Source organism: Sparus aurata, chromosome 21, assembly GCF_900880675.1.
Source record: "Sparus aurata chromosome 21, fSpaAur1.1, whole genome shotgun sequence".
NCBI classification, from domain to species: Eukaryota; Metazoa; Chordata; class Actinopteri; order Spariformes; family Sparidae; genus Sparus; species Sparus aurata.
Window position 1 is genome coordinate 20,007,724 of NC_044207.1, and position 123,445 is coordinate 20,131,168.

The 123,445-nt window shown below is 40.3% G+C and overlaps 5 protein-coding genes across 13 annotated transcripts; 2 read left to right on the forward strand and 3 right to left on the reverse strand.

Moving 5' to 3' along the window:
* The first annotated feature begins 19,853 nt into the window (after positions 1-19,853).
* Positions 19,854-78,575, forward strand: pth1r (parathyroid hormone 1 receptor). Its single transcript, XM_030403914.1, has 13 exons — positions 19,854-21,069; positions 49,178-49,280; positions 57,180-57,290; positions 57,891-58,012; positions 63,580-63,674; positions 65,908-66,094; positions 70,074-70,227; positions 70,620-70,680; positions 72,142-72,208; positions 72,363-72,457; positions 73,474-73,615; positions 73,931-73,972; positions 74,059-78,575. The coding sequence occupies exons 1-13, from the start codon at positions 21,001-21,003 to the stop codon at positions 74,419-74,421; spliced, it is 1,611 nt and encodes a 536-aa protein (XP_030259774.1). The 5' UTR covers positions 19,854-21,000; the 3' UTR covers positions 74,422-78,575.
* A 156-nt stretch (positions 78,576-78,731) lies between these two features.
* On the reverse strand, positions 78,732-92,695 carry tmie (transmembrane inner ear). Of its 2 annotated transcripts, none has more exons than XM_030402051.1 (4): positions 92,317-92,695; positions 85,145-85,262; positions 84,569-84,718; positions 78,732-79,039 (listed from the first exon to the last, which is right to left on the reverse strand). In XM_030402051.1, the coding sequence occupies exons 1-4, from the start codon at positions 92,443-92,445 to the stop codon at positions 78,741-78,743; spliced, it is 696 nt and encodes a 231-aa protein (XP_030257911.1). In that variant the 5' UTR covers positions 92,446-92,695; the 3' UTR covers positions 78,732-78,740. The 2 variants fall into 2 exon arrangements, with proteins under 2 accessions (XP_030257911.1, XP_030257912.1); XM_030402052.1 differs by lacking the exon at positions 92,317-92,695 and adding an exon at positions 88,255-88,665.
* A 7,463-nt stretch (positions 92,696-100,158) lies between these two features.
* On the reverse strand, positions 100,159-106,382 carry ccdc13 (coiled-coil domain containing 13). Of its 7 annotated transcripts, none has more exons than XM_030401957.1 (13): positions 106,253-106,382; positions 105,287-105,471; positions 105,014-105,162; positions 104,792-104,934; positions 104,559-104,642; positions 104,354-104,467; positions 104,129-104,233; positions 103,422-103,592; positions 103,157-103,333; positions 102,832-103,020; positions 102,611-102,711; positions 100,458-100,590; positions 100,159-100,372 (listed from the first exon to the last, which is right to left on the reverse strand). In XM_030401957.1, exons 2-12 carry the CDS (start codon positions 105,466-105,468, stop codon positions 100,515-100,517), a joined length of 1,491 nt encoding a protein of 496 aa, XP_030257817.1. In that variant the 5' UTR covers positions 105,469-105,471; positions 106,253-106,382; the 3' UTR covers positions 100,159-100,372; positions 100,458-100,514. The 7 variants fall into 7 exon arrangements, with proteins under 7 accessions (XP_030257817.1, XP_030257818.1, XP_030257816.1 ...); XM_030401958.1 differs by having other exon boundaries at positions 102,832-103,017; positions 104,354-104,470; XM_030401956.1 differs by having other exon boundaries at positions 100,482-100,590; positions 104,354-104,470.
* Positions 106,383-108,047: 1,665 nt separating this feature from the next.
* higd1a (HIG1 hypoxia inducible domain family, member 1A) lies at positions 108,048-110,967 on the reverse strand. 2 transcript variants are annotated; one of them, XM_030404109.1, is made up of 4 exons: positions 110,815-110,967; positions 110,220-110,294; positions 109,892-110,026; positions 108,048-109,624 (listed from the first exon to the last, which is right to left on the reverse strand). In XM_030404109.1, the coding sequence occupies exons 2-4, from the start codon at positions 110,287-110,289 to the stop codon at positions 109,551-109,553; spliced, it is 279 nt and encodes a 92-aa protein (XP_030259969.1). In that variant the 5' UTR covers positions 110,290-110,294; positions 110,815-110,967; the 3' UTR covers positions 108,048-109,550. The 2 variants fall into 2 exon arrangements, with proteins under 2 accessions (XP_030259969.1, XP_030259970.1); XM_030404110.1 differs by lacking the exon at positions 110,815-110,967 and adding an exon at positions 110,495-110,769.
* Positions 110,968-115,584: 4,617 nt separating this feature from the next.
* LOC115571898 (5-beta-cholestane-3-alpha,7-alpha-diol 12-alpha-hydroxylase) lies at positions 115,585-118,053 on the forward strand. Its single transcript, XM_030401523.1, has one exon. It carries the CDS (start codon positions 115,609-115,611, stop codon positions 117,136-117,138), a length of 1,530 nt encoding a protein of 509 aa, XP_030257383.1. The 5' UTR covers positions 115,585-115,608; the 3' UTR covers positions 117,139-118,053.
* Positions 118,054-123,445: the final 5,392 nt, after the last annotated feature.

Below are 123,445 nucleotides of genomic sequence, written 5' to 3' on the forward strand. Positions count from 1 at the left end.
AGAAATTATTTTTCTCCTTCAGATGTAAGTGTACTCTGAGGACAGCAATGTAAACATCTTGGCCAGAATAAGACGGACGGTTTGAAAGAATCAAAAGAATCAAATAATCTGTCTACAGCAAACTAGAACGACCACCTTTGAACAGAGGAGGTGGCCTGTGACATCACTTATCACCCACCTACAATGCAGTACCGAGTTTCCTTCCCAGACAGCTTAACAACCATTCACACCTGCGCTCACCTAGCCTTAGCAACCCTCATGTAGGCCGGTCGGGTCAATGGCTGAAAGTAAGAATTCACATGTGTCCTTAACAAAAAGTCTTCAACTGCCCTTCAGTTACTTAGAACTGAAGAAGCCTCTCAGATTTGGAAGTGAAACGTCTTCAAGAAACTGAAAAAGGTCCAGTTACCTATGGTATATAGCACTACATAACTGAGTTCAACTTTTGCACACCTGTGGACCAGCAGGTGCATACGAGAATACCAAGGCAAAAAACACCTGATGAGATAACCCGATGAATGTATTTGCACTGAAACGTTATTGCAATTCATTCTGTAATGTTACCTTCACCAATGACAGCGGGTGACTTTCAGATATTTTTCACATGGCTGATAAGTGCATGTCAAAAAAAAGCCAACATCCACATGTCACATCTTTGTGTCTGTGACATTCAAACTACCGGAGAAGAGCCTTGAGCCTACCAACCCCTGTTGCCAACCAACCCGAGTCTCCACGTGGGAGTCTCTTAGTGTTACCAAGGCCTGAGTCAGTTGGTCGACAGCCGTCCTGCAAGACTAAAAAGGTTTGTTTGACAGATACTGTAGTTGAAGGCTGACAGTGTGGGGGCTGGAGTGTGAGGTACAATCCAGCATGGATCGAAAAGGACATTTTGATTTGTGGGCCCTGGGAGCTGCCATCTATTTTGAAATTGCATCTCTTGGCATATAAACAATATAATACAGCTCATCCAAGTGAAAGCCAAAGAGAGAGAGAGAGTTCACCGAGACAAACTTGAGCGTCTGACGTTGATCAAACGCTAATCATAATACAAGGTCCTTCTTGTATATATTACCATTAATTTTGATTGAATAAACTATTTCTTCCTCTTTACAGATCATCTGTAATCGCACAGACTTCACTACATCCCTTTGCCTTCCCACTGACAGATGTTACTTGACAGCTGCTCTGAGCTTGTATTTAAAGTTTGGCCTCCCATCCATCTCATGTGACAAAAGTGACCAATCAAGTCGGTCATGGCAAAAGCCCAGTTTAGACAAATCCGTTGTGCCACATACCTCCCTCTTGTGTCATCCGTTTGCCTTTAAAAACCCAGATAATTATAAAGGAGTTTTGAGATTTAACTGTTTTAAATCAGTGAATGGCTCTGGCAATTGGGAAAACCAATAACTTGAGCCTGCACAGGATGATTTACTCAGAGTTGATAACGCGATTGTCACGCATGACTAACACCAAGTCAAACACACATCGTTATAAACTTCAAACATCATTCATGGGGAAAATATGAACTTTGAACCAAGATGATCATTATGACCTGTCAGTAATAATTTGTAAAATAAATAAATAAATAAATAAATAAATAAAAAGCATGGCCTGTTCATGACTTTAGCAGACTTTTTGATTTATCACTGCAGATTTGATCATTGCTGCAGGAGAGGACACTCAAACCATGTCCAGGAATCAAGAGAATCTCATGCATTAATTATAATTAAGAGAAACGCACACAGAAAGAAAGAAAGAAATAATTGGGCTCGCTCTGCTCCTCTTGCCCAGGCTCACTGTGGCCTGGAAGAGATGGGACAGCAGAGCATAAAATAATCACCAGATTAGTGCGTGCTGGAGAAATAATAAGTCACGGCTGCAGTTTGTTCCTCATTATTTTCAAACAGCACATGACCAGAGTTGTCAGTGTTTGGCTGGAGCTAACCTACATAGAGACACAGACGGAAACTGTGTGTGTCAGTCTGAGTATAAATGGATTCAGCCCTGCATAGCGGCCAGCGCCAGCGCCAGCCCCCTTCCACATCCCGCCAGGTGATTGCCATTGACACGCTGCGGCAACAATTCACAACATGACCAACCGCATAGACTGGAGCTCTTAAAACATCCAAGACCTGTGAAGTTAGCTATTTTGGAGTTAGTCCGTTGTCCCACTGGTATGTACCCTGGAAAGCCTCCAATTTGACTACAATGCCACTTGTTACTTGGACCCATCAGACGACCTTCAGTGCAGCTGTAGCCCCTGCTGTACGCCGCTTTAACAACCTGAACGAAAGGAGTGTTGAATAATCAAAGTGGCAATGCAATTTAGATTTGCAGCTGAAACAATATTACTTTTGCTCATCAAGATGGGTCTGCAGCTGAAAGATGAAAAACCAAAGAGTTCAAATCAGTAATGATGTGTCACTATCCTACTGTGTGGTGATATATGTCCCCCTGCTGTGCTGTAATGGTGGCCACGTGTGAAATCCAGTTATAGATGTTACAGAAAACCCTATTTTCAGAAAGAAGAGGTATGGAAGAAATAATAATAGTCATAATGATGTTTTCATCGGTGTCCCCTGACACTAAAACTGTTGTGTTGTTATCTTAGAATCAGCCCTTCATATCTAAAGAGGGAACGGCGGTCCTCTTCCACGGTGTCCGCCATGTTGCCCCACCAGGTTTCTGCTGTAGCCCACAACAGACAAATCAAACATCGGCTCTAGAGAGGGCCTTTCATTTATTTCTAATCTATATGCAACCTTAATGGAGGGTTAGAAGAGCTGCCCAGTTGCTAGGATGAAATATTTGCAGATTTGTGCATGTCATGAGCAATGTCATAGGCTATGTACCGTGTTGACATTTCCACAAAACGTGTAATTCGCCCTCACATTACATATTTATAACTTGATAGTCAATTTCGGGGGGTCATGGAGTTTCAGGCGACAAGGCTGCCATGCCAGCGGCGACAGTCTGCATTTTAATATTTGTACGTTTGAAACCATTGGATATATTTGACAAGGGACCACGGCGCTGACCACCAGATGTTTTAAAAGAGAGTTCCGACTAATTTCTAACTAAAGTTTGGGTTTTAAAGTTTCTGGGTGTTTTTAAATGAGATCTGACGAAAGTACCCCCATGTATGAAAAATGCTGTGAAAGTGCACTTTTAGATACTCATATATAGATAAAACATGATAAAGGGCCCTCAACAGTGCCCTATTCGCATGCTGGCGCCCCACCACATATGTTGTACCTCTTTTTTCCCCCTTGCCTCTCAAACATTCTGAATGCACCACTGTTTTAAGCCAAAACTCCTTTCCTCGCCCTAACCAACTGTTCTTTGTGTCTAAAGCAAAGCAGACCATGAGCGGAGTGTTGTGACAAGAGCCAGCATTAATTCTGCCGATTGAGTTCAGTAGAGTTTTGTTAAGTTGACAACAATCTGCATCCTCACTTCTAGATGCCACTGAATCCTACACGCTGCTCCTTTAATGTTGAATATGAACTCTGATTCAACTCCAATGCTTTAATGAATTATTCATGTGAAAATTGTGTTAAGTGTTCACTGCTAAATCTTTTTGAGCATGTGGACTTTCATTTTGGGTAACAGAGTTTTTTTTTCATTTGACATAAAAGCATGTTTGTATAATTTAAAGGTCAAAATTCTGTAAGTGGAGATATTTTAGATTATGTAATACAAGTTCCATTTACATGGGATGACGTAGATTATAAGACTGCCTTTTTCAACAATTTATTCAAATACAGAAACACTCCTAGCTTTCGTTTTGGTTCATTAGAATTGATCAGCCATCACACTATGTGAGTGCAATACGCAAAAAATACGCAAAAAAAATATCCAGTTGCTCATAAAAAAACACGTACAACTTATATGAATTAAGATACATCATTTAAAAATGTGCGTTAGCAAATTGCCATTTTGTGTATTTCATAAAAAATGGGCTTTGTTTCGCTCTATTTACCTCCAACTCTGACTCAAACCAACAATCTTAAACATCAGAAAAGGCTAATATCTTAATCAATCTTCATCAATCAATTTGAAAATGGTAGCAATTACCTATCTTGCAGCAACCCTTTTATTTATATTACGATTGATTTAAATTGCAGTATGTAAGTGCATGCTGTGCTCTATTACTGCATCAACAGCCTGAAACTCCCCTATGGCTCCAGAGCTGCAGGGACACAGTGATCATTTACCAGCCCTGAGGATAAAGTGTGTCCAAGCCAATGCTAACACAAATAAGGTGGTTAATACACCAGCTGGATTCCTGCTCGATGTGACGTGTTCATTATCAAGGCGGTCAGTGAAGTGAGCAAGCATGTAATTAATCTGTCCCCTGTCCGACTGGGACCTTATGTGGTATCCAGTTTAGTGTGTAGAAGCAGTGAGAGTGCCAGTCTATACAGGCCTCACTCCAACATAGACTGCTGCCATGTTGTTTGGCAGAAATTTGTATTTAGTAAAGACCATATAAATGCTGTTATTTTAGGGACACACAGCAGGATCGCCATTAAAAACGTTTTTCTATCAAACATTTTGGCCTTGATAAACAACTTTATGCTCTTCCTGTTTGTGTGTGAGAGTTGCAAAAGGACAACATAAAATTGACTGCCGTTTTAACCTGAACTTTACAAGAGACTTCTTGTGCTTTTTCAGCTTTTTCCTTCCCTTTTCTGTTCTCTTGTGCATGTAAAAGATCTTGAAAGTTAAAAAGGCCAACATCCGCACCAACATAAGCTCCCCTCTCCCACAGAAAATGCTGCGCCTGAAACACATCGTCAGCAGCCCCGCCTTTAATTCTGTGACATTGTGACAACACCATGTCACAGATTTGCATAATTTCTGCCAAGTGGCAAGTTTGACATGCGAGAAATTATTTAGTAAAGCTGCTATGTTGTTGTTAGTAGTGCTGGCTCAGGTGTGTGTGAGCTGACCAATCAGAGCAGACTGGGTGTTTGAGAGGGTGGCCTTAAAGAGACAGGAGCTAAAACAGAGGTTTGAATGTTTCAGACACCAGGGGTAGAGTATGAGAAAACTGAGAAAACACTTTTAGCACTTATATATCTAAATCTACTCTAGTAATAACCCAAAACACAATTAGGAACCTGGAAATTAGCATTATATGTCTCCTTTAATTAATTTGTTTGTTTTTTTTACATTTTTTCACAATCACTTAAACACCTCAAAAGCCAATATATATCAAGTCCATACATCAAAGATTACACTCTGAACTAGAGACTGGGCTGTAACAGAATATTAGAAATGCTGAAGTTTTAAAAAAGTGGCTCGTGCAATTTTAACTAGTTTGTCATTTTCATATTTTTTATTTTCCATAAAGTTATAAGATAGTCAACTGATTAATTGCAACCCTTGAGCGCATTGCTCAGAATAAACTGTGGTGTATCTTTATTTATCGGCCTAAAATTTGTCATTTTAAATATATTAGGTCCACTAATGTTGCCATCAAAATACCAGCCATGTGTAAATTTTAACTGTATAAGGCAACCTCTGTGCAGGTTGCCAAAACCAATCGAAATCACAGAAAAATACTGAAGATGTAAGTGTCCACAGTCGCCAAGAAGTTTTCACATTTGGACATGATGACTCTAAAAATCATCTTATGAAATACCCATCATCTGTAAGGTTTTAATTGAATTAAAAGCAGAAATCCCTGTTTTATAAAACTCAAACAGAGACAAAAAATACTGGAAGCATGTTCTCGAATGCCTCAGTGGTAGCTCAAGCCATGAATGGGCCAGAGCAATACTTATTCAGGTGGAGGTTGACAGTCTACGAGCCAAAATTGCAAGCTGTCTGCATCTGTGTTATCACACCAACTATTGAGCCAGCAGCTGAGCCACAGCACCCTCCTTTGGTCACAGGGTAACTACCTCGGACTGAAAACTCAAAAGTAAATCTTCTTTTTAATTCATACTTGATTCTCTACTTATCTTACCTTATCCACATTTTCTTTCCTTGATCTTTTCCCTTCAAATATCATTGAGGTCATTTGGACATTTGGATGCAACATCAATTGATCATTCTCACACCTCTAATATAACCTTGATTAAAGTATCATCACATTTGATAGATGACACATCACGTTCAAGTGATGGCAACATCTATTGGAACAGACACAAGACATGCATGTTGAATTGATCCTCATGGGGCCATTCAGCAGAGCAGTGGGCAGGCAGTCTCTCTACAGCAACCAGTGACCAGAACGCCCTTGCTTCAAGGCAACAGTATTAACCACCAAGTCACTATTGATAAGTGCTTGTTTTTTTCTGAAAATGCACTCGGTGGTGAGCGCCACATTCCAGGAACAGCATCACAAGTAGCCCTCTCGCCTCCACACTGCCTCTGTGTGTGTGTGTGTGTGTGTGTGTGTGTGTGTGTGTGTGTGTGGGTGTGTGTGTGTGTGTGTGTGTCTGTGTGTGTGTCAGCATTTGGGTCCTAAAATAAAAATTGGGCCCTAACACCTGCAGGATGTGCAGGACCAGCTGTGCTGTTGTTGCTCCTGGAACAACATAATTCATGTTGCCTCAGGACCTTTGATTGATTAATGAATACCTGGAGATCTGAGATCAACTGGACTCACTCCAAAAAAAGTTCTAATTTAATTCTTCACTTGCGTCTATCAAAGCAACAACTTTTGTTTTCAGTGAATTGCACTACTGATTTATTGTCCAGAAAGTGTCAGTACACCTAGCTGAAATATTCTTTTCATGTTTTTTTTTAAGTAACTTTGCTCAGCAGTACAATACATACAATGGGTGAAAAAATAGAATAAATAAAAGGCCATGAAAGCTCATTCTTGACCATGGAAACTGTAGCTGACTGATTTTCCTAGTTGGGCCTCCAAAGTTTCAGACTAGCCACTAAATTACCTTGTGACATCTTTTTACCAACTGCTGTGAACTTCAAACCCGAAATTTTAAGCCAAAATAGACAAAAAATTATTTGATAAACATTCTCAAATTGATGAAGACAGTGTGACATGACTGAGAGCTCAAGAACAGCTGCTAAATTGACCATGAGGTGAGACTGCTTGTCAGCTATACTCTGTTTTCCCACTTGCTGGACTTTAACATGAGTTACACTCTCCCCAAGCTTTGTTTGTGTATCTGCATTTTTGCTCTACCAACACTGTCGTATTGCAAAACATTGTGGTTACTTAGGAATTTGTTGGACACTGTTGGATATTGTTGACTGTCAAACATTACAACACATTTTGTACATTTTGTGTCTGTGTGCTGCTGCTGTTTTCGCTGCTTTTTGTATTTGAGTTTTAATGTAATTGTACATTTCAGAACAATTGGGCCCAATCCATTTCCAGTTTTTACATCTACCCTTCGCCTTCGAGTGCCCCCTTGCCCCTCAGAACAGAGTAGAGTTGAAGGGTGAAATCTCCTATGAAACCATTCCAAAGCCTCATACACCATCAGTAGTCATCAATGGTGTCTGTGTAAACAAACTTGACCAGACATCTGTGGCGAGTTGTCTTGCATAACTGTGGCAATCCTGGTATGAACACAATGCCTCATTTATCTGACTAGTGCATTGCCCGTAGGAAGCATGTATTCCTATAGAAAAGTGGGAGGTTAAGTGGCTTTTTCATGGATGGCCAAATGAGGTTGTGTTTGAAGGTGGGACATCAGGGATATAATTGGCTGTTTTGACGACTTTTGATAATACCATTATATTTCACCTTCACTATTTACCTTGCCTTGTTTAGTGTCATTATTTTCAGCACAACCTCACGTGTGACTTTTTGACATATCATATTAACACTATGGACCTAAAATCACAAAATAATATAAAATCAGAGTAGGAAAAAGTTAGATTTTTTACTGTGACGCAAATATAAATAGTTGTTTGCTAAATTTGTGCATAAGTTTTTGAAATTTACAAAGTTATATGTAACTATTTACATTTAAATGCAGGCAATGCCTCAGGTTCCTCAGCTCATTTCTGCCTGCTCCACATTCAGCAGTCTCCTCCTTGTTTTGACTCACAACACAAAAAAACGACTACACTACACACTAAACACACTACACTAAACACTATATAACACACTAACTATACACTTCAAACACGCTATATGTCACAAATCTCTCAACTCTCAAAACTCGCCATCTCTGTCGCTGTCTGTATCACCGCCGGCGTCCCTCACACAACTTCCTGTTCCTCAACAACCAAACTTGCTGCTTGGACACTTTCGTGATAAAAGCCCGTTTTTACCGTTTCTTCCTGCACCAGACACAAAGCAAACGTGACGGCAATGTTCGCGCAAAAGCGTGGCGGACATTATTTACCCTAAGTCCAGTTTGGGACGTGCCGGTGCGTCCGGTCCGTCGCCTCAGGAGGTGGGCCGTGTGGGCTAGCTACACACGAACATCCACAGATTCCGATTCCACTTTGTTGTCCGCGCGTCTCCGGATCTCCTCAGACCCGAACAGACTCGGTCCGGACTCTTTTAGTCTCATTAATCCACAACAGTCAGTTTAGATGCACAGAACAGAACGGGACCGAACCGCCGGCAAAATCCCGGTTCAGCTCGTGCCGCTGCAGGTATAAATCCGCTTGTTTCTTAAGGTGGGGGGTGGCGGTGGGCTCTGCAGTGATTGGCTCTAGTGTGCACGTGACTGTGGTGGCTACGGTTAGCAATGCTAGCGAAATTCGTAAAGCATTTCCAAAATAAATTATTAACGGTATCATTGCAGTCCAAACAAATGCAACGTTGCACACCCTTGAACCACGCAGCAGCCATGTTGAAACTCTCAGGTCAGCCTGATGCTGATCTGCAGAGATATTTGAGGCAAACACAGACAGACAGACAGACAGACAGACAGACAGAGATTCCTTGCTTTTATAGAGAGATGGAGATAGAAAGGCATGGACACATGCAAATTTGCTATCAATCAGGTCATCAGATAAAAAAGAACATTGTTTCATTACCTGGCCGCTAGGTGGAGGAAATGAGCAAAAACACTACATGTACAAGTAGCTAAAAAACAAGAGGTGAAAGCTATCATTTTTTATGAATCACGAAGTATCAGTGAAGTATCATCACAAATGTACTTGTTTCACCAGGCTGTAGCTGGATGTCACAGCTAATCACCTGTCACGGGGGGCTCGAGCTAATCCCAGCTGACATTGGGCGAGCGGCAGGATAAGTACCCTGGATAAGTTACCAGTTCATCACTGGACTGACATAAAGGGACATTTTTAACCCTAACCCTTTCTGCGGGGAGGAAGCTGGGTCTGTTCTGCGGAGAACAGGTGCAACACTGCACAGAAAGGTCTCTAACCCTCTTGCTGTGGGACCCTGACGTTTCTAACCCCTAACCCCAACCAAGAGTCCCCAAAGCTGCGCTCCACACTTCTCAGCCCCATCACCAACTCGTTTTCATGCCAAAACATCACCCAAAAAGGTTTTCTTGGCATAACCAAATTTTGAGCACACGAGCAGAGTGTGTTTTGCTGTTACGCGGCAACGGCCATGTGGCTATGTTGTTTTGGTAACAATGATATTGGTATGTCATTTTGATGAACGACTGTCCTGGTCATTAACCAGTGATGATAGGTTGATATTAAAAGACCGGTACCTAACCGTCATTAGCTTGCTAGTTAGGCACCGATTTGCAAACTAGTAGTACTAGAAATTGTTTCATGCTTGATATAAGTAAAAGACCCAAATACATTGAAACAATAGATAGTTCTCATAACTCTCAGTTTGAATCATGCCTCTGAAATGGACCATATAGCCCCAATACTTTACCCAACACCTCTGTCCTAACAAGAAACAAGATGCCCGACCCCTTGACGTAGCCACACTAAACCGATGGTAGGTCCAAGGTGTGTGCTGGGAATGGGCCCTTGTTCACCGTCTGTAGTGAGTCTTATTTTTACTGAGCATCCTTTGCATGGAGCCTTGTTTGGCTTTTTCTAAGGCTAAGGATGACAAAATGTGACATTTAACTACAAAGGGTGGCTTTCAATTCTGGCATCCAAACTCCAAGTGGGGGAGAAAAAAACCTACAGGTATTTTTGTCAATTCCAGGTCAACCCAATGTGTCAAGGACCTGTTGATAATATAGAACGGAGGTCAGGGAATGTCATCACTCACACTGCCTAATGTTCGGGAGCCATACATTTGAACAAAACGGCCTCAATGTGAATGAAAATGAAACACCCTCCCCTCTGCAGTGTGTGCTTGTGATCAAGATGTCAGTGACAAAGTTTCTTTGACCAGCTTTGTTCCTTTAATCTATTTCTGGGGTATACCTTAGGGGGACCTGAGTGGGTGAGCTGTCAACACAACAAGAGTCGCTTCAGAGAGGATGAGCTGACCCTGATCCAACTGGAAATAGATTCTTGTCCGAGATATCACCAATTGTTTTGAGGCAAAGGAACAGTATTGGATGTATTGTATATGACATTTATTGTCTTCAAACCGCGACTGAGGAACATGGAAATGATAAAAAATGAAGCAACAAAGAAGAAGTCATTCCAGTTCCAATCCCAAGCGCTTTTTCGGGGGGATGCAGCAGGCTTATGTGAAATTTTTCAGTTCCATCAACATGATAAAATCTTCAGCCATCAGCTGTATTTTTCTGCTTGTAATGTCTTCACATGCAGATGAAATACGCAAATGCAGTTTTTCAGCATCGTGTGAACAGGTGAAAGAATGGGTGAAAACATTATAACATTGTAACAACATACATGTGGAAGAGATCAAGCTGAAAGTATGAATAGAAATCTCACATTGGAAGTCGTACTTGCCACATGAAACCATAAGGATAATGCAAAAACCTGTGCACATATGAAAGCCATCATGTCTCCTCAGCATACATATGCTTTGAATTTATATGATGTTTTTTTTTGTGTTTTTTTTACTGGAATTTTGAGAAATGCGTCTCAGAGATATAGGGTTTCATTGTCCCCATTCACGTAGATAATTTGTGTGCATTAATGTATATTGCTTCCCTCTCTTCATTGAATATGTCACTAACCTTAAAATGAGTTAATAAGGGAAATTAATAGAGAAAGCCCATTTGATGGAAATTAAAAGCCATTTCATCAGTCTCTTAATTTCCGGCGTGAACATGTGTCCAACTTTCTGGATCACTACAGTTTTCTCACTTTCCCCTTAGAGCAGTTTTACAGACACTGACATTGGACTCCAATCATTCAACTGATATACATGCACGAAAAGTGGCTGGGCACCTAAAAATGGTCTCACGTGTGACCCTGCAGCCAGGAGGGCGGCCTGCCAAGCTCTCTCTAGGAAAATGACAACATCATTTTATATACTTAGCTACTGCAAATGGCTCAGTAAAATCACACCTCTCGCAACCGCAGAGATGCTTAATATTTGTCTTATGCGTAGTGAGCCATCATTTGTTTTGTTGCCTGCAATAGATGACATTTGCAGAGCAAAGGAGGTGGATATTAATCATTCCAGATGGATGTCAAGGATCAAAAGATTTCCATAGCGAGGGATGAGTACCATAAGCATGCAAAGTGACATGGAGATACAGTACCTGGCTTAAAGGCACACTTAACCTTTCAGAAAGATCGTTTCTAAACAGGAGCATGTCCTGCTTTTTTATAGAGAGTACAGATAGACAAAGAGCGACCTTGACGGATTGGTATTGAAGTGGAAATTATGAATATGTCATGAACACGGTCTCCTCTGCTAATCTTCCACAGCTTACAGTATTTTTGAGTTTCCCATGGAGACGCAGTGGGGGGCAAATCATCTGCATGGAGGATGAGCAGACTTATCGGTCACATGCCTTATTTCTGGCTGTATGTTTTATGACAGCTTTCACATTGTTCATTTTCTATCACCCCAGAAAAAACCTCAGGACGGGAACGAAGCCCGGGTTGATTAAGGCTGAGGATTCTGTTACAGTAGCACTGTGACCTCGAAAAATATGACTGCACTGAGGTTAAAAAAAGGAAAGAAAAAAAAGAAGGAAGTGGAAAAACAGAACAACATGATAATAGTCTGAGTGCCATACAAACACATGTGCGTTTCATAGTCTACAGATCGTTCAGGCACACGTCTGTGAAGCAGGTGCTGCTGTCATATTGGTCCTGAATGTTTGCTATGAGTTCGTTATTAATCATTATGGCTTCTTTTTCTGCTTCTGTCTTTGATTTGCTGACCAAGGCAACAAGTTCATGCTACAACATAAGATAATGAATTGCTTTATTTGTTTTTACCTTCAGCCAGTGACAGAATGATCACAGCATGAACACACATTTTTATCACATATATAACAATTGAATGAACAGAATATTCACCCTGTGTCTATCTATAGTCTAAGTGAAACTGCATTTCATTCAAATTCAATTCTAATTTGAATCCAGGGCCAGATGAGGGACCCACACTCCCACACAAACAAATGTTTTTAGTATAATACATTGTGTACCCTTGAAACAGGTCCTTAGGTTTAAATATTGATGCAGGTCCAGTGTGTGCAAGGCACCCCTGCTTGGTCAACCTGGCAAAATATTAAAAATGGTTGAAGGGCATCTCTACACACTTTGCACACACACAAAATTCCAACTCACAAAGTGAAAACACTACAGGCTCGACAGAAGGTCAGAGCTGTTAATAATTGACTGAATATTTGGATAAACTGCTCCAGTTTGATAAAAGATTTTTAAATCAGATTTAATAGTTTATTCCAGAGCTTTCAACTTCAACTAATCAATACGTGTTTTATAATGTATTAGTAATGAGTAATGGCGATTTGTCAAACTCCTCACATGAAGACATATTTTATTATCTCAACTTTTACTTTGTTTTCAACGATCAGCCTCTGTGTGGGTGTCCACAGGAGGAGCTCTCTGTAAAACACTCAAATCTGCTTACAACTACATTATTGTGAGTTTACATAGTTGTGAATGCCATAGGGGGATTTAGCTATCAATATTTCAGTGCATATCCAGTGTTCAGAATGAGGGGCATATCTCCCGCAGTGTGCTGCATACTAAAAATGCACATGTAATGAGTACAGGCCGGTTAAAATTTGATCGAGTGTCATGTGGTGACACCGTCAAAAACATGAGATTCCACATGAGGGTAAATGACACTCCAGTGAAGAGTTCCCTCTGTGCCAAGTCTCCGCTCTCTGTGTGGCAGTAGCATCTGGCAGTGAATGACTGTGGTGCTGAAACATTATTCTCGCGGGTTGATAATGCATGTTGTCTCAGTCCACAATGGCAGTCCATCACTACCGTTCAACAGTGGGAGCTCTGACACCAAATCTATTTCCAGTGTTTGCTTGCTGCTCAGTGTCTGCACAGCGACAGAGTGAGGTGATTACTGAATTACACAATTATTCCACTATCAAAGCTGTGGCCCTGCTGGTTTAATAGGTGGAACATTTCACTCATATTGCCACAGTTAAGTGCTTGTTCACTGCTGAGACCACACATGCAAAAAGCGTATCGTACCCTGAGCTGTTGGAGTACAATAGCTGCTAGAACGAGCAGCTCTGGTTATATACAATACGGTTTGCATTGTCCCAGTTTGCCAACAAACAGGTGCTATTTTAAAAAGCAGAAATCATTAAGAGCACGTTTCCGCGGTTTCTGTAAAAAAATCACACATCGGTTCTGTTTGGGGGTTCAGAGACTCCAGCTGTGAAAAATGGATTTCCACATGCTCTGATTGGTGTGACAGTACTTTTTATGCTGCATTCAGTGGTTATAATCAAAATGAAAACAATCTTGCACTTCAAATTCTTACACTAGCTAAAGTAGAAGGGTTTCCAGGACATGGCATAATTGGGATGTTGATACTATTGCCTAACTGTTGTGGCTTGTCAGTGTGTTTTTAGCTTTAACTGTCTATACTGTGAGGTTGAGTTAAGTGTGTCAGGCCTCTCAAAGGTCACAAGATAAACCACGTGGGTTGCGACACGATCAACAGTCAGAGGGAAAGGGAAAAACAAAGTCCTAATACACTCATTTGTTGGGGCTTAGGGTTTTTCTACTTAAAATTCAGTCTTTAGACATTTTTAGACATATTTATTCTTTTTAAAAGCAACATTGTGTAACCTTAAAATATCAGCATCAAAATCATTTTGATGCTACGGTGTCTTGTAACTGGGTGAGTGGTGTCTCTGTCAGCCACTCCACCTTTCTATCACTTGTTGCTGCAGCATGTAACTTCAGTGAGAGGGGAGGATCACAGCATTACAGACATATTTACCTCAACATACACGTTTTCAACTCATAACTGACAAATGACTGCGGGATGCATTGAGTGGAACGAGGGCTTAATCTGCTGATCGCAGCAGCTTAGTTTTTAACAGCTCTGTCCACCACTTCACTTCATCTTAAACTGTTATTATGTGCGAAGATACAAAAGACAGCATATTTGCAATTCACCCCGTGTTTACAGGCAAAGCAATCCCGGAAGGAGTGTACAAGAGGCAGCATAGAGACAATTAAAGGCGCTGAGGTGATGTGAATACAAAACATACGTCTAATTGTTAAACACCTAGAATTTGTATTTACGACAGTGGTGTTGCACTCAGAAACTGTCGGGGGACCAAAGAGCACAAACAGAAACACTACATAGTGTTGCTTTAGGCCGAAACCTTCACTGTAGCTGCCAATTTAAAAGTGTTAGGCCACCCAGAGTGAAGTGCACAACTGCAGTGTTTCCCACACATGAATTTTTATCAACATTGGCCGCCACATATTGATTTTCTATTTTCAGAGCTGTGCGTCCCGTTCTCACTCACTCAGGACACGACCCTTCAGTGGATAGCATGATGTTATATACTCTGATACAGTGGATGACGGTGTGGTTTTTAGTCCGCCGGTAAAACCAACGAAGAAGAAGAGGAAAACTGTTTAATGCAGTTGGCCTGACAGTAATTTCTTCTGCAAAGAAGACGGCTGGCCACATTGTCAAGATCAAGCCCCCACAAAGAGTGCCAGGCCTTGAAGACGGTTTCTGTCATGGTGAAGCCGTGTAGTTACATCATCATGTAATGATGCACTGGGGACTTTTTCCCAAATGCTAAAATTGTGAAAGACGTGACTTTAGAATGGTAATAAAAGCTTCACAACCTCTGCGAAATTGCTCGTTTTACCGTCAGAATTTGGGCAATTCATTCCAATAAAAGGGGTGGCAGCTGAGCACTGAGCTACATGTCGGTACATGTCTGATGTGTACAGGTCACACAGTACTATATAGTTCTGGTGGAGAAATCTCATTCAGACAAAAGAAATCTTCATTGACTGATTTCTTTTTAATGCCAAAACAAACTAAGTAAACCAACTTTCTTCATTTTCATGATCTTAAAGGACAACACAATCTCTAATAGTGGGGCGGCTTAACAGCATAATTCCAAAGAATCGTGCTCTTTTTGATAAAAGCGTGAAATTTGGTACACTTATAGTCAAACACAGCCCAAAAAAAATTAGATATAGGGCCATCTCAAATTTTCAATATGGCGGCCGTGGCAGCCATTTTTCAAAATGGCCGCCATTGACTATTATTTCCATGTGAATTTTCTTTTGTGTTGATTATAATATGATATTGATCATACAGTTAGCTACATTTATTTATCTCTTTGGAGTTTGTACATGAATGATACAAATACATTTCAAGATGGCTGTTATTTTTCAAGATGGCCACCATGACTGGTTTAAAAATCGTTACTGCTTCAAAGTTGCATGGATTCCTGTGATATGAATGATATTGGGATCAAATCACAAATTTTTATGATTAGGAATTCAGGTGGGAACTTTAGTATTTATCCTATTTGGAAGCTCACAATGCACGATAGGCCTAACTGACAATAGTAACTGTCCAAACATGGGGTCAATCGTGGAAGACTCAGTGTTTGAAAGGCCTGCTAAAGTCAGGTGCACCAAGAACAGGAGCACTAGCCAACAGTGCTTTCAGGCTCTCAAAGGCGAAATGACACATCTCTGTCCAAAAAAAAGGAACCTTAGGACTAAGCAGTTTAGTCAAAGGGTCAAAGGGGGACGCAACAGTGGCAAAATTCTTGCAGAAACTCGATAATAACCTGCCATGCCAAGAAAATGTTTCAAGTCACGCCTGGAACTGGGCACACCAAAATTCACAATGGCCTCCACTTTGGCCTCAATGGGACAAACCTTTCCATGACCAACCACTTTTCCCAAATACGTTATGGTGGCCTGTCCAAATTCACACTTGACTAAGTGCAAGGTCAAATTGGCAACAGCTAGCCTGTCAAACACCTCTTCCAGCTGAGCTACATGCCGAGACCAGGAGGAACTGTAAATCACCACATCATCAAGATAGGCTTCACAATCTGCAACTCCCTTCAATACTTTATTTACCAGACGCTGAAACGTAGCTGGTGCATTCCACATCCCAAAAGGCATGACAGTATACTGACAGAAATCGTCTGGTGTCACAAAAGCAGAGATTTCACGAGCTCTGTCAGTTAGAGGGACTTGCCAGTAACCTTTTAGAAGGTCTAGCTTGGTAACAAAAACTGCAGATCCCACCCTGTCAATACAATCATCCAGTCGGGGAAGAGGATAACAATCACGCTTGGTAACAGAATTAACCTTGCGAAGGTCAGTGAAGAAACGGAGTGTATGATCTGACTTCTCAACAAGTAGGCACGGGGAGCTCCATGAGCTAGCACTAGGTTCAGCAATACCATGTTGTAGCATATAATCTAATTCCTTACACAAAAGCTGTCGCTTAACAGGATTCACTCTGTAAGGATGCTGCTTAATAGGAGCAGCATCACCTACATCGATGCTGAAGAACGTTTGTGCGTGTCGGCACATCAGAGAACAGGGCAGGATGCTTATCAATCAACTCAGCGCTGTCAGAATGTTTTGGAGAATCCAAATAAGAAAGATGGACATCCAAGTTAGTCAAAATTTTAGAATTTGGCAACCTACCCAGAGAAAATTCTGGACTAACATCAAGCATCCACTGGAACAACATCACTGTCCTCCGAAACAACGACAGTGTCTTCACCTACATGAATTGAAGTGTTCAACACAACAACAATTTTCACATCCGAGAGCATGGGCTTGTTCCTCTCGCAGTAAGGTTTCAACAGGTTCACATGGCATATGTGCGCCTTTCGTTTACGATCTGGAGTTTTAACCAAGTAGTCACACTCACCAACCTGGTGGTCAATCACATATGGTCCACTATATTGATCCCCTTCACAGTAACAGAGAGGTGCAGTAAGGTAGCTTTTTTGCACTTACACTGCTTAACACAACCCTTCTTACATTTGCAGGAGATAAGTTCATAGCTGGACTGGCCTGCATTAGGCAGGCATGTCCAAAATGCTTCATAATGACCCTCAGATGCCTTTGACCAGCCCCATCTACAAGGAGAAGGAAGCTCTGGTGTTGACACCAGCATCTGACCCTATACATGGCCTCCTTGATAGACTGCCCTCTCAACATGCTCCTTTAGGGCAGGCTTTGTTGGAGGGATTGACTGCACATTGTGCCTCTTTGCAAAACACTTCCTCCTAGCTTGGTCTATGTCTGTGGATGGTTCGATCATAGAACAGGATTATAAACCTTTCAATAGTTGCCATTACCTCCTGTAGAATGTCATGCGGGGCAGAGGACAATTCTAATAGGGCATTTGTAAGCTCCGGAAAGACAGCCCACACAGCCCATGCAGTCTTTTTCCCATGCCCAGCAAAGCTTGATACTGTGTCACAGCCAGTCAAAGCATGAAACACTGGAAGAGCACGTGCCTTCTCAGGCCCAAGTGCAGCTGAGATTTCATAGGCTGCTAGGTATCGTAAACTCTTTCCAGTACCAAATGCCAACCAAAGCTCATCCCCTTCCTTTAGAGCTTGAGCTGCTGCCACAGCTAGAACCACAACATCAGTATCAACAGTTTGGATCATAATTTTCTGATGACCATTTTGTACTGCATGGGCCACATGTCACAACATACGAGGGTCAGCTTACTCATGTGTGCATGGAGAAATTGAGGACAGATCAGCAAGGGGTGGCTTGCTGAGGACAGCAGTCCACCATTTGAAACGTGGTATTAGCACGTTAGCACGTTAATTCTTTATGTGGAACAGGGTGTTAATGGGAAAATAATAATAAGGGTTTTTCTAAAATAAGTTTCATTCATCTATTTTCAAGCCTAAATAAAGCAGACATGGTTCTGCGGTAACTTCCTACAAGGTAGTCTTATATTAACAGCAATCCACCATTTGAAACGTGGTATTAGCACATTAGCACGTTAACTATTTATGTGGGTGTCAATAGGGGAAAATAAGTTTTATTTATCTTGTTGTGAGCTAATTGTGATAACAAAACAAGTTTTAAAATAAGTTTTATTTATCTAGTTGTAAGCCTACCTAGAGCCGAGCGTATGACAAATATGAACTTGAGGCATGTTGCAATGGTCAAGTCATATCTGAGCTTTCCAATGAATTGAAGGACTTGAAGGTGACATCAACATGTCACTATTTTTGAGACTTAGGTATTTGTGAAGTTTAAGGAAAAAGACTGAAATTAAACTAAATTCTCTTTAGCTAATTTTAACTAGCACCACTTACAATTGTGTGTGATATCTGCACGTAAATGATGGCCATCTTGAATTGTGAGGACAAAGAAAGATTCTGGGCTTATTACACATTGCCGATTTTATTTCTGCATGATAAAATGTATAATTATTTATGGAGATCGACCATTTGATATGCAATATACAAAACTTTATTACAATTACAATGTTCATGCTGATCTTGGCAATTATCTTGAATTTTTATTGATTTATATGTATTCTTCATGTATAAACTTCCTTAAGCTAGGTATGGTAAATAAATGTCACTAACAAGATCATCAACATCATATTTTATACCATGCAAATAAGAAAATTGATCTAAATACTGTTGTCAGTGGCGGCCATTTTTAAAATGGCCACCACTGCTGCCATGTTGAAAATTCACGATGGCCCGATATCCAATTTTTTTCAGACTGCCTTTGGCCTTAACTGTACCAAATTCCATGTTTTTATCACAAAGTGCACGATTTTTCAGCTAAGCCGCCCCACTAACTGCCTTACTGTGTTTATAGAAAGGTCCATGTGTGGCGGACCTCGACCTTTCTAATTTCAAACAGTGTTCTGGGGACCTTATTTTCCTTATGAGAACAGGTTGTTTATTAAATTAGGAACACAAATACATATTTCTAAGTTTGCGTTGATACTGCGACTATTACATTTTGCGAGTTTGAATTTCTTTTCCAAATCTTTATAGTGCCCATTTAAGTAAATGACTCAGTAAGCACTTGCTTTTAATGACCTGTTGGGGAAGAAAGAAAAACAAAAACTGTCAGGTCAGGATCTCAAAACTATATTTTGGGAGATTTTTTTAATTTTTTTTATTTCACTGCTTAAACATCCAATCCTAAAGGCCGAATCATCCAGTGTTTAATTTCCCAAACACAAGTTGGAGAAAATCCTCCAGCAGAAGCTGCTTGCAGCAGAAGCCTTGACGTGTGCTGCCAGTGAAGCAGCAGACGGTGCCTGATATAAAATCGGACATCTCCCGCATTATGTCTCGGTAATCCAACCCAACTAGATGCAACTTTTTGAGAGACTGCAGGGGGAAAAAGCGGTTTGGCAAAGGCCCTGCGATCTGTTGAATGTGGAGTTTGTTTGAGGGGTGAGAAAATATGTCATTTCGGAGTCGTGGTTTATTCCAACGTAAGAGAGTGTGCACCAATGAGAGGCCGTTACGCTCCACCCTACCTGCCTCCTTTCCGCCCCCCCTTTTCCATCCACATACTCACTACTGAACACGACCTGCCGCCTGCCACATCTGGACACGCTTCTCAACGGGGACAAACTTCAACTCTGCGCAGAGAAAAAAACAAACAAAAAAACACTGCAGGCTTTTTTGCGAGCTGCGCGTCCGCCAGGGTGAACCCGGGCTTCTCTCTTGATAGGTAAGAGATTCTCGAAGTCAACTTGGCGTCTCCGCGTTTCCCCCTCTGAGCTCTTTCACATGAGCATCGGTAAACAGAGCTGGTTTTGGGGACTTTCATACATTCAGTCGCTGGGTTTAGAGCCGCCGCGCTACATTTCCACACAGCGGTTTCTTTTCTGTTTCTGGATTTCACCCGAGCGCCACATTTCCACGTTATGTTTTTCATGATGCGTAAAAGCGCAGGCGTACACGAGGGAAGTGAGGTGCGGCTGTGAACTTGGTCGAGTTTGAGTCAAGCCAAAAAAAAAAGAGAGAGAAAAATCTATGAAAAAGTTGAATTTCTTGATTTTTATTTTTTTTGAACGTCCGCTGCCTTCGCCGCTTTCACGGCCGCGTTGATGGTGACATGAGTCAGAGAGGGCGCTCAAATTGTGAAATCCTAAAAACAGCGACTGGTGATGGAGCGATACATCTCGCGGCTTATTTTTAATTTTCTTTTAATCCAACACTGATCTAACGTTTTTTGGGGGAAAAAAACAGAGAGGAGGGACTGGGACACGCCAGAAGGCGCACAGCTCCACACTGAAGTGTTTAAATTAGTCTGAGGGGAAATTTAAAAGACCTAAAAATACAGCGTTGGTTTCTTCCCCCTCTACAAAGAATCATTTGAACTTCCCACCGCAGAGCGAGAGCGACATAAATAGTTCTGACATGTGGATGTAATTTCAGAAGAGGGGAAAAAAGACAGATGCGGGGAAACAGAGAGAGCGGGCTGAGCCTGGGCATATAGCAGATTATAGGAAATTAAATCGAGGGCAGAGCGAGGCGATTACAGAGTTATGATTTCACGAGCCCCCATCAGCATCGAGAGGCCAGATGGAGTGAAAAGACACAGCCAGCTCCACTTTGAACAGAGTTAAGTAGCTTCAGTAGTTTCACCCGAGCATCACCAGCGTCTGTTCGAGCCCCCCCTCCGCCCCCTCCAGCAAGGACTCCGAGCTGCCTCAGGTCAGGGATGGGATCCGCTCTGCTGCTCCACAATCTGGACTTTCTGCTCGTCTCGCTACTCGGCAGTTTGTGTCTGGTAAGTCACTTTCTCTCTCTCTCTTTCTCCCTCTCGCTGTTGTTTGCACGCTGCTGTCTTGTGTAATGTTGATGCTGCAGCGGTGCCTTCCTCTGTGCACAGATCAGTGTGGGGGGGGCAACATGTGAGGGTGCAGATAAAGGAGCAGATGTTACTGATGCTGCTCATATGTAGTTTTGCTTTTGGGGGGGGGGGGGGGGGGGGGGGAATGGGAAATGTTGGGGAAAAATGCAATGCAACCTGACCTTTTTAACCTGACAGACTGTTCAACTCACCGGGTAAATTTATTCTCAGCTCGATTGATTTTTTAGATTAATCGATTAGTTGTTTGGTCATTAAGAGGTCAGAAAATGGTTATATCAGTGTTTCAAGTCCACAGCTGTCTTGTGTCTGTCCACGACCAAAGCGTGTCAGTTTACAGTCACACAGGAGTAAAGAAACTATTAAGGATACAAAATACTCACATTTAAGGAGTCTGAGAATTCCGTTTTGTGTTTTTTTTTTAATCCCTAAAACGTTTCTCAAACCAAACAGTTGCTGATGAATCTAGGATTGACAACCAGGGCTGCACAATATATCGTTTCAGCATCGGCATCGCAATGTGCGCATGTGCAGGAGTCACATCGCAGGACGGGCAATGTTCCCCTCGCTGTTCCATGAGTCACCGACGAGAAAAATCTACCCAGTGTCGCGGGATTTAGTTCGATTTATGGATGTTGCAGGGCCTGCTTTGGTTTTTGCACCCCGCACAAAATCATCCTCATCCTCGTTTTTTAGGTTATTTGGAGGGAGAATTTGTGTCACAGTGTCGCTTTTTTCCAATATCGTGCAGCCCTGTCAACGATTAATTGATTAATCGTTGCAGCTCCACTCCCAGCTTTTGATTTTTCATAAAAGGGCTCATTGCGTGTCTTGCAAAAATCACAATCAAGGTAGCAGCTGTAATTGGTGAAAGACCGGGGGTCGAGGTCAAATGCTTTGTATTCACAACCCCTCAGCACCTTTAATTGGCTCTGTGCTGCCTCTCACACACTCCTTCATGGATATTGCTTTGCCTGTAAACACGGGCTAAATTGCAAATGTACAGTTTTGTGTGTAGGACACATAATGGGTGTTTCAGCTGAAGTGAAGTGGCGGACAGAGCTGTTAAAAACTAAGCTGCTGCGATCAGCAGATTAAGCCCCTCGCTCCACTAAAATGCATCCCGCGGTCACTACAACACAGCGTTTGTACAAAGCAGCTCCTGGTAAACCAGTTCATGTAATAGGCAGGGCATGGTGTTTACAACAGATTGTTTCATAGCTCTGCAAAGCTCTCACCAGCCCGAGCTGAAGCAATCCCTGCACGCAGAGAGGGAGTAAACATTTCATTCATAACTTTCGCAGCAGCTGAACAATTTCACCTCTCAGTTTCACAGCTGTAATGATTTAGTTTTTTCGCCCGACATTGTGATTTATAATTGCGCTCTCAAATATTGCTATAGCTGTATTCAGGAGGGCCTGCTACACACACACACACGCGCGCGCGCACTGTGCAGGCACACCAAGTTGGTTCTGTGTGTTTTGGCTGAGGCTGTTGTGCATTCAACAGGCAGTTCGCCCAGGCTCTGAGGTACAGTGCATTTTCCCAGTGATGTGGTCCATCACTGTGCCGCAGTGAAGCTAAAGGCTCATTGGTTTAGATGGCAGAGGAAAACAATTATAACATGGCTGTGTATTTATAGCTGATTCAACATTCAGTCGTCAAAAGGCTCTGTCTGTGTCTGATGTTTACCCTTTTTTTAAGTTCGGTGTTTGCTTAGTCTTCCTCTCCACAAAAAGGTAATTTGTTTCCAAAGTGTGACCGAACGGTACGCCGATTTCACTGAAAGTTACGAGTGGAAAGTCTGCGTCTCTGTTTAAAGAAAGAATACAAAACTTCTTAAATTGAGGCGTACAGTTGTCAAACTACAGGGCTGTGCCCCTTTCCACAGGCTCAGCTTATACACAGTATATATATGTGTTTGTGTGTGTGTCATGGTGTATTCACCAGTAACTGCTTCCATCCATACTTGTTATCCAATATTTTTTTATCTGAAGGAAATTGGCTGCCACACGAACTGACAAGGGATCTCTCCATTGTGTTTTACACCTCAGCAGGCATTCTGCGGTGACAGCCAGCAGACAAAGCGCGACCTCACAGAGCCTTTGTTCAGTGTGACTGACTGCCTCACTTACTCAGTTATTACATTTATTAAGCGGAAGCACTGCTTCCAGGGACCTCAGTGAGCATTTAATTTCTAACTCATGACTGTGTTTTCCTCCCTGATGACTTGCATGTGTCTAGGACCACAGCTGTATCTGTATCCGCCTGTCATAGCCGAGCGTAGTTTCAGCTACTATCACGTATTGTCATGTAAAAAAGCGACTTCAGCCCAGAACTTGTATTTGTTTTGGTTCCTCGAAGTGGCTGACATTTTTAGATTCTGACTACATTTTACCATCAGTTCAGCACATATTTGTCAAAGTACATCTAGACTAAAATGACTGATGAATAAAAGATTCAAGAATATATGTTTTTTTGTGCTCAGTCTGAAACAACCCAATTGATGCTCTTATAGTCAGGATGTTAGTAACTTCCCTGACTCAAAAGTTTTACTTAGACTAGACCGAAAGTAGGAAAACACTCAGAAATCAGTCTAAACTAAGCACAATTTAATCAATAAGGTTAAACATTGTCAAAAAAATATTGCTATTTGAAATTATTATTGTACTTACTCACACTACAGCCAAAGTGTGTTTTGAATATCGACCCAAATATGTGGCACATTATCGTACAAAATATAACAACAACTCGCTAAAGAGAGACTAACAACTAACCTTTTATTGAAAATAACATTCAATGTCACAAAAGATCTTAAAGAAGTTATTGCAATTGATAAGTACAATACTTTAACTGATAATTACAATGGCATGTTCAGTGGGTAAATGCAATTAAATAGCAAATACGTAACTGCATCTTAGACGCAACAGTTAACTGGCATCGTTGGCATCAGTAATGGATGCTGTTTTTTAATGAAGCGACGTCAGTGAAATAGAAAGGTGAACCGACTGCTACGTCTGGTGCCCTGGTCATTCAGACGAACAGGCAAGTTAATGGCAGGGTTGTGTGAAGTGACCGTCCGATAGGTGGCGGTAATATATACGACTGCTGCCGTGGTCATCTGCCAATCAGAGGGACTTCGAACTCCAAAACGCTCTCTTGGCTCTTCCATCGTTGGCTGGTTATGGTTACCGCACCCCCCGATGTGGTGCCTTAGATGGTAGCCTCTGCCAGAAGTGTGTGAATGTGTCTGTGAATGCTGACTTGTGTTACAAAGTGTTTTAAGCGGTCGCCAAGACTAAAAAAAGAGGCATATAATTACAGTCCATTCATCATTTAATGTGCCTAAAAGTTTTCCAATTGCAACAAAGCGGAACAGAAGTTGTTAGGTTGCAGTGCAATTAGCATGACGTCTATGAGTCTCTACGAGTGACTGTCCACACTGACAGATTATATAGAATATACAACCGGCGTGTGTGGCATATCATTACTGTGTGTTTTATACTGGTACAGGAGACCAAACTGAGTGAAACAGCAAAAATATTTACACCCCCCAATGCCAGCATCTAGTCACGCCAATAGTGTGCCTGTGTATGACCCATCCCATGACCCGTCACCGCCATAGTAGGATTCGCAACTAAGCATGCTGGGCCTATCTTAACGGTGTGTTTTAAAGTGGTACATAGGGCCAAACTGAGAGATAACATGTTAAGTATTAAGTTAGTCCTCTGGGTCTGATCATACATGATTAGCCATTGCGTGACGGGTTGCGCTGATTCTCTTTCACATGTTTTTTTGCAGCCCTTGTGGTCCGCACCGCCACAGCCTAAGTACACTACGCTCACTTAAATGAATCGAAGGGCTGGTTTTGTCGCTGCAACGTTTGATTTGGTCTGAGGTTTCAATCGACCAGTTGACCAATAGAGCACATCCCTTCTTCCTAGACACAATTTATGTATTTGAAACACCAGGATCACAACTGTACTGTCTTCAGTTTTATCAAAATGCATGTTACGGGAGAGAATGTGCCACAAAAGATACATGAATAACGGCTTCCCCTTTGCCCTTAGTGTATTATTTAAAAGTCTTTATGGTCCTAATCACGCTCTTTCAGAGTGGCTATATCCCTCTCTGGAAAATTACCCTCAGCGGAACTTCATGCCACAGATTACAGTGCAGGATAATCTCATCTCAATCTGTCTGTGGTAATTAGGGGCAACAGATTATGTCCCACTAATTCATGTGAACTGCTGGTGCATTTGTGAAATAGGCTTTGATATTGAAATTCATTTTTGCATGACCTTTTAACCAATCCCCACTATGACGTGATCTTTTTTTTTTCTTTTGTGTGTGTGTGTGTGTGTGTGTGTGTGTGTGTGTGTGTCCGAATGAGTGTGGAGCAGAGCATCTACTTAAATTATTCCACAAATTAGTTTTTTTTTTTTTTTTTGCTGAATAATTCGGTGCAAAACTTCAGAGACTTCAGTCTGTTTAATTTCCTCTTATGCTTGGACTCTCTCTGCAGCTTTGATTAAAGAGTTATTAAGTCCTTAATAAGGGACGATACAGTGGAAGCAGCTGAGTGTATTATATCAAATATAAATTGTTATCGTCACTCTATATTTACATGTTACTGTATAGCGACAATCTCATTATTATTCAATACATTTTATAGACTCGGATACCTTTTTTTAAAATCATAAGATTTTGTGGCAAATGATCCTTTTTGTGCATTTATTTTGAATATTCCAGTTCAACATTGTGAACAGTAATGGTTCTGCAATAATTACTGCAATATTATTTTTTGTCCCCATTGTGCACACCCCCCAACTGCAGCGTCTCGTTATCTTCGAGGGAAAAAAACGAAGGCGGAGTTGTTTTCAGATTTAATGGGCAGCACTGGCTCATTTCCATTTGAAAAGCCAATGGCACCTCTTAATGAAAATTACCGATGACAAGAAAGTAAAAGCTGACCTTTTAATGGCATCCTTGTTGGTAAGAGATGTCACCTCTGACTGATATAAATGAGCCATTTGTATAGATCTTCTTTGAATTTGTCTCCTCCTGTGAAGTCATGGCTTTAGTGTGTGTTACAAGTTAAGTCCGTCCAAAATCTACGGAAAAGAACATCTGAGCAGCACGGATGGCACATGCAACCAACGTTTCATGCCGTGTTTACTCTGGGAGCGCAAACAGTTTGGACGGGGGCCTTGATCTTGATTCCATCTCTTATCAGTCCCCGTGAAGACACACAGGGACAACAAAGCCGTGCCACGACCAATTTGCTCATCTCGGTGCGCATATCTGTCAACTGGCTGTCCTTTCTTATCCCCTCCATCCAAGGAAAAACCCACTGCCAGATATCATTACGCAGGTACCATCAATGAGCGGGGTTTATGCACATGAAAAGCTCAGTTAGTTTTTGTGATGATTATTTTTGGTGTGTGATGCCTGGCCCAGACTTTGTAGCGTGACCTTTACTGCTCCCGAGTGGGAGAATAAGAAGCGGTGGGAGGTGTGTCAGCCATGATTAAGTGCGATTTTGGTGTCAAGAGTTACAAGGATTTGCTGCTTGACTATTTAAAGCATTCTAACTCCGATTTTGTTCTCTGCTGTTTCTGTGTTGTGAGCAGATTTGACTTAGAAAAAGGCGCCTTTTAAAGCAATCAGTTAGTGTTGCGCTTTCATCCTAGGCTTGACCGATCAGTACAGTATTGACAGGTCACTCATTAACCAGTAAATTGCCTGTTGACTTACCAATCACAGCCCTCTAATGAAATAACCATAAGGATGTTCCCTGTCTTAACAAAGTTTATTTCCTTATTTTATCCAGTTAGCTCAGCTTCAGTTCTGTGGATCCGTGGATTGCTAATTGTTACTTAGCTGGAGCAAATGCGTGGGGGAAAGTTACAGACCAGGGTGAGGGTCATCGTTTCAGCATCGTTTGAGGAGCAATGCCAGGATAAATGGGTTTTAAAGCTATTAGTGCTTATTTTTTGGAAAGGTTATTTAGGTTGTATATGTCCAGAGGGGCTCAAGTATATGAAAGTGACTTTTAGGTATGATATTGTGTAGTTCTTATACATTTGGGATCAGCTTTGCTTAATTATTCCTACAGAAATTCTTGCTCCTAGTGGTTGCACCGGCGACATGTTTTCATGTTGACTAATACGACATCGATACTTAAAGGAGTCATCACCCGGAAATCGCAATTTCTCTCGTTAAATCATGCATATTGGTGTTGGACCTCTGTTGAAACTTGCCTGAAAAGCTGGAGTTTGAAAGTGGCTTATTTTTTTTCTCTTTGGCTCTTTTTCCGAACAGGAATAGCGCACAGTAGTGCGCGTTCCTAAAGCACGAGATTTTGACTCTGCTCCTGTGGTGACGTTACCACAGGAGGCTACTTGCATAAGCATCGGCCCACAGCCGTCCTCAGCCAGAGTGAGCACGCCGAATTTCTCTGTCATTTTCACGCCATACATCGTGACCGCCAGCATTAAAACTCAGGTCTTACATGTAAAACACAAGTGTGAAAAGTAAGAAGGAAAAAAAAAGAATTTACCATTCAGAGACATCCTGCTGTAAACGTGTCTCTTCCACCGTCTCTGCCTCTTCACTCTCCCGTTCAGGTTCCGACTCCGGCTCATACATAAATGCCTGAATTCCGTAAGGTTCGTCATTTAGTGTGTGCGCCATGACAGGGGGCTGTTTATGTTTTGGAGTCTGTGTGCATGCAGGCTCGCCCCCCATTCCGGCTCTGTCCTTCCTGCGGCCAATCAACGCGCGCCTCATTACATATTAATACAATGCACATCCGGACTGGTCAAAACCTCGCGCATAATCTCGCGTGAGAAAGTCGCGGTATGAAAAAGTGTCAGAACAAGCTCTATGTTTGATTTTTTTGATTTTTTTTTTTTCTAATAAGTTTTAAGAATTGATCCAAAGCGATCCAAGAGGGACTGGATATGTAAAAAACCAGGTGATGACTCCTTTAATGATAAAGCATTTTTCATTACAGCTTTAATTAGGCTTTGTATTAATGGTGTAATCCAATAGGGAACTGATACTGTCTTTGAGGACTGAGGATAATAGCATCTGGTTGTCTGAAGGATTTTAAAAGTGCTTATTGTGTGTGCTTCATTCCTAACTACTACTTCCAATTGTCTCACAGTTATCACTTAGGTTTAGGTTTATTAAGTTGAATAAGCTGTGCTTTCTAATCAAAGTAGTTTAAATTAAAGATGCGGTGAAGTCTTTTCATCTGTGGTGCTTCTCCACCTCCGCCACAGATACAGCAGCTGCTTTCAGGGTCGGATCAGTTTCAGATTCTGCTCTCCGTCATAAGAGCGACAGGGCTGCTGCCATGCAGGAAGTGACAACGTTGATCATCTATTGTTTCTCCCCAGGTCTCATCCCGTTTTCAAGTGTGCGAAAAATGTGTTGGGTTCCCCTGTGTGTGAAGTGAAATAACCACCTCGTCTGAGAGTATATCAGGAAACAGCGCCTTTACCAGTTTGCTCACTTTTCTCAGCTTGCTCGCTGCTTTTAGATCAGTTTTACACAGCAGAGGCGACTATGGAATTACTAATTTTAGCCGGTAGCTGTATAGCAATGTAATATGATGTAACAGGGCCTGGCAACAATTCAATAATATTGGCTACTGACCTTTAGCTGAATCACACAACATCGTGATGATATGATTTTTTTTTCATACTATCATTCTACGATGTTCTGTTGTCTTTGTCAGTCTGACACTTAAATCATCAGTTTGTTTATATTTTGAAAAGTGATTTTGCATACTTTTGCCATAATTTGACCAGTGTTACAAAGTGGTTCATTACGGTAGTCACATTGCATTTGTCAGTAGTGCTTCACAGCTCCTAAATTGGTCAAACCCATTACATGTCGGTGAAGGATCTCAGTCATTTCATGGTAATTTAGTGTTGTATCGTAGGCAACTGGACATCTCACCTCTCACCTCAGTTATTCTTCAGAACCGAAGAAGCCTCTTGGGTGAGAGGTGAAACATCTTCAAGAAACTGAAGCAAGTCCAGTAGCCTATGATATAGCAATTAGATCGAACCCCATTACAGGTACTAATCGTTTCTGAAACTTGAGTGCGTTAAGCCCTGTAATCATAACGTCATTTAAACATGTTTTTCCTCAGTTCATCCATCGTCAACAACTTTTAGGAAGGTCAGTTTGATTTTTTCCTATTGATATATTATGCTGACGCCCTTAATATTTGCAATAGACGGTGTAAGGAAGGCCAACCACTTTTGTGTTGTTTTTATATACTGACTTAGAGCTATTACGATATGGATGATGTTCCTACACACAACATTTTTAGTTGAGGTGCTTTTTGGGCAGTTTTTTCCGCCACCACCATCATTTTTCTGTTGACTTTGTCATATTACATGATCAAGCAAAATGAAAGCTTAAAAAAATAAACAACAATGATAAGTTAAGGTGTATACCAAGATGAAGATGGAAATAAAAACAGCACAGTTTACATGAAAAGGAGTAGAAAGAAGAGCATGAACGATAGATCTCTATCTCAGTATTGTAACAAGTACCATAAGCCATTACTTTCTGCTGTGCATATAAGTATGTATAGCCTTTTTTTTTTAATTTGTTTTAAATAAGTAAGAAGTATCATGTAAATGTAGTATTTATGTATTTATTTTTGGCATCACGACCACAGCACAACACGGGTTGTGACACATACTAGCTTCATACTACTTAGATTGTGAGTGTATTTTTTTTGTATACTGACTTAGTAGCATTGTGATTCCACTAAAATGTGTCTTTAGCACAGTTAACAGCATGCCAGTCGCTCATGCTAATTCCAGTATAGACTGGAATTAGTATAGACTGGAATTAGCGGGTCACATCATTGTACTTTTGAGCTGGATAAGAATTTTGTATGGTGTCACTCCCGCAGGGTGACTATCCTTTATGTTTTTCACCGTGTAAAAATGATTACAGCACATTGTTTTATCAACTTGCGGCAATTCAGTTTATTGTTGCTGCATAACAAATTGTGAGAGAAGTTTTCGGTGCTGTGAATAGCATCAGCAAAACACTTCAAATCACAACCCTCATTTAAAATGCGGACAGTCATTGCAATATGTCTTGTAGGCCGCAGTAAACATCATAATTGGAGTGACCTGTCTATTTTATATTCCACTCCATTGTCAAACTCGGAGTGGAATAAAACCCAGAAACCTAATGGCAATAGTCATGGCTAGACGTGATATAACAATTACAAGGGGTGACAATAGGCCAGGAAAGCTTTTAAAGTTGTATTGGAGGTGTCACTATGGATCGAGTTTTTTAAAACCACAGGAAGCTTGCAGAGATGTAAATGTCACATCCTCGAGTCACACCAAAAGTAACATGTTTACCCTTTTACTTCAAGAGTATCATGCAATTGTGCTCGATGGACTGTGAGGAAATGGAAATCAGCGGGAGCGCATAAGGCTGAAAGATGTGAGGAGGGTGTATTGCAGCGCACTGATGGTATTTATACCCACTTTGGTAAGATTTCTCCATCCAGATGGCAGATTGGAGGCCTTCTGTTTTGTAACTTTGGTACAGTACGACATGTGGATTTTAGCAGAGCGTGGAGGTGTAAACTGTGTGTCCGTTGCTGCCGTACATGTTTGTAGATTGTGAGTAACTCGCTGTCGTCACCAGCCGGTTAACATGTTTGCCCGAATTTTCCCTGGGATCAGCGAGGGATTCGGCTCACAGAGGCAACTTGTAGTGGGAAAATACCCTTCACACGCATATCATTATGCTCTGTGTGCTACTGCGGAGGTTTACAGTAGCTGAGAGGATTCCTGAGATAACTGCAAGAAAATCTAATTTCTTGAACTCTATCTTCACTATCTTTTTTTTTCTTTCCCCTGACTGACACATTGCTCTGTTTTTTAGAGTGCCTGTGAGTCAGACTCATAACGTGTGTGTTAATAGGAGAGTCTTCAGTTTCACCAGCATGGTAAGGTTATACCATGGCTGTGTTTGACTCAGGAAAGGGCTTGTTTTCTTGACTCACCCTGACCTCTGCCTTTTTTCTTTTTTTTTCCTCTCTTAACTTTTCCACTTGAAGAATGCGAGAGTATGTGTAACTCAATGCCACTTTTACACCTAACTGAAAAAGTCACACCTTGAACAGATACTTTAATGATGTGCCTCTGCCCTATGGACCTCAGCATTCATTAAAACTGAGTCAGTGGCAGAGTCAGCCTTTATTTTTTAACCACGACGATTCACTGTAACAGCACCTTTAATTTGCTTGTTTGTGAACGACGTTTCTGTGATTGATGCATCCTCAAAAGCTAATGAGGGGCAGTTTGACGATGATCAGGGGAGTATTTAATGATGCAAAAGATGCTGCTGACAGTTTTAGTCGCACACCTCGCCTGTCATGATAGACCATATTCGCACGGCAGCCATTTTAGTTTGACATCTCGCTCAGGGTGGGAGGCCTGACTGTACAGCTGCGTTTTCAAGTCGTACAAACATAGGAAAATCTGACAAATTGTTATATTTTCACTGAAATAACAATGAAGAGGTAAATCCAGAAAGACATGGAGCCACTATTAAATTTGATAGTCAGTTAGCTTCTGTAAGACAAAAGCTAGTGTTACCATTAAAACTTTTCCTAGCTTACTAAAATCGCTGTTTGATAGTGTTACATGATTTAATATGAAAGGTGTGACTTAACTCTGAAATAACAACACACACATTTTGGACACACTTATTTAAGCCTGGAAGAGGAACACACTGGATGTAATCAAACAGTTAGGTTAGCTGTGAGTGGTTGAATACTAATGTTAGCTAACAGGTTAGCAAAAATGTTGTTTCAGATCGAAATATGACAGTGTCCTTCTATAAATTGTTTTAGTTTACACCTTTAACATAATTTTGTGTAATATATATTAAACTGTAATGTTAGCTAGGAAGCTGTCGAATGCTAACATTAGCTGTTAACTAGTGGAAGGTAATGGGTTATTAGATATGCTTTTTTACTTTTAAATGTGGCCCCAAGTCCCTCCTGATTTTTACCGTCCATCGTCTTTTCAGTTACTGATCTGAACTGGCAAGTGTTAAATTGATCACAGTTTGTCAGATTTCCCTCCTTTATATGACACCCGCAACCTGGAACGTCTGTGTGACGTCAAAAGGGAAAATAGCATGTGAATATTTTGTATTTCTTTTCCTCTTTTAGGTCATCAAATGAGGTTTTTTTTTTGTCCACAGACAGGTAGCTGAATACCCCTAGACTTGCTGTATGTGGTGATGGTTATCTCAGACAGGTTAAAGCCGTGTCCATGTGACACATTTCAGAGTGATAAGCCACCTCTCCTCTGTCAGTTTCTGATAAGGTGGTCTGGTTTCTGTCTTCTGTTTCACCTCACTGTTGAGAATTTCCAGTATAAATTTGGTTTTCACTCAAGACATTGGCGGACAGTAGAAAAGCAGGGCATTGTATCTAAAAAAGTCACGCTGGTTGATCGGCAGTGCTCTGATGACTTTGTGCTCCTTTTTTCATCAGTTACCTGCTGTATCAATATTGTGGTGCAGACTTCCTCGCGGGCAATATGCTTGGAATCCGGAGTACCTCACTGGAGTTGACATGCGAAAATTCTCAGCTATGTAGATGCCTTTGCCATTGACCAGCCGACGGCTCTGCTCGGCCCTACCCCCACTGTTGGTGAAGGGATTGAGTTTCAGATATACAGAAGCTCCCAGACTCACTCTACCACTCTAAATGTAACAAAAATTGAGTTTGTAGACTGTTCTGAGTCAATTCCCAAGATCATCAGGAGCAGGAAGAGTGGGATTTCACACCTCTGATGCAGTAGTTTCCGTGATTTGGGAGCAGCTCAAGTCTTGGGCAGGAGTGCTCCCCTGGCACATGGCTTATGGCTGAGATGTCTTAAAAGGACCTTTATTAGATTCATTGCAAAACTCTGGGTCTTACGGGTTTGTAAGTGTGCAGCTCACAGCTCCAGATTCTTCCAGAAATAAGTAAGACATCCTCACACTGCAATACAGGAGGGAATCTCAGCCAACTCAAATTCAGATGACAGTGCTTTGTTTGGCTGGACTTTCCTTCTAAAGCTCCCTTGCATATAGCATGTGACCCAATGAGAGCACAGACGTGAAGTGAAACTGCTCCATATGAATATTTTTGTATAGCTGAGGAGGGATTTCGTAATGTTGGGGACTGACATTTACAAGTGTAAAGTTAATTGTGTATTGAAGGTCAAATGGATGAGTAATTCCAAATGTTATTGCCATTTATTTGGATGAGTTCTTTCTCCAGCGTTGGGGAATGTTGCTCATCGGTTGAAGTTCAGTGTGTCGCATGGTGACGTGTGTGTTGGGACGGGGTCCAGCTGACCCTCTGGCCGTGCATGTTCGTTGGATAGTATGACATTAATGAATGAGCAACTGAGAGAATAGGCTAATTTATTTGGTTGATTATATTTGAGAGCGATAGAAAATAGTGCGTCAGTCTCCACTTTCATTAATTTATCAAACTTACCATGTGACTCTCAAGCTGGAACGTCCATCAGAGTTTGCGGCTTATTTCTGCAATTACTTTTATTGGTGATGTAATGTGGGATGGAAGTTTCTTGGAAGGAGCAGAGCTCTGTGAGGAATAAGTTTATTTGATGTGTTATTATTGACAAGGCTGTTTTCAAGGCTAATTTGCATCATACGGGCTTCACTAAGAAAAACTGTAAAAGCCAGTCACGAGTCTAAATTCAAGATGTGCTGTAATAAATGTTGGACATTAGTTTCGAAGACTTTTTACTGCCACAAAATGTAATAATTCCATGTCCAAATTTGACTTGTACAAAGTGTCCTTCCATCTCTTAAGTCATGGCCACAAAAATAGTGAATGTGGCTTTAAGTGATGACACTTGTGCTGGTTGAGAACGAGAATGAGTCTCAAAATAACAAAGAACATCTGGGGTCTGTGGAGAAAAGGAAGTAGTGAGTTTACTAGACCTCTCGTGCTCGCTCCTGATCTTTGCTTGAGACTAGAATCTCGAGGCTACTAGAATAATGCCTCAGCATCATGGACATATCATGAGGACTGGACACAGCATCAGAGGCGGGGCTCCGTTCATTCCTATGAAAGCTTTCTTAGCATTCAGTGGTGCATGAAGCCAAAAAAGATTCTGTTTCCCAGGTGTAAGATTACCCACATCTTCTGCAATTTGTGGCCCATAGAGCGAGCGCACGCTGGATAAAATTATTTAATTGTGTAGCTTTAGACTTTACAAACATCATTGGACTGAATGGAATAAATTATTATACCGAATCATTTTGTGGGGGTTGTGACACTGAAAAAAATATATCCACCGATTTACAGCCACTGCTTTGACAGTGGAATAAAAGTATTTTCACGTGACGTTGTAGTTGCACGCTTTGGCCACTATGTGAAAATGGCTTTAAAGCCCGGTGCTCTTCCTGGGGTGACGCAGGATTGACTTTTTTCAATCTGCAGATTATTTAAATTCATAATCACATTTTAAAGAAGTTGTTAAAAACGCTCATCACAATTTTCCGGTGAAGAAGGTAACGTCTTCAAATTGCTTCTTTTGTCCAACCAACAACCAAAGACTCTTCATTTACTTACAAAGAAAAGCAGCAAGTCCTCACATTAAAGAAGCTGGAGCCAGCAAATGCCTGACATGTTTGCTTGAAAAATGACTCAAACAATTAATTGATAACTGAAACTGTTGCCCATTAATCTACTTTCAATTTGAAAAAAAATGTTATCCACTTATCACTGTAGCGCTAATTGTGGGTAATGTATGTGGCAGGTTCTGACAAGGATGTCAACGTCTATGCTGTACCATGACTTTTATCTGTGAGAATGTTAAATTGTTAGAGTTCTCCTTTAAAAAAGTTGTATTTTGGTGTAATTTCCCTTTATTTCTGTCTGCAGGTTAAAGCAGTTTAGTTTCAAACGTACATAAAAAGGCAGATGCTGTGTTCATTTGAAAGGATGACCACCGATTATGCACTTGAGGAAAAAACTCTGAAACCCTGCTGCTGTGTGATCCTTTAATGTGCCCTTGATCAGTTCTATTCAGTCCACCACTGCTTTTAAAGCATTAATATACTGCGTTCTGGCTAGATTTGAACCTACTTCTTTTCAGTAGCGACAGTGCAAAACATCCACTTCAACCAAGGTTACATGTTAAAAAAAAATAAAATCCAATAGATGGTTATGTGTTTTCTTGCTCCTTTTCACTGGCTGATGAGCAAAGCCGATCCGCTTAAACTGTGTTACCTTGTTGTGCCATCTGCAAGTTAAATGGGCGTATGATATCGACTCCGCTCTCATCCGTGCACACTGTTTGCCTTTTTTGCTACAGACTCTGCCTTTTACCCATGAGTTTGAGTCATTTTCAGTCAAATAAAAACATGGTTCAAAGACCTCAGCGCCAGTGACCTTGTAGTAAGTGGAAAGTGGAAAGGCTCATGCTGACAGGCCGGCTGCAGGCCTCTCTGCTGGAGAACACCGCGAACAGTGTAGTCCAAGTGTGCCTCGTGCTTTCTTCGCTCAGTGGACTGTCTGAGCATCTTCATCCTTCAACCGTGTGCATTAACATGTGTGTCTCGGATACGTATTAAATCCTTTAAATGCGGTTAGAATGTGATGCTTCTGTGGTAAGTCCATTAACGGCTCAGGACATCATTTAGCGATTCACAATCAGATTTGTCGGATGGCTTTTTATGGAGTCAGCAGGCCTCTGAGCAGCAATTGAGAAGTAATATGAAAAAAAAGACAAAAATATATTGCTCAGAGACAAACTTGGTATGCTCTCAACCTTTCTGTAAATTGTTGTATAATATGGGGGTAAGGGGGTGGCAGTTGTGTCGCGTGAATGCCTTTTCCTAGAAATACCTCTAGTCATTATGGTACATGTTATTTACATTAAGACTTACAGCTGCGCTACAGGGAAAAGTTGCAGCATTATGCAAATTTTGAATATCATTCAGAAGGTCATAGTAATGTTCTTGTTTCATGTTAGTCCTGTAAGGATAACCTTGTGCTAAAGGTACATTGGAATACATTAAATTAATTAGGCCAAATGTCAGCATTAGTAATTGTGCTTGAATTGAATGATACATATTTCATAATGACTGTTTGTTCATTAATTAGTGTGACTCCTGTTCTTTGCCTTTGATTCATGCTGTTAGATTATTTTTTTGCTCCTTGAAGAAGCACCTCAATCAAGCCCCTTGAACGCGCAAATCAAAAGCGTAATATTCACAGGCAACAAGAGACACCTCGGGTGACTTAGCCGCCCCCTAATTTGCCTATAATTTAGGGGCTTTATTAGGAAGGTAGTTACAATTAAGGTCCTTGTGCTAACAGCGTCCTTGTCATGTGACAGGCGGTCCTTGGTTAACACTGGAAAAGGGGCTGATTGCGTGGAGTGGTGCCCTCTACATGTGTCACCTTAAGGGACTCCTTCTTCACGTTCATGTTCTATAGCGTCCACAGCACTCACTGATTGCTGCGTTGTGCTCAGCTCTTATTTCTTAAGGTCATGGTGACAAGCAATGCGCTGGCTCCAGGTTTCAGAGCGTGCTTCATTGTGCTCGATCCGACTGGTCAAACTGGCCATAATGTTTGCAGACCGGCTGCGCCTAAATCCTTTAGTGGGTGTGTTTGTGTTTTATTGTATAAAATGTCAAAAGAGTGATAAAGGCCCATCACCAGTTTCTGTGTCTTGATTTGTCTGAATTTCTGCCAAAAACTGAAAGGTTTCCTGTTACTTTAAGAAAACCAGCAAATCTTCATGATTGAAAAATGAAACAGAAGCATATCTTGGGTGTGGCATTACTGATTATCAAAAACAATTGTCAATTCATTTTTTGTCAAGTAGAACAGTTGTATATTGGATATGTACTGTATATGGATAGAATATCTAGTGACAATGTAAGTATATCATACAGCATCATGATATTGAAATTGTGAGGTCTTACATTTTGTAGAAAATGGGCTGAGCAATACTTCATACTAGTGTACGATGAATACTGTAATTTCTAACTTCTGAATAATATTGATATTAATTACTACTTTTTCTACCATATGGAAAAACTGATTATATATAACAATAAGGTCATAAAATCTTAGATTTTTATTACAAGAAAAATACAACAAGGCCATTGTACAACATCATTCAAGTTAATCGACCTCTGACAACAGTTGAAGTATTTCCCCAGAGATTCTACCCTGATAGTTCTGATCGAGATTAGCTTGGCTTTAATGTTTACAAATGGCCGTTGGGCCGACATCGGGACAACTCACTTATCAAAGTTCACTGGGCGCTATTTTGTTTAACAGTTCAGTGATGTTGAAACGGGAGCTGTCACTTTGCAGGAGTAGGCGTATCAGTCAGTCAGGTGCTTTGCTAAACTTTTCTTAGAATAGGTCTGGAGCCTTGTTTGCATATGGATTTGTCTTTCCTTGTTGATTTGAAAACTGGTCGCAGTGGCTCTGCACTGGCCATATTTATTGAGCTAATACCATAACAAAGTGGAGTGAATGAGACCGGTGAGAAGAAGGCGGTAGAGTGTGTGAGTGAGACACACACTATAGCAATGTTTGTGTCAACTCACTGTCAGAGAAACAAGAGTGCAGTTGGTGCTGAACAGGTGTATGGATTCTGCAAGACTTAAAATTGAACCCGTTTTCAATATTCAATATTGATGTGTACTGATAAAGCAATATTTTTGATTGTTTTTTGGTGAACTGGGTGAATTATATGAAAAATGAAGTTTGCTTTTTTTTAACTGTTGGCTGTAAAATTAAACACATTGGTATCTTTTCCCAGTTTCACTCGTTAATCTTCACATGGCGAAGAATGCAATAACATGTCTGTGGTTATGTGTTAAACTATGTGTTATAACTGTCTTTGTTGTTTGTGAGCTGCTGCCTCTTAACCAGGGAGGCATACACTTTTTCCCTTTGAGAGCCAAAACTAAAATGTAATGGTGGGTCATGAGACAAAAGCAAGGATCTATTGAATTGTAAATTTAAATAATAATTAGGGATGGGATCCTATATCCTTAATATTTAAAAAAACAAAGCATCAACAGAGATTAAATTTATATTTTTCTTTATTCATTCAGTTTCAGTTTTTTGGACTGGAAACTTCTGGTGGGCCAAATCCAGACTGATGGCCGGCCAACTTTGTCCCGTGGACCCCACTCTAGGCATCCCTGCTCTAAACTATCAATTAATTACATGAATTTTTCAGATTTAAATGACCAAGGACACAAAAACACAGAATTTTTTGAGACTGTATTGTAATTGTGGTGTTATTTTGACCCTGCGGACTCACCATAAGAACCACAGTCACGATAAGAAACACAGGAACAACATGGGTGGGGATGCTGATGATGCCTCGATGGTGCTTGATTATCGCATCCTTTAAGACGCGTGAACGTGTGAGTCTTTAACAACACCTCGGCTTTGTGATGTGAAACAAAGTGGAATATGAACTGAAAAACTCCCCGCAGGCACCTAATTATAATGTCGCCAGAGAGATCAAATGTTCCGATAATCTAACAAGTAGCTGTAAATTAAGTGGATAGGAGGTTAATTGTGGTCTAAAACAGAGAAGCGATCGCGGCATCTGTGAAGTCGTTGTTGTGAATGAACACAAAACCTCTGCAGCACTTGAATTGGGCCACGCAACCTGACTGTCATCACTTATTTATGAAAGCTTTTGTGTAAAAAGAAAATACCTGTGGGAGGCTTTCAGGAATTTTTAAGGCTTAACTTGCTTTTTTTTCTCGCAGTTACATGGATTTTGTCTCATTTAAAAAATGGATGAGTCCATTAGAGTGAACCTGTCAATCCTCTAATAAATATTGTAGTGCCCTAGTTTCTGCGACCTCACCTATTCTGATCGTGGCAGCACTGTAGGTCAAGGCAATTTGCATGTATGTAATTAGATTAACCAACAAACGGGGCACTTCATATGATATTCCCCCTTATTCTAACCATAGGGAAGCCTGAATAATCGATTTCGTCTATTTTCTCGGCATATAATATGCAAATGTGTTGCTTCTAGAGATATTATCTCGTGTTATCCTCAACTGCTCTGATTTAGAGGATTACTGCAGATGTTGCAAAGCTGTGACTGAGAGGGTATCATATGCCATTAATGCTACAGTGTGTGTAGCAAAGACTGCACGATCTGAAACATCTGAAAAAAGCTCTTATGGATATAGATCCACTTTAGATATATATTTTTAACCCGTAATCCTCATAATCCGCACATAAAAAATGACTATATTTACATCTATTGAAACCCATTGTCCTGCTCTCCTTCTGCGTTTATTAGTCGACATTTTTGTGTCTTGCATTAAGTGATTGTGAAAATGTCTGCTGGTGCGTTTGAATGTTATATAACCAATTGTAGCTTTTAAGCTTTTGATGAAAATTAAAACGCTGCATTTTCATTGCTTTATTGTGTGTATTAAATCACTTACATAACCGAGGAACAGCTCCCTTTTTTTTTTTTTTATTTGAGAGAACTATACAATCACAGCTATCTGGGCTCCATGAGATGTAGGCTGCCTCTCGCAGCACACACAATGTTTCCATCAAGGACAAAAGTGCTGTTCTTCAGGCTTACGACCAGAGCAGGGTATAATTAGGAACTAAATGCTGCTTTAAGTCAGAATGCGGTCTGCAAGCATTTCCAAAGGACAACCAGTCTTGTGGTTTGTGGGTTTTATCATCAAATGCAAATTGCACAGTTGAAGAGGAGTGGCACTGACTCATAGAGTTTATAATATCCAGGAACCTCATCCGCTAAAACATTCATGCGGTGCAATATGTCAAAAGTAACATATTCATGTTTTTTCCAGATAGTGGACAGGCCATTAAAAACAAGAGTCAGCCGAGTTATAATTTTCTAGACCCCCCTATTTTGTGGTGAAAAAAAAAAGAGTTCATACAGGAAAAGTCCAAAAGCCCTTGGGATCAAATTTTGAATATATGCCAACAACAAGGAAGTAAATGTTAGCCTATGGTGTAAAGAATGGCAAATGACCAAAACAAGTACATAAAACAAACATTCGACTGTATTCCCATAATAGAGGCGCTTTACAGAGAGCAGAGTAAATATTATCTGTATATTATTTACCATCCATGTGATGAAGTGTGATCTGCAGAGGAAAGTCTCACTTTATACGACCATTTACCTAAAAATTTCATCCTCAGTGACGGATCAGCCGACAGAGAGAGAGGCATTATTATTACACATCTAAACAATTTAATTGTTGGTTGAATACTAATCTGACTTCTAATTTAACACCAGTAATGTTTAAATAAAAAAGGGAACAAGTATTAAGGATTACATTTGCTTCACAGAGTTTGCAAGGATTTCTGCCCTGATGTATATCTTGATCATTTCAGCATGCATTACAGTGTATTTATGATTCTTGTGGTAACACAGTATGCAAAAAGAAAGTGCTCAAAATGTGTGGGCATACTGGCCAATCAATGGAAAACTGTCTCAAATTTCCGATTCCTACTAGTTTGTTATTTATTTATTTATTCATTTATTTTTTACCAAAAACAACATACTTACATGTGACCCCGCTGGAACCGCCAACATTTTGGTCAGTAACTGTAGTTTAAAGGACCACTGTGTGGGATTGAGTGGGTTGCAGATTGCAACAAATGAAATACCCTTCATCCCAGTCTCCCCTACAGTGACCGCCCAAAAAGCAAAAATGCAAAAGATTCCCTCTGAAGCTAAGATATGGTTTGTCTGTTCTGGGTTACTGTAGTAACAGGGTGGTGCAACATGGAGCACCACCTCTGATTCAAAGGTAATGCAAATGAAACGATTCTTAGTGTCAGGTGATTATACACTAATGAAAATGTACCTGTGAATATTATATTCTATTTAATAGATTACAGTTACATTACATTTACATTTAGTTACAGTCTCCAACACTGGCAACGTGATCAACCTTCTGATATCCATCAGGGGTTGGATGTGTATGTTGGTACAGGGGACAGTTAATGTACTGAAGCATCAAAAACCTGTCTCTGGTGTTGAGACAAATAAAAAACAGTTTTATCTTCATTACTGTTCAGTGACAGCGTTCAGGCTTCAGACATCCACTCTGCATCTGTGTGCACGTATTCTGCTCATCTCAGAGATGAAGATTGAGAGTGCTGTCGAATATCCCGGCTATTGTTCTGGCTCTCTGCCAGTGACTGACAGAGTAGAGTCCCAGTGGTGCTCTACTGCCACCAAGAAGCTTGCCTTACAGTTTTCTCATTAACATGTCTCCTGATTCTACAACCTTTTAACATTTAGCGCCACCATTACACAGTACTTTGGCTACCCTACTTCAAAAATGAACCCAAACCGGTCTGTTCCATTTACCATTTGATCTGCTTATGGTTACATTTTGTGATTTGTTGATATTTTAGTGGTCTAAAAATCAGTCAAACAGGTTCCAGTTTGATGTCTTCAAGGGATTTAATGACCACAGCTTTGACTTTTCCTGAGCCATGTTTGTTACATACTTAAAGGAGAACTTCGGTCGATTTAAACATGCAGCTTCATTGCTCAAGCTACCCTTGACTTGCCAGTACCGAAGACGCGAACAAATTTGGTCCAACCATTACAGAGCTCCGTGAACGGAGACGTAGCATTGAACGCTAACAGCATGGGGTCAGAACTTTAGACTGTGTTTTAAGCGTCGTAACATGCTCCACATCTCACACCAAAAGTTATGCAACATCAGCAGACACCTTAGCACACAGCACTGTAGCGTGTATGACTCAAACTGAATAAAAAAGTAGTTAAAACAATGTGTTTGTGCAAGCAGCTACTTACCTGTTTGTTGACATCGGCGTCTTCCGGTAGCTAGACTAAACTAGCTGATCCATCGAGCGTGCACTTACTCCCTCACTGGCGGAGACGGAAACGTAATCCAGCATTTTTGTGTTTATGTTCATAATGTACATGTCCATGTTACAGCCTGTCATGAGCCATGAGCCTTACAATAGCCTGTTAAGCCTGTTAAGTGCACACTCGATGGATATGCTAGTTTGGTCTAGCTACCGGAACACACGGATGTAAACAAACAGGTAAGTAGCTCCTTGCACAAACACACTATTTTAACTACTTTTTTATTCATTTTGAGTCATACACGCTACAGTGCTGTGTGCTAAGGTGTCTGCTGATGTTGCATAACTTTTGGTGTGAGATGTGGAGCATGTTAAGACGCTTAAAACACAGTCTAAAGTTCTGACCCCATGCTGTTAGCGTTCAATGCTACGTCTCCGTTCACGGAGGTCTGTAATGGCTGGACCAAATTTGTTCGCGTCTTCGGTACTGGCAAGTCAAGGGTAGCTTGAGCAATGAAGCTGCATGTTTAAATCGACCGAAGTTCTCCTTTAATTCCTGCTCCTTATGCTGCATGGAGCCTCATAATCATTCACAAATGTTCATATAGTAAATCAATTAATTGACCCCTATGTTTAATTTTTACAGTCATTGAACGTAACCGAGCACATTTAGTAATGCACTTATTTAGAAAGTTTGAAGTACTTGTACTTCACCCGAGTGTTTCCATTCTCTGTTGACTCCACTACATTATAAAGGCAAATATTGTCATTTTTTCATTTATTTGATCATTTCAGTTTGTTTTTATTTGGTTTGGGTACTTTGCTGATTCAGATGATTTGTTTATTTTATGGACAATCTGACAAAAAGAATCAGCACTTATTCATCTGTTTCTTTCCCATCAAGCAGCTATTCTAAATAAACTTAATAGCAAAAATAAAATGCATGAAATATGGTGTAGGTTTGTGTTATACACAGTGGAGAACTTTTGCTTTAACTTGACTTTTAGGGAGGTCATTGCAAAGGTCACAACCCTTTAACGGAATAGCCCTTTGCTCAGAAGTACCAGTACAGTCGCCAGGATAAAATGTTAGCATTCAGTGTTTCTGCAAACGCTCACATTTGTATGTGTTGCAAGCTACGTACCATATTGACATCCCTACAGAACATTACCTGTTCATGTCCTGTGGAGCAAATGTTTTTGGAGTTACACGCGAGAAGCTTGCCAAGCCAGTGGCCGCAGTATGAGACTGAATTTTATCATTTTGTTAGCGTGACACCGCTGAATATTTTTAAGGAGAACTTGGGACATCTCCAGCCCTGTTTTTGGCGACCAAAGCAGGTAATTTAGGCCAAAACATGATCTTTTCCTAACCCTAACCGAATGGCTCATGTGCATAAACCTAACCAGAGCCTAAGCAATGTTTAAGACATGTGCTCTGCCAACATTTTTATTCTGGCGATTGGGTCGGAAATACACGACACTCGACTGTAATGCTTGTTCGAACATCTGGTTGAATGTGGGTTCTCTCTTCTGGAGACTATCGTGCGCTCGTCAGGGTTTGTCCACCCCTTTGTGTTTAGACTACTTCTTCATGGTCTGAAATACTACTAATGAGATCATTGGGCTGTACTTTGACTTGCGATCCGTTGTTGACTTGTTATAGATGATTACACTCCATTGAGCTCAGTGGTGTTTTTGCGGTTCATTTAAACTTTTTGGATACTCAGGTTTTTTGTTTCGAGCTTTCCAATGAAAGTCTACCTCACAAGCTCCAGCATTTGACTCTCGTATTCACTGCAGGGCATTTCAGGAAATGACTTTGGTCAACCACAACTTTTTCGAAAAAAGAGAAGAAAAAAAAGGGAAAAGCACAAGGCTGTCCACAATCAAGACTGTTGGTAATGTACCGGAAACCCAGTGTCTCCACTCAATGTATGCAGGGCGTCTGTCCACATGACTCCTTTTTTTTTTTTTTGATGCAGGATGTTTTAGAAATCTCTTGTTTATCCTGTTGCGATAGGTCAACAAATGAACAGTGAAGATATTCATCTGTGGATCCAGACAAGCTAAACTTTCATAACTAAATATAACTCAGGATTAAGTTACAAAAATACTTTAGCAAGCAAACGCTGGAATTAGAAAACTAAAACTAAACTGTAAATGTGTCCTCACTCTCGTACTAAATAGTGTCAGTATTTAGTCGCAGTGGTTCAACGCTGTCTTGACACACCGGCCTAAATACAGTTCTCTCAATATTAGTCTTATTTCCGTGCAGAGGGCTGCAGTTGAAGTCATCAAGCCACAGTTTTGCGAAGACAAATAGAAACTTGTGGTTTATTCAAGTGGAGTTTGTATTCTAGCGACCAGTGATGAAAACACACATATTTATGCGGTGTATATTTTTCTAATTTAATTTCATTTCATTTTTGGCCCACGCTCAAAAGCCTTTGACAAAAAGATTACTGTGTTTTGAATGAAATGCAGCAAATAAGAATGTCCATGTTTCTCCCTGTGAGAGTCGTGTTTACTTTGGAGGTTTGGCCTCTGGCCAGTGGAGGAGGAATACTTTTCAGAAATAATCAGGGGGCACACTTATTACCCAGGATTCTCTTCTTGAAATGGTAAATGATACTCCTCCCTGCGTCCCTGCGAGCGGGAGACTGCAGAGGAAGGAGAAATCTCCACAATGTTTTTGAGAAAGAAAATAAACTCCGTGCCTAGTTTTAGTTTAAAGTTTCAGAGGGACTCAAACTGCGCAGTAAAGGTTAAGATATTTGTTCTTAATGTGCTGGAACATCATCTTCACTTTGGAGAAAAAACGCTGAAAAAAGGCAAACCGTAACCGATGTGCACCCTGTGATTTAAGCGTGTAGTAAAGTAGATGACATTTCCATCCACTTTCAAGTGTTTGACTGACATAGAAATGGCCCTGAAGACACATAATAGAGCTTATTACAAAAAAGGCAGTAATGGTTGTCCTGTCACGAGTCTTTTCAGAGCTGTTACCATCCAGACTCCCTGTTTCTGGTTTCCTAAAGGTTGAGCTTTCACCCAAAGTCACACCCGCCAGCTATTGAGATGAAAATAGCGTGAGCGTCTCAGGAGCGTTCAGTGGAATATTCTATATTGGCATAGTTAGCACTGTAAACAGGTAGTATCTATCCTTGTTCGCCTGCGGTCAAATGTTGTTCCATCTGTGGTTGTTTGCTGTGCAAAGCCATAAACGTCTTCATTCTATAACCTTATTCAGCTCTCAGACTGGACATCCTTATTTCAGGCCCGAAGGTAGTGAAAATATTGATGGATTGAGGTATTATGGTTTTGTGTGCAGCCGATCCACGACAGCTCGGTATTTACAGTCTCAGTTTAAGATGTTGAAGTTACGCAGCTTGCATCAGAGACAATGTATACACGTGTTTGTTCCCCGAATTACTCAGCGTGCACATTTAGAAGTTCCTTATTTCAGAATACAAGCAGGCAGCAGAGAGGGCTTTAAAAGTCTGGAAAAATATCGAAACTCTGCTTCGCTGCAACAGTTAATTCTTGTGTTATTTGTTGCACCAAGCATTGTACTTACATGGTCTACTAATTATAGTTCTAGTCCCCTGCATAATGTACTTTTCACTTCACCACATTTATTAACAGCAGGGTTGGAAGTAACTAATTACAACTAATCAAATTACTGTGAATGCAGCATTTTTGGGGGTACTTGTATTTTCTCAAGTCTGTAATTTTACTCATACTTAATGGTGCATTACACCATGTAATCTACTCAGTTACTTTTAAAACCATAATTGGAGACTGAGTACAATTTGAAGTCATACCTAAACCTTTCATCTGCATTTTTGGCCCAGGTTTGGAGGCGTGACCGTGACCACTGAGCTGAAATGGAAACACGTTTGACTGAGCGCCTGCTATTGATAATGCATTAAACATCAACAGTTAAAATAGAATTAAAACTAATACCTTGAGCAGTGTTTGAACAGAATACTTTATACTTCTACTTTAGTATTACTTCAGCAGCAGTTCTACTTGTGATTGAGTAATATTTGAGTAATGTAACTATACTATATTACTATAGTTTGACAGCGATGGTCACTCGTTGAGAAATTACATTAAAAAACATAGAATTCTAAAGTGGGATGGATTGTAGCTTGATCTGCTTCTTACACATGCAACAGTAATGATACTCTAATGTATTATAATCATAATATATGATTTGTTCTACTACTTCTAAGACTTCCACCTAGGTTATCTCATGGCTTACATTGGTAATTGTCATTTTTGCACTGGTTTGTAGTTTTTATGAGTAAATCATCATCGTTGTAAATGTCTGTCTCTGTGTTGATTATTGTTGAGGGGTGGAAATAGCTGGAAATAACTTTTTGAGCCTGATTATTTGTTTTATGAAAGTGTTATATTTAATCTAATAATAAATAGTCAAGCTAATAAATATTTCATGTTTAATTTCATTTGTTTCTGTTTGTAGACGTCCTTGTTTAAACATGAAAAGGCCCAAAAAATAAGCTCTCATGTAAAATTAAAGCTGAAATGTATTATTTTTAAGGTGTTTTCTTGTATTAACAGTATTTTTGCTTGTTAATGCCTAAATGAAAACATGATATACACATTGTTTATGTATTACTAGTATTACTACTACATTGTCTGACACAGCATATTTAACAAATGAATCATATTGGTCAGATTCACATCTCATTTAGAAGGAAGAGATGGACAAATCAGTGGCATCAGTTTGTAGTTATAGACAGGACAAAGTATTTATCACAATAAAAGTATCTCCACACCACCTGGTTGTTGTCAGCTGGGGCAGAGGCCATAGTCAAATACGGTTCTCTTTCAATTTATTTTTCATATCAAATTGTGAAAGTCTTATTTGTCCTTAAATTGAAGGTGATACATTTTTTAAAGATTTATTTTTCATCTGTCAGCTTTCATTTCTTTCGTCTCTGCATGTTGTGGTTAAATTGCCGCTGGGCAGATTCATTTCCCATTAATATAGAAATAAGCACACTGCATGTTTTGATTGAATTATGAGCAGATATTTGATTTCTTTACGTCCAGGCATGTAATTTGCAGCTGTAACTGACAAATACTTCTGCAGACCAGGAGTCAGCTGCTCGGAGCAAGCGTCTGTCTTGAATTTGAAGTGTTTGCTCTGCATCAGTGAACCAAAAAAAACAAGTTTTTTTAGCTGTACCTCCAGGCACTGTATGGCGCAAGCCCGCATGTTAGTTTGTGTTTCATGATGTGGACATACATTGCTTTTTGCTGCAGTATGGCTCAAGGCACCATGAAAAATCCCCTATATGGCAGAGTAGAAAATCCTGGTGATTTGTGTGCTGATCTTTACCTATGCTTGAATTTCTATGTTTTCATTTCCACTTTACTTGTCACGCTCCGTTAAAAATTAATGTAGTCATTTTCAATACAGTCACATTTGTCACTGGCCAAAAGTGATCCACATGCAAACAGCAAGCCAGTCAGTGTGACCTATTAGAATGGAAAATGTTTCATGACTGGAAAAACCACACCTGAGGTGCCACGCCACTCTCAAACACAATGTTCAAAAGCTGAGAAAATATAAGGTGCAATAAAATGCTGGGAATAAAATGTCACTTCTGCCCATGTTACAACTTTGTCACGTCTGATTAGTGACCATGTAGAGGATGTAACCGCAGGAACACAAGCCGGGAGCGTAAACAACAAGTGAAACTGATGCTGGTCAGTCAAGGAAAAGGCTTTTTCTTTTCTTTATTTGCTTCATAGCTTTTTAAACAGAAATAATCACTCCGCTTCACTCATGAACACTTTGTACTTTGACCGCAACAGTCCAGCCATCAATCTAATCTGACCTTCCAGATTCAGCACAGGCTGTCTATCATCCAGGCCACCCTGTTGCTTTCATATTCCATTTGAGAAAAAATCAGCAGTACATCTGAAGGATTATTTCCCAGAAGAAAACTGGCTTTAGAGCATGCTGTCCGCAGCATTATGGCCAGCGAGACAGAGAGCAAGGGTCTGAGGGTTGTGAGGGATGATTGGTAGACGGTTGAGTTTAGATAATCAACTTCAAATTAGATTATTTTATTTTTTTTTATCAGCGGGCTGGTTTACATGTTGAAATAAATGCCACTGAATCATTGTACATTGATATACTGACTGATATACTACTGGATCAATATTATATCTATGTGCAGTTTGAAGTTGATGGGGAAAAAAGCGAAAAGAACATTTTTACGCTCACTTTAGGTGTTTCTTTATTTTGTGCTTTTTTTCAAGAGTTAATGCGCTCAATAGAAGATGGAAACAACTTTTCTGAATAGGTTCTGATTGGCAATCATTTATCTTACATGGCTGATCAGCTGTTTCCGCTCAGAGAGAAGCTGTCTGTTGTTAGAGACAGATTTCTCTCCTGAAGACCACCCGACTTTTGTCTTGTGTACAGCCGAGGCAAATGGTATTGTTTTTTCTTCTTAGTTGAGGTTGATTGGTGGTCGGCAAAACAACTGCTTATGTTCCCAGGGCATGACCTCTTCTTCTTCTTCTTCTCTGTTTATCACATCATTGTGTGATGTAGTCCATTCTTTCAACTCTGTATTTTATCATTTTGTCAGTAAACATCATGTAGATTTAGAGTGACGCTATCAAGCTGTCTGGTTTTAGTTATGTTTAAGTTTGAATTTTCTTGTACTTTATTTACATGTAGAGAACAACGTCATGTTATATGAATAAATAAATTGGTGTGGATTCTTTACTTCTGCCAGACAATATTTCACTGTTGATTTCAACATATTTTGCCTTCTGAAGGCCAAGTGATGCATTTCATGATAATGTTTACTCAGAGTGCAAAGTCAGAACATTTGCTTCAGGACCAGATGGGTCCACACATGTTCTGAGTTCAAAACCACATTTTCTTTTAGAATTAGCCTCTTTGGACGGGTACAAAATTCAGTCACATTGATTCATGATGTTTATTGATGGAGCTGTTTGTTTACAGCGTGCCTCTGGCACAATGCTGCCACTTTAGTGTTTCCCTTTATGAACTGAATGTCATTTTCTTATATTTTTGCAGGTTTACGCAGATGATGTGCTCACAAAAGAAGAACAGATAGGCCTGTTGTTCAGAGCCAAACGGAAGTGTGAGGGGAACATCAAGTCTAAGCACAAGATTCCTGGTGAGTAAAGCAACAAGTCCACTGTCATGCTAGCAGTGCTGTCAGGCATAGTAGAGCATTGAGCTAAATGCTAATACCAGTAAAATATAAGGTTTTAAAGGGGAAATGCGGTATTTTTTGTTAAACCTGGGCCCTATATTTACTTGTCTCGGTGTGTAAATCTTTACTAAAAGTTTTGGATTTGATGCTGTAGATCACCTCAGCAGACAACTGTGACATGTCTATAATGGCTCCAATGTAATCCTTTGGGGCAACTAAGACTGTCAAAGTTTGATCCATTAATAGTGCTTGTTTTTGCCACTGACAGGTTGAGGTTGTTATTTTAAGTGGCCTTTTTGTTAATAATAAGATGTATAAGAGATTTTTGTAACTAAAAGCAGAAGTCTCGCTCAAGGAAAATCTTGCAAAGAGTGAGCAGTTGCAGAAGGAGACAACAGTGGAAATGTGAGTCAGAGAGTCGGAGAGAGCAGTTTAGAGTTCACATAGAGGACCTGCCGGCAATAATTTATTTCCAAATTCATAGCTGGCGATACAGTATAAATGATTTTGACAATCCAGACGAGGCAACAACTGTGACCGCTCAGACTTCTCCTCGAACAAGACTTGTGTTTCTGGTTACAAAAAGGATCTTACACTTTGACAATTATCTAATTCTGCAGGAATCATTTCCTTAATTATGTCAGACACTTAGAATAACAATGTCACCATGTCAGTGGCAAAAACAAGCACTTTTAGTGGATTTAACTTTGAGGGTCAGAGTTGCCCCGAAGGATTACATTGCAGCCGGCTGAGGTGGTTTACTGGACTGATTCCAAAACTTTATGTGAAGTATAAATCATTTTTACACCAGAACATCGTAGATATAGGGTTCAGGTTTGAAAATACCAGAATTCCACTTTAGAGTTCTTTATGTGTGACATGCAAAACAATCGCAGTAAAGCAGTCATATTTGGCTCTCACTCTCCATGCACAAAATGCTCCGAGGTTGATGGGAATGTCATTATTAAGTATTTTGGACTAATAAAAATTTGACCTGATAATGGCAGCAGATGAAATGTCAGGGGATCAGTCAATCAAAGTCAATCAGATTCATCTTGAAGGGGCTGCATCGTAAAAAATATCATATAGAAAATATCATAATGTTCCTATTGTAGAATGTCTTTTTTTCCACTGCCATTCTACACTCGCCATCTGTCATCATTCAAGAGCTTGTAGCTTTTGGCTCCTTTAACTAGATAGGGATTTTGGTCATGCCATAGTATGAGAATAGAATGACAGTGGGATCACTGTGTTGATTTTTTTCATGCAAATCACTAACTGAATGAGCATGTTGGATAGATTTCGGATACATATCCATGAGCCTGCCCATCATGGTTGCGTGTATATATATATATATATATATATGTATATATATATATATATATATATATATATATATATTTATATATATATATATATATATATATATATATATATATATATATATTTGTTCTTTGGCTTTATTGACAGAACAGCTGAAGACATGAAAGGAAACAGGTTGAGAGAGGGGGGGATTGACACGCAGCAAAGGGCCCCAAGCCGGGACTCGAACCCAGGGCCGCTGCAGCGAGGACAAAGCCTCTGCATATGGGACGCCCGCTCTACCCACTGAGCTAAACGGCACCCCGGTTGCGTGTGTATTGACCAAAATGCCTCCAACACTGCAGGAAACCCATTATGCACACGTGTGAGGTTTTTGTCAGGCAGTGTCCCACTCCATTAGTCTTGACTAGGTCGCCGACAGTGTGATTTTCCACAACCTGCAATGAGCTGCTTTCAAAAGATTTCTGTCAAAGACACTTATGTCAAGGCAGGCTGAGCCATTTATCGCTACGAAATGGTTTCATTTGTCAGAATTGCGCTCAGCCAGTGAGGGGGCTCCCCAATGAATTCCAGCTGGAGCGAGAGGTTCAGCGGAGAGTGCAATAAATCCCCCCAGGGCTGCGCAGAAGAAAAACCTTGTGGATACAGATTTGAAACACACATAGTGTCGGCAGGAGATTCCATCAGGAATAGGAGGGGTAGCAGGAAAAAAAATGCTTGAGTGATGGGGGAAGAAATCAATCAACACAAACAGTAAAGATTACCAGGAACTGAGGGAGCGTAGAGCACACTGTAAAGACCACCTTGTTGTCTTGATTGAACGTGATTGTTGATTCTGAGAGGTTTTACTAATCAGCTGATGTTGTGCACACAGAGCACTGATACGTTCAAACCAAACATATATTCTTCTGGAGCAGTTGCCACGCAGATGAGTGTATACTGTTAGTCGGTGGTTACATTATAGAATGCGGCTTTGTTTCCTTTGTCCTCCCCGTGGCTTTCCAGAGGCCTGGACTGAAGGCAAACTGATCCCGGAGTCTAGTTGTATATTTATGGGTGTCTGAGGAGCGCCATTTTCCAGCAGACCCCAGCATCAACTGTATCCCATTGTGGTTACTGTCATTTTCCCAGTTGATTGTTCAGAGGAGAATTTCGGATTCCACAGCCAAACCAATCGTATTATTTTCCCTTTAACCCCACTGCATTGTGGTTGCATCGAATTCCTCGACCCTCCAAACGATACCCCCATGTAAATGAAACACATAATTAAAAATGTTTACTTCCCGGCTAAGAACACAAACGTTTTTTGTTGACCGTTCCCAGTGCCCCGTGTGGTATTTCCCAACTTCTCATGGTTTTGATAAATATCCACAGATCTGATATTGGATTTTGAAAAACATGACAGAATTGCTTCTATTGAGTACTGTAGGCGCCAAACAGCTGCTTGCATAAGACGTCCAGGGTTTATATAACAACGCTGCTTTTTCTCAAGGCCCATTTAACAGGATGGCCCGAGATGCACAGCAGCCAGTCAAACATTAGGCCTCCCTCAGATGAGAGTCTGCGCCGCTCATCTGACCACCATCATGGTTAATCCATCCTGACATGTTGTAGTGACCGGCAAGCCTGGTGTCACACTTCACCAGCACCTTCAAGCATGTGCAGAAGCTGTCTTTTCATTTACATAACGTTTGAAGATTGAAGATATGGGTCATAATTCTAAAAGACTCTGGCATTAAATTGTGAATTTCACGCAATCTTGATCTGCAATTCCTCGATTACTCAAGGTAACAGTTTGGCATTTTGGGAAATGCGCGTGTTTGCTCTCATGCAGAGAGTTAGACGAGGAGAGAGATACCAGGCTCATGTCTGCATGGTAAATGTATCTGGTTTATCTGATATCGCTTTGCTGGTGTTCCAGAACATTGTAATTAATGTTGTTTCAGGACCATTATTGCAACTGAGCAATCATGCTGGGGAACATCAAAATGAATGTTGCTCCAGGGTCATCATTTCACCTTACCAAACAGATCTGGACTAAGCTGTCTTGGCTGTGTGGTTTGAGTAAAAATAAAGGAAAAAAAAAAAAAAGGGACTGCGCTCCCCCAAAATAAAATAATTGCCACACGGACGTTTCAGTCAAGAGTTCAGAGAATTTCCAGAGGACACCCTGAAGAAGTGCTGTCCTTATCTAATGGTTCGTGAGTAGAGCGTGTTGTGCTTCATGTTTTATTTGTCCTTACTGGTTTAGGAATAAGACTCTCACTGAGGAGACCTGGGTTTGTATCCTGTTAGAAACATATTAAACTGCTAAAGTTCACTCACTATTTTTCGTTTCTTTTAAGTTATCTGTCGCTCTTTTAAGGACTAAATTCTGAGGATTAGGTAACAAAAATACTTGGCCAGGTTTATGAAAACACGGTATTGGGCATTCACAACATTATTTGAAAGGATAACTTCTCCCATATGCATATTTTTTCCGATCTATGCTATGACATTTTAAAAACATGATTCGTAAGGCCAACACCAGACCACACACACCAGATTTTGCAGAAACGAAGCTAAGGCTAGCAGACAATTAGCATAGATTTTTATACAGACTTGACACAGCTAGCCTGGATCTGTCTCTAAAGCTCAATAATTAACATGTTGGTGTTTTTTTGTTTTTTTTTTGCAAATTACGCATTTTTTAATTTTTTTATTTATTGTCCTGACAGATTAACTTCCTGGCGAGTTGTTTTTAGTCTGTGTGCTATGCTAAGCTAACTGTGTGTTGGAAGTACTTTCATTTTTACTGTACGGACAGGTGAGTTGTATCGATCTCCTCATCTTAACAGAAAGTGAACAAGTGACAAACTTTTTATTTAATTGTCTATGTAAGTCAGTCTACAGGCAGGAAAGAATGACTGTCATTTATCCATGCAGTATAGTGATTAAACAATTTAATCAATAAGTAATTACACAGAAAAGATAACCCTGAACTGTTTTTGATGACTAATTGAAAATCACGTTGAACGTATTTAAATATTTTATGACTTTTCATCGACTAAAGAAATAATTGGGGAATAAAGAATTTATAAATCATTATTAATCAAATTAATCTATAATATAGATAATAGGTGCAGCTCTATTTCAGTGCACTATAAGTATTCTAGTATGCTACAAGCCCATCACATCTGACTGTGAAATGCTGTAGATGCCGCTTTCAGGAGTACATCAGCACATCGGAGCTGACCTGCATACCTGATGAGGCAGTCACACACTTGACGTGACTCAGCCTGCATATGATGGCTGTTTTCTGACCTCTTTCGGAAGGTTGCACATTTGTGTTCAATAACAGCTGAAGGAATTAAGATGAACACATTACTGTACCTTAATAAAGAAAAAAACGAGAGACCCTGGTGCAGTTGCGCCTAATGTCTGTGTAAGCACGTATGTGCTCATTTAGCGTGCCTGATTCGAGATATTTCTACTTAATGGCTCACGAATTGCTCTGACTTCACTTCATTTGAACTTGATCTGAACTGAAGTGTCTCATCTGGTCGTTTGATGGTGATTACATGGAAATCAAGTTCAAGTTAAAATCCAGTTAATGGTTTCTGTTTTAGTGAAATTTAAGAGATTGTCAAGATCTGATAAAGTTGGAGGAAAGCATTACTTGTGCTTTCTGATGATCCGTGTAAGTGTTTTCCTTGAAGTGGTCGTTAGGCTTTGGACAGAATTCACTCTTGTAATTTTTGTTTGAACTTTTTTTCCCTTGTATTGTGGTGTGACCTTGAGTCTGTGGGTTGAGGTGTACTCAGAGAATAGCAACTCACATGCATTTTTTAGGACTTTGGCTTTACATCTGTATTATTCTTGCCTGTGTCCTGCCTGACCACCCCCGGAGTCTTTTTCTGGCACTGTAAACTCGTGGCTTTCTGAACTATTATAAGAGATGTGGAGTGATGACTATTTTAAAACACTAGTGTGAAATGTGGGGTTTGTTCTGAGTGGTGAATTTATCGTGCAATGCCGCCTCATTAAGGATAAGACTGATTGGGAGGCTAAAACCATCGGTGTCTGCTGCGTTTCGGCGTTTGATCGATTTGTTTTTATTTCTCATGTGCGTTTTAAATACACAAAAGTCTCCATTACGTGACTGAGACAAGGATTTCATTGAGGGAAACACTGAGGTTTGCCTGGAGAGCACAGTGGAGGGATGTGGGTTCAATGCCCCAGACCTTGCAGTGTGAAAATAGCTCAGCCTTCAAGCTTGTGGTCTGGGTGTAGAATAACATCAGCAATCATTCTAAAAGGTTGCATGTATCATGAGAAAATGCAGTATGTGTTTTGACATCTGCAGGTCAGAATCAAATGAGTCGGGGGCAAAAGAAAACCTTATTAAAAAAACCCCACTGACATCACTAATACCAAAGTCCCTCCGTAGTCACGTTTATATTTAAATTGTGGTCAAGAAAATGTGCGGGAAATTGCGTGTGTGTGTTTGGTGTTTAATTTAAGCCAGTTAGTAGGTGGTCCTATTGCAATAAAAAAAAAACTATGGCAAAAGTGAACAGCAATTCTACTTTTTACTCCCAGGATGTGTGGTCAGTGTGATTTTCGGGACCAAACGCCGTTTTTCTCCCAACGCAGATCCGTAGGAATCCGTCAGCTCCACTCGGTCTGCTCTTTAATTTTGCGCTCCAAGTGACAGGCAAATAAAAAGCATGTCGTCATCGCCTTCAGATGTTTCTTTGTAAGTTTGATTACAGGAATGAGAAAATAATGGATCTACTGCAAAGAGAGGATAGTTTTAGTTTTATCTGTAGCTGCTTATTAGTGGTCAAAGTGGGGCAGATGTTTTCAATAATACAACACAAATGCCAAGCCATAAGGGGGGCTTCTGCCAGGAATCTGTGGGGAAAGGGACTTCTTTGCTCCCACTATCAGAGAGCTTAGGTTCATGGTTTAGCTGTCAATTAAGGGGCTTTATGCTTTGAAATTGCATTTCTTCCCCTTTGAACCTGCAGCTCTTTGTCTGAACCATGTATAGATGTTTTATTACAAAATCTCATGTCATGCAATCTTTTCCAGAAGTTGAAGAAAGTGAGGCAAAAACAGAGAAGTTATAATCATACCCTGCAATTTTTAGTTACAAATGTTCTTCATCACAATGAAAAAAAAAAGATCTCCATGGAGTTTCATTTCATCAGCCAATCCTGTAATTGAAACAATAATGTGTGGAGTGTAATTAAAGAAAGATGTTAAAATAGTTCAAAATGTTCATTGTTTAAGACGTGCAGAGAGGACATTATCATGCTCACTTTCAGATTCATAATTCTATTTTGGTTACTACTGAAATGGGTTTACATGCTTCAGTGCTCAAAATCACAAAAGCACATCCTCCTGAATACCCAGTCTGCAACGATTGGTCAGTTCTCACACGCCTGACCCAGCACAGCTCACAGCAGCAGAGCAGCTGCGCTGAATCAATTCTTATAAAACTAGCCGGAAGGCATTCAATTATGCAAATGTTTTTTTCAGGAGAAGTGTTTTCTGTGGGAGAGAAGAGCTTCTGTTGTTTTTCACTTTCACAATCTTTATCATGCAAAAGAACTTACTGTATATAAAACGCTGAAGGGAATGAAAAAGCATAATGGGTCTCTATTAAGTTTTATTATTATTATTTTTATGAGCATTTTAAATTGTATGTCTCTGTTAGAGAATGACACAACACTATGGTTATGATAATGAAGTTGAAAGCTGATAAAAATTGTTGATGAATCGATTATTTGACTATTTATCAAATGTTTCCAGCTTGTCAAATTTTCCGTTTTTCTATGTTTTACACAATTAAAATTAAATATGTTTAAAGGTTTGCACTGGTGGGCATTTGGTTCACATTTTATACACCAAGCAATTCACTTACTACATCACTAATGAAATTGATAATTGTCAGTTGCATCCCTTATGACACAGAGTTGAAAATAAGTGATGTAACACAGCACATGTGTATTGCTGTAATTGGATACTTACAATGTAACAATTCATCCAGTGTTGCAGGGAATCTCATAAATGGGATCCATACTGAAACCAATTCAATGCAACCTAAAAAACAGTATGATGTTATCAACAATGTAGCATTTTATGGAAATTTGCTGCAGCCAACAAACAAGCCTTTATGAACACAATAGATTCAGTGGACAACTTGTTTTCAGCATGCTGGGAATTCCACAGTTGCGAGTCTTAATTATATTACAATAGGTGGGAACTGTTTTTACTTTTTCTCTCAGGTTGACGCATGTTGTGCTTAAACAAAGCAAAAAATGAAATGTCTAATGTACATTCAGACGTACCACAACGTACAAGGCTGCTACACAGCCATGATTTGTATACAGGGTAAAGTTCATGCATCTGGCCTACTTTTTAAAGGACAACTGGATCCTTGAAAACACAAACAGCTCTGCTGCTGTTTTAAATGCCCGTGGCAATGTAATGCTGGAAACACTCTGTTGGCTCTGTTTTTAAAAGTCAGCGCTCCTTCTTTTGTCTCAGATGGTTTCTGCTCACCAGAATGGGATGGCATTGTTTGCTGGCCTGAAGGGCCTCCGGGGAAGCTCGTGTCCACCGCCTGTCCAGAGTATATCTATGACTTCAACCATAAAGGTAAGAGCGGCCCTGCATAAAGTCAGCAGTCAAAAAGCCCGAAGCTCCTTTTCAGTTGATGAAGGAGCACCGGGCCTCGGGTGCTACGGCAAACTGTTCAATCATACCTTCATCAAACCATCTGAAACATCTACAGAAGCCCTGAGAGGCAACAAAGTACAAATCTATTTATCCATTTTTCGGTTCCTATAGTTTTTATATTAGTTTTGTCAGGATCATCTTTTTGTTTTTCACCGGTTTTGTAATACTAATTTTGGCCACCAAGCCAGGTTCTGAGCAGGACTGAAAGCATTCATGTTTTCTTTCAGGGGAGAGATAAGTTCCTGATGTACTGTAATTAAAGGAACTATATTAATATAACATTAATGTTATTACTTGTGTGTAGAGTGGTGAAAAAATTATTACATCAAAGAAAACTTGCCTCTCAGAGCTTCCATAGAAACCTGTTTTCAAACCTGCAATTCATACAATTATTTATCTTATTTATATAATTATGCAGATTTGATAAAGATACAAGCTGTGGATGAGTAATTGATTGTGCTGGCAAACAATAGCTGTGAAAACTGTAATTAAAGACAGACTTTTCTGTTTGGTGTCCAGGACTAGCGTACCGTCGGTGTGACAACAATGGAACATGGGAGCAGGCCTCGATCAACAAGACATGGGCTAATTATAACGAATGTGCAAAATTCCTCTACCATTACAACCATAGCCACGAAAAGGTGAGATCTGTCTCGTGACCATTTCCATGCTCTTTGACTCAGTTAGAGTTTCATCCACAATAATTAAAAAGGCTCTGTGAATGTATCATCAGAGTAAATTGCCGCTCTTTAGAGAAATTGCACCATTTTATCCTGCAATTACAGTCCCCTTTTTTATGATACATTGACGCCATGCCTTCTCAGTATATGTACAGTGAAAGTGAATGCACATTATTTCTAATGAAATGTCGATATGGTGACAGTGGGAGATAATGACAGGATGGCAACGCGGTTGCTTTGTGAATACATGAGGTTACAATTAGCTAATGGTATGATCGAATATAAACTGGAAACAGTGTCAAATTAGTCGTAATTGCAAAATTGTGAAAGGTCTCAGAAAAGCCATGACTCAACCTCAAAGCCGCCTTTATAGCAACAAGACATGGATAAGAAGACACTTAGATCAAAGGATTCTGCAGTGTGTCACAGTGCTTTCCCGGTAATGAGGTTATCAAACTGAAAGTAGTGCCGCAATCCCTTTAGAGCAGCGGTTCCCAAACTTTTTTTGCGGAGCACCCCCTTCTACGTCCCAACCGGGCTGACGCACCCCCCCCCCCCCCCCCCCCAAAAAAAAAAATACGCAACAAAGCTTTGTTTTATCGCCATATAAAGACTCATGTTTAATCATGCGCAAATAACCACAACATGCATGACGATAACAACATCAACAGAGTTTCAATATCATACAACAAAGTTACGCACAAGCTTCCACTTTGAAGAGGATGAGTGACGATCAGTAACAGAAAGCACGATTTTGACATAAATGTTATTTTTTCAGCCGCATAAAAGAAAAATTGCAGCAGTATTAAATAACCGTGGAGCTAACATCAACATCATCATAACACAACGGTTATGGAAATTAGAACGACAGAACATTGAATTAAATTGCAATGAAGTTACAAACGATCCACAACATTAAAGAGCATGGGCTCAGAAACAGGTATAAATAAATAAAAACGAGGATCAATCTGAAACTTTACAAGTGAGATAAAATTACACACGATCCACAAAATAAGTAACAAAGAGGATGGGCTCAGAATCATAAGATAGGCCTAAATTAAAAGAGGATAAAAGAGGATCCATCTGGAACTTTTCAAGCGCAGCGCAAAAGTCGCTCAGCCTGCAGCAAGAGAGGGAGAGAGAGAGAGAGAGAGAGACGGGGAGGAGGATGTGTGAGTATTCCCAGTAGGCCTATATTTGTAGCAATGATATCAATACCGACAAAGACTTACCCATATTAATGCAATGGATGGGAGCCAGGTGGACAAGGAGGGAAAGGTGGAAAAGGCGGTGGCGGGAGTAAAAAAAAAAAAAAAAAATCCTCCAAATTTATGTAATGAGCTATGACGTGTCTAGGTGGCAAAGGGGGAAAAGCCATGCGATATCCAATGGGGATGTCTCGCTCTGCTGTCGTCCCTCAGTCAGGTCGGTCCCAGAGAAATTGGGACTCGAAACTCGTCACCTCTCTGATGTGTCTGCAGCTGAGCACTGTGATGCATGTCTCTCTCCCCGGCCGGGAGAGTTATCATACCGTAAATTACCGAATAATAGCCAGGGCGTTTATTTGGGACCAGGTGGCAATGCGTGACAGGAGTTTAGTTCCTTCCTCTCAAAACCCAGGATGAAAATGTCACACACTTCGCCAGCTTCTCGGTGAATTCTCTGGCATCTTTCTGCAAGTGAAGTTGTTGTGGCGGAGGAAACGATTCAGCTAACCAGCACTCGCTGCAAACTCCTCATCTCTGCTGTCACTCACGGTGGCGGACATTTGTTTCGCCTTGATCATCATGCGGGACACTCTCTCGTGGCGTGCCCGTTTGCTGATCACCCATCCCCGCATGTTTATCTCCAGCTTCACGCTAGACTTCTTCCTCCCTCCAGCAGGCAGCCTGGTCCTGCTGCTGTCCTCCTTGGACAGACGCTGAAGCTCAGTTTGATTTTTTCACCAATCTCTCACTCTCTTGGGGTCGACAGAGAAACGTCTAGGCGCAGCATAAATAAATAAATAAATAAATGAATAAAAATAAAATAACAAACGGCCGTCCATCGGCCCACCGGAAAAAACCCCGGTACTCCCGATGGCCAGTCCACCCCTGCAATAGCAGTTTCTCCAGTGGCTGTGTGTGTGTGTGTGTGTGTGTGTGTGTGTGTGTGTAGGTGTGTGTGTGTGTGTGTGTGTGTGTGTGTGTGTGTGTGTGTGTGTGTGTGTGTGTGTGTGTGTGTGTGTGCGCGCGTTATCAAGTTACTGTTCAATGAGTAACTTTCCCTGATCAACGATGTCGGTAAATGGATGGGCTGTGCTACAGCAGTAGTTGCGTGGTGGTGTTTAACGCGGGCCCTTTAAATTTAGAAGCAAGAACGAACAGGGTGACTAAGCGACTTAGGTGGAGTGGACAAGGTGGATTTTACTCTTTGTGCGCTTTCGGTCTGAACGCACAGACACTGTGTAATATTTTCACACCAGACCACCATTACATTTTTCATCTCGCGCACCCCCTGGTGGCGGCTTGCGCACCCCCAGGGGTGCGCGCACCACACTTTGGGAATCCCTGCTTTAGAGGATACCAGTAGATGTATAACACACCTTTAAATATGCCCAATACAATTTTTTGCCTGAACATCACACCAATATGTTAAAAGGGCAGATATTTCATTTCACTGTTGAAGGTGACAATTAACAGATTTTTTTTTTTTAATCTTACGCCACACATTTCCAATACCGTATACTGCCTAAACATAACAGTAAAGCTTAACCATCTGTAAAATATAATTTAAACATAATCAGCATGTGAGGAGCCAACCCCAGGATCATAAATACCATGAGCACTGACATCACCATCACAACACGGCACATGTTGAGAAAATTGTTTTGTAAACCAAACATAGCAGCCTTTTTATAACTACCCCCATCCCCAAGTGACCAACAAAGGTCGATGTGACCCCGATCGCGGTTGCTCCCGTTGTGTTTCTTTCCCCGTCATTGTGTGAGGGTCAGATGTCAGAGCATAACGCTGCCAGGGAACGGGCCCACTGGGTATTGTAAGAAGGGTGGAAAACAGCTATAACCTGGCTGTAAATGGAGAAATAGCACGTACTCAGTCATTATTGTGTATATACTGTATGAACAAGTTGTTTCTTGTATAAGTAAAACTGCATCATGCTCGGTAACGATGCTGACGTGGGTTTTATGGAGCAATTCAATCATTTCACATACAGCCTGAAAAATGAATGAGGTGTATGATTAAATCAGCGTCTAGTGTTAAGTGGATCTGCTGTCCATACCGTTGCTCGTGGTAACTACAAGTCTGGTAAAAGAGTAATCCATCCCTCATTCTGTAGACTTTATATTTAAGTGTGCAAAGCTTACATACATTTACATTTTCCCACATATGATGTTGTTTAAACTTAAAGCATTTGTCCAATATGTATATATTTAAAACTGAATAAATAATCAAGACAAAAACAATTGAAAAATGGGGAAACATAGGGTGGGTTAGTATGATGGTGCACATACATATACACAGTTTTGTCCCAAAAGTCCTACATGAGTAAAAGAAATGTGTTAAATTCCTACTTCTTATTAAAGAAAAAGTGAGACAGTGAAATGTATCTGTACAACTGTTACTTGAGCATTATTTATTTATTTTATTGTTGAATAAATCAAAACAATATGCTAATTTGGCTCTGCAGAGCAACTAGAAGCTAATGTTATTAAATGTAGTTGTGCTTAAGTACAATGTTTGCCTCCAAAATGCATCGGAGTGGAAGTATGAAGTAGCACAAAGTGGAAAAGTACAAATACCTGAAAATTGTACTATAGTACAGTAATTGAGTTACTTTGTTACATTTCATCGGTGCATATACAAAATACACATAGATACAATGGCAGTAATGGAACACATGTAACATGATTAGAGTACAGATACGTTCAGTTAAAAGAGAAGGATTACAATTTTGACAACACTTGGAGAGTCTCACACAGCATCACTCAGGTCTGAGTCTGGTCTGAAACTAAATACACAACTCAATATTAAGGTTACATATAAGTAATCTTATTGATGTTTTCTCTCGCCTATACTTGTATATGTCTTGTATTGAAGTAATCTGGACGTAACAGAAAATAATTAAATTGCATTACTCTCACATTGTGATAATGGGATTACATTTTTAGCTATAATTTTAACTACATAAATAATGAGTTAATGTATCGGAATACATTATTAAAGTAACCCTCCCAACTGCGGACAGACATGCACACATATACATACATTTATACACTCGTCTACACACGCACAAGGAATAAAATGACCAGCTGCTCATTGATAAAAAAAAAAAAAAACGAAAGTGCACTCGGGATTTTTTGCCAAAGCCTGTCATACTTTGATTTTTACCCATGAAAACGCCACACACATTTTCCTCTCCCCAGCTTGAATGTGGTGCAGAGGATGTGGGCATAACCTCATCAGGGCGCCCTTCAATTTCTCCCTGACTTCAGATGTTTGTGTTGATGGGCTCCCGAGGGAGCGCTCGCAGCAGTTAATGACAAATACATATGCACGAATGAAAAGCCCCACACAGCACAACTGCCATACCGCGGACCACCACCACAACTTAAGACACCCGTTATTTTGGCACAGGACCCCGATGCTAAATGATAACAGCAGTAGAGTATCTGGTTACATCACACAGAGCTGTTGGCCCCTTCAGCGTGTTGACGCACAGAGGGTCTGGTTAGTGGCTCTCCTTACAGTGTCCTCTGGCTGCCAGCTCACCGCTGCAGGATCAAACTGCCCCACCCAGACTCTCTCAGCTCTGCCACCCGTGTCAGATGCTGTTTCTATCACTAACTTCTGGGTGCCTCAGACAGTTCTGTCACCAAGTGGCAAGGCATGTTCAAACGCACTGAAATTAACACTTTTTGAAGCTATGTTTTTAGGGAGGCAAAGCCAATATGCCAATATAGTGTGAATGTTTGCTCTGCCCCTTGTAAAAATATGCTCTTTAAAATAAAATCACTCACATAAAGTAATGGTGTCACTGAAATTTGAACCCGTTCTTAATGTAACTAAGAACAAAGAGCTTACTTAAATCTTGACAGTGTTGAACCAGGTCTTATAACATCTAACAAAAGAACATGTAAAAAATCAGGAACACTGTAACTGAATTAAAGTCCGTCTGTATTTGTGGAGGTAATGTCTTCTTTAAAAAAGATAATATTGTGTACGCTGACCGAATGTCTTTCATCTTGATTCTTATCAATTTTACATGATCATACAAATATAGGTTATAATAAACAATACACACGTGTGTTTCACTTCTATCCTATTCTTGCAAAGAAGGAACCAAATACAAGACTCAAGGTGACAGACAGGAGACACAAAGAGCGAGCTTTAATAGAGTGAAACTGAATTAAAAAAAGATAAAAGTATTCCAGTAAAGGGAAGGATGTGCTGAAAGATATGCTGAAGTTCTTCACATCCATTTTGCTGCCCTGTTGTCATTTCTCACAAATGATTCTCTCCCAACAGGAGGTCTTTCACCGACTGTATCTCATCTACACAGTGGGATACTCCATCTCTCTGGGATCACTCATGGTGGCTGTCCTCATCTTGGGATATTTCCGGTGAGTCGATGCCGTCAGTAGAGTTTTATCCAATTAACAAAAGTCGCTCCCACAAGAGGGCTTTAGACAAGGGTCAGATATTAAGGTTAGAGCAATTGCCGAAGCGATCAAAACAGTGAGTCCACTATAAATGTTTGATGGCATGATGGCACAATTGCTTTCCATGCCATTTTATCAGTTGAAAACACACAGCGGAGCAGAGAGCACATTAATTTCATGATGATTTAATGGAGAAAAAAGGCTTTATCATGCAAGTCATGCAATTCACCAGAGCTGTGAGGGCATGCAGTGTAGTTTATTTTCTGACACAGCATCAGCATGAAACATGCACGCTGTGTAAAATATTACTTTTTTACTTTGACTCTGCATCCATCATTGTCTGACATTTTGTGTCTTTGTTATTTTCATGCTGATTTCACCACCACCCAACCGCTAGAATAAATGTTAGCTAAGGACGATTTTGCAAATAGATAAGTTAGATCTTTGTTTCTTTATGTCTTCACATTTGTTTGAGTCCAATTTGCCATTTCTTTGGCTTTACATTTTGGTGACACAAGCAAGGCTGGAAATGACCCCAGGTCTCCATAAAAACACCCAGCTTTGTCACCGCCACCATGGCCGGAATTTCTGCTGAGTTCTCCTTAAAAATAACCTGTGGTGTCATGCTTACTAATATTGAAACGCAGTGATCGATTGTCAAAAAGGTAAGTAGTTTCTCACATACACATGACGAAACACGGACACAAACTTTGGAACTTGCACTCTTGCCGCCTGTAGCTCCACCACCCTCCCCTCTACTTCCTGATGTAAAAGTCATTTAAAAAAAACACACAAAGCCATGTTGCCACGTACAAATTTGAACATATCTGTGGTTTATAAAAACCTCAACCGCTAACATTATATCCCTGTGACTGGGCTGTGATATTGATCTTTTTATTCCACCAAGCTGACAAAGATTAGTTGTTAAGACACATAGTGTTTACATCTATCCCTTTTTCTCCCACTGTATAAAAAGGAAATAAAGAACGTTCGTCATGAGAGATGTGCAGAATTTAGAGCAGTTGTCGTATTTGAACAGCTTTGCTTCTCCTATAGGGTGAGAGAAGGGATTTCCAAAGATGCTGCACACATCAGTCTTATCTTGGCTTCGTAGTAACAGTGCATAATTGGAGAAAAAACCCTGAAACAAGGTTGAATTCATTTATTCAGCGTTCTGATTTTTCACAGCTGATTAATGCAGGGCAGACGTGTCATTATTTGCTTATTTTGTTTAGCATAGGGAGTATCAGGAATCGATGTGAAGGCGCTGTTTACCCATGTTCCCACCAGCGTGACTTACCATACAGGCAGGCAGTCAGGAGGCTGCAGGAACGCTCCCAACTGGCACCAGGAAATCTACGGGCCAAATGAGTTTAATAAGTTATCCCAGGGGCCCATCTGACATTCTGGCTCTGTGCTCCGCAGCACTCCAGCCATGTCTCCCCTTCAACATGTCAGCTTGTAGACAGGAGAGCTCATAAATGTTTTCCAGCGAGAGAAAGGGGATATTTCACATTAGCAGTTGTGTTCAGCACTTTTCACCAGGGAAATGTACGCTAAATTAGTTTCCGCCCACCACTCCTAAATCAATGGTCCTCTGAGGAACGCTTGTCAAACATTCAGCTCAATAATGAGGCTTTAGAGAAAGAAATTGTTAATAATGAATTCATATTTTCTTTATTCAGTACTTTTTTATGAGACTTATCATATTCTTGTTTATGTTGGCTTTTGGATTTCATTAAAACACTAATGAATGTTCAGTAAATATTACCTTTTTTTTATGACTTGCCTTTGTAGTGACGCAACCTTTGTGGCCATTGATCCCAGCAGCCTGATTCCAACACTGGAGCGTGACCCCAAACGCTCAGACAGGATGTTTAGGAAGAAAATGATGACAGATAAACTCGTGCTTGTCTTGAAAGGGAAATGTTCCTGCTTTTTTCACGACACATGCTTGCAATTTTGTTTTTACAGCTCACTTTGAGCCGGCGAATTCAATATTTGAGCGTTTCGAAGCCCCTAAATCTCAAGAATGTGTTACAGTCAGCGTGGAATTCAGCTGGCTCTAATTAGAATGAGCATTGTTCATGTGTGTGTGAAAAGCCCACACGCGCTTCCACGTTTTTTTTTGTTTTGTTTTGTTTTTCCAACAGATCCATCCTCTGAACTTGCCACTCGTTTGTTTTCTCCCCAGACGATTGCACTGCACCAGGAACTACATCCACATGCACCTATTTGTGTCCTACATGCTCAGAGCTATAAGTATTTTCGTGAAGGATGTCGTGCTCTACTCTGGATCAGCCTTGGAGAACATGGAAAGAGTCACGGTGGAAGACCTCAAGTCCATCACTGAAGCGCCGCCAGCCAACAAAACACAGTTTGTAAGTGCACCAATACACTGAAAACATCTATAGACGCACTCAACATTAAGTATTCTGTCCTTGAAAGGATTTTTTCAATTGCTTTAACAAGGAGGAAGATACATACGATAGCTGTTTTCATGTGACAATACACATTATTTCTGTTTGGTTTATGGTGTGAAATTCACAATCAAACCAATCTTTCCATCAATTGATGTTGTTGCTGGTTCTCTCCAAACAAATTGTAATTGGATTAGTCCCTGCTTGATTGCATTACAAGCGCAGATAATTTGACTCGTGGTGTAGATGGGCGTTTGTTTCCAAAGAGGAAGTGGTATTTTGCAAAGTCTCACCTGCTTTTCCAGTGCTGGAGCAAATAAACTGTACTTTTTGTCCCCGTGCCAAGCTTTTACTAGGCCAGAACTTGGCTTTCACTTTCAGAGTCGAGTTTAAAAAATGGGCACTTTTCATGCATGCTTTAATATGCAAACAAACAATTTTTCGCAATCTATTTAGTGGGCACGTTTATCCTGGGGCTCTCCAAGTTGAGTTATACGGGATTAAAAAAGGCATAAGTAGTTGATTTATGTGACACATTGAAGGAACTTAGACGTTTGTGCTTGTACAGGCTGCATACTGTAGTGTGTGTCATAAATGGGACCCGGCGACTACTGAAGATATATTAAAGGAGACCTATTATGCTTTTTATTTTTCTTCCTTTCCTTGAGTGTTGTATATACCGTTTGTTGTGTATGTAAAAGATCTTGAAAGTTAAATAGGTCCAAGTCCGCACCAACAGAAGCTCCTCTCTCCCACAGAAAAGACTGCTCCTGAAACGCCTCATCTGATTTACGTGACTTTGTGGTTGCACATTACGTCGCCATGTCGCACATTTGCATAATTTATAGCTAGTGGCTATAGTTTGGAACATAAGAAAATAATTTAGCACAGCTGTGCTGTTGTCGTTAGCTGTGCTGGCTCAGGCGTGTGAGAGCTGGCCAATGGGAGGAGGCTGGATATTCGGGAGGGCATTAAAGAGACAGGAGCAGAGGGGGAATACCGTGTGTTTTTTAGCACTAAAGCATGTAAACCTTTTCTTGTAGTAACCCAAAATAAAATTATGAACCTGATAATGAGCAAATTATATCTCCTTTGATAAAAATGTCAACTCTATGTAAATCTAAAGGAAAGTCACATAACCGACTATTGGTACTTTCATTTATTGAGTCTGACTGCATATTGATAATAAAAATGTAATCAAACTGTTTGATTGCTACACATCTGTCTTTTATGAACAATAACAAAAATCAGCAGCCATAAGAAAATATAATATTCATAAAAAATATATACATGTAACCATGGACCTGTGTCTCATGAAAGGAGTAAAACTCAAATTAATGGCAAATCCTCCTGCTGTAACCCAACAATGCTTGTAAGAATACAGACTGATTACAAAAGATCCAGAAGACAATTATAAGACTGGTAATCAATATGGAGGGGAAGGAGTGTTGAGAGAATATGTGGCTTGTTAGTGCCATGGCAATACGGCAGCTGGAGCTGGTCAGTAATGTGGAGTTCGACCGAATCAATAGCTGGCTGAATCATTACGGCATCCTGGGATTTACAGACAACGTGTCAGTAAGACTGCAACACTATTTGGATCACTATCAACCCCTGTCCAAACAGACAGATCTATAACTAGACAAATCTCACTTGCAATATTGTATCTTAAAGGCACAGAAGTAGGATTGTCAACCAGTCTGTTTATTAATCAGTTCATATATTTATTTATTTTCAATTCATTCAATCGATAACTTGGTCGATGTCTGTCTTATACAAGGCAAGGAGGCCCGGGGGAAATTCACATTCAATTCACGCTTCAAAAATCAGTTAAAACTGTTATCACAAAAGCGGCCGCTGGTTGCCATTATAATTCCAATTTGTCAATGATCTGACTCCTGAGTCCACCATATATTTGTAGTCTCAACAATCATTACAAAGTTAGCATGTAGGTTGCTGTGATGCCACACTCATGCCTTTTCATGTCTTTTAAAAGTAAACACAGCCAGCAGCTGCAACAGAACAACAAAAAACACAGAACAAACACAAATTGGAGGTTGAGGTCAACCTCCAATTTGTGTTTGTTCTGTGTTTTTTCTCTGAACAACACTTGGTAAGTGCATATAATGAATCAAGAAACATTTTAGAGTGTGTATACTACCGGATAATTAGCACAAGTGCTTCAGGACTAGACCGTCAGGAGAGCCAAGATAAAAGTAATGCCTTTTACTCTCAAAGTAAAAGCTTCATGTCCAATTAACTGTACATCCTTTCTTCATGTGCGGTACATCTGCTCTAAACGCACTTGAATATAAAATAAATAAAGCGTAACCATAACTTTAAAGGAGAAATTGCTAAGATGTGGGTAGAATTTAAGTTTAAAACATAAAAAAAACACAAAACTGAACCAACGTTATCAAGCGTGTGAAGAAACAACAGTGTTGACGTTAATGTATTGTGTTCCAGAGATGAGATCTTAAGTTAGCATGCTAACCACCTAGCCCCGGCACATCCTTTCTCCTGTTGTTTTACTGCATAGTAGCTTTTGCTCATAAACTGAAGACATGATTGGCAAACTTGACTTTTCAGCTATAGAATACAAGTCAGAGGGTTAATATAGTAACTTGAATTTATCCTGCTCCTGCCATAAAAATCTGTAGTAAATTTCCCAGCAGTTGTCTCAATGGTTGTTGAGAAATTTCACTCAAAATCAGAAATAGAGATGCTGATGAAACGTCAGGGGATCAACAAAGTCATTAAGCTGCATCCTCCTGGGACCATAAATCTGTGCCAATCCATCCAGTGGATGTCAATTACGCTGAATAAATAAAAACTTTGACCCACAAGAGGCATCGCAGAGACAGTAGAGTCAATAGATTACCAAGTCCTCGAAGGCCATGAATGTCTGTATAGAACTGTATGGCAATCCATGTAATTGGTGTTGAGATATTTCAGTCTGTAAAAGTGGTGGATCAACCGACCAACGGAGTTCCTTTGCTGCTTGTGTGGCTAAAAATGTCTGACCTTATGATGTGTTTTTGGGCAGAATTATCGATCAACAAAAGTCTGTTGTTTAAAAGTAATGAAGGTTTAGAAGATATCATTGCTGATCTTAAGTAATAAAGACGAGGCAACACCTCTCAACAAAATGCCAAGTTGCACATAAGAGGAACAAAGACAACATATAAAAGAAACTAACTCAATGGCAAAGAGAAATGTTTTTAGCTTCAATTTATAGAACCAAGAGTTGGAGCAGACCTCAAGTTTGCTGCAGTGTTCTCAGGTTTCCTGGTTGTCTGTAGCAGACATGCAGTGCTTAAAAACTGAATGTTGCCCCCTTTTTTTTTCGGACCCTGGGGGCAGAGAGCAAACATGTCTCAGAATACATTTTCAGAGGTTTCAGTGGGTTCACAATATAACAGCATGTACAATACAACAGAATGTATTCTGTCCCTAAACATTTCAGTGTTTTTTTAAACCAATAGATCTCCTTGACATGCAGAAAAAAAGCCAGTGCAAAGAGCTGAAGACAGGAGGTCTGGGGATCTGCTGCAGCTGTCAGGTTAAATGGACTGTGTTTAATTTTAGGTGACATCTAAAGTATGTATTTAGTATCTATTTAGAAATCTGCAGTTGAATATTCCAGTGCAGATTACCGAAAACATGCTCCAGTTCCGTGCTTTTTAACGATGTATGACTGCAGTATTAATGTTATCGTGTTTGACGTCGGACTCTTTGAAGTTTGCTTGCCTTCGCTGAACTGTGGACTCAACTGCTGCATATCCAAACCAGTGACAAAAGTGGAAAGTGGAAAATAATCAAAAACATCTTTCTTTGTTTTTCTGTTGCTGAAATATTTTATTGTAGAGGAGAAATGAGAGAATGCAAATGATTAAGTATTGATTAGATCGGCTCTTCTGGTTTGCTGTTTTTTGTATAGATCGGCTGCAAGGTTGTGGTGACCCTGTTCATGTACTTTCTGGCAACAAATTACTACTGGATCCTCGTGGAGGGTCTTTACCTCCACAGCCTCATCTTCATGACTTTCTTCTCGGACAGAAAGTATCTATGGGGATTCACTCTGATTGGATGGGGTGAGTTCTGCTTCATTTACATATACTTCCATGCATATGATTAGCAGAATTAAAACCGTGCAAATTAAATCACATGTACTGTGAGGTGTTCAATCTTTGATCGTCTAATTACAATGCAATACATTTCGAGGGAAAAAGGCCAAGTCCCCTGCTGATTTCTATCATTAGAAATGTGATGACGATGGAAAATCTGCATGAATGTGGGCTTTACGGTTCCTGCATTGTACACACTGTGCGTTTAAGTTACGTAAGCACAGCGCATACAATGTGGATGCTGTGCTACCCAGGCTCTACCCATATGAGCACATTATGGACCTCTTATAACTTTACTGATCATATATCATTTATAGATATTTTTTTTTAAATGTAAATAGTTGTATTGTATTTTTCAGGAGTACCGGCTATGTTTGTGACAGTTTGGGCAACTGTGAGAGCCACATTTGCAGACACAGAGTAAGTGATCTGTATGAATATTATTTTAGGTTTTTGTGTTCTTGGAAAGTTTGGATTAAGAAGTTCTGTATTCAAGCTTTCCAAGAACACCTTCAGTGTTTTATATTTGTTCTTGTGCATGTAAAAGATCTCGAAAGTAAAAAAGGTCAGAGGCTCCTGTCTCCCACAGAAAACACTGGCCCTGAAATGCCTCATCGGTAGTCATGCCTTTAATTCCATGACTTTGTGACATCGCAAGATGTCACCATGTCTCATATTTGCATAATTTATGCCTACCAGCTAGTTCGGTACGAAAGAATTCAATTAGCAAAGCTGCTCTGTTATTTTTCCCAGTGTTGGCTCAGGCATGTGTGAGCTGATTGAGTATTCAGGAGGGGCCTGAAAGAGACAGGGGCTAAAATAGAGCATCTCAGAAGGAGAGAGAATACAGTGCTGCAGCGCTGGCCAGTGTTTTTGAGCATTAGAGCAATTAAACTTGTTCCAGTAGAAACCCAAAAGAAAATTACAAACCTGATTATGAGCATAATGTGTCTCCTTTAAAGAAATGTTTTGCATCGCTGAGCATTTATCTCTGGTTACAAAGTCTTGACTTGTGAAATTCAAAGATGAAGATAAAGAAGTATCTGTAATCCTCACATACAACAGGTTGTAGAGCTAAAAGGAATTAAAGTAGATCACCTTCCACTTCTGAGCAGGCAGAACTCTTCAGAAAGTAAACTGCCTTGAGGTGCTCCGCTATCTGCAGTCTCCACTCTAGTTCTGCACCACTAATGGCTAAGCTGGTATCCAGCTGCTGTTCAGTGGAACTAAACCACATGTTACACCTCTCATTTCTGACTCCATCCTACCTTCTACCTGCCTGCTTCTCTCCCTTTGGGCATGAAATCAAATTCAGCGTCATAGTCTGGGCAGTCTAAGCATATCGTACATTCAGCAGTAAAATTTCCCCCTGGTTAATATCATATAAAGATGAACTCAATGTCCTCTTTGGCAGCTAGGGCCTCAGTTGATGACATGTGACAGTTTAGGCCGAGAGAACTGTTTGGATACCAGCTTAAAAAAAGGCACGGATTATGTTATTTCAGTGTCTTGGTGCAAACTTGAAAAGTCTTTTTCAGAAATGCCAAAGCTCTTGATCATGAAGGGGGCTTTATGTGAAGCCCTTGAGTAGTGAATAAATTCATGAGGAATTAAAGCTGGAAACATCGTATTAATATTAATTTTGCAAAATTGAATTCATTTCTGAATGGTTTCGCATGATACTTGTGTCTAAAACCATCAGATCAGTCGGAGAGAGGAGGGGAGAGTCGGTGTCGTGTCCCCATCTGTATCTAAATCCTGTCATTTTGTGACACGGCAGCAGTAATCATTAGAGACACCCGAGTGGAACGGAGGGACTCTTGATCATAACACAGTATGTATCTCTTTCTGATCCATTATCTTGTTGTTTATCCACTGCAGGTGTTGGGACTTGAGCGCCGGCAATTTGAAATGGATATATCAGGTGCCTATCCTGGCAGCTGTTGTGGTGAGTACACGCTCAGAACTTGAACCTTCCCCCTGCTGCAGAGGTAATTACAGTGTTTTAGTGCACCTGTGGCATTACAGCTGCTGGACAAAACACCTTATTGTGGTTGCAATGATGGTTAATGATATCATTATGTTTCTATTTTCTTCTTTAGGTTAATTTTATTTTATTTCTGAACATCATCAGAGTCTTGGCAACTAAACTACGAGAAACAAACGCTGGAAGGTGTGACACAAGACAACAGTACAGGTACTGAGTGCTAGCATTGTAAGAGATGGTTGTTTTCATTTCTGAACCTCTACAAGACCGGCTGCGTCTCTTGATTCACTCATCATATGACATACTTGTAACCTGCAGCACAGCCAGCCTGTTGATACCATGAATGAGCTTACTCTGATTGCATTTGCATCAAGAGACAGGTTCCAATGCCGTGATTACAAATAGCCCACAAGAATGTCCCTTGACTGTCATCAGCCAAAGTAGGGCTGCAGTTATCATTACTGTCATTACTGATTAGTCAGTAAGATAGATTTCTCATTTTTCTTTAAAAATGTTTATTTTGAAATGATAATGTTTGAGCTTGTAGGGTTTAGAGACGGAACTTGAATAGAATGAATTATCATTTTAGTGTAAAATTAAAGTGAAGCTGAAACTCAAGGAACCCAAATACAGAAAAAAAAGCCTTGTGGATTAAAGCAGGTACTCTGAAGATGTACTGGGAGAGAACGCAAGACTGGGAAGCTGACATAGAAACATGAATGAACCGACATACAGTGGAAGGAAGAACACAGACTTAAATTCATTCGGGCGGGAGGACTAATAAGGGACGCATGAAACTAATAGGGCAATCAAAAAAAAGACAAAACAAAAACAAAAAGTCAGGAATTGTAAATAACAAAAGGACACATGGGGAGAAAACCTACAAAATAAAACAGGAAATGATTAAACTAGAACCCAAAACTATGAAGTTGTCACCTATGTTACTTGCACGTTACATTCAAAGTTCAGGTTCATTGTTATTAATTCTGTAGTTGTAGTATTAGCAGCAGTGGTTGTACTGACAGGTTTTCTGGCCTTATCTTACTGGATTTCTTTGTAGCTAACGTTGGTGTCGCTTATGTTTCTTGCCAGTAAAACCTGAAGCATATCATTATTTGTTTAAACTGTATTTTAGAATTGTAATCATGCAAATAACCCTAATTTTTTACTTTTACTTTTTTACCTATTTTTATGTATCTGTAATCTGACGTAATTTGTTTTTCCAGAAAACTGTTGAAGTCCACATTGGTGCTTATGCCACTCTTTGGTGTTCACTACATCATATTCAACGCCATGCCGTATACGGAGGTTTCTGGAATTCCCTGGCTGATCCAGATGCACTATGAGATGCTGTTCAACTCCTTCCAGGTAAAACCTAGAAATGCCAGAAATGCAAATTTTGCTCTCAAGGTCCCGATGAATATTAATGTACTCTTTCAAGTTGAACAAATCCGGAAATCAGGGGTTTTAAACATCCTCTGGGTGAACATGTATTCATTACCAAAAACACCTGAAGGGATCAGTTACCTAATGTAAGATATTTGCGTCTTGTTTAAATGGGTTTTATCTGAAGTGCAATAAAGAGGATTTGAGGGCTGGCAGATTATTTAAAATATATTTAATGTGAAATTATACAGCCAAAATTTGCATGGGTGAGTTAAATCATTCTCTACTCTCTTCCAGGGATTCTTAGTGGCAATTATATACTGCTTCTGCAATGGAGAGGTAAGGACCTCAGACATTGTACAGCAAAGACTCCTGCATATTATTTAAACTCCATATGAATAAATATAAATCACTTCTTCCCTCAGGTGCAAGCTGAGATCAAAAAGTCCTGGAGCAGGAGAACTCTGGCCCTGGACTTCAAGAGAAAAGCTCGTAGCGGCAGCAACACTTACAGCTATGGACCTATGGTGTCACACACCAGTGTCACCAACGTCACTGCCAGAGGACCGCTGGCCCTCCACCTCACCACGAGGCTGGGACCGGTGCCTGTGAACGGGCACCGGAACCTGCCCGGCTACGTGAAGAACGGCTCCGTCTCTGAGAACTCGATACCCTCGTCAGGACAGGAGCTCCACATCCCAGACGAGGAGCATTCGGCTCACACGCGGCCCATTGAGGACGAGAAACCCTCACCGGTGGTGGAGGAGGAGAGGGAGACAGTCATGTGATCGCCAGGACTGCTCTGTAAAACAGTCTCAGGATGGTCTGAAGGGGAATGGTCGCATGCATCAACACTGCCAGTTTTTCCTCCTGTGAATTGAGCCAGAACACTGCCGACTGACGAGGCTCAAGGCGAAAAGGGTGAATATCTCATGTGAGCTGTTCGCCCTTTATTTTGGGGGATGATGACCCTCATCGTTGCGGCAACTCATCGCAACTCTTTCACCAACCACCTGCCACAGTGAATGTGCAAAAAGGATAAAAAACAGACTGCCATTTCTTTTTTCTTTTCCACTGCCATATCTGTTGTTATCTTGTTTTCTGATTGCTCTTTTTAGCTCAGCTTTTGTGCATAAATTAAACCGGAGTTAGTTACAGTAGCAGCCAGGAACAGCCTTAATCACCGATGTAAAGCCAGGTGGGTTTTTATTGGCACTTATAGGGGCAATGTCAACGGCAAGTTTTCGTCTTAAAAACAGTAATGCTCCTCCTTCGAGGCATCTGTTCATGCTTTCCGGCATGGTTTCTCATTTGTTCTGCATTGACCTAAATCCACTTCAGTGTAAAAGGGAAGGTACTCAGGTAATTGAAGTCCTCTGTTGTTGCACACCTATTTTTATACTTTTGAAAGTGGTGTTTTAGCCTGGTCAGCATTTCTCTGAGGATGTTGGTAAGTTGTTAACGTTAAATCATCGTTGTTTTTCTTTTTCAAAATGTTGTACAGCTGTTTAGAAAAAACCCAGCATCCATCTCTCCTAATCACGGCAGACGTCGAAGACTTCAAATGAATGTTTCATATTCAAATTTTCCCCCAAAATACCTTGCGACACACACACACAAACACACACATACACGCACACACACGCACACAACATGATGCCAAAGTAAGAATATGTCTTTGAAGACTGTCTCTCTCTCTCTTGCACTGGGTTCAGTGTAAGGTAAAATAGAACTAGTTCTGGAAATCTGGAAAAAAAATGGTATAATGTGTTCGTACACGTTTTTTCAAAAGCAAGAGAGACCCCATTTAAAAACAGGGTGCAGGAAACGGTCGTATATTCCAGTGGAATGTTAATTAAATGAGGAACCCAAGAAAATCTCAAATTCCGCTGGAATTTCAAGAGTGACATTCAGGGTGGATATGAAGGAAAACCCCAGAAATGAATAACATGCAGTAATTTTGACAGACGGTCCAGTGTTATGCTGCTTTTTGATGTATATATGTATATATATACAAGTCAAAATGTTTACAAAGATCAGAAATACATTCTTATTGTGAGCTAATAGTGTTCATGTGTATGGTTATAAAGCTATGTTTCAATGTACTTTTTTTTTTTTTCATGTGGTTGTTTACGGAATGTTTGCAATATTTGATTCTGTACATAGTCCCCAACAAAACTGGTGAATATATTTACAGGTGACAGAGGGCATTCAAACGAGCATTTAATGAAGCATTCCACAATATATATTTCCAACTCTGTAACTTGTTATTTACTGCACTTAACCTGCATGGGTTGCAGGTTAGGTCACATTACCTATAATACCAAAGAGAAAAGGCACGATGGTGCTGCCGGAGAGAAGATTATTTTGCAGTGTTTCTTTGTATTTTAATCCACCGTCTTGTATACAGTGACCAGAAAGTCTTAAAGTTGCAGCAAAATCTCCCTTCAAAGGAATAAGTGTTTGCTACTGATCATAGGTTTAGAAAAAAAGAAAGTAGATAGATAAAAGCGCCCACACGGATTTAAGTTTCTTCATAAATACTCGGTTTCATGCAAAACAGAAAGTGAAGCGAATGAGAAAACCATTCCGCCTCTCAGTGGCTTGGTAACGATGAGCCGGGACCATTAATATTAAAGGCAGTTTTGTTGCTCTAAGTCCTCCACTTGTATTTTTTGACTTCACTTGGTCTCAGGAGCTGAATTAGTGGCTATTTGGTTTGGACTCATATGTCTGCTGGAGTTGTGATCGAGATCAGATTCAGCTAAGTGGAGTTTTACCTCACATTAATTTGAGCTAATATGTGACCGAAGCTAATATTTGCTCTTTTACGCACGTGGCATTTTTATTTTATTTTTTCATCCTACAGTCGTGACCAACGTTTGTCGGCAAGCTCTCTCGTCCCTTTTGCCGTCGTGTTCTTTTGGTGACCTCACACTGACTGAATCACTCACCCCAATCCCCTGATTCCCAGTTTAGGTCCACCTGATGCTCAGGGTGTGAGTTTTCATATTTGACTCATATTTGAAAGGTCAAAGCCTCGTCTGTTCGAGTTTTGACTGCCGGCATCTGACTGATTCATGCTTCAGATTACACTTGAATAAATCTGAATCTCAGTGGTTTACCATCAAGCAGATGTTTAAATTATTCACTTTGTCAACAAATCCCGTGAAAAGACCAAAACCATCAATGAAAAGACTTTAAGCATTTAATAAGCTTATTCCTACGAGACAAAGATCTCAGATCAAAAGCACATTAAGAGGACACACTGTGATACTGGGTGACATTTTCCTTAATTACGACGAACCTGGGCACTGTAGCTGATTCCCGCAAACATAACAAAAGCATAAATACTCGCTCATGTTTGGGTAATTTGCTAAAAGTACCCTGCTGCTTCTGGAAATGATGATGTTTTTTTTGTTACATAATAGATTAAATGAAATATCTGTTACTTGTTTTTAAATAGTTGGAGACAAAGAAACAAAGACATGGTAGGAGAGTATTCAGGGATTGGGCTAAAACATTTTCCTGGTGCTGCTCGGCAATCAGAAAAATATAGAAGAGCCCAACCACGCGATATGTATTGAATATTCAACAGCATTCATTTGAGCCGGATAGTTTTCTTACTGTTTATGACAGCAGGTCTGACAGTGTAGCTTATTTTAAGTCGAGCCCACAAAATTAAAAAGTGCATCAACGTTCACCATGACAGCGAATGTGTGATCATGCGCAGCTGAAAATAGTCCCCAACAAATGTGTGATTTCCCATTGTTCGGGTCACATTTGCTAAAAGCTACATTGCCCTGATTCTTTGGGAAATTATCCAATTAATTATTATAATTTTATATATCTGTAACTATTTTTTTTAAAGATTTGGAAACAGAGATGGCAGGAAAGTACTTAACATTGATGTTTTTGGTCTTTTCATGGCATCGCTTGGCAAAAACCTTGTAATGTCAATTAAATATTGACAGCAGTCATTTTAGCAAGATGGCTTCCTGTTGATTTTGTCAGGCGGTCTGACAACCGGACATTTTGAATAAATTTGGAAAAGTTTCATGGGCATCAGGGGTCAGTTTTGCAACTCCAGGGTTGAGTGGATTGAGTACAACATTGATTGCGGATGGCTGCAGACCTGCAGTGATAGGACCCGGAAAAAAAGACTGAGGTTGAGGGAAACATAGTCATTTAATAATACAAGTATTTCAGTGTCACATCAGATTTTTTTTTCCTCTTGAACCGGCTTCTGTCTGCTGGTATTTATTGCATTTTCTCACCATTCTCTGGAAGCTTAATTGTAAATTTGTAATGAGTGCAGTTGTAGTTCGTACAATATTTTTAAATGGAGTTGACTCGCTCTTCATGTTCAGTCTGGCTCTCCACGACTTGCCACTGGGCAAGTAAACATATGTTACTGTTGTGTAATCCAGACAGCCTTCATTAAAAAGGCGGCTGGTACCAGAGCATGAAAATCTAAAAGACAACAAAAACAAAAACAAAAAAACATGAAAAATTATATTTGAGCACTTTAATATGCTATAATACAGTATTTTGTTCCGATTGTAACATGTAAAATGATTGTGTTTTTTGGAAATCAAGTGTACAGTGAGGCCAATAATCTTAGAGCTAATGTTGTATTTCATTGTTTTCAAAATACCTCTCATGGGAGTATAAAATGTGTTTTGTTTCATTGTCTTTTTATTTATCTCGTGCCGAAATGTGCTCAGTGGAGTCGACATTCGTGCTTTAGATACGGTCTGTGGGCAGTGTTTGGCTAAAGTCTCATCTCATCTTCTCATCGCTGTAGAGTGACGTGGGCACGCTGTAGATATCAGTGTAAACTTGGGATAAAAATAGAGGATGTTTTTTGTTTTTTTTTCTGGTCTCCAATGTTCACCAGTGAATTGTGAATAAGTAACAATAAATGTATGATTTTACTGTACTCTGATATTCTTGCGACTTTCATGACTCCAAAGCACAGACACAATGCACTTTGTCATATATGAGGTTTTTATTCATTTTTAAATATAATATGATACAAATTTCTTTGAAAAAAAAGAGTGCAAAATGCTCACAGTGAAAAATATGAAATGACTTTTTGCAGAGTTCATTTTTGGGCTTTCTTGGCTCCCCCTTTAGCCCCTCCTTTGCCTCCTTTCTCTCCTTTCTCCCCCTTGTCTCCCTTCTCTCCGGATTTCTTCCCTTTCCCTTCACCGCCTTCTTTCTTGGATGTCTCCTTGTCACCTTTTTCACCCTTCTTCTTTGTTCCCGCTTCCTTTTCATCTCCTTTCCCCTCTTTGGCACCTTTGCCCTCTTTCTTGCCCTCCTTGGACTTCTTCTCTCCTTTATCGGCGTCCACTTTCCCAGAGACCGTTGTCACTTCCTCGGTTTCTTCAGGTTTCGCAGCTGTGGGGAAAAAAAAAAAACCAAGACAACAAAAAAAGTTAACGGCTTTGCGGCAGCATCAGGTATCATCAGGGTCCTGCCTGTAATGCTAATTGGAAAGGAGACTCGAATACAACAGAATGCCGCGCTAAGTGGGCTGCTTTTAATGAAGGCACATCTGTTTCTTTCACTTCTAATAAGCATGGTCTGTTTATTCTTTTAATGACACTGTTTTAAGGGCCTTTCTGGGTGAGAAATGGAGAACAAAAGTTTACAATCAGAGTTGGGTTTTCTTCTTCTTTCCCAGTTACTCAGGAGGTGACACCCTGAGGATGGACACAGCTGACGGAGGTGAAATAACAGAATATCGATTCTGGGCTTTAAGGTAAAGTTCTACATTTTCAGATATATCTTTACTCACCTACTTGTTCAGTGTGAGATAAGAATATTTCATGGTACATTATGATGAAGCAAACAGGGGCGGTTCTGGGGGGGGGCCAACAGGGTCCAGTGCCCCCGTAACTCCAAGTCTGGACCCCCCTGTGGCCCCCCTGACAGGGAGTCTGCATTAATAATACAATGACAGATTTCTTACAATGATTTTGTTCTGAAGGGAAAGGCAGAAATAAAGTGTCTCAGCAGTTTACTACCCAATCAAAATTGCTGAAATTGTAAACACTGTTTTGTCTGAATGAGGGATTTATCCTTTTTTCCGGGTTGTATGTGCCCCCTAACAAAAAAGCCGGTCCCAACCTGGCCCCCCTATTAAAACTGGTCTAGAACCGTCACTGGAAGCAAATACCAGTGATTGGGTAGCTTGGCGTCGTTTAGCATTCAGACTGGAAAAGATAAAGCATCTAACTTAGCTCTGAGGTAACAAGATCTCATCAGCACCTCTGAAGCTCACTTGTTAACATGATAATGTATCTGATTTGTTCAATTTGTACAAAAGCCAGAAGTTTTCTTTAAAAAAAAGGTTTCAGGAAGATTATGGTCACTAAAACTCCACATGAAGACTAAACTACAGGAAGTTATCAGCCCGGGATCCAGATGTGCTCATGTCGTGTTTGTTCTGATTTGCCTAGCCTCCCTCCTGTTCAGGCATTTCCACTTGGGAAATTCATGTGGTCGCCATTGGACGTTCCATTGCTATATACACTGTATAGCATCAAAAGAGAAACATAAATACAGAGCAGAAGAGCATCACCAGTCCAGATTTAAAGTCACTCATCACACGTTTCACTGCTCTGCCGGCTTAATATTTCTTCTGCTTCCATAAAGCCCTGGCCCAACTCAGGCGTCACACCGGTTGCTCTGATTGTATGTCCAATTTTATCCAGAGGCATTTTAGTTTGCATTCCTTGGACACTGATAAAGGATTTGAGAGGGACCTGACCAAGATGCATTTGCGTATTAATCTGGTGATGCTGAGCTAGGAAATTACTGCTGCGGGCCAAGAAATAGTGCAACAAACAACCTCACGGAAAGCATGCTAATAAGCACTCTCTTCAGATGCTTTTTGGTGTTTGTTTTGGCATTTTCAATTGAACATCTCTTTGACATTTTTCTCTCGAGCAAATATTCCCACACCTGACTGATAATGCTGAGAAGTATACATGACTCAGATAATCTTAAAACAGGTTGGTGTGTAGAGATTCTGAACCAGTAAATGTTTAAAAGCTGCTACCCTTTACAGAAGAGGTAAAGAGCATGAAGGATGCACCCTCAAATGAAAGCTGTCACTGAGCCAACGGGGTCCAACAGACCCCCCCAAAAACTTTAACAACATCAGGTGATAGTTTGCAAATTATACCTGTAGATAAGCAAGGAGCACTTGTGTGATTCTACTCTTCAGCAGCAATTTAAAAGCTGCGAAAATTGCTCAAAGGAAGATTCCAGTTGGGACCAAACAAAGCTTCACTGCTTTTTTTTCCCTGTATTTTTTCCCAGAAGCATATGGTGTACAGTCGCTGGACACACAAATAATGGCCAAGAAACCAAACGACAAACACACACTAAATGTTGAAAGCTGCTGGAAGGGGTCAGAGGGAAAGCTGAATCTATTTAAGTCCTGTGCCCGGAGAATCCGGCTGTCGCGAAATGATCAACCGACCATCAGAAGTTTGTGAATGGATTTTTTTTTTCCACTTGTATCCTGTTCAAACCTCTTTTCTGTTGCCTCTTTTTCTCCTTTTTTCTTTATATACCCGCGTGATGTGACAAAAAAAACCTGATGATGCATCAGTGAAGTGGTTTTAAAGCTTTGGTTGGTCATGGCTAAATGTGGAGCTGTAATTAACTGTCATAATTTGAAACCCAGATGTGCCTCAGATGTAGACATTCTTCACATTTTGGTCAGGCTTAAAGCGTCGGGGCCTTTTTGCACTTGTTGTTTACATGCTGTGTGTTGTAGCGGAATAATTAAAGGTTAACGTTGCCTTCGACAAAAAGCCTTGACTTTAACACCACCAATAAATGCCAAAGGTTCGGCTTTTTTGATGAAACTCGAGGGCATTGTTTCGCATTGTGGCATTCAAAAGAAAAAAATCCCAGATCAGTCTAAAAAAAATCCAGAGTGTAAAAATGATCTCTTAGTTACTCTCTCCCTGACTGCCATCGCAAATAAAGCCTCCTGAGGAACAGAGCGGAATTTGTAACCAGACCAAATTCCTTTTCGCAAGTCCGTCACTAGACAGACGACGTGCCGTGAACCACAAATGACCTCTTCCTCGTTGCCCTCTAGGAGCAGTAGTGGACAGATGTGTGAGAAATGTGTTTGAACAACAGCTGAAAACTGTCTGCTATCAATTAGAACACTGTCATTCTCAAAGGCGGCAGAAAGGAGGGACTGATGCTCTGCTCCCTCTTGAGTCCCTGTTCCTCAGTCAGCATGAGTGCTTGTAAGGAGATGGAGATAGAAGAATGACAGCAGCCTTTGATCCCCCCCTCCTCTTCCTGTGTGTGTGTGTGCGTGTGTGTGTGTGCGTGTGTTAGTTGGCAACAGATATTGGCTGTGAAACTGAAGAGGGCTCACAGTTTTTCTTCTCTCGTATTGACTAGATGTCACAGATGCTTTTAACAGATTGGTATGTACGTGTCAACGGTGCGGAGAAATTACTAATGACGAATCACACATGTTTGAATGGTGTGAAAACTTGTAAAACAACCTTGTTCCATTCGTTTTCTACTTTTACAAAACAAGGTAATTTTCTTTGTTTAATCTCTGAAAGGCTGTTTTTCTGTAAACACATGAGCAGCTGTTATGTGTGAAAAAGGTATTCATACACACCGCATCCAAAGAAAAGAGAGGCTATTTATTGATCCTCATCTGTAACGTTAATTTGTCTGCCAAGATGTGCTTGCTGTTGTTTTATTGACTGCTTTGGCAGAACATTTCATATTTTTCAGAGGGAGAACCACCGCCTTCATCAGTGATCAAGCCAACCAATCTGGTATTTTGAGCAAAACTAGGACGTTTTCCTAAACCTTACCAAGTGTTATTTGTGCCTCAACCCGAGCAGAGCTGCTTGTGACAAGTGTGACATAGAAAATTCTAATACTTAAACAGATGTAGAGTTGCAACATAGGGAAAAATTCAGTTTTTAGGTTTCTGTTGTTTTGCAGAAACATTCGTTCTGGCGATGGGGTTGCTTTTTTTCACATAAGCGGCAGAAATCCCCCAAGAATCAGACTTTGTTGTGTAAAACTAGCGGAGTTACCTTTAGGTTTTTTTTCAAAGACACTGGCATCCCTTTATTTTCTCTGTATGTGGTCATTAGTTTGTTGAATATTAATGTTCGTTTTCCAGCTCAGCATACCCGAGCATGACTGGAGAAAAGGAGGAAATTATATATTTACTCGTACATTTGTGCTGTGCTCCTCCAGAAGCGAATATTAAAGTATAGTTTGGTTTCATATCTGAGAGCAGCCACCCTCCCTCTCACCACTCTACTCCGAATGGCTGCAGTCAGAGTCCCGCTCCTTCAGCCCCTCTCTCCCAGCCACACGGTTGAGTAGTTATGTAGTCAGGGAAGAGCATTTACTCCAGTGCACATGAGATCAACTCTGTGATGACTCTGTAGGTTGAGGAGCTACGGATGCTCTCACCACAGTTGGTTTACCATGTGATCCTATTTGACACAGTTATCATGCACGAAAAACTTATTGACAGCCCAGTGATTTTTCTCCCGTAATTAATCACAGGATAGCCAATGAATGGATTTGTGCACATGGCTGCGTGATGTATCTTGGATAGGAACGGGAAAAGACAGATGTCAGTCCCTATTTGTCATATTTGTGACCTGCAATCTGAAAAAGTCACGGCTAAGCAGCTGCAAGATGGCTGAGATGCGCACCAGGCAACACGCCAAAATCCTGAGAGAAAGAGGAGTAGAACAAGAACATTCAATCACAGATGAGACCATTGTTGTTGGCATCAGCGATCATATTTAATTCATACAGGCAGGAGATAGTGTGAATGATTTGCTTTATTCAAAGCAAACAGACACTGAGCACACACATGCTGCATGCATTAGCATTTTCGCTGCTTACAGTCATAGCAATTTTGATAATGAACATTATACAACATTATAAAAGCCTTCTTACATGCAAATGTGCATGAAGCAAAACACATGCATCTATATTAAAACGATCTAGACCATCAGAAAGAAGAGAGACTCTGAAAAATACAAAAGTATGAACTACAAAAGTCCAGCTGCCCTAAAGAAATCATAATTGCAGAGAAGCAGTACACAGTAAAGTTTAATTCCGTTGCTGAAACCGAGCAAGGTGTGGAAAATTTGGATTTGACCCAAGTGATGCAGGAAACATTCGAAGGAGACGTGTATTTCTCTTATACTCTTTTTGCAGCGATACAGTAGCATTTAATGAATTCCTAAAGGGTCGACAGTAGGATAGACGAGTGAACATTAAGGGTGGCTTCCGATGAAGAAGAGAAGTTAAAAGTCACTCGGCCAATAAGAAAGAATAGGAAAAGAAAGAAGAAAGGTCATCCCGTCTCTGACAAAGTGAGGGTGCTGGTCTGCTCCTCGCTGACCCTGACTACTGAGAGCTGACTGTTGTTAGCACTTTGACTTTGCACCTGCTCAGAGACTGTCTGTACTGCAGGAGCATCTGGGGTAGCTGGAAGAGAAGAGAAGAGAAGAGAAGAGAAGAGAAGAGAAGAGAAGAGAAGAGAAGAGAAGAGAACATTTAGTATAACAGAGCAGAAGAATTGAAACAAGTGCAGCAGACGTAGGGAAGTTATAAAAAGAGACAGTCAAATTTAAGAAATTAAAGCTGCCCTAGAAAAGAGGTTATGTAAAAAGACAGCTGTCCTCCTAGACTTAATCATAAAGTGGGACTGCAGCAGAGAAGAATGTTGTCAGAGTCTTTGGCTTAAACCAGAGAGAATGTGGCTCATCCACCAACAATCTACAAGCAGAGTCCCTCCAAGAGATCACCACAGCCAACATCAGACATCGGAGCTGGTGTATGTCAGCGTATTTGACATACTATTATAAATATCTAAAAGATATTAGAGCTACTCACATCCGGGGATCTCGGTCAGCTCATTCAGAGGCGGCACCGTCTCTAATGTGTTGGCGTATTTCTTGGCGGCCTGTCTTTGTGCGTGCCGTGCCTCGATTTCCTTTTTGGTTCTCGGGATGCGACATTTGAATATACAACACAGGGTGATAACTGCGTGAGAAGGGGGGAAAAAAACAGGTGCATGATGAATTTAATTGCATAGCACACCCCTCTTTTACGTGATGAGGATGGATCTGGATGTTTGCGGGTGTCACTTCCGCCTGTTTGTGGCGCTCACAATATTGGGGGAAAGTGCATTGACAAAGTTGAGCTTGACAACCCCAGGACATCACTATGGACAGTATTGGAACCACTTCCTACTTTAAACTGTGGCTGACTCACTTCTGGAAACACCTCTTAATCCCGACAGAATGTAACTGTCATCACCACTAATTACACTGCGCTTGGCTATCTTGCTGTGGATATACGTAATCGCATGCTGAATCCTCCTCGGCCTGCAGCTAATCCCCAAGAGAGCTGCGTGTTTGAAGAATCATGTGAAGGTGACAAGGAAGTGACTTAATGAGATGTACCAACCGACTGCCAAAGCGAACATGGCAAAGATGCCGATGACCTGCCAAAGCCGCAGCCCCCAGAAAACGACGGTCTCCGAGGTGACGGGGTCCGGCTTCTTGGGGGGATCTGTGGGTAAAAGCTGTGGAAAAGATGAGACAACATTGATTTTTTTAGGTATTTCATCACCACAAATAAACCGCCACAAACTGGTAAGTGGAGAATATCTGAATGTAGACATAATATATGAATGAAGGATTCGATTTACCCTTTTAGCTTTTCTTTAAAATTCTGTTCATAGAGATTACAGGAAAATGTAGCCTCGTGTCTCAAGCAGCTAATCGCACCGTAAACAACGAGTTGCACATAAAAGAAGAATTCTTGGCCTAGTCATTCTAATCTCCTTGCTATACCCACAAACCATGACTCCTAGAGGGTAAATCAGTGTCAGAGGATAGCCGTCGGGTCCTGAGTTTGTTATTTATCTCATTACACAAATGAATTGACAGTTCCTTGAAGAGAGAAAACCACTGAGCTGACTTGAAGGAAAAGTGATGTTTTTCTTCAAGGTGTTGGCAGAATGTTAAAAAACAAAAGGCCCCGGTGTTAGCATTTCTCGAGCCGCTGCCAGGAAAACAAAAAAACCCACATGACCTGCGGGTTTCTCTCTGGCTCCGTCTCCACCTCAATCTCCCCTTTCTCAACCCAAACAAGCTCTGAGGCACGGGGCGTTTTTTTTAGGCTGCACTTTGTCTAAGCTTTCATGACGGTCTCAGTTGTTGTAAAAGTGCAGAAGTTCTGTCGGAAGCGCTCAAAACTTGAGCTTTTCAGCATTGCAAAACCTCTCTCTCGCTCTTTCTCTCTGTAAGCCAGGTGAACGGGGAGCAATCAATAAGAAAAAAAAAAAAAAAAACGGCATGTTTTTGTGTCAGATCAATGTCATGGATCACTACTTTGCCAGCATGCTACCGGTTCCCTGATCAAATCAGCATGAGGATTTCTCGCTGTCCACTGTATATCGATCGCTTGATTGAATAATAACAATGTTGTCTTTTTCGAAGCTCTATACTTAGAAGCGATGGATTCTGAAAATGGATACTTATTAGCTTTGTGTACTGACAACATCATTATGTGCTGAAACAGGGACACGCTTTGAGAAAAAAGTTGAGACGGTGATATAAGAGGAAGCTCTACAGAGGAAGCCTCAAAAAACCTTCGATTGATGAATAAGCAGTTGTTCAAATAAGCTTTGGATTGGTGGATAAGAGCTCCTCTTTCTCCAGCGTCTCTGTTTTGTCCTTCTGTGGTGTGTGAGGCTCTCAACATCAAGGCCAACGAACCTGTTATTCATGCTGTTTGTCTGACCTGACTGACTCTCGCAAGCCACAGTGTCAGAACGTGACAATGCAAGCCGTCCGCGGTTCCTCTGCTGTTTGTCTGTCGAGGACAGCTCAAGGGGGGGAGCTGCTGAACTTGAAAAAAGAATCCGCACTGAAAACGGATCTGACTAAGTTTAGGCGTGCATTTGTGCAACTCCCACAGAAAGGATTATCCTTGATGGAGATATATAGCGCTGCTTTTAAATAATAACCTTTTATTTTTTTGCCCCAAGAGCGATTGTGTAATGCTAAATACTTTCCTCTTGAGGGGAATTCCACGTGGCAGGATTAGCGGGCATAAGCCTGAAGTTTTTCTTTTGGTGGAACAAACAACACAAACTCAGAAGCATTGTGACCTCAACTTACCCCGTCTTAGTTACTGTGTTGCCAAACTGATTACACGTTTTTGTTTGCTGCAGGTTGGTTGGTTGGTTTGCTCGATACAATTTCACATGTTTGGATACGTGTTAATGTTTTGATTAGTTGTTCTAAATGAAATTCTTCAGGGACTAATCATTGAAGATAAGCCTAACTGAATGGAGGATTAACATCTGAAAAAACAGAAAACGCCGCAGTGGGATGCAGCTTTAGTTATTTCGCATGAAATTAGCAAAGGACCACTTACTAATGACTTTAAAAGGATATCCTGAATCGGTACAAAGGATATGTTCAAATGTGTACCATGCTGACAGTTTTTACATTCTATTTCCTGGTATTTGGAACCAGGTTGTTCAAAATTCTACTCTTGGCTGTTGACTGTCTGACTGTCAGTATAAACAGCGTGAACATTTTCTTTTCTCATTTAAAGGGGCAAAACAGTAGAATTGGCTACCTGTTCAATTCATACTCAAAACAAACAGGGGGCACTATATCATCAGAGCAGCTGCTAACTGCTGCGGTCAGATCAGTTAGCCACAGCCCTGTTAGCAGAGCAGCTCACAGCACCATGGCAGTGTTTGGTGTTCTCTGCAATGCATTTTTACATATTACATATTACATATTAAATCTTTAAGGAACTTCTGCCACCAGCTCGAGCTTCACTTCTTTCTCTTTTTAAAATTCTGGGTGTGTCAGAGGGAGGCTGTTTCTAGAAGTTTCTTGTACTTTCTCTGACCTTCTACAATAATCTTTAGTGTCCGCAAAGAACAGCATGATTTATTACTGTTTTACCATTTTATATATTCATATATTGGATATGGACCCTTTTAATTAGCCTGTAGTTTCTTGCACCGATGCCTATAATATGCAACCATAACTCATCCAACGTACTAATAAAAAGGTATGTTTTGTCAGTGATTGTAATGTTGTATGTGTTTCTGTATACAGAGCGAGTGAATTGCCTATTTTCGGAAGCAGAATTGTTTCTATCAGCTTGTTATTTTAAGAAAACTCAACACAGTCCAGCTGCTTTCGTGCAATCAGAACATTCTAGTGGCCCCTTCCTCTGCAATGTTACCCTCCTGTCTTCAGCCCAAAAGCACAAAAACAACCTGTCGTACCACAACTCATCACACTCATCCTCCCGTTTGCATCCATGTTCGAACATGTGCTTGGCGCTTCCTGTAAGACCGTATAATATATCAGGTTTCAGCACATGTTCACTCGCTCCTCGTCAAGCAACAACTCTGGCAGCCAAACAGTAAATAACATGAAGCCTTTTAACAGCAAAACACCTGCAACCATCACAGAGAACAGCCCTCAGGATGTTTCCCGAGAGAGACCTGTGGAGGACACGGTGATGTATGAGACTCTTACCTCAGGGTCCGGGATCTGGGAGAACACGGAGGACATGCACTGAGACAGCAGCACTGCTCCCCAGCCCCGCAGCAGGAGCTGAGGTGGACATACAGGCTGATCCCCAACCATTCTTTCCCCTTCTTTCTCCCTGCAGCCACCCTGCCCCCTCTCTCCCTCTCTTCCTCTGCCTCTTCCTCTCTTCTTCTGTCTCTCTGCCTGTCTGCCTGCCTGCACTGGCGCCGTTTACAGGACAGGACCACAATGGCCCCGGGTGATTAATTGTTACTATGATGCTGACGGCTTCCTTCCATCCACATTTGTCTGCTGCTTTGCTCCTCTTTGTCTTTTTCCCTTCTCCTACACCACTGCAGGAACCCAAAGACACACCGGCGGTCACCACTGCAGGCGGCTGAAAACTGCTCCACTACAGTGGAGGGGGCCAACCCTGCCGTTAGGGTACATTAATTAATTAATAGGACTGGTGTGGTTTACAGCTAGCTCATCCTGCTGGGGACAGGCAGCTAACACAGAACGTGGGGGGATGGGCAGTACAGTTCACCATGAGGTTGGCCAGCGCAGGACAGTGAAGCAAAAGGCTGTGAGCGCCATCGTGATCATTACCTCAGAATCCGGAGTGTAAAATATGTCACTGCCTCGTCGCTTCAGTTTGACTAAATGTTAAGAACCACAGTGCTGTAGAAAACGACCTTTTCAGTATGCCAAAGGAAAGAGCTGCTCTCTATGGTGTTTCCAGTGATGATAAAAGCATCTTGTTTTTTTTTTTTTTTTTTACAAGAGGCCATACCACAATGAAAGTACTCAACTGATAGCTGAAGTGCTTCTTTCATGTCTCATGCGTAAACACAAAGGAACTAAACACAACTTCAAAACATGAGTTCTATCTTAGTCTTCTGAAATTGTGAATTAGATGAATGCACTGTACAGAGTTGAATCAAACAATGAAGATAACATTCTCAAGAAACGTGATCAGCATGAGATGATTTCCCAGCATGCATTGTTTGCGATTTAAGAATGATTTGAAACATATTGTGAAAATTTGTGGTGTGTCTTCAATATGTTTGGAGATGAGTCGCGGTTGTTTCTGTGGAAAGTAATGGAAACACTGCACTGATAAAGGTCAGTATTGAATTTAGCCTCACAGAGACTTTATATTTATTTTGCACAGTCACTTCCTGTCAATATTATCACAAAGCTGGTCCCATACTGAAAGTAGCAGCTGTAGCTCTACTTCATGTGAGTAGAGGAACTGATTCTTCATACTGAGAAATTATAAAAGGAAATAAAACATTAAATTTTGATCAGTGTGACTAAACAGTTGTTCATTTTACTTAATATCTCAATGCTACTGAGCCTGTTTTCTCGTGTCCACTCAGCCTATCAATTAGTTTCACAAAAAAGGGGAACTTTCAGCTAATCATTCAACCTAAGATAGGTAAACTGCCAGGAGAAATACATTTTTTTCAGGCCAGGAGTTAGCTATTTAGCACGCTAACTTCAGTAGCTAGATATCTTTGCAACACAGTCCACAGATGTCTTTGACATGATGTCAACCCTGCTATTTTTAAATTCTGTTGGTAATTTTACCATTTTTTTTAATACTTTAAACAAAAATAATTACATGTTGCAGCTGTGCGGCAGCAGTTGAACTTAAATTTAACACCTTGCAGCATTTTCTGTGATCCTATTTCATGTTTTGCTCAAGAAATCTTGAAGTGTACACCACAGGTCATCAGCCTGCAGATACAGTGCTGCAAGAAATGAAAAAGTCTTACAAGATGAAAATATCACACAGCATAAATTGAGAGATTTTAGCACCTAGGCATTTAAATACTAACCCACATGTTCAACAACACATAAAAGGAATACTTTGACATCTGGCAGAGATTTCAGTGAGAATATTAAAATCCAGCTTATACCTTTCCGTTTAATATAAGGCTACAGCCAGCTGCTGTACCTACTACCTCTGAATCTCACTAATTAGCGCTATATATCTTTTTTGCGTAATCAGTGCAATAAAAACAGTGTTACGTGTAAAAATAACATATTGTTAGGGGTTGTGTGCCAGCCTGATCCTCAACTCTTGAGCAGTTACTTCCTGGAGCTCAGAGCCACGAAGCAGTCAGGTACACAGAACCTCTGGAAAGGAATTAAGTTTATTCTTGACATCTTTTATGTACAGATAAATTAAACAACACATACTAACTTATATCAATTTTGTTACCTTTGGCTAGTTTTGATTCACCCCTTGCCTTATATTTAAAGGAGAACTTCGGTCGATTTAAACATGCAGCTTCATTGCTCAAGCTACCCTTGACTTGCCAGTACCGAAGACGCGAACAAATTTGGTCCAGCCATTACAGAGCTCCGTGAACGGAGATGTAGCATTGAACGCTAACAGCATGGGGTCAGAACTTCACGCTGTGTTTTAAGCATCTTAACATGCTCCACATCTCACACCAGAAGTTATGCAACATCAGCAGACACCTTAGCACACAGCACTGTAGCGTGTATGACTCAAAATGAATAAAAAAGTAGTTAAAATAGTGTGTTTGTGCAAGCAGCTACTTACCTGTTTGTTGACATCCGCGTCTTCCGGTAGCTAGACCAAACTAGCGTATCCATCGAGTGTGCACTTAACAGGCTTAACAGGCTATTGTAAGGCTCATGGCTCATGACAGGCTGTAACATGGACATGTACATTATGAACATAAACACGAAAATGCTGGAATACGTTTCCGTCTCCGCCAGTGAGGGAGTAAGTGCACGCTCTTTTTTATTCAGTTTGAGTCATACACGCTACAGTGCTGTGTGCTAAGGTGTCTGCTGATGTTGCATAACTTCTGGTGTGAGATGTGGAGCATGTTAAGATGCTTAAAACACAGCGTGAAGTTCTGACCCCATGCAGTTAGCGTTCAATGCTACATCTCCGTTCACGGAGCTCTGTAATGGCTGGACCAAATTTGTTCGCGTCTTCGGTACTCGCAAGTCAAGGGTAGCTTGAGCAATGAAGCTGCATGTTTAAATCGACCGAAGTTCTCCTTTAATGGACAGACATGAGTGTATCAGTGACATTGGCATTAATCTTCTTATCTAACTCACAGTGAGAAAGTGGACCAAAATTATTTTAATAAAAAATAATTTAATATTGTTCCACACATGCTTTGTTACTGTCGCTCTCTAGTGGTGTCCAGTATCTGTGTTTTTCTGTCTGCCTATTATTTTCATTTGTACAGAACATATTATCAGCATGTATCTTCTAATCCCATGTCATCAGTTGCTATTGTGCATGTAAAATCCCATTTTTACACCTAGCCCGATAAACAGCCTTATATTATACTAACTTAGATTGTATAAAGCTTTCGGTTAAATGACTGATATAAAGAGACTGATGGACACACCCTGCAGAGAGACGCTTTCCACATGGATTCTAGGCTCATCCTTCCGTCTCCTGACAAGGAATAGACTCTTTGACGAGATATGCCATTAGTCCAAGTGGATTCTTTGTCATTATAGTCCCATTTGCCCAACCTCTTGTTGTCCCTGCACAAGTCTTTGAATAACATTGACGAAATACCTCTTTTTCAAGATCGTCTTACCAGCAAAACACTATGACTCACTCATTAATCACCATGTAAACTGGGGCACTAGACAATATGTGTATTGATCAAGGAGCATACACTTGCAGTATGTAGCATGATTGAGTCTTGCCTCCCTGCTGAAGACTGATAGGAAATGTTCCCACCAGCCTGCAGCTCCATCCTGAGGGTTTTTAGTGATAATGAGAACCCTTGTCCCTAATCTCAATCAAACATAGCTCCCAGTGATTGGCTTTTGTTAGAGGTACTGCCGCAATCAGCATATTAATGCTACGTCATGTATGTCAAGTCTGACTGGTGGCATATAAAAGAGTCTGCTGTTTCGTTAATTTTATTTTACTTTTATTCTTACATATTGCACCAAAATGATTCACGAGCTTAGATAGCTAATATTTTGAATGTGAAGCACATTGTGAACCCACTTGCTCACTCTGCAACGCCTTGTTTAATTAATCATCATTACCATCATAATGCGCCAGTGAGGATTCCAGGGTGTCCATGCTTCAAGGGAATGTGGTGAGACATGATAAGCCATAAAACACACAGAAAGGATTTCAAAATGTCTGTTTGTAGAAGGTTGTATTTCAAACATTGATGGTTCTATGACACTGTGTTCTTGTCTCACGAATGTTTCTTATTTGTGGTTATCTCTAGTGTTGCAGTAGCTTGCTGGTAATTCCACTAAAATCATATTTCCGTATTGATTCAATTGGTTAAACTACTTTCTTTATTTCTGTGCTGTTAACTTCTGAAACTACAAACTATTTGGGGCTGTTTGCTTCTCTACTGTAATGGAACCCCCTCTGACCAGTACTAAATTGATGAACTGACTCAAGGACAGAATCAGAATGAGAAAGACCAACCAGGGTGCCATTTTCCACCACTCTTAAGCCTTCAAAAAAGGGCGTCGTCACACTCTGATTGTTGAGCAGCCCCAAGCTGCTCTCACTCAGTAATTAGGAGCCAGTCTCCCAACCAGGTGACCGGAATCCACTCCAATCAATTCAGAGGAACTGAAAATAAAAAAAGATGACACATGTACAACACAATGAGTCTGCTACAAAATGTTCAGAACAGGTTGTTTCTATGTCAGAGGCATTTTGGCTTATTAAGTAATCCTGCCTGGTGCAGGTATCTGACTGATGGGTACTGTCTACAAAAGCAAAACAACAAAACCCTAAGTTGACATTCAGCACATTCCCATAAATTGTGTTTAAACATACTTTTTTTAAATAATCCATCAACAAGTGGGCACTTTTTGTAATAAACTAAAACATTGTAATAAATTCACATCACATGTATTTGTCAACTGGAATATTTTCACAAAGTTGTTTGAACTCCATTTTTTTTAATTAAACTGGACTTTTGATAGAAAAATGCACTCCGAAATAAACTAAATAAAATGACCTCTCTCTGCATTCTTACTGCTGTTTTGATGTGCTGTTGAAACACGTTGTATCTTCAAGCCCCGCACACTGAAGGTCAGATGTGGTCTGTCTGAAACACAGGGAGTCGAAACGCCTTGTCCGGTGGGAGAGGTTACTTTGACATTTTTTTCCTATTGCTGTCTGCTCAGTTAGATTGTGTGTGATTGAGGAAACACGCTTGGAGCCATTAATGCCTGATTCGAGGCGGCAGAGGACGAGTGAGGCGGCAGAATTTCCACTTAAGGCCCTGAAATTTTTTTTTTTCTCTCCCAAAATTATAGTACAAATAGTAATCATAGTGTCAGGAACTGGTTACATAAGAACTAAAGACAGCAACAGCCTGTTTAGGATGCAGCAGCTGCATTGCAACTGTCCACGGTGCACCACTTGCCGAGCTACAGTATGAAACTGCAGACACAATGAGGACCATTTAAGTATTAATCAGCAGATGTTACTGTGTTGTCAAAACAAAGCTTCACATATTTATATTCATAGAGCACACACAGACAGTATTGCACTGAACAAAAAAGCAGCCTCCTGGGGCGTCGAGGTGGCTCAGCTGGTGTGCCACCCCCCTTTGTCTCTCTCAATTATTTCTGTCTCCCTCTTCTGTCAACCAACAGATAAAGGTAAGCCTACAAAGATCAGCAGCCTGTGATCAGCGGCACTCATGCACACATCTCCAGGAGGCAGCGGATCCGAGCAGCAGTGCTCATATGCGTGAGGAAAATGCCCATGCCATTGTGTCTGCACGTGTTGAGGGACTTTCTGAACTACTTTGCTCACTTATGGATTTACCCTGAGTAAACCCCAACACTTAGGATATCTGCATCAGTGATGATGGACACACATGACATAGCCAGTGATTCAGACATCCAGCTCTGGTATCTTCTTCTCACTGTGGCTATAAATAACTCATGTGAAAATGTACGCATGTCTTTCTTCTTGATTTGGAGGCATATTAAAACACCCAAATGTCAGTGGAGTACTGAAATAAAAGAAAGCAGCCGTGTTCTGATTTGCCAGGATGGTTGTCAGATGTAAGGTGTTTCCTGAAGAAACAGCATATTTCTGAATTTGACAGAACATGGAGAGCAATTCAATTTTCAGTGGAAAAAAAAAAAAATGAGATGAGAATGAGCCTCGAGTCGAGAGTGACTGCTCGGTGAGTACAGCGATGGGGAGAGAAAAGCAGCCTTCAGTTGCAGACAGCGCAGGGCAGCGACTGCGAAGAGCTACACTTTGCCAAGAGCAGGCTTCTAAGCCATGCTGTCACCATGTCAGCGTCAGTTTGCTCTGCCTTCGCACATTGAAAGTGCCTCAGTGGCAAAAGTGCATCTGATACATTCTTCGTTAATGTCACCACTGATATATATTCCTTTATTTTTGCTGTTACAAGTTTTTTTGCCTGCTTGTCCAGACATAACAGTCTCTATAAGACTGTAACTTCTGTATCCTTATTGTATTCATATTGTTATTCACTTTATCTCCAGAAGTAGATCACTTTTCTTTACACTCTACTGATTAATTTATTTAACTAGAACATTATAATGACTATATGTGCTGCATAGCTTCACTGTGTATATCTGATTGAGCATACTATATGTTTAATTGGCATATTTGGTTTTAGACCGCAGGACAACAACAAATCACGGACTGTCAGAAGAACACATCAAAAGTGGTTGACAGTACAGTGCAGTACATGACTAACCACACTGCCATCTAGTGATGCACTCTGTATTTAAAGTCACTGAAATAAAAAGTAAAAGAACTAGAAAGGCACTCAGAAGAGTTCATACCTCCACCAAGGCCAGACATGTAATGTAACAGAAAGGATAAATCCTTGGATCTGTCTTTTTATTCAGATCTGCACCAAATGTTAATGGTGTCTACTCTGAGCCATTGTGGCCCATCATCCATCCAAGTGTCATGGAAGTCTGTTGAGGAGTTTTTGTGTAATCCTGCCGACAAACCATGCGACAAACAAGGACACAGGTGAAAACAAAGAAAAGAGGCAATAATGTCAACATGATCCTCACTGCACCAGAATATGTTTTTTAGTTTTTTCGTTTCACAAGCAACGCAAACATTTTGGAAAATAAGCATCAAAAGCGTAAAAATAAGAGTGGCACAGCTCAAACTGAAGATCAGACAAAATGCTGACAGAACTTGTCTCGTCAACACGTCAGTATGAATTGTGTTTGATGGCAGTGAACACATCCATACTGGATTTTTTTTATATAAATGTCAGCAACAATATCAGTCATCCGACAGACTTCGGTCAACATTTCACTGTTTCGCTGCTGTCTCGATACAGATAACAGTTCATTACTTTAGTTCTACTTACTGTAAATGAGCATATTAGGACCCCGCTGTTTATTTTCTTTCCATTACATGTAAATGAGAGGCGCTCGGAGATGAATGGACTCATACAGGCACAAACCGTTTTCTGGCCTGAGTAAAGTTCACAGATCCCTCATATACTGATGGCTAACTTTAACCTCTGCGTTCACAGCTCCACTATTTACTTTAGTTTCTGGATGCAGTCAATGGTCTGCAGGAAGCATTGGTCCAGAACGAGGGAATACCTCTGAGGAGAAGGATGGAGAAAGGAGTCATTCAAACCTGGAATGACAAATAGGTGAGGCTGTTTACGTACGCTGTGTTTACATAAGTTTGTGTTTGGTTTGGTGGGTTATTGGGCATTTTGGAATAAATCTACACCTTTCTGCGTAATACAGCTACATAAAACAATATTAAAATTGTCTGGCGAAGTGTAATTTATTTGAAAGTGATGACACTCTTTAATTAGTCAAGTCAACAAGAGCAGTCAAATTAATCTATGACAATATTGGTTTTTCCCCTGAAATAAAACAGTGAAATGAGCATTTGGCAGCAATAAGATTTATTCAAAATCTAAAGGCTGCTAACTCTGGCCACCTTCCTATCAGCCACCACATGTTCAAAATAACAGCTTTAGATTACACACTGAGAAAATTAATCCAAACACAGACTTCCTTTTTAGATAAAGTTGTGTTATGGAAGATTAAAAAAAAAAAAAATTAAACATTTTCCCTGGAATCTGATGCAGTTAGGGACCATGACAAGTATTTGCTCCATCAACACCCTTTTCTGACGCACATTGCTACATGTGATACATGTCTGGCAGTCGCGCGAGGGCATCATAAAGCTGATGATATCTCATCTGTTCCTCCGGTGACACATCTCACTCTGCTACATTAAAGGGTCACCTCACCTTCCATCCAGGAGGTATTCAACACAAGCTGTTTTTTGTTACCCTGAGCATAAAGGCTTTCTTCATCTCGTCCAAACTCTGATATTTTTGTCTTGTGGCACTTTTCTCGCTCAGTCCAATGGGGACCTGCCAATCTCCCACAGGGTCCTGGAAGAAATAGTGCGGTATTTGAAGCAGCACACTAACTCAGCCATGGTTTTAAATTAAGCGTGATGTGGAGGAGGAGGAGGTGGAGAGGGAGGGGGTTTTTTTTTTCTTAAATTTTTTTGCTGAAATCCTTTTGGCTACATCGGAAGAAAATAACTCGGATGTTAGTATGAATATAGGGGCCACTCCCACCATATTCAGACAACCCTTGGATTAAGGAGCTAGGATCACATACTGTACATACATATGTGTGACACACTCTGGGGACCATATGGAGGACTACAGTGGGAGCTTGTGCAGCTTGAGTCCGCATTAATTTTCAACCACTATTCCCACTCAGCTGGTTTCAAGTCAGAAATGATTAGCAGCAATCTGTAAAAGGAACATTGAAGTTTTGGGGAACTTAACTGGGGTGTTTAGTATTTGGATTGGCTTGTCACACGTTTAGGTCCTTTCCAAAAGGTTATAAGGTCCTCATAAGATGCTTATTGACATCCATGGAATAAATTAGCATGAACAATAGTAGCAACACATCATAAACCCATTTATAAATATGTTTATCATTAGATTAAAAGACATTAATAATAAGACAATTGTTAACAGTTTAAATTAATGATGTCCTTATGAGTTTCTAACAACTGTTCAGAATAGCATTACAAACACATTTATTGAGTTGTATTAAATTACATATCTTTTTTTTTGTTGCTATTTTAAGATTAAAACATCCTTGGTAACATTCTTTTTATGAATAATACTAATAACAGCAACCGTATTAATAAGAAGAAGAATTTATTTTTTTATTTAATTTATTAGCGAAGCACTTTCTAGCCCTTTTCACAACAGCCTACCTATTCTCATTCTTATCCTAGCTCCTCTTTGTATGGGTGTATTGGGTGTATCAGAGATGATGAAGAGGAGGAATACAGGAGCCTGGTGAGGAACTTTGTTGTCTGGTGCCACACAAACAACCTGCAGCTCAACACCTCAAAGACTAAAGAACTGGTCATTGACTTTGGGAGGGACAGACCCAGACCTAGACCAGTTCTGTTAGGAGCAGATGAGGTGGAGGTCGTGGAGACCTACAAATATCTTGGGCTGTGGCTGGACAACAAGCTGGACTAGACGAGCAACACCAAGCAGCTGTATAAGAAGGCTCAGAGCAGGATGTACTTTCTTAGGATTCTGCGATCCTTTAACATCTGTAGGAAGCTCCTGCAGATGTTCTACCAGTCTGTGGTCGCCAGCGTTCTCTCCTACGCTGTGGTGTGCTGGGGTGGGAGCACATCAAAGGCAGACCTCTACAGGTTGGAGAAGCTGGTCAGGCGGGCCGGCTCTGTGGTCGGCATGAAGCTGGACCTTCTGGTGACAGTGGCAGAGAGGAGAATCCTCAACAAACTGCGGGGCATCATGAACAATGCCAACCACCCTCTGCACACTGTCATCAGCAGCAGTAGGAGCCGGTTCAGCGACAGGCTGCTCCTTCCAAAGAGCCAGACAAACAGACTGAAAAACTCCTTTGTCCCCCGTGCCATCAAACTGTTCAACTCCTCACTAGGGGGGAGGAGGGCGAACACAGAGAGACTGAGGGACAGGGAGGAGAGGTCTGCCCAACTAAAACTATAGACATGCTGGACTGTTCATGAAAAACAATGTGCAATAACCATGTGCAATAATAACAGGACCATAACAGATACTGTGTACCTGTGTACAGTTTTACGTGTGTATATATATATATATGTACACATATATATATTTATATATTTACATTCTTACAGTGTTATTTTATATTTATTTACTTATATGTATATTTACATGTATATTTTAAAAGTATGTATGTATATTTCTTGCATATATATATATATATATATATATATATATATATATATATATATATATATATATATATATATATATATACATACACACACATATATATGTATAATACATTGTATTTGGTTTTCTATCTTTATATGGGTGTGGGGTACCTTGGTGTCTCTTCTTTCTTGATCCTCTATATGTGTGTAACAGTTCTGTGTGTGACATGGAGCTTCAATTTCCTTGAGGGAACCTCTCAAAAGGATGAATAAAGTTGTCTAAGTCTAAGTCTTTGTTGTTTGGCATGTCAAACCGAAGCTTGGAGTCAAAGATCACAGCCAAACTGCGGGTGCGAGTGCTTGACTTCAGAGGAGAGGTCACACAGACTATCCCTCAGGTCATAGGTCTGATTTTGCGGGACCTCTCCAACACTCATTTAGTTGGAGAACATATTCTCACATCCAGCATTCAATATTTGAGAGCCAAGACATCATATGAGAGATATGTCTATGTTGCTACCAGTCAGCGCATAAACATACATATACATATAATACTGCGGTGTAATTTGCCTTTACCGCCATATAATTATAGTTATAAGCCCGTGAAGACTCTAAATGTTTTCCAGCAATAATCATAACTGCGTATATAATGCAATATAAACATTAGTACTCAATCTATGAGTCGATCAATCAATCTCAGTGTTTCTTTCACTTCACTTAAATCATCAATGTCCACTTGTATTAATTTATAATCATATTATAATCCCTTATAGTGATTATAATGTGTTATAATTGATTATAATGTATTACAACTATGAGAATTTTTAATGCGTTAGAATTTATTATAGACATGGGCTTCATAAAGGGTGCTACTACATACCACCTAGCAGTTTACTATGCACCTATATTTATAGTTTTATATAGGTTTTGCAGCTGCTGGACCTAAAGTGGGATCAGTAAAAAAAATTTAAAGTAAATCATTTATTATGCACTTAGTAGTTGGTTTACAAAAATGCTCTCTTTACCTGCAATGCACTTACTGTTGCCAGCGGACGTAAAGGCATACATAGATTTAATAAAATATGACAGTGACATTTATAAAACAGCAAGCACACATGACAGGAAACCATGAGCAGACATCCTATCAGCGTCAAACATTTCTACAATCAGTAAGAACACCTGTCTGGTGCCATCAGGGTTAAGTTGAGAGCTCACCGAACACAAAAAGGAACGGTCCACCAGCCATCTTCGAGGGTTCGAACGAGGAAAAAGACGGTGATCCGTATGCTGTTTGTCTGGCAGAAGGGGAGAGTCTGTTTTCTGTAGGCTGCTGTTTGTTACATGTGACAGGAGAAGGTAATGCTCAGCTGGATGTGAGGTTGAGCAGGGACCAGCCAGTTCCCCTGGTTAGTGTCTTGTCTGGGCATCCACGGAGCCTGCAGGAAAAACATGCTTGGCTTGTCTCATCATGTCACTGCAGAGTCGCAGGTCATGGTGGAGAGTGCTCTTTAGCGATGCCCTCAGCGCCTCAGTTTCCCTCCAGCTGAGTGACCAGCGAGGAGAGGACGCACAAGAGCAACTTGAACATCTCTGTGCAGACCAAACATGAGGGTTTGAATGAGCACTGTCCACGGGCAGTCTGTCCATTACTATGCATTCACTTCTGGTGTTTGGAGTATATTTGATAAAAATCTGGCTAGTGTACAAAACCAGTTCAAGACTATCTACAGCATTCTCACATTTAGAAATTACATTATTATGAATGCCTGTCTTGCTGTACAGTCTGTTCAGCTCCTGTTGCTCGGAAATTGGTGCCAGCCTGGTGCTGAGGGCCGCTGCTCCAGAGGCACGGAGTCGTCATAGCCATAAGCGAGACTGACAAGGGATAAAATTGAGTCAGAGCGTTGAAAAAATGAAAATCTGCTTGACATTGTTGCATCATGCTGGCATCATGTTCTACCCTCTCTGCTTTTACAGTCGTTACTTTCAATCTAATTTTGTCCTCTCCAGCTGCTGCTCAAAGACCACCATCCCGTGGCGCTCCTCCTGGTCCTTCTGTTCTGCCTCCAAAACCCTCTGCTTCAGATCTTTCTCTGTAGAAGATTCAAGCGAGAAATTGTGTAGTTATTATTGTTAAAAAAAAATCGCATTGCTCTTGATGATGACTGATGACTAATAAATCTTGAATGAAATTAAGAGGTTCTAGTATAGAAAAAGAGGTGTAGAGATGTAGCTGCTTTGCACGGATCTTTGCTACATATAATGCGTAGACTAAGAAATGTAGCACTGTAGCAAAAATACTCTGTTATAGAGTTTAGCCTAGAGGTTGTCTGTAAAACTCATAGTTTCAGTACAGCCATCAGTCATAATATAGACTTAATAATTAAAAAAAATACAGTAAAATCCAGATAAAGTGGAATGCACTCAATCAATAAAAAATTCTAGTGCTGCAGAATCCCCTCATACAATCTTAGGAAAAGTTGTTTTTATCTTTGTGATGCACTAAAATTTCCAACTTGCCAAATGTAATTAAAATCTGAAAAATAAGATTTTAAAAGATCCAGCGCTCTTTATGTGAATCATTAAATCAACACGAATCTGCAAACAAACTTTCAGCACATGGGTACAACCACCTCCTGGACTCGGATGAGTGCTGTTATGCTTTTGTTGAGACTTTTATCAGCAGGTAACATTACTGTCATTTATCACTCTATTGTCACTATATTATGTCTTTAAAGGGTAACTCCACCAATTTACACATTAAAATGGGTTTACAGGTCTTGGGGAGTACTACTGCATATGTATAAAGCCTTTATTTATTGTTATATGTGTGCTGTTGATTTGCATAATCAAGCCCTTGTTTTAAAAAAGAAACCCTAAAAGTAGTTTGCTTGTGAACAATTAAAGGATAATTTCACATTTTACAAGACACATTAAAGAGTGTTTACAGGTCTTGGGAAATATTTGAAAAAAGTAGTATAAAACTAATTGTGGCACCAGAGCAATTATGTAATCTGATAAACTGCCTCCAGTGATGTCAATCTGCGGCTTAGTTGCATTGTGTAGGCAACAGGTTTTGAAAAGCATGAAGAATGTGTGGAATAATAATGCTGACATATCTAATTCTGCTGAGTAAATTTTGATCCTTTGTTTTTAAACTGTCCACAATAAGTTCAACACAGCTTTTTAAAACCTGGCACCTACATTAAGCACAATGCAACTTAGCCACTTAATGACGCAACTGGAGTCCATTTATTCGATTACATGCAGCTTTAGCCACAAAAGGCTTTAAGCAATTTTTTTCACATAGGCAGTAGTACTTCCCAAGACCTGTAAATAACTTTAATGTAGCTCCTCCAAATCATGCTACATACTTGTCATCAACATCGGAGAAGAACGCGGGTGTTTTGGGCTAAGAGCAGTGGACTTTGAAACCATCACGGGCCCGCAGCGTCTTTGGACATCCAACCTGTACATTTGGACCACTCCAAGCAATAACAGCCACGCTAAATAAAGCTTGGTTTAACGCTGCTACTTGCTAATGTCTGGTCATGGGAAAATGAAATGGACAAAATGGGACCCAGGCTGACGAAACAACATGAAATCTGAGACTGTTGTGTCCACAGAGACCTGTCCCCACATCCAAGACATCTCAGATCGAGCTGTTCGACCTGACGGCCAGACCGTGTTCTGATCAGACAGGACTACAGCTGGACAAGGAGAGGTGGACTTACATGGATGCTTGGTGCTCACATACAGTCCAAGCTGATGAACAGTGTAACTCAGATTTAAGTTACACTTTCAATATGAAGATGCCGACCTCATTATCACCACTGTCTTATTGTTGCTGCCTACATTGACCCTGATGCAGATTAAAAAGATGCACTTTGGGTCTATGTATATTTCTATATAAATAACTGTATACTGCATATGTTTTGTAATTTGTGTAGCATGAAGGAGTTTACACAATCTAGTTTCGTTATGCCGTGTGTGAAAAGATGAATAAATTACATTGTACCCGGTATTATCATAGTAAGCCTTAATGACTTCATGAAAAACGTACACATACATTGTCCCATTATCATTTAGCATGACTGCCATTGGCACACATACCTTGGAGATGTTATTCTCTTGTTACTGTCTCCCTCTTCAGGGGGAGATTGTGAACTGCAAATTGTTGTCTTTGGGTTGGACTGTTTTTCATCGCCCTCTTCCTGCAACATGTTCGTGCATACACTTTAAGCATTAAATGTGAAAGACCAAGCATGAGAACAAAAGTTCGAAAGGATACATAACTATTCAAGGAACCATTCTTCAGCTTTTTATTTGTTTACCTTGACAGAGAGCTGCTTGATTCTCTTCTCCTGTTCTTTGATCTTGGTTTTAAGCTTCTGGATTAGAGTGTCTTGCTCTGAAGGCTCACTCCTCGGCTGCTGCATCTTGCTCTGCTGGGTCTCCTTGCTTTGTTTGTTCTGCTGTTGGTTGAGTTGTTTCAGCACCTCTTGCATGCGGGTCTGCTGCTTCTGACAGAAGAAGAAGGGGCAATTATTGCTAAGAACAATGTGGTAAAGAAGGAGTTTGTCACAGGTGGTCATTCTTTCTGAAGACACACTGAGCATATAAATAGTACTAGATATTCTCTCTTGTCTAATGACTTACCAGCAGAGCATCCACAAGCTCATCATCATGCTTCCCCTTCTCCAGAAGAGTTGAGATTTGGCCTTTCAGAATTTTTATTTCACACGACAGAGATTTGTTCCTGGCTTTAGAGGCTTCCAGCTTTTTCTTCATATCCTCGTGGTCTTTCAGGAGTGTCTCATAATCCACTGAGATCCTCTGCACAGGTGTGGAAGGAGAGCAGGGTCGTGGCACATTTAGAGGTTCGTATTTCAATCGAATTGCAATTATTGTACAGCACACACACCTCAAATGCCTCCTTCCTCTCCTTCTCGATGGTGCGAATGTGGATGAGGTTCCTTTCTTGAGGAGGGGTTTTCTGAAGGACCCCCATGCCCACACACTCTTCCTCAACACTCAGGAAACTTGGCTGTCTTCGATGATTTACCTGGTTCAGCTGCTGCTCAAGGTCCCGCAACTGGTTCACAATGACCCATTTAGTTAACATTGCATTCAATTATTTGTTTTGTCTCTCTCATAGTTTTATTAAGCAGATATCTAATTTGAGAGATATCGGCCGTAGAGATGTTTGCCTTATCTGGAAAATAATAGTACCAGATAATACATTTGAAAAACTCAACAGCAATGTGTTTTTACAGAAATCATGATCCAAGGTCAGATAACAAGGCTAGCTATTTTTACAGCCACGTCATTATTTTTTGTTTACATCATGGGATGTCACAAGCATGGGCCTCTCTTCCATGAGTGGATGCACACCTTCTTCTTGGTGGTGATACAATGTTGTCTGGTAAAATATAAAATAGTTTAATCGTTGATAGTTAATAAAAAAAAAAAAATGTGTCATCTAGTTCAGTTACATTCTATAAAGGGCAGGCATCTCTACAGCTGAATCTCCAAACTACACAGCAGTAGCACAAGTAAGGGGAAAAACATTTGTTTTTGGTTCTGGGGTGAACTGCCCCTTTAAATAGAATATACGTTTTTTTTGCTTACCCTTGTCTGAAGAGCCAGTATTTGCTGAGAGCGACCTCTAAAGCTTCCTGGGCAGCTAATCACTTGCTGAAGGTTGACCCCCTCTCCAACCTCACTGATTAAAACCTACAACAGTAGTAGCAGATCATATTTTGGTAAATGTAAGTCACAGACGATAATTCAAATGAATATTTTATCTTGTTTTTTGAGCAGTTGGACTTAAGGCAGGAAAAAGAAAGCCACTACCTTATGAGCTACTTTCAACTCCTGTTTGACAGATTGAACCTGGTTGCGATACTCAGTCACTTTCAGCTGGGCAGCAGCTAATTTTTCCTGCAGTGATTTCACCACTGGATTTTCCTGCTTTTGTGAACAAATGATGTATTATTCAAATTATGCTGCTATTTCTAAAGTTAGGAGGGAAAAAAATATTCTCATTATGGTGAAATACCTCACAGTCTTCAGATGGAACCTTATTCTGTGACTTTGTATCTTGCTTTTGTCCAGGTGGAGAATGCACCAAAGCAGCCTGCAGCTATAGAAAGGAGCATCACATCACAATTACTAATTGATTTATTCCCTCTGTAATAAATCACAACATATCTCGTTTAAAACAAATCGTAAACAGTTGTATTTCTCCAACAGATCAAATGGCAGGATACACCTTATGCAAGACTTTGTTACCTTTTTCTCAAGCTCTTTGATTCTGTTGCTGTTTTGCTTGGATTTAATCTTTTCTTGCTCAATTTCAGCAGTTAGCTCTCTATTCTTCTTAGACAGCTCAACAATCTTGGTGGCCGCTATATCCCCTGCCAGGCCCGATGTGCCTGAAAGGATGAGTGGATGAGTCATGAGGAAGCTGTGATGTGTCTGGAACATCACTGGATTAAGATAAATCGAAGTTACCTGCTAAAGCCAAGCGTTCTTCTTCTCTTTTCTTCGTCAGGTGTTTAATCTCAAAGTTCTTTTCACTCAGAAGTTTGAAGAGCCGACCATTTTCATCCTTAAGCTCCCTCAGCTGGTCTAGTAAATTCTCATTCTGTAGGCCAGGCAGTCTGTAGGGACGCAATTAAAATGAACACTCAATACATGATAGAGATTACTTACAAGATAAGAACCTGATTGTTCATATCGATTTATGTAGGTGATATTTCCAATTTCAGCCTTTGTAATTCTCACCTGTCTTCTGGATTATCTGCCTGAATACCTTGCTGAGATAGATCCAAATCATCTTGGGCAGCACTGACATTTAGTTTATCCGGTTCTTTCTCCTTCTTCCTATCCAGTTTTCTTTTCTCCTGCTGTTTTTGTAGCACTTGAAACTGAAGCCGCAAATCATTCAGCTCATCATCGTGCTCCATGATCTATGATGGAGAAAATAATCAACTTATATAGGCAAGAAATTACAGCAAAAATCAATATTACATTTTAAAAATGTATTAGGGAATTATGTTACAGTACTATCCTGCATACTTGGATATACAAGGCAGCAGTGCAATTCAGCCCTAACTTAGGTAACAATAAGCTGAAAAATATGAAGAAAGGGGTCAGAATGTAGATTCACAGATATTTATGAACTACTCATAACCTAATGATTCATTAATGCAGTATCTCCCAGTCGGTTCTTCAGTAACTCATCATTGCCTACTATATAGCTCTCAAATCCTAGTTCTTGATTCATACTTGCTCCTCAGGAACTAACTCACATTTTTGTGTGTCTTATTGTAGAGTGTTAACCACTTTTTTCTACTTTGATCAAAGCTGATGGAAAATAACTTCATAAAAAAAAATATATATATATCTAGAAGACAAAGCTTTAAACGTCCTACATGTGTCTTTTCCCTGAACGCAGCATCAACACAAGTTATTCCGTCAATGGCTTCGTGGTATTTAAGTGTCCCACTTCTGGCTCACGATGTTGTTAATAATGTCTCCACTGGTAGCCCAAACAGAATTAAATGTATTGCCCCAGACTTATTAGCAAAACAAATGCTTTTGGTAGATAACTTGTCCCGCAATTAACGTTACAGAGATAACGTTGATGTTTATGACAGTTTCAGTAGCTGTGAAAATGTCTAATCCTGTTCTTCTGGCTCCTTATTAGGATTACAAACGTTATGGTTGTATAATAAGAAACTAGCTCACCTTTCATTCATCCAAATATCGCTCTAGACACAATTTGGAGGCTGTTTTCCCACGAAATTAAAGCTGTTTCGTATGGAGAATAATGTGGAGCAGCTTCCTCACAGACTGCGACGCTACTGTATCCATAGCAACGGCACTCTCGAGATTTGGACAAGATCTCGCGGGAGCAACAATGTAATCAAGGGGAACGGAGGGAGCGACCACCAGTTCATAACATTAATGAGGCCAGATATTTTTCACTTTTTTTTTATTTTACCGGTCATTAACTTGAATTTAAGAATAAGACCTGCAAGCGCGCATACAACTATTCTAGTATTCTAATACTGTACACAGTTATAGAAGGCCACATGAGGCGGGAAATGAGGAGAGAATAGAGCAAACAGGTGCAGGACTACTTGACTGATAAAAACATTGTTAGCTAGGTAAACTTTACCAAATGATTGGGCCACTAGAGGGAAAACGGTGAGATTAAACTTATTTTTTCGGCCACAAATTCCAATTCCAAAACAACATTCCAGGTATTTGGAAAAAACAGGTGTTGGAGTGCTTCCTAACACCCATTGGTTAACTTTGAAAACTTGAGCTAAGCCTTTGTAATTGGGCTGTACCCTGTTCGACCACAAGAGGGCGAGATTCCCTACAGTGCAGCTGTATCCGACTTGGTAAATGCATAGTTCATTGGATTTAGTCATTTTAAGTAAAAGTAATTTCACGGTTAAGAATCAATGAAAAGGTTAAAAACATCAGCTGTGACTCTCTAATGGCCATCCATTTATGTTCATAAAATGAACTACTTAGTATTCATTAACCATTTACATAGTATTGTTAACATCAATTGCAGCTTTCCAATATACAATTGCTAATAAGTTGTTTAAAAAGCATGTCATTGCTTGTTTACAGAGAAATAACCATTGATTAAAGTTTAATCGTTTGTTTTATTGATATGATAGATATAATTAAGAGTTACTCTATATTGATTTAGATTTAGATATCAAAGACCCAGGGAAAATACTGGGGACATGACCTCAATATCCTCAATGGTAGCTACGGCCCTGACAACTGAACATTCATTTTGTTCAGACAGATTGAAAGACATTGGCTGTGGGAGCATCCATTCCATGTTTATAACACCCATCCAGTAAATGTTTTTTCTTAGTTATAATGAACTTCAGAAACAAAAAAGTATAATACTGTTTCTTGGGAGCTTCACAAGTACCCCAGTCTTCTGCATCGACACACGTGTGTTGGCAAAGGACAACCTAAGGATGCTGGTTTAGAATAATGTTTAATGTATGAGGGGTGATGAAAGCTCCAGGCTTGGCATGACCATGCTTACATGCACCCTCCTCAGGTGTTATTGTGAGGAACTTGAGTATGTGACATCCCTGCTCTCCCCTTGCATTTTTCTGTAACCTGATGCGATTGCATAATACTTACTGGATCTCACGTAGACTCATTGTGTTCTTTTTTTGTGAGTAATACTAACCACCAGGAGTCACAATGACGCAGCACTTTAAACTGTCTTTCACCAATTTGATGCAGTAAGAACTTTAGAGTATCTAAACTGCATCAAATTGGTGAAAGACATTTCCTGTTCAAATTGGATTTTAAGGTGGGGCACTACTAAACTTTAGTAGTAAGATACTCTAAACTTTAGAGTATCTTACTGATACTCTAAACTTTAGAGTATCTTACTGCATCAAACTGGTGAAAGACATTTCCGGTTCAAATTGGATTTTAAGGTGAGGCAGTACACAGTAAGAGAAAGCAGTTTTATCTGTTGGGAGTGGTAGGGTAATGTTCAAACACTGTATGTGTAATGGTTTTATTATTTGGAATTTCTGGATACAACAGATGCTGCACAAGGAAGTAAGCACTTATCATTTTGCAAACATCATGAGTTGCCAGAAAGAGCTTTGACCTAACATACAAAACAGAATTAGTAATAAACTGTACAGTTAACTAAAAAAAATGCACTCTTCAATGAATCCCACTGTCTTTTGTATTCACCTTTTGTTGCAAAGGTTTAATAGACTGTTAAAGAGAACTTCTTTAGTATTGTAAGGCTATAGTTTATGGTGCTTTTAAAATTGTATTGTTTGATAGTAAGCATGTTTCTAACACAGACTAGTATTGACTTTTAATACAGACTTGTGTACATGATAAACCGGCAGCTGAGCGTATATTGCCATTTGTTTAAAATAAGCTACATCAGACATAACACATTTTCATTGCAACTTGGAGAGGTTTCAGAACTAAACAGAATTTCACAATTACGAGTCCGGTGATTTTTATTTTCAGATTTCCAATTAAAAAGGAAAAAAAAAAAAAACAACGCTTTTTTGCACACAACATCCAACACATCATGAATAACTTAACAAGGCATCTATTTCGGCATATCACAGGATTGGCTGTATGATATTAAATAGGTTACTGCACAGTCTGTTGGAGTACCTCTGAGTTTAGCGTCATGACGACTTTGGAAGTGGCTGTAATGACATTGACAAACATTGGACCCAGGTGTAAAAAAAAAAAAAAGACTTGGCCTTTAGCATCAATTTGTATAAAAGGATGTTTTGTTATTCTGATTTCCATGTAATTAATTTATACATTACTTTTTTGTGGGATAATCGTACACAAGTCAAATCCCATTGGTGTCTGTGCCATTAAATAAGGATGGAAGGAAAAACCTTGTCTGTCATACTTGTCACGCCCCTAATGCACTAGGATGCCCAGTTTTCAAAAGAAAAAAGATCAAAAGTGGGCTAAGGTGCAACCGTTTACAATTTGGCAAAAGTACATTAGTGCTTAAAAGAATGCAGAAGCTGGTAAGAGACGATAAAACGATGACAGAAAAGGTCAGCCCACCTGCCTAGTCGCACTGTTTTCAACTTTTTCTAGCTTTTGATATTTCACTCACACATCATTCAAATAATTAAAATAAAAGGTAACAAAACTGTCAGCAGTGCCACCTGTCCACACTGAAATCAAATCACCTGGGTTTACAACCGCAGACACATCAAGTGTGGCCAGCATTAAAACAGCTGAAATCAGTACACCTCCTCCTCCTCCTCCTCCTCCTCCTCCTCCTCCCTCTCAATGCAGAAGCTTCCCTCTATGGATTCGTATTTTGAAGAAGGTAATTGTAATCAATAAATTACAACTACTTACAGTGGAAGAGAGGTGCTGAATGGATGTGTACATACAAAGATTATGACACATCTCTAAAAACAAAAGTTCTATACACCTTAATATGAGGTAATATTAAGGGAGATAATATATCAGTGTAAGTCCATGTTCACTTGGGTTGTATTGCTTTCTGTTCTTCTCTGGGTTTAACAACAAAGTCTCTGTACATGGAGTAGATGACACCTGGAAACAAAGAAACAGAAGTAAGTTACACAAAGGCACTTAATAACAATAATAATAATAATAATAATAATAATAATAATAATAGACAGGACAAAAGATAACACATTTTATCACTGACATGTAAAAATAGTCATAATACAACTAGCCAGCCCTATTTTTTTTTAATGAGAATAGATTTAATCCAAATCACCTATGATAACATGTCGGTATGTGAAAAAAACAAACATATTTAATTTGATCAGAAATGTGACACTGCAAGCTACATACCAAGAGTCATTGCTCCAACCACAAAGCCTTGGGCAGCTACACGCATGTGGATCAGGTGGACTGACATTTTTGTATCTCCCCGACTTTTCATTTTTAGCAGTCTCCAGCCAACAATGGCGAAGAATCCAGCCATTCCTTCAAGGAGCAAGAAGACAGATCAAGTTACTTAAATGTCTAAAACAAAGTTTGTGTTATAACTTTTAAAACAAAGTGTAAACAGTGTGCGTGGGGGGTGGGCTGTCACAACTAAGAATTATTTCATCTAAGTCAAGTTAATTGAACTCTCCTCTTGTCATGATTTAACTATTAGGGGACAACGTGTACTCACCCACTGGGACGAATGGATTCTCCTTTGCTTTTCGCATGAACTTGGACTCATTATCTTCATAAGAAGACATCTTGACTGAAACAAAAAGAAAAAAGAAAAAGTTAGTACAGCATTTTCGAGATTGTTACCAAAACATGGCGTGCTGGTTCATTCAATGTAGGCGGGGTCCAATTTCCAGGTCAAAATCCTCAATGAAGACTTAAGTTACAGTTGTAGATAATACGTCTGAAGTTATAGTCCACGTATACACGGTTAGATAAGTTTTACATTCGTACCTTAAGCTAGTTTGTTAGCCGCTGTTCAGAGCTAATGTGAACACCGCATGAACTGTTCAGAGGTTACGCATGAAGGACAGGAGGAAGAGTCGTCCTTATAAACGCTTAAATAACTGAACCTATCCCACTTCGTGTCAATGAAACGACATCCGCTTTTGAGCAATACTAGGTTATAATAGTCTTAAGTGAAATGTTGGTACAAGGCCAAATAACACAAAGTACCCGGCGAATAAAACAATCAAGAGCGAGGGTTACAGTTGTAACAGCACATTTAAAATAAAACTTGTATTGCGCTACAGTAGACTGGACTGAGTACGTACCTGTTTAATGAGTGTGTGGCTATTTGAATAGACAATAATTAAACTATCCGGATATGTTTTATGAGTCCTAAAAGCCCCAGATCGCACGCACTGTATAAAGGAAGTAGCAAGCCGGCTACGTGATGTAACTACCATCGCACGCAGATCTGACGTCAGCAAGATAACGAGTATGATGTGTTCAAATCCTGGAAGAAAATTGGAAAGACAGCTTGCGCCTCTGAAATGCTATCAGGTGGTCAGAATTCTCTCATGAAAATTTAATTTGTGTTTCAGGTGATTTTCTGAACTTTAGATTAGATCAATTGATCGATTGTAAATAAAAGAAAAATACAGAATCGTCCTCTTAACTAGGATATGCCCTTGGATATATAAGCAATTACTTTAACGCGCTCTCAGGTGTAACAGAGGGATAGGTATTTAGATTGGCTAAACATGACTTGACACAATATCAACACAGCTTAACATTTGATTTGCTGTTACTACCACTCCAGCGACACTTTCTTTGTATTGGCCACTTCTGGTAAATGGTTAAACCAGTCACAAAATGCCAGTAGCATTAAAAACGTCAATAATAAAGCATCAGATGTTGTTTGTTATGCGCATTTTTTTCATTGGTACCAACTTACAGATACAGACAAATACACACATACACATACACACCGACACACACACCTATTTCATTCACCTAGCCTCTTTCTATCTTCCTGTTATTGTTCCTGGAACTGCATATGTGTAGCACCAATGGAAGCTTAAAACCGAAGCCAATAAAGCTGATTTCATTACTATTAGGGTCGCATTATGTATGATATTATGTGCAACAGCTTGATTGCTGTGTCTCATCCAATTTACCCCGAACGCAGCATCAGCTGTACGCTCCCACACTCAAAGATGAGAGGTACACTCCAAGTACTACCCCAGTCGCGGTGTAGTCTGTTTCGCAATTAAACTGTAGCTTTCTTTTAAAGCGTCAGATGATTTCCATGTCTAAATATTACAATGTTATAAAGTATAATATTATGTAACATTAATACAATGTTGTTTTGAGCACTTTATGTTCCAAACCCTAGGCGATTCCTTGTACCAATGTTTCCTCATCTCACGGTAAAATGCCACAGTAGTTAACCACACTAAGTTGGGCTAAACGAAGTTAGTGGTAGGTGGAAGTTAGTCCTCTTGCTTTACGTGTTGCTCTCTGTAATGATGTAACAGTGGGGACATGTCATGAGAACTTTTGGCAGCACGTTTCTGCAACGTGCTGCTTCCGCACTTAGAACAATGTAATATAAACTATTGCAGTTCTAATAATAATAATCCAATTTGATGCATTTTTACGTTCACTGCCCACTTTTAAATGACTCCTAATATACTCTTAATGGCATCTAGTTTATCAATACGAACAACTGTAGGCTATTTATAGTTCTAACAATATCTAAAATTATTGTTATTGTTAGCAACCGACACCAATGTGACCTCCTAAAATTAACTTTGAGATTATATACTTTTATATTTTTATACTGTTCTGTTGTTCATGAAGTAAATTAATAAATAAATCGTATTTTCATCATTAGTGGTTCACCATGTCTTTGTGAGAGCTTCTGCACTGTGTTAACCTTCTTGAGGAGGAAATCAGAAACAGCTTTGAAGCCCCTAATGAGGCTGTGGCTTTTCCTTTACACAATTATGGACTATCAGTGCCCACTGATCATGCACCAGGCCCTGATTTACAAAGTAGATTAAAAAGGGGGCTGTAAACAAACATCACTTCCCTTCCAGACATCAAAGAACATAATTCGATTTACACATTTTGCAACGATTTCCTTTTTGTTGTATGGCCTTATCTGCCTTCTGATGAGCGAATTTATATGTTTATATGTTTCACACACCATGGCCTGACCTGGAGAAGAATAATATCTTACTTCTAACTTAAATTCTGCAGTTTTCTTTGCCTGGTGCACAGACACAGAAATGTAACTGAAACTCAGAAAACTTATAAATGAAACTGCCTCAGCCAGAAAGCTCAGAGTGAGGCAGTCATGTTGTAAAAAAAAAAGCAAACACCTCCACCCAGTGGTGAATTTGTACTCTAAATCAGCAATGAGTTGAGATGGTCACTGCTCCATTTACAACTTACTGTAAAGATGCCGAAGTAGACAGTATATCACAATCAATCATTCAGTTATCTTATTATCCATTTTTTTCAGAAAATTCATATTTGTATATGACTGTATGAATGAATGTTTCAAATTCATGTGTGTCTGCTTTATATTCATTAGCCCTGATCTTTAATAAACTGTTGGCGGCGTCAGTGATACAGCAGATTCGACAGCTTTTCCCTGTATGCAGCAACGTTGTGATTAACAAAAAGGTCTCCAGTCATCATAAAACCATATGCACCTTCTGTACTACCAATAACAAGTTTAGATATATGCACTTTATATAAATTGTTGGATCAAATTCATACATTAATCTCTTCATCCACTGATTTTCGTTATAAGGGCTCTGTGGAAGTGCAGGTGAGAGAGGCATTCAATAACGTGCATAAAGTAAAATCCCTTGGATTGTCACGAGACTTTCTTCACAAAAAAATCCACAGTCCAGCAGAATTAAACAACTTAAAGGAAATGGTCCTCTGGGTTATAAAGGGAAATTGCTATTTAATTGTTATACAGGGTCCCTTTAATGTTTTGGTGTTGCAAATGTCTGCATGTGATTATGTAATCCCCAAATGGCGTTGTTATCATAAAATCAATGATGTGTTTTTATACTATTATGACTCAGTTTCTTACACGAGGAGAAATTAGGGAAGTCTAAATGACAGTGACAAGATGTTACTCATCTGCAGAGCCAAGTGAAAGAAACTGAATGAATGTCTGAAACATACGCACACCCTCAGTTTCGATCTTAGCTTTGGTTGGATGACTCATTCTGCAGTGTTTTACAATTATCGATAATGTTTTTGAATATTATTGCTGCTGAATTAATGTTTAAGTTTTTGGTAATCTTAACTATTTTATATGCCAAAGTTTAATATACAGCAAAGCATTATATTCCCATAAGATTGTCATATGTCTGTAACATCGCCGTCCTGAGACAACCACATATCACTAAAAGGTCAACTTTTCAAGAGCTCAGAATCCAGGAGGGTTTTTGAATAGTTTATTTAAAAAAAAAAGGTGGAGAATCATAAGACTTGCCTTCACCCACAAAGGAACACTTGAACCTTCAGCTGAGTAGAAAACTTCATATTCGGAATCACCCGATTTAGATGAGATGGTTTTCACTCAACAGACAAGCTTTGAAAAAAACAATGTCATCAGAAAAGTAACTAGTAACTAAAGCTATTGGACAAATAAAGTGGTTGAAATACTTTTCTGTAAATGGAATGAACTCCAGCAGGTGGTGCTACATGTCCACCGAAGTACAGCACAAAGCGAACACACATCCCTCCACTGTGCAGACTTTGGAAATCAGGGTCACAATGCTGCAAAAAGAAGATAAGAGTAAAGGTGTAAACGCCTCGTTAACACTTTCCATGTACTTCTGTGAGACAGTCATCCTGATTGTTGAAAATGACCCTCCCTTTGAGTAAGCCTACTTATATCAGACAAGGAAGGCTTTATCTTTGGAAGCTTTTGCTACACAAATGCACATGAATATCATATCTGTGAATGAAGACAGCAGAGTTCCGTTTTTAAATAGTTATTTAAATAAAAAGACTGGAAATCATCTACTTAGGCTGTGGAAATCTGCGTTACTTCTTACTGTCAGAATTAGAATGTTAATGTTTAAAAAGTATACCTTTGTGAACACAATTCGAAACAGCACTCACCAGCTCTGAGCCCAAACCGTGGAAGGTGACTAACAATGACCTCCTGTTAGTCACATATGATCACGTGTCACATGGGGCTTCTTTCCCATGATGTTTACCTCCAGACACAAATACCGTTACTCAGCCACACTTTCTTGACTGGAAGATTTATTGCTTGTTCACTGAATCATACTGGTTAACTGTATCTGTACCTTCATACTGTGTCATTAGCGAGCTAGTTATGGACATGCTTTCAAGATACTTTAATTCAGAAAGACATGTTGGTTGGGTTGTTGGTTGGTTGATAGTAGACAGTGCAAGTCGTGTCATGTTTCTTCTCTTCTTTTGAACGTTAAGCCATTTGTAAAAAAAAAAAGAAAAGAAAAAAAAACCTAAACTAGCCTATTGTAAATCATTTGATGCAAGTAACTGCACAACAACCATTTATCAGCTTAGCAGTATATCCCACAATGCTGATAGTTGCAAGTCTGGAGGGTGCGACTGTGCCTACTTCCAGCTTATCCTGACATCATGTGCACAGCCTCGATGAGCACGCGATTGCTAGTAGATTTGTAAGTCAGGGTCTGGGAAAGGATACATTTCCTGATAATACAGTCTGTGAATAGAATGCTCAAAGTGAAACATTATTGTCCATGTGGTATTCATTTAGATGCTGTAACATTGTGGCACAAAACAAGGCCAAGAGGAATAAAGGATCTTCTGTTTTCACTTTATGATATCAAGATGAAAAACCTATCTGGTCTTTTACTATGTAAACAGTTTTGTCATAGTCACAGTGTGTCATTTAATGTGCGTGAGTTCAAATATCATTAGTATGACTTTCACTGTTCCCTGCGTAGATGGAAAACTACTAAATAAGGAGTTCCTGGTGTGCCGACAAGCTGAGGGAGGAGCAACAGTCTGTATATCATCCAGGCTGTGGACCTTAACTCCAAATCACTGTGTGGCACTCAAAGTGATCAGTCATGGGGCTGCTGCTGCCAATCCTTCTTTCCTTTCTTGCCGCTTTGATTGGAGGGCTGTACTTGCTCGGGGTGTTTCGACAGCGTCGACCAGGAGAGCCCCCTTTGGATAAGGGGCTCATCCCTTGGCTGGGTCATGTCTTAGAGTTTCGCAGGAACACGCTGAAGTTCCTCCAAAGGATGAAGCAAAAGCATGGTGATGTGTTCACAATTCAGCTGGGAGGATTTTATGTTACATTCCTTCAGGACCCCCTATCGTTTGGGGCATTGGTTAAGGAGAGTCGAGACAAACTGGACTTTAACAAGTTTGCAGAACATCTGGTGCGCAGGGTGTTTGGTTACAGCGCCATCGAGAACGACCACCACATTCTCAATGTGTCCAGCAACCGGCATCTGAAAGGAGAGGGCCTTGAGGTAATGACACAAGCCATGATGAGCAATTTACAGAACCTGATGTTGCACAATATGGGATCAGACCAAAGGGCATGGAGAGAAGATTCACTGTTTGCATACAGTTACAATATTGTTTTTAGGGCAGGTTACTTGTCCCTGTATGGCAATGAGGCACAGGAGTCAAACTTAGGTGAGGAGAAAGCCAAAGAGCAAGACAGAGCTGAATCAGAAGCTTTATTTTACGAATTTCGCAAATATGACCAACTCTTCCCCAATCTGGCTTATGGGGTCCTCACACCAAGAAAAAAGAGGGAGGCGGACAGGCTCTTGGCATACTTCTGGAACACTTTGTCAGTGGAGAAGATGAGGACCAAGGACAATATCAGTCGCTGGGTGTGGGACATGCAGCAGGCCAAAACTGAGGCAGGTATGAATGACTCGATGATAAACAGGTACATGTTTGTGCTTCTTTGGGCCTCTCAGGGCAACACAGGGCCCTCTGCCTTCTGGCTGCTCTTATTCCTCATGAAACACCCAGAGGCCATGACAGCAGTGAAGGAAGAGGTAGATAGGGTTGTGAAGGAATCTGGGCAGGAAGTCCGACGTGGTGGCCCAATAGTCGATCTGACCCGTGAAATGCTATTGAAGACACCGATCCTGGACAGCGCTGTAGAAGAGACCCTCCGACTCACCGCCGCACCCCTCCTCACCAGAGCCGTGCTCCAGGACATGACCCTCAAGATGGCTGATGGGCGAGAATACTTCATTCGCCAGGGCGACAGAATGGCAGTCTTTCCTTACATTGCTGTTCACATCGACCCGGAGATCCACCCTGACCCCCATTCATTCAAGTATGACCGCTTTCTGAACCCAGACGGGACCAAGAAAACAGAATTTTACAAAGCAGGGAAGAGGGTGAAATATTACACCATGCCCTGGGGCGCTGGAGTCTCCATGTGCCCTGGACGTTTCTTTGCCACCAATGAGCTGAAGCAGTTTGTATTCCTCATGCTGCTCTATTTTGACTTTGAGCTGAAGAACCCTGATGAAAAGATACCTGAAATTGACTTCAGGCGATGGGGCTTTGGATCGATGCAGCCCGACAGAGATGTACAGTTTCGCTACAGACTCAGATATTAAACGGATCAATGATCTTTATCTTTCTGATCAGACTTTGTAATTTGATCTTCTCTGCAAGCTTTTATTTGACAATTGTGTTTCTGGGACCATGTGATTCCACAATGAAGCATTATTTTACACTTGGAGAGTAGCTGAATGGACATGTTACAACATCATTGGATGTCTATAAGATGAAATAGAGACAGCAACAGTGGTGTGTAAGAAAGCTGCAACAAAGGCTTGGGAAGAAATATCATGAGAAGAGAGGAAAAAGTGGTTGTGAATCCAGTACTAATGATGATGTGCTTGATGCAATTTGCCCTATATTTCATATTGAATTATTTCTGTAAATTTACTGATTTGATTAAATTATATTTAACTAAGAATGAAAGAAAAGATTCCAGTGCTTTGTTAACATTGTTTCATCTTTTTCTGTTAGATTGTCATCATGATGCTAAGGATCCTTATTTAACGATTAAAAAGAAGACATCTCTATGTAACCTTAAATATCCGAGAGGGCAGGTGTCATCTCTCATACCTGTCTCGTGTATGTTTAATACACCCTTTTTTAACAAGATCGCAATCTATGTTTACCACCTGCAAATAAACTGGAATGTCACTGAACTGGTTTCAAGATAAACGCCTGGTTTCATCTGAAGTCATGTTTCCAGAAACTGTGCCTGTAATGCCAATGACCTATAATTAAAAGAGAACATTATGATGCCAGGGCTTATTGATTTAATCGGGATTCGAGCGGAAACAAAGTACATTTGAAAGTGAACTTGATAACCTGACCTTATAACCTTCTGGCATACTGTTGTCCATGAACTTTATTGTTTTATAATGTAATGACTGAACTTGACATGACTGTATTCCAACCTACAGATTATAGAACAGCTACAATAAATGATCAATTGCTACATTGAAACAATATAACCAGTTGTTGCCTGTTATTTAGTATCATTCTTCTGAACCCACTTTGCAGTTTTATAAAAGACTAGGCGGTCTAATTAAACTCTAATTATACTATATATTGCATTTAAATGTAGTTGTATTGTGTCAATGTGTGGCTGTACATATCACATTTTCCAAAACAGTTTCTGCATTTTGTACCAAGATAGATTTTTAAACCTTTTTTCTCATCCCCCTGATCAAAAAAAGCTCTGCTCATCATCTGTTCTGTGGGTTTTATACCATCTATTTCTACAAGATTGTGGTGGAGGAGTTAGGTTTTTGTACCTTTGTTGTTGGAGTGTTAACCACAACAGCTTTTTCTAAGGGGTTTTGAAACATTCACTTGTGCACACACATGCCAGGCATACTGTTGCCAATGACTGCCATATGTCAATGTTTAAACAGATCCCTGAGAGAAGAGAAACAAGAGGGCAGACAGAAAACAGAATGAAATAAAACTGACAATAATCAGCCAAAAAAAAGTGGTTTCCAGTTATAACTTAAAAACATTATTGTTGCAATAAGATGATGAACATAAGGATAATATGTCTCACTTTCACTTTTACTTATGACACAGTGCTGTTGTAATGTCTTAAAAAGATTGCACTATATGTTCCTCTGCTGCTTGATGACAAGTCCAGTAAATGTTTTAACATTTCTTCCACAACCCATTTTCCACAGAATCTGACATTTTGAAGAAGGAAGATTGTTTTCCCTCACTATGTTTGCTGGAACAGCTGGTCTGTTAAAAACACACACATTTGGAAATGACGAAAGCCACATTCTGTGCGTCTAGCATCTCCAGTCTTCTGATGTGACATGGTGGAAATGTCGGGAAAAACATCCAAATGGTTTGTTTTTTCCTATTTAGCAGCTGTCCAATGTTAGAAGCAATGCCAACAACACAATTCAGAGGTGTTTCTTCAAGTCTTAAAACTTACAGTAAGAAAAACAAAAAAGCCTGTTACAATCGTGCAATAATTATTACCTAGAGACTGTTTTGGAGAGGTGTTTTTTGTTATTTTATGAGGACTATTTTTGTGGATAAGTATCAGATTGCATTATCTAAAACATTTTTTTATGCATGTCATTTAACGGTCAGTTTCACAGTTATTCCTTATTCCAGGACAAGCAAACAAATATAGGCATGAAGCATTCACAAAGCTTAGACAGAAACTATGCAGACCAGTAGTGGAGAAAGTGCTGGAGGGCAATGAACACACAATGATTAATAGAAACCAACAGATCAGATAAACATGTTGACTAATGCTGCTTCCAGACAACTTTGAAGGTGGGAATTTTCTAGTCAAAATGATGTGTCTTTGGCAAGTGTACACACAGTTGACGCTCTCAGCCGTGCCGGCTCTGTGCAGAAATGAGCCGGAACATTTAATTCCCTAGCATTATACAAATACTGCAGTCTCAAGATACACCCTAACAACTTCACATGGGTGCTGCCACTGTTGTGTGGCATCAGACAACATAATATGAGGGTGAATCCTGTTTCAGACTGGTTCCTTGTCTTTTTTAATTGCATGATTTAGTAGGTGTTGGGAAACATTGGTTTTGGCTAAAAAAAAAAAAAAAAAAAGATAACCTATTGGTGTTTGACAGTCGAAATTCATTTACTTTAAGAATAAATTACAGTTAGATGATAAATGAGAAAAATGAGAAAAATAGATTTTTTATCGCTTTTTTTGGCAGAAAGATTCTTGCAAAACCAGCCCCAACCCACAAAGAAATATGAACAAAAATAATATATATGAACAGGAAATGCCAAAAACTTGGATAATAATCAAAAATGGCGAGAAATACCTCTTCAGGGCATAATCCAAAAATGCGGGGTTCCAGGATGAGGTTTCAAATTGGTGAATTATCAATAAAGTAAGAAAAATAATCCCACATGTCCATGCAGTATGAAATTACCAAGCGGCTATAGGGAAAAAGGAAAAAAGCAAAAAACAAAAATAAAGCAAACAATGACTGGAATAGCAAACAAAAACAAGGAACAATAAGCACCCCCCCCCCCCCCCCCCCCCACACCCCCCGTGTGGAGCTTTTTATCTGCAAGCCAATGGTCACTTTGCAGCTGTAAGGCCAGCTTGCCAGACTTGTCTCTGCTTGACACAGAGGTTGAGACTTTCCAGTTTAGGTTGGAGCTATTTGGAGAGAAGTCTGTCTTCCACAGTTTCAGTGTTTAGTGGCTTAAAGGAGGCCTCATGGAAGATGGAATATTTTCGAGACCAGTCCATTGGGGCTGGTCAGAGCCCTGTGAAATGTGTGTATGGTGAGAGGTATGTTCCAAGGCACACCATAAGTGCGCATTTGTGTGTGGAGATGAAGGTAGAAATAAAAAAAAAAAGATGTGCCAGGTAGGTTAAAAATGCCTCTTTTACCTCTCAAGTCCCCAATTAAATACAATGGAAAAACTGAACAAATCATAAGAAAACCTGCATCAGGCTATTTGAAAAGCAAGAAAGACACATAAGCCCAGTCATAATTTCCCTCAACTAGAGAGAGCGAGGCTGTAAATAAATTCTCAACGGGGCCTAAACTGACCAGAGTTTCTGGCTGACAGTCAGACGATTGGGTCTGCAATGTGTCAACAGAATCCGAATGGGATATGAGAGTACGTCCACAAGTACGAAAACAATCTTTTTTCCCTCCGTCTTCCTAGGCATCGTTTCAAGAATAATTGCGTCCACGCGGATCCATTGAAAACGACCAGAAACGCTGTAGTTCATATTCCAGGCCTATAGGTGGCGCTTGAAATTCACCAAAAACGGTGAAGAATAGACGGAGCATGCGCATTAAGCTTGCGTGCTGTAAACAAACAGACAGTAGAAGGAGAAACCGAACACAATAAGAAGATGATGAAAACGGCTAGAGCAAGGAAACCAGAATCGTTTCTGTGGACCATTAATGAGGTCGAACTGCTGCTGTGACTCACACTCAACTACAACTACAAGGCGAGTAAGTTGCAAGAAAGGCTCAATATCTTCTGTGGCACGAACGCAAGCATGTAGTCCACCATTGTTGTTGTTTTTGTTGTTATGAGACATCGTGGGGTTCAGAGGTCAGAGGCAAGAGGTCGAGGGGAGGGGCGATGGCATCATCATTTCGGAAAGTATGTGGATTCGCTGTCCACACGAAAACGGGAGGGCTGCGTTTTTCAGATTTTTCCTTTCTGGGACCCGTTTTCAAAAAAGTGCATTTTCAGGCACTGCGTTTCCAGAATCCAGGTAGACGGTCGGCCAAAACGATGCAAACCGTGCATTTTCGCGAAAGAGCGTTTTTGTGTGGACGGCCTCTGAGTCTCTCCTGTGTGCCATTCCCCACCTCTTCTAGGTCTTCACAAAAGGGCATCGTCACACCCTGATTGACCCCAAGCTGCTTTCACTCATCAATTAGAAGGCAGTCTAAATCCACTGCAATCAAATGAATTAAATTTTTTTGTTATTCAGCCAAAAATATTAAATAAATAAAAGATAGCAAGTGCTACACAATGGAATGGCTGCAACTTGAGATGTCATTGTATTTTTCGGAATATAGAATAAATAGAAGCTATTTGGTTGAGCTGTCATTCACTAAACTTTTAAACTAATTTTCCTCGAAGTCAAGTATTGCTAGATTGCAGTTTGACATCACTGTCCATATCTCATCCACACCCACCTCATATAGCTATATGACTAGCTGGGGTTGAACATAAAGCCTGTTGTGGTGACACTGGCACTAAACGCTTACAGGCCAGCCCGACCCATGTAAAAATAAAAAATAAAAAACATGTAAATCTAAGGGAAATGCCCCAATGTCCGCTACTTGGACAATAAACCAATAAATAAATGCCTCTTCTCCAAGCCCCAGGGAAATGATATGTCACACTGAGGGCGTAAAGGGGCTTGGGTTTCAAGGAGTTCTCAAATAAACCCAGTTTCCTCACTACAATGATGTAGGCTGCAAAGAAAACCCAAGAGGGCCTAATCAGACCAGAGTTTCTGACTGGCAAGCTAAGGGGAACAAGGTTCTTAGTGGGTCAGGGTCAGGGCCAGGTTTATAATGAAGGTCAGGGCCACCTGGTGACATTCCCCACCTCTTTTAAGCCTTCACAAAAAAGGACGTCATCACACCATGATTGGCTGGGAGGGAAATGTCCCAAGCTTCCTCCACTCCTCGATCAGAAGCCTTGAGGGACTTTGGAAAATCAGCCAAAAACAAAGAAAAATAAAAAAGTTTTAAACGATTGGATGTTACAGTGTGTTCATCTGCTGAATTTAAGACTTGTAGGACAGCGGGACAGCCCTGAAATCAGTTTCGTGCCATTTACTAAACATTAACTCTCAGGGACTTGAATTAAGTTTTTAGTGGAAGCCTTACACTGAAACAACACCCCCCTCCATAAGTCTATTTGATAAGTGATGACCCAACATGTATTGTAAGTATGGCAATGATGTCAATTTGCTGGCAACATGCCAGTACATCTAACTTCTCCTAAGAGACCAATCCCTCATGTTGGTTTACTGGCATTGATGTTAATAGCCTTGATTAGAGCCCATGCTCTATGCTGGTGATGTGCTGATAACGTATCTTCACGTGGGTAAAAGCCCTGCTTATCTTAGGCTTTTGCACATCTTTATAAAACAAACCTGTCGTTTTCTTCTTGCTCACAAACCAAAGACTGACTGCGAAACTACAAAACTGCATACCTCTATGTGTATGTGTGTGTTTTTTTAAACTTCACTGAACAAATTATTGTTAGTATTCATAGAATGTAATGTCAGAAAGCGCTCGGGCGTCAGACTCAAGCCGAAAGGTTCATTGTCCTCCAGCATTGTTTCCAGATGCATTCTCCTCTATTGTGCTTTGTCAGAGCTGTGTTGATTTATATTTAGAGCTTTTCAAACACAATTCCCAACAAAAATGACCTTATTGAGTCAGTGGTTGTTTAATATCGTTTATACTGTGTTAGTAAATTACTTGAAAATCCCACTGTTTGAGGAAAGTCTTCAGGTTCTCTGCCAAGTCTACCGTTGATCTATAAAACCTTAACCTTTAGATACAGCTGGCACGATACTCTCTCCCGTTACTCATTAACTCACAAACTTAGCGGATGTGGAGAAATGCAGCTTTCCAGCAATTTGAAACCAGATTTAACTGAGGTTTTTATGACTTATATCGTGTCACAATCGTACTTTATTTTTTGTTTTGAGATAAGTTGGCAGAAGATGTTAGATTGTCTGGGTATTTTATCAGTTTGGCAACCAGTTTCCATACGCAACTAGCCATGTAAACAGAAACCCGGCTGCAGCGAAACAGAACAGGAAAATTTGTTCAAGGTAACTGCTTAGGTTATCTTGTGCCATTTGGCAGTGCAATT

Bases quoted from the DNA above. Each gene is read 5' to 3' on its own strand.
- pth1r (XM_030403914.1), top strand. From the start codon at position 21,001: ATGGGATCCGCTCTGCTGCTCCACAATCTGGACTTTCTGCTCGTCTCG. The intron at 21,070-49,177 runs GTAAGTCACTTT...ATATTTTTGCAG, and splicing joins TACTCGGCAGTTTGTGTCTG to GTTTACGCAGATGATGTGCT. The intron at 63,675-65,907 runs GTGAGTCGATGC...TTTTCTCCCCAG, and splicing joins CTCATCTTGGGATATTTCCG to ACGATTGCACTGCACCAGGA.
- tmie (XM_030402051.1), bottom strand. From the start codon at position 92,445: ATGTTTGAAATACAACCTTCTACAAACAGACATTTTGAAATCCTTTCT. The intron at 84,719-85,144 runs GTTGGTACATCT...CTTCTCACGCAG, and splicing joins CATGTTCGCTTTGGCAGTCG to TTATCACCCTGTGTTGTATA. The intron at 79,040-84,568 runs GTGAGTAGCTCT...TTTTCCCCACAG, and splicing joins GCTGACCGAGATCCCCGGAT to CTGCGAAACCTGAAGAAACC.
- ccdc13 (XM_030401956.1), bottom strand. From the start codon at position 105,468: ATGGAGCACGATGATGAGCTGAATGATTTGCGGCTTCAGTTTCAAGTG. The intron at 104,643-104,791 runs GTAACAAAGTCT...TCCTTTCTATAG, and splicing joins TCAAAGAGCTTGAGAAAAAG to CTGCAGGCTGCTTTGGTGCA. The intron at 102,712-102,831 runs GTAAACAAATAA...AACATGTTGCAG, and splicing joins TCAAGCAGCTCTCTGTCAAG to GAAGAGGGCGATGAAAAACA.
- higd1a (XM_030404109.1), bottom strand. From the start codon at position 110,289: ATGTCTTCTTATGAAGATAATGAGTCCAAGTTCATGCGAAAAGCAAAG. The intron at 110,027-110,219 runs GTGAGTACACGT...TGCTCCTTGAAG, and splicing joins GAATCCATTCGTCCCAGTGG to GAATGGCTGGATTCTTCGCC. The intron at 109,625-109,891 runs GTATGTAGCTTG...CTTTGTTTCCAG, and splicing joins GGTTGGAGCAATGACTCTTG to GTGTCATCTACTCCATGTAC.
- LOC115571898 (XM_030401523.1), top strand. From the start codon at position 115,609: ATGGGGCTGCTGCTGCCAATCCTTCTTTCCTTTCTTGCCGCTTTGATT.